Consider the following 141,893-nt stretch of genomic DNA (forward strand, 5'->3'; position numbering starts at 1 on the left):
GCAGGGAGAGCAGCACACACCACCCCTGACACTGGAAAACGTGATGCTTTGGGACACAGCTCCTGCCAAGTGGCTTCTCCATGGCCTCTCCTCTGCTTCCTCCGCCTTTGTGCCAAGCCGAGCAAGCTGGCCGCCAGCCTGAGCCAAAGGAGAATCAAGTAACCGTGAATTCGCAGTGACACGTGGTCAGACGACAGGCACACTCTCCTTCCTGCTGTGCAAAACAGCAGGTGCCCCCCAGCCAAGAACAGCACGTACCCTCCTTCCACCACCCTTTTGAGTCCGCCTTGAGCTCACCTGGGACCGTGAGCCCTGGGCTAACCCCTGTGTGCAGTCCCAGCTGTGCCCTGAGAGCCCATGAAGATACAAGGCCAGGCTTTGCCAGGCCATGCTGGGCCTGATACATCACCTCCTGCCTTGAAAGCAGGATTAAATTTTGCCCTTGGTACCAGAAGCCTCTCTGCATTTGGTGGCATCTTACCTGTCCTCTTCCCAACGGTTGCTGGTCAAGCCAAGTGCCTGTGGAGCAGCACGAGCATGTCCTGGGGGTGTGCTGGGCTTGCTCCCCACTGTTTATCAGGGCTGTTTCCTCCTCGAGGCATGAGTTTCATGCTCTCCATCCAAAGAGAAGACCTCTGCCACACAAGAGGGTTATCTCAGAGGAGCTGCAGGTGTCCCCATCTACTCTCCATCTTTACTTCCTTTCGTCCTGTCTTGAGAGACCACGCAATGAAAAGCAAAGAGCACCTGCCGAAGGGTTCCATTTGTGGGGCCTGTCAAAAAAATTGTGAAGCAGACACTGTGTTTTGCCCCTATGTTAATAAAATGTAGATAAAGGTTGTCCAAACCCATGCTGCAGCTGGAGCTGCAAACTGCTGGGTGACTTCTCTGCAGGAGATCAAAGACCCAATTTTTAACTATCAGATTTTAGGTGAAACATTTGGATCCACCCAATGGCAAAGGGGAAAGAGCAAGGCCTCCAACCCTTGGCTCTTCCCATGTGAATTGAGAAAAGAGCTGTATTCTTCTTGTGTTTGAGGGCTGGCATTTCAATGTCAGGTTCAGTGCTTGGATTTAAGGATCACTTTGGCATCATCTTGCCAGGATTTTATTGAGGTTGAAAGGCAGAGCTTGCAAGTGTTTTATTAGCTTCCTTTATCTTTGAAGAGAACATCTATTGTTTATTAGTTTAAGAAAAGTACAAAGGATATATTGAGTTCCTGTTCAATAACTCCCCTCAGCGCTCCAACGCAGCAGCAGCTTCATCTCAAGCACAGGGTCCGCTCCAGAGCAGAACAGGATCCCAAAACCATGGGGAAGTGTTCAGGCAAAACCCATGCAAAGCTCCATCTTCCTGGGCAATGGGAGAAATGTGCTGGCAGGGGCGAGGGCACGGGGGCTGCGCACACAGGTGGAGGGGGGTTGACTTGCAGGGCGACCAGCTGCAGGGCGAAATATGGTCGTGTGGAGTGTCAAATAACTGTGACTAATAGCTGACTACGTAAAAAGAACCATCTCTAGGTTTCCTCACAGATAATTCACAAGCAGAAGTAAATTGTTTGCTGGGAACAGCTCACCTTGTTCTTTTTATCACGTGTATCTTGTGTATGTTGCCACATAAAAAAGCTACATGAAAACTTAGTTGTCTGCATGTTCTCAGTATAGGCATCTCTATAAAATCCAAGGAAAAGAAGTGATGAGGAGCTGGAGCACTTTTAAAAGAGGAATGCTTTACAGAGGGAAAAATTTTGACATTAAAAAGACATCCAGCAGATATTTCATCTCTCAGGCTAGTTATGTTTTAAAATTTATTTGTTATGGGAGAAGCAGGAAATTTCTACATGAGGCTAGAGCCAAGCTATTAATCCAAACCAGAGGGAGAGTGTTCAGCTGAGAAATATTTTCCTACCTGTCAAACCTCCCCCAACAAGTAGAAAAGCTTTTTCCCCACTCCTGATGTTGGTTGTAGCTCTACTTTGTGTCTCAAGGGACCTGTGACTTTTTTTGTTTCTCAGCATGGTCTAATCTTTAAATTCTTCTTTTTTTTGCAGAGGGAGAAGGAAGTGAGAAATGAAAGTGCTTGTAACAGGGCCACAAGTGAAGGATCTGATAGAGGGGTGTTGGACAAAGCCAGCCTCGGCGATGGCTCCCTGGGGCCCAGTAAGGTTGTATTGGAGTCACCCTGGTCAGCTCTTCTGCTGTGGGATTGCTCTGTGCTTTCAGATACAGATGGAGCTCGGAAAAAAAAAAACCTCCCTCTGCTCAACTCCTCAGCAAACGTCATGAGATCACTGGATTTGAAAGAAAGTCCTTCTGGCCTCAGACCCCTTCTAGCCACCAGCTTTTCCCCATCCTCTGCTCAGGACCTAAGGAGAGGCAAAGCGGTGGCTGTTTGTTGCCGGTTGCCTCCTTCCAATGTGCCGTCCCCAGCTCCAGGGTCTTCTGCCAGCCCCCAGGGACACTGGTCAAAGCCTGGGGAGCTCAGTGACAGTCAGGAGCCAGGGAAGGACTGCTGTCCCCATGCCAAGAGAAGCATGAGCCTGCCCTGCCAGATAACCCGTGGCATGGTGGTGGGACCCTGTGCACCTTGAAGGGAGCCTGAGCTCCGGGACCTCACGGTGTCTCACAGCGGCACTCACCACATAGTGCACCCGATGAGGTAAGCGGCAGCATGTTAGACCGGTCCTAACACCAATGCCCCTGGGGGACACCCAGAAGCAGCTCTCTGATGACCCCAATGTCCTCCAGACACCATATACTCACCTGGAAAGAGATGCAACACCTCAGCCTTGGTGTCTTCATAACTGGGGCTGGACTGAGCATCTGGGTTGGGGATAAGGATTTTGGGGGAAGAATTGGTGTAAGGAAGATTAATAGGGCCTGAGTGGAAATGTTTATTTTGCCCGAGGACTTTAGTTTCTTTGATCTACCTGGTGAAGCTGTGGCACACTCCTTAGAAACCAGCTCAATAATTGATTTAATCCCTTGTCTTCATTGGTCCTCTGAAAAAAGGATGTCCTACTTCATCCCCCCCTCCCAGTCCTGCCTCCTCCCACCCCACTATGGGCACTACACCTCCCGCTTCCCCCTTTACCCAAACCGGTGGGCACCAAAACCCCTTAGGGAAAGAGGCCTGAGCTGCATTCTCAGAACGGGGTTAGGAGCAAGGTCTTAACTCCAGGCTCGCAAACAGCTGGGGTCCATCCCCCTGGCATCCATCAGCCACGTCGCAGTGGGGCTGCAGCTGCAGAAAGAGGACCCGGGGTAACGGTGGGAGCCCAAACTGCAAACTCCTGCCTGCTTGCAGCTCTCGCCTTTTTCCTGGCATCACCACTGCCTCGAGTCAAGGGTTTTTTCAGTTTTTAGGGTGAACCTGGTGCAAAACTGCCAGGAGCTAGCAGTAATCATTTTTGACAGCTATCAAAGAGAGTGTTCTGGGCTGAGATGAAGGATTTTTTACTTATATCAGCTCCACAACCACTAGCTATACAACAGAGGTGGGTTTTTTCTAACCATTTTTCTAATTTATGTTAAGTTAATTATTTTGAAAATATTTATTCATGACACATCTGTTGGTAAGGTGTCTCGCCGGGCCGTTGGTGGAATGAACGATTGAATCTTTACGGAAAAAGAAGGGTAATATTTCTTTTTCCTGTCTGAGTGGTGATTAAAAAGCATCCCAACGCTGCGGAGGGCTTGCACCATCAGGGCAAGTGATTCCCCATTAAATGGCTTCTATACAAGCCACACTGCCTTTGTGGCCTCTACCCCACCTAGCTCGTTAATGTTTGGCCCAGCTGCCACCGCTGCTGCGCTGCAGAGGTGGGGGGAAAAGATTTTGTGCAAAATAAATGATTGCTGCCTGTGTGAATCAAGGAAGGAGGTTTGCTTCTGCTTCTGCTGCGCGTCAGAAGATGCTACCATGCACCTTTCTTCTCCCATATCCTTCCAAAAGCTTAAACTCTAGTGGCACCAGATTAAAAAAAAAATTAATCGGTTGCATCATTATAACCATTAGATAGTTCTCAGTCTTTTTTCCTCTTGTCTCATGCATTGTTTTCTTCCTTGCTGGGGTTTTGGGCAGGGCTTGACTTTTCCCAGGATATGACCAAGCTAACCTCCCTCTTGTGATTACACGATATAGAGTCCGGAAGGGTGCACTTCTCCCACGTAAGACGGCAGGGGTGAGTGAGCTGCGGGGAGCCATCCTGCAGGACAAATCCCTGCGGCGAGGACGGAGGAGAAGGAGCAGAGGTTTGTCTCAAAGCTTCCAGCAGGTAACACAGGACTGTATCTGCTCTGCCCCTGCGGGTGCCTCTGGGGCAGGTCAAAACCAACTAACAAATAACTGTGTTTTTAGAGGCCTTGCTAAGCTCTTTTTTGATAAATAAGTCCACAGAGGCTGTGGATAGGAGAGCTGTATCTCCCCAAGGGCAGACTGTGATCCGCCTTGTTATTTGTGCTCGAGGGGCACTGCCTTTTTAATAAACCAATACGACTCTAACCATTCTTTGATTCTATGATTCCATGATTTAATGGTATTGTTTTCCTACAGTGAAGAAGAAAACAAATTATTGATTCCTTACTCACAAAGAGGTAGCTTTGCAGCCTCCCTGTAATACTGGCAATGATTTTTCAATATATAATGGCTTTAGAAAAGGGGTAAGGACAGTTCACTGTACTTTTGAGCATCCTTGGCAGCCCATTTTATTATTTGGAATTGTTGTTATGTCTTATAGGAATACATCATTTGCCTTGTAGAATTGTAAAAGTGCCATACAAGACCAGACAAAGTCCGACCTTGTGCCGTTTCTCCCCACGGCTCTCTCCTCCACTGCCCACTGTAACCTACCGCAGCACACAACAGCCCTTGAAACAAACGCGTTATCTGCCCTGTGAGCCCGTAGCTGGTGTGAATCAGCGCGTTGACAGCGCCGGAGGAGACGGCAATGCCGAGACCAGCATCTCTGCAATATTTCATTGTTTTGGTTTTCATGGAGCAAAACCACATCTTGGAGATGCCTCTGTTTGTCCAAACCCTTCGTCAATGGGAGCCCCTTGGCCTGTGCTGGATGTGAACGTGCTACGGTGCCAGTGTCTTGGGGAGGGAGATCAGCAAGGAGATGAAAACCAGATCTGTGCTTAACTGATTGACGCAGGCACAGCCTAAGCCACTTTCCACCATCAGACAGGAAGTCTGGGGGAGGGGGGCGAATTGAATTTCAGCCTCCTCAGTGTGAAGCTGGAGCCCTAATGACTAACTCATCTCAGAAATGTAAATTCTGCAGAGTAACTCCTGCAGACCTGGTTTGCAGCACACGGCAGGAGACAGCCCTCTCCCTGAGACGATTAAAATCTGATTTACGAGGCACAGTGGACAGATGGCATCTGGTTTTTGCAGTCAGTGGTCTCTACGGAATAAAAGAGGCAAACTTCAAGGCTGTAGCTCTACAAAGACAGAGAAATTACTTTATTGCTCACATCCACGCAGGTGCCCACATTGGCACCTCCACTCCCACCACACCAGGGCTCGAATCCACCAGCCCAGCAGGTCTCTGCTTTTGCCCCTTCCTCTGCTTCTCAGGACCCACACATTCCCTATTTCCCAGCCCTTCCACTGCCCCACATCCCCTAAAGCTAATGTGAGGGCAGGGAAAGAGGTGGGTGAAAACAATTTAAAAAGATAGTGCCTGGCTGCTTCGCAGAGCATGCATGTGGCAGCTCCAGCACACAAGGGCAGGGAAGTGATAACGCTGCAGGTGTAAAAAAAGGCAATCTCTACCGAGAACAAGCAAAACACCTCGGGAAGATGAGATTTTTTAGAAGGACATGTGCAAAATAGAAGGAGGTAGATTCAGACTAGACGTCAGGAAAAATTTTTTTACACTCAGGGTGGTGGAACACTGGCACAGGTTGCCCAGTAGGGTGGTTGATGCCCCATCCCTGGAAACATTCAAGGCCAGGTTGGACAGGGCACTCAGCAACCTGATCTGGTTGGAGATGCCCCTGCTCCTTGCAGGGGCTTGGACTAGATGACCTTGAAAGGTCCCTTCCAACCCAAACGATTCTGTGATTCTATGATTCTACATAAGCATCACCAGGTTGGAGAGGCAGGGAAGGACTGAGCAGCCTCTCCCTCCGCACAGCTGGGTGCCAGGCTGGGGCAGAGCCCCAGAAAGCAAAGTCGAGCTGCCGGCACAGAAGTGTGTGTGTTTTGGGGGCTTTTTTTTCCCACCTCTTGAACTGTGATCAGGCTTGAAAAGTCCATGCCTCGCTGAAGCAGAGACAGCTCCCACACATTTTGCTTGTTTGCTGTTTCTTGAAGAGGAGGAGAAACAAAGGCATGGAAGAGACTGCAGTGGGTGCAGTGTCCCTGCACGGGCACCAAGTGTGGTCTTTTCCACCGGCACAGTGCTCCCCGAATGTCGGCCAGCTCTTCCCAGCTGCCTCCAAACATCCCCAGCGCACGCAAAACACTCACTGTGCGCTACAGCGTAAGAAGAGGCCTCATGCAGGGAGGCGGTTTGCCTGGTGATGGAGGGGAGGGTCTCATGGCTACAGCGACCACAATGGAGGCCTTGGACTCAGGTTTCTCATCTCATGCTAAAAACACCAGCTTTTGCCATGGAAGGTTGAGTCTCCAAGGACACCTCAAAATCACAAATGCTAAGCTCAGACACGTTACCCTAATACCTTCTTCTTGCACATCTGCTCACACAGGCTGCCCACTCTTGGCACTCTGTTCTTTCCCTTTCCTTCTTTTCTTTCTCTCTCTGAGTCCCTTCAAAGGAAGATTAAGCAGCAGGACTTTCTGATGTCCTAATCCTGCCTTTATAGAGGCAGAAAGCAGGACAAATATCGCCTCACCGTTGCTATCAAAAGGCTTATTTGAGCGCAGTCAAAGTACACGGCTCCCAGGTGGTGCCAGCACCTCTGTGGAGCCCATGGGAGCACTCAGGTGATACTGGGGCTGGTGGCACCATGCGTCCCAAACCGCTCCTGCAAAACAGGGTTGTTCCCAGCATCACCTGGGTGGTAGCTCAGCGGGCAGGGGGGGTCTCATCTACCCCGTGAGTTGCCTCCTCTCCCTTTGAAATTCCAGGCAAGACCACGCTGACTGATTTCACCTCTCCGCAGTCATTGCCTGCCTCAGCCTAAATTTCTGGCTGAATCAAGGCTGACGAGAGAGAGGCTGCATTTCTCCACGGGCAGCCTCTCTCAGCCACCCTGAGCCCAAGTCTCTGAAGTCTTAAATGCTGTTAAACATCCACGTTTGATGAGATTTGGCCACGGATAACAATAGAGCTGTGGGATGGCAACCAAAGGGTTTCCCAAAGCTACCTCCTAAGCCTTGAGGACGCAGCAAATTAGCTGGGCAGGTAAGCTGGTCCTCTGCCACCAAGGCATCTCACTCCAACCTGCCCCAAGGACCTCTCTCAGCTCAGCGCCAGAGCTCAGTTCTGCTGTACGAGCAACCGTTTTCTGGCTGTTTCTGGCAACAGAGAGGCAAGATGCCTGTGCCTGTGCCTAGCCAGCTCCCTGAGCCTTACCCCCGAGCCAGGAGCACTGAGACCACTTGCCAGCACTTTTCCGTAGGCAAAGCCTCCCTAGTTGACCGGTATCAGCCCTTCCACTTCATCCTCACTTCATTTACCAGCTCTGTTCTGAAGCTAGCCATTTGGTGAGAAGCACAGGTAGGAGGCTGGTGTTGGAATCAATCCTGAACACTCTCCAGCCCAGGGCTTGCAGCGCCCAGCGGCTGTACGGGGACAGCAAGTGCTGGCTTCTCTTCTGCTGTTTGCTCTGCAAGTAAGGAACTAGCTGGATTTCATTTGGTGGGTGTGCTTTTCCTCAGCCCCACCACACAAACTGCTTTTCTTAATGCCAGGGCTGGCTGGGAGGGGCTGAAGGCACACGAGGAGTCCCCGGCGCAGGGTGACCCCACCCAATAGTTCCTCTGTGTAGGGGGAAAAATGAATTTGCAAAGCCTCCTCTATCCATAGGCTATGGACACGTGTCTACACGCCTAACTGTTCTGAGACCAGTAAGGATTGCTAAAGGTCCTGACTTTTCCTGGAGACCTTCATGTCTTCTTCAAGGCAATGAAGAAGCAGTGCAAGCTTCAGCTGGTCCCCATCCATTTGGTGGGCCCAACGCCAGTCTCCTGCCCCCCTTACCTACAGCTGAGGATGGCAAGGATGCAGGGATGGGGGCAGAGCTGGGAGAAGGGATGGAGAAGGGAAGAGAACCCATCGTGAGCTGGGCAGGGACCTAGCAGCAGCAGGCAGAGGTCACCAGCCAAGCATGACCACCAGCTTCCCAGCAAATCGCTCTGGACTTCAGTAGAAGCAGAGAGGGAAGAGAGAGACCTCTGATCTCTGCACCTTTAGCTTTCAACCTCACATCAAATGGCCAGGATGAACACTTTCCATACACCTTACCACATGGTGGTGCCATGGATGAACATTTTCCATGTGATGTCAGATTTCACGCCCAAAAGATAAAGCGAGGAATATCTGACCCAACCTGACCATTCTGTGCACACATTTTGTGCCACCTCTCCCCTTCACCTCAAATCAAGGAAAATTAGGCTGAATTGCCTTAAATTGAATAAAATTACCCGCTCCCAGACTATTTACTGTGGGCAAGGAGCAGAACTGGCAGACCATGGTGAACTGAACAAAAACCATTAAAGAAGACTCGTCCCAGTTGTGGCAAATCTCAGCCTCCTGGTATCCTGATGGCACCTAGATGCACTTCCTAGAAGCCCAAAACTGCTGCTCAGCTTAACAGATCCCCTTTTTTTTTTTTTTAGATTTAACTCAGAGGACCCAAGAACTTGTTTCAGGAAAGGTCAAGGCAATAAACCCCAGATTGTTTATGTACATAAACAGCCCTGGGATGTAACACGCTTTTCTTGCTCCGAGCCTTTTCTGATGCAGCCAGGATGGGCAATTAAAATTTAACATCTGCGAAAATATGGCAACACTTGCAGTGAGGCCTGTGCCACTGTGTCCACTAGCCTCATCCTGCAATAAAAACTCCATCCCTGCCCTGATATGGCCAAAGTTGAAATCCGGTGGAGCAAAACTCACCCAAACTGAAAGAGGTGGTGTCATGCCTACTCGAGTGGAGAGCTCGGCCAGCAGCACCCCAGGGGAAATACCCTCTGCAGGGACACATCCCGAACCCTTTCCACGCAACTCCAGGACTCAGATTTTCCTTGGGCTCTTCCCTGTGCTTGGTTTGAAACCCCACTGTATTCATATGGCTGGACTTGGGGGGATAGGACTGAACCATCCCTGGAGTTTCTCTCTACTTTCCCAGGGCTGAGTATCCAGTGGGAAAAATCTTCTGCTCTTTTGGATGCTTCCTGAAGGCATCGCCATCTCCAGCCAGCTGGGGAAAGGTGAGGCAGCCCATCTGCTGAGTTAACACCTCTGTGGACTCAAATATTAGTTTCTGGTATCAGTCAAGAAAACTCAAGGATTTAAATAAAAGACCTGACATCTCTGCCCTTCCTCCTTCTCCCCTCTCCTGCTGCGTGGTGGTGGCAGGGATGCCACGAGCCCCCCTTCTGCCTGACGGTGCACAGCGTCACATATTCCGGCCTCCCATCCCAAAAGAAGATGAAAAAGGTGAGTCTGACTGCCCAAACGGGAACTTGGCCTAGGACTGGGAAGGGGCCCAAACCCAAGCAGCAGACAGAAGCTGGAAGCATGCGCGCTGCCTGGCTGCTCCAGGCACGGAGGCAGGAGCAGCAGATCCCTGGTCAGAGGGGTCCCCGGTGTGCCAGATGTGAGAAACCTCTTTGCACCCGTGTCATCTCTTGGATGGGTGATGCTGGGAATAAAATCTAGTTCAGTTTAGAAGAGGAGAACAGGTGAGGCTGATCCTTCAGTTGTAAGTGAAACAAAGAAACAGGGAAATCCCCAAGGACCACCTGGAGGCAGTTTGGAGAGGGAAAACTCCCCCTGCTTGGGAAAGGCCATGCCTGTCTTTGGCTTGCCTTCTTCACAAACCGGTAGATTTCAAAGCCCAAAAGCACGGCATTGCTTTACCTGCTAGTCGGCAGCACACAGCTCTGAGAGCTGTATCATTGTAAAATCCATCCCGGGCACAACTTCAGGGTCCATTTGAAAAGTCCTGAAGCTTAGGAGTTCTTGGAAACAGAGATAATCCTACCAAAATAGCAAGTATCCAAAATAGCTTTAGGGGACAAGTTCTCAGAAATTTGACCTTCGCGCCATTCGAAGTCTTCAGTCCAGAAAGAACCATGAAGATGCTCCTTGCAGAGAGCTGAGACATGGGCTGGCATGACCCCACATCAGCTGATTAACCAGGGAAAAAACAAATGCCTGGGTGATCCCGGAGAGAAAGGCTTGTCCCCACCCAGGTGCGGTCCACCTTGCCAAAGTCTCACAGCAAGAGTTTTACCTCCGCTGCTTCATTAAAGGTGCATGTCTTGGGGGCTCATCCTTACACCTCGTTTGCAAAGCGGGCGGTGGAAGTGGGGACACCCATTCTTGGCTTGTGGGAGCAAGAACGGGGACACTCGCAGTCATCTCCTTGGTTTGATAAAATGCTGCTGATTCACATTTGTACCCGCCAGTGCTCAGTGTGGCTGCACAAGGGATTCTCACCCCTCAACAGTCTCGAAAAATCCCACCGGTGCTTCTTCCCTGTCGTCCTTTGCATGGGGAAGAGAGAGAAACAAAAACACATAGCTCCAGTTCCTCTGTTGTACTTTAAGATGTTTTGTAGGTGAGGATAGGCTGCAGCAAATGTTTGATTTAAAACTTTTATCACAGAGAGCTGCTCCTCCCAGCTTGGAGGCACTAAATACCCCATGCCCATAGTGCTCCATGCTGCAGGAAAAAGAGGCACAGCATCTATGAGTGGGCATGATGGGAAGGTCAAGTTTAAGAGACCTTGTCCTCCAGAGCTATTTTGGGCAGTGTTTAGATATATTTGGAGGCCTGCTGTTCTGGTAGGATCACCAGAGGAGTCCTAAACTTCAGGACTTTTGGTCTGGTCCCTGCAGCTGTGTCTGGGATGGGTTTTTAAATAACAAGAGCTGCTCCTGCACCTCTGCACAGATGATGTGGTGCATTTTAAACACTGCACAGGGAGGAAGGGTTGCCTTCTGCTGGGGCTGCTGAGTGCCTGGGTCCACACTGGGGCAGGCAGAGTCCTGGCTCCTGCAGTGTCTCCTCCTCTGAGCAGTCGTCCTGCTCCGTTCTGCTTCCAAACGCTCCCAGCCTGGAGCAGCGCATTGGGGCGACTTCTGCGAATCTGGATTTTAATGGGAAAGAGATGGTAACAGAGGGGGAAAAAGGTAGTGGTGACGGGATATAAAGTGCAGCTGGGCAGATTAGGCTGCAAGGGAATTAAGGAATTACTAACGCTCTGGCAGCTTGAAATTTGCCGGTGCAGAGATGAAACTTTTAAGATGCTCTTGGCAAGCGTGGGGAAAAGACAGCCTGTCCAGCCAATGCCACCTGCTGGAGACAGCACTTGGAGACTGACATTCACGGCATCAGTTAAACTCGTATTTCTTAATCATCCTTGTGCCCAAAGCCCCCCTTCTGCAGCTTGAAAACCTGAGCCCATTCCTGGGACGACAGAAGTCTCGGACGCCACAGGTGCAGCCCCTCCGCCATCCCAGGGAAAGTTTCCTTCCCCCCAGGTTCCCGATCTCCTTTCCCCCATTTGCCTTATCTGACAGCTAATTATCATTCCAGAGGTAATTGCTGGAGGAGCCATATGGGATCTATAAACCACTAACGCTGGGTGATTTTGTTTTCCAAAGAATCAAAAGATCGGAGAGGTCCTATCTATTATTGTTGTTGTTATTGATATGATTATCACTGCTGTAATAGCAGTCAAAAGCGCCAAATTGGGTTGCAGAAACTGTTATTGCTGAGCAAGGTTATCATCCCTGAAGCCATTACAAGTCTAAGAGGTTTTTAATTGGGAGGAAATAATAGGTTCACAAGCTCTAATGAGAGAGTTACAGAATAAACCCAGACCTAAGGGGAGGGAAGGAGGATGGAGTCAAAGCCTCGGTGCAGAGACACCCCCGTGAAGGGATGATTTGGGGAGCAGCCACTGCCGCGGCGGCAGATGGGGTGGGGGGCTCAGCGCTTCTGCATGCGTGTACGTGCCGATTATCTAATAAGCTGTTTCTTAAGCTCCAGTGATATTGCCACTTACACCATAAATTCAGTGATCTTCCCTTTCCTGGTCATTAATCTGCTTCGTTTCCCGACAATTTTGTACTCTTCCGATAAACTGTTTGTCTAACCGCTTGGAAGAAACAATGTCAAAAGCTGTACCTTAGGCATTCGCCAAACTAATGAAGAAAATCCATCACCAGGAGAGTTTATCTACTGCCTTGCTGGATGTAAATAAAACGTCAGGCTAATTTACTTCCATTAATCTTAAAGGCCATCGCTACAATGGCAGTCCTATGTCAGAGTGGATTTTTTTTTCCTTTTCCGCATAAATATTTAAGCAAGTACTGAAAGCATAAATAAATTGCTTTCTAAAAGCCAGATTATTTTTATATCCAGCCATTTAACCATAAATTTGGATTTACTTGCTAGCTCTTGCCTTTCAGGCAGCAGCCAGCCCATGCTTCACTCACATGGGCATGGAGCCACTTGGGCAGATTTTGCCAAGCATCAGGGGTGCCTGAGTGCCACCCCTGAGTGCCATCCCACCGGTGTCATCCCCAGCCAGTGGACATCTTCAGTGGGTGCTCGGGTTGCTCTGCAAGATGTCCACAGGGCTGCTGCAAAGGTTTGGTGCCCTGCGGCAGCAACGGGTGGCTCAAGAAGTGGCTCTTAAATGCAGCAAAAAGGTGTTTAGTTTATGGAGGACGAGCTCAGCAGAGCACTGGAGCTGGCTGCTGGGGGGCATTTGAGGGTCACCAGTTTTGGTGGGGAGTTAAGAACAGGTTGGAGGGGGGGCGGGGACGACTGTGTGGGTGTCTGTGTGCATGTGTGCATGGGGGATGTGTGTGCGTGTGTGCATGGAGGGGATGTACATGCATGTGTGTGCACACATGCGTGTCCACGTGTGTGTGGGTGCATGCATGCCCAGGGGTGGGTGGATGCAAGTGTGGGTGCGTTGCATGCTTGTGGGTGGTGTGCATGTGTTTGCATCCATGCACATGTGTGCATGTGTTCTGTTGGTTGTAGCTGACTTGGACCCTGCCCTCCTTCCCCTGCCCCAATTTCCTGCCAGTTGAAGTGCTGTGCACAGCCAGGGACTCATTAAACACAGATCATGCCACTTGGATCACTGTGGAAAGAAGTTTCCACCTCGTGAAACCCTGTGAGGATGCATGTCCATACTCTCAAGCGCTACTCCCGAAGCGCTGGCAGCGAGCAGCACGTTCCTGCAGTGCCAAGGGTGGGTCCGAGGGGTGAGGCAGGGATGCCCTCCTGCAAGGAGCTCCCGCAGGAGCGCTGCCTGGTGCCTTGGGGACAACCTTATGGGCTTTTCTGACAGCTCTTGAAGTGATAAAGGGAAGAACAAGGCAGACTTGGCTCTTTTTGGGTGATGTATGGAGCAAGCAGCGCTTCATGTCCACGCTGCTGGACCCCTGGGGGCACTTGCACGCAGACGGCTTCACTTTCCTAATGGTCTTGGCTCCTTCCTGCTGCTCTCCTCCATCCTGTCACCAGTGATGCTAGCAAGAGCATCCTTGGTAGGATAGGAGTTGCGTTTAATCGCCCCCCTGAGAGCCACTTGCACTTCAGCTCTTGCAAGCCCAGGGACAGTGCCCGAATTTGTTTCTCCACTCTTTTTTGCCTTGCTTAGCTGCTGCTGCCTTCTTTAAGCCAAAACAGTTCTGCTCTAGCTCTGCAGCCAGCTTGTACCGTGCCCTTTCTTTGTTACTCCACCCCAACAGGATCCATGGTGAAGTCCAGTGAAATTTGGTTAAAACAGGATCACTCCCGAGATGAGATTTTGTTTGTCAAGCACTGCCCTGAGTGAATTTTTATGATTACATTATAAACCCATAAGAATAAGTTTATCATAGGAAATATGACACATTCATAGCTGGAGCAAACCGAACCTGACACTACGTGATCAAGGCTGATACGGCCAGAGCAGCCCATGGGATTTCTCTGAACGGCTGTGACCACAGTCCAGAGCCTGTGCGCTTTGCTGGCTACACAGACAAGCCCACGGAAAAAATGACTAAGTAGAGGACACTAATGATCTGTTGCAGCAAGATCATGGCTTTTGCTTCTCTCATTTATCCATACAAGGTTAATTCAAAAGCAATTTTTTATTCATATGCGTAAGTGTTTACAGATGTTCTGACACATGTTTAGCCCTCACACTTACATGCTACAACTAAGGACATGCAAAAAACTCTAGAAAAATCCCCACTGCCTTGTGCAATGTTAAGGTCAAGCAGATGCCACCAGAGGCAAGAGATGTAACCAGAGGCAAGGCAAAAGCTGCTGTTCCAGCACAGCCAAGTCAACAGCTTTGGCCACTGCGCAGTGCTCCACCTTCCTCTCACTTCTTGCTGAGAATTTGGCTTGCATGGGATGAAAAACCTCTCTTTTAATGAAATTTCTCATTTAAATGAGAAAAAACAAGACTATGACTGATGCTACACATCCTAACAAATGCCCTTCTGACCACGTAGCTTTTCACAGCATATTTTCTGGATTTAATTATGTCACATTTAGTCTCCTTTATTCAGGAGGCTGTGCCTGGGCATGGCTTTTCACGGGACCCAGGATGAGTTATTTTATTCTCCTCCATGCTTGCAGGCTAAGCTCACCTCCCGATAATGAATCCCCATGATTTGGGCTGTAGAGGGACTTCCCTGACAGTCATCCATCCCCTGGAACAGCAAATGGGGTGATAACTCATGGGGTGGAGAGGATGGTGGGGGAAAGGCTTTCCATGGGTAATGATAGGGCAGGACTCTGGGAAGATGCTGCCAGTGCTCTGGATGCTGACGTGCCCATGATGTTGAGTGCCGGCATTTTCTGAGAGCACTCGTGCTTGTTGATTCATGTCACCCATGCCTCACTTCATCTTCTCTTAAGCGAGATGAAAAAAGGTTAAAAAAAAAAGGTAATTGCTTATGCTTATCAGCATCGGCGCTAAAGTATCCCCGTGCAAGCTCTATAACTGACACGGCACTGAGATGGCTGGAGCAAGGAGGTCATTTTCTGCCTCTCCCACTGTATGGGTGGCCGTGTTCTCCAAAGCTAAGGCAATGGGACAGCAACACAGAGCAGGTGCCCACATCATTCTCACGGAGGCTTTCCAACGGCTCAAGTGGCTCGGGGCGCCTCAAGTATGGAGGCCCCACCTGTAATGCTGGAGAAATGCAGGGCTGCTCCCTGAGCCTCCTTTAAAAACCCTTCTCCGAGTGGCAAACCATCCATCAGCGAGGAGCCCACTGCTCCTGGCAAGCAAGCACTGACCACGTGCTTCCGCTGGGAAACACGCCGCGGAAAGCAAGAGAGGGTCTGCCAGGTCCCATCCCTGGATCTTTTTCCCTCTTGTTCATTTTGCTTTTGAATTTTCTCTCGGCCCTGACACTTGAGGACTTGCCTGTCTGGGGTGTTGCTGCACCCCATCACAGTGGGCTGCTGGGCAAGAGCCTAAGGAGGCCACAGCGGCGGGATGGGTTCTGCTGGAGGTGCCAGGAAGCTCAGAAAGCATTTTGCCCTCGATTGCTGTCTGCTGAAATAGCCTGGCATTTTTGTCAAAAGATTTTTTTTCTGCAAGCCTTGGAAAGGGTTTCATGCAGCCATGCCTAAGAGAGCAGGCAGCAGCATGTTTCACAAGCGGCGGAGCTCGCAGGAGGTTTGCCTTTTAATCCCCTGACGGCGAAGGAAAAGGGTGAGCGAGAGATCGAAACCTTCACACCCCACAGGCAAAACGCACCTTGGCAGCAGCCCAGCCCTGCCAAGGCTCAGCACAGAGGACACGAGGGTGGCACCGTGGTGGCAGCGGCTGCCAGGCACTGCCTGTGGGTCTGGGGTCCCACCTGGCCCCAGCTTGGGCACTGGTTTACACCCACTCCCAGGCACACATCACCTCTGCTGCGGGGGTAAGACGGAGCTCAGCTCAGGTGACTTGTCCCTGCTTAATCCACTTAGAAAGCTCCCCTCTGCCTTCCCCCATGCTGCTTCAGCCTCTCTGCCCATAATGTTTTGGAAACAGGGAAGGCATCATCAAAAAGCCCAGTCCAAGCCACGAACAGGCTGCCAGTGACTTCCCCCAGCCTTGAGCAGCGTCTCTCACTGCTCCTTTAACCCTTCCCAGGGTCCTTGTAGGCTGTTCAGTGTTCCAAGCCTCCAATTTTCAAAGTTCCTGGGGAAGCAGGGGGTGAAGGCATCCAAAAATTCTCATGGATGTGCCCCTTTTGAAAATCCACGCTTAGACCCGTTGCTTGATAAATGTCGCTTAACACCTTTCTCAAGCAGTTGTGGATTGTCTCAGCAGACATCTCCTCCTCCTCTTTCCTACTCCCTGCGATCCTACAGGGGCATCCTACAAGGGAAGGGACACCTTTTGGAAAGGTAAGCACCCACATGCAGTCTCACATCGCCCATGCCAAGGGCATGAGGTACGTCCATCACCGCTGGGATTTGCAAGGCAGGCACGCCGTGGTGGTCAGAGGCCTGTTCAGCGGGGCGAGTCCTCGAACACCGTCAGGTTGCGCTCCTGGATGTACCTCAGCAGGACGCGTGCCCGCCTGTCGATGGTCCGAAGCAGAGGTCTCAGGCCCTCGGCGCCGCCCTGGCTCTCCCAGAGCTCCCGGTCCATGCGCAGTGACTCCAGCAGCAGGCTCTGCAACCTGCCCGACCGCAGTGTGGCCACTGTCACCGCCGGGAAGCTGCAGCAGAGGGGCAGAAAAGAGAGGGAGGGAAGGGGTTAGGTGCTTCGAGAAGAAATGTACATCCACCCAGAGGAACATGGGATGAGGAGCCTTCTGCTTAAAACTCTGTGCGTGGTGAGCATGCAGGACAGCTTCATCAGAAACAGATCCAAACGAGTTCCAAATCAAGGGGTCAACAGCATGCCAAGTGTATGCTGGACAACAACACAAGAAATACTGAAATACCTGATTATTTGTTATTTTTGTGCAGCTGCCAATCAGATAGGACTTTGGAGACTGCCACCAGCCACCCAGAGCAGGATGAAGATCCAAATTCAGTGCAGAGGCACATACGATGGGTTTGCAAGCCCAGCCACATGCCCTGTCCTGGGTGGTAGGTGGCCCTGCTTTGCAGGGGTGCCTGGCTGGGGAGGCCAGGGAAGGCAAAAAGGTGTGCACATTGGGCTGGTGTCCATCCCGCGTGTGCAAGCTCAGCCCTTGCCCGCAACTTGCCACCCAGGAGGGTGCACATTGCCCTTCCTACCTGTCTATGCCTTGCAGGAGCCTGAAGTTGAGCTTCTCCTCGGGGTGCTGTGGCCTGCCTGCGTTGTCAATGAACACCAGGCGGGATGGCATGCTCTTCCGGACCTGCCAGTGAGACGGAAAGGAGAAGTTCACTTACTGCGGGGAGTCACTGGTTTGGCTGTTTAGGCTGGTTTTTTAATGCATTGAATAATCCTGAGAGCATATGGGGGCCGGCAGCTGCCAAATATATATAGGTCCCCCTTGCTGCAACATCAGCTCTGCAAAGGCCTCCCAGGCACCTTCATCGTAGACCCAGAGCAGCTCCTGGGAAGTTGGGGGACATACCAAGATGTGGACCAGGACCAGCTCCACTGGGTTTCGGCACTTCTCATGGAGTCTCTCCTCCACGCAAGGCTCAGAGGGGTCAGGCTGAAACCCACAGCAGTAGCGGTCCAGGCGGTCGTGAACCTGCAAGAGACATTTGGGGACCTTAGCAGGGACAGGCACCCGGGGCGGGGAGGTCCAATTGTAAACTTTTCTTGCTCACAGGAAAATTAAAAATTTCTAAGGAGCCTCAGTAGACTTGAAATGGAAAAGCTGCATACACCGGTGAGTGAGAGAAGGGCAGGGAAGCATTCAAAAGCTGAGCCGACTTGCAAAAGCGTTTGGCTTGGAGGAGAGCCTAACAAAGGAGATGGTGACAGGCTTTTTTCTGCTGGAGTTCAGACACCTGCCTCAGGTACTTCCATACTCCATATTTACACAGCGAATGGGTCATGCTTCCAGCTGAAACCAAAGGAAGACGTACACAGTGATTAATGTAAAAAAAAAAAAATACTCAAAAGCATCTAAGGAAACCTAAGTTTTGAAAGCTCAGAAGGAGATTTCTTTTCCTCAGGCTGAGTCTTGGTACAGGGGATGATGGTTTCATCTGGCTCCTGGCTCATACACACCCTTTCATCCATCCCTACCAGTAACTTAAGCAGCTCTTGATGGAAAGATGATAAATGGAAAAGGATCTGCAAGGGAAAAAGCAATCTGTGCAATATACAGAGCATGCCTGACATTTAAGTTAGGCCATGGTGAGTTAACTACATTTGGGTTTAATTATTTGCAGGCACTGCTAAGGCTCTGTTTTGTTGAGGCTGTCAAGTCTCCCAACTTCCCACCCCAAATCCCTGCAGAAAATCCAGTGCTGCTTGGCAGCCTCCAGTGTTTCACCCGCACCCTCGGAAAGACGAGGGACTTTTAAAAGAAATAAATCTCTGTCAGACTTGGTTTCAATTACCCTGCCTTGGGATTTGTGAAGCTTCCTCAGCTTTGTCAGAAGAAGCCAGCACATCCTCTGCGGTGGCCTGTGGGGCAGACGGGACCTCACTGGCTGTCGACTGCCCTGCGTGCTGCCGTGGCCATGCAAGGGGGCTGCCTCACTACTTTCTACTCTGGAGGCCTGTTTACAACATATATATATATATATATAAAATATATATAAAATAAATCTATTTTCTGATTGGAGTGCAAAGGCGTCCGAGTTGCTAGCTTGCTCAGGGCTGGAGGTGCCAACCTGGGAGCCAGGGCTTGGGGTACAGAGAGGCTCCTGGACCGCCAGGAGGGCTGGAGCAGATCTCCAGTGAGCCCAGGGTGATCTACAGGTGATAACTACATGGAAACCAAGTGACCCACAGTGGCTGCCTATTCCCCTCACCCTGATAATTAGCAAAACGTATCAATTACTGGCTGTGCTTTGACAGAGAGTTCAGTCTGAACCCAAACACTAATCAAGTACTGGGAAAGCTGCTGCAGGAAACAAAAGGTTTGATTTCCATGGCTATTATATTCACAACCCTTTGAGAAGCAAGATTAGTCCCACACCGGCGCCCCTGAACAAATCCCTCTGTTTCCTGAGGTTTAATGAAGCACTTGGGTCAGTGTTTCTCCATCAGGAGACCCACCAGTGAAAAGTGCTATAGCATCTTTTGACACAAAACGCATCAAAAAGAAAGAAAACACATCTATGCATCTCCTTGGGCTACCTGTTGGAAAGCTCAGCACACCAGTTTCCCTCGCTTACTACATTGTTCTCCAGGCTGCACAGAAGGCGAAGACAACCTGAGATGACTTACAGAGACATTAAATGTGCTCACACCTCCATTCACTTGCCTGCAAGCGCCTGTGGCACCGAGGCAGCTCCGTGCTGGACCTGCGGAGGTGCAAGGTGGAGGCTGGACCTGGTGTCCAAGTGGAGCCCCAGGAGATGGACTAGCCGGCTGTGGAGATGCTGAGAGCACTGCTGATATGTTGACGAGCCCTCCCTCCCTCTGTCCCTCGTCAGGTCTTTTATATCAATTTCTCCTCACCAGAGCCGAAACAGCTCTAATGAACAGGACACTAGGTCTTACTGCTGGAACACAAATACGTGAGCCACACCTTCTCCTGTCCAAGTTCAAACCCTGTGAGAAGCTCCCTTTCAGCCCCTCTTTGGTCCCACGCGAAGCTCAGTTGCCCCAGAGCGTCCCCTTGGGTCCAACGAGACTTTCCAGCCATGACTCAGCCTGGGACAGCTTCCCTCAAGGAAAACTACCTTGCTCCGCCCCCAGCTGGGAAGGGGGTGCGGCAGGGCAGGGCCATGGCTGTAGAGCTTCAGAGTTGATGTATTTTTGGCCCTTTTTAAAGCACAAGACAAAGCTATCAACAGCTGCTCCCTTTCTAGCAGGCTCAGTGTTTTGCCCCTGGTAAAGCTTCGCACCAAGAGGGTTGTTCCCCTACGGCAAACACCAAGGGAAACCAATATAGATGTAGTCTAATTTTAAGGTTAATTGAAGAAAACAATCAAGATTTCAATGCCAATGTACAGCAGGGCTCAAAGCTCACAGCTTCTCCTTCCCCAGCAAGGGCTGTGGGAAGCTAAAGCCACTTCTATAACATCCTGCTGACTTGGTGCTTCTTTACCTTTACATGACTTTTCCGCATGGGAGGATCCCACTGGAGTTGCTGAGGAAAACCTGTGGATTGCCCTTGGACTTATCATTGCGCTGCTTTGGCCCTGTGAGGGAAAGTCTCTTTAAAACTAGACAGTTTCTTCTGGAGACTCAGCCTTTCCATTGCACTCCATGGTATTTTGGCCTGGGGAAGGGAGTTGGTTAATCTTCACATTTCTCTGGCTGTTTCAGCTAAAATATTTCCAAGCCCAGCCAGGAGTGCTCCGCCTCTGCCAGCCATAATCTGAGGTTATAAAGATTAATGGTCAGGATTTGCCAAAAAAAAAAAAAAAAAAAAAAAAGGAAAGAGTAAGGAGAACACATATTTTAATAGTCTTTTTTTTTTTCTTTATCCCTTCCTTTCTTTTTTTTTTGTTGTTTAATACTTGCCCTTTCAGGCAGTTTCCTCTTGTTTGATAATCAAAGCTCCAGCCACAAGGCACTTAAGCAGGCTTTTTCCACAGAAACCCCTTTTGCCTCCTCACAGCCATGCTTTAAGAAATGATCACTCTTTGGGATGCTGTCATAATCCCTCGTAGCAGCAGGGTATGATTTTCCAGACAGAGGATTAAGCGCTGTTAATCCCGAGGAGGAGGAAAGCAGTGCCGTATGAAGGGGCAGGGCTCCTGATCTCCGGCACCAGCAGTGCATCCCTGGAGTTTGATCTGATGGGGCTGATGCAGAACATGCTGCTTGTCCCTAAGGAAGCAGAGCCAACACTGGGAGAAAGCTCGGCCACCTGAGAGTGGACTTGCCGCCTCCAAAACTTGCCTGCATTTCCCTGCAAGCCCCAAACATGGATTGTGCTTGGGCCAAACTGCTTCTGCACGAAGCTCTGCTGCGCCCCATTAGCTAATGAGTAAAAATACATCCCAAGAAACCACAGCCTGTGGGACCTCGCAGAGGAGGAGACCATGGTCAGACAAGGCAGGCACAGGGAGACCCAGGCAGCACAGCCAGTGGGACAGGCAGTTTCCATCACCCCAGCCCTACCTGGAGGAGAAAGTCAAAGAGGGCCAGGCGGCTCCACTCGCCACGTGGGATGTTGGAGCAGGGACCGTCCCCAGCCACCTGTGTCGGTCCATAGGGTTGCAGCATCTCCTGGTACTGGAGCCACCCCAGGGCACAGGAGTTCTGGTCATTGTTGGGGTCCTTCAGGTGCTGGAGGTCAGGCGCCCACCAGACGATGGGTCGTGGGAAGCCGTTGGTGTAGCTGTAGGGCAGAAGGTGGCTGGTGAAGCGCCGGGCCACGACAGGCAGGCTGCGGTTCAGCCCCAGCACCCTGTCCAGGTGGAAGGCCAGCACCTCGTAGAGGTCCCCAGGGCGCTTGATCAGCCCGCACCGCCCATCCTGGCAGTCCCCCTCTGGGTCGGTTGGTGAGGCATCCCCCTCAGCATCCTCCACGGCCTGCAGCCCAACTCGCAGGACTTGCCCGTGGGCTGGGATGCGGGTTTTGGAGACCACCAGCCCACTGGCCAGCAGCCGCATCTTCTGGAGGTCATCATCAGAGAGCCATGGGGGAGCATTCCCCGCCAACCCCCGCCGCCATCGCCTGCCCCGGCCAAGGAGCTGGTCCTGCTGCAGCTGAGTGAGAGGTGTTGGGGACTTTTTGCTGCGGGCTTGTCCCCCAGATAAGGGGGCAGTGACCTCTTGCTGGGGGCCTGGAGGGAAGTATGCTGGCAGCAGGTGGGGGGAGCGATCCGGCAATGGGGGTAGGCGGGCCAGGGCCAAGAGGGCCAGTGCCAGCAGCACCCCAAGGGCCGCTGGGGCAGGGGGCTTCAGCCTTGTCCTTCGCCACGGTCTCTGGGCCTGCAGGGAGAGAAAGGGAGAGCGTTAGCAAGTGTCCCGGGGGGATGATGTTTGCTACAGCCGGAGCATCCCTGGACCCTTGCACCCTCCACCCAAAGCAGCACTGATGGGAGGCTCTTGACAAGCTTAATGGGGTTTGCTTTGAGCATGATGCCATGTCTGCAGCAATGATGCACCTTACGGGTGATGAATTCTTCATGGTCAAATATTTTGCTTTAAAAATTCAAGGAACAACAAAAAAAAAAAAAAAGCAAAAATGGAAAGAGCATCCATAAGTAACAATATTGGCCTAGTCTTCTCCAGGTGACCTTCTCCACCCAACCTAAGCTACTTTACTCCCATTATTTTCCTCGTTCAGAGGACGTCTCAACGTGCACCGAGACACAGCTTCTGATGCTCCCGGCAAAAGCAAGGCAGCTCCAAGTGCTGGTCGGGGGCTGTGGCAGCCTGTATCTAAAAAGGATGCAAACTGCTTCGTCTGAAACCTAAAATACCAGCATTAAGGAACTGCCTTTGGATGGGCACTACCAAGTCTTGGTGTGCATATCTTTATACACACACTTTCCCCCCCCGCCCCTTTTAATCATACTTTCTACTCTGAAGGGACTTGCAAAAAATTTTATAGGCTGGAAAGGCAGTTAGGAGTAAATACTGCGCAAGCCTCCCTGCATTGCTAAGCCAACGTAGCTCCGCTTTGGCCTAAAGCAATCCCACGTGTCCAGTGCTGGAGCTGCCCTGAGCACAGCACCTTCCTGTTGGGGATGATGTGGAGGGAAGCGAGGGGCAGCTCTAGGAAATCCTTCCAGCCCATCCCGATCCCCATCCCCATCCCCATCCCCAAACAGGCAGGCCACACTGCATCCATGCCACATCCACCCAAGCTTGGGCGATCTAACGCACTTTGGGAGGCTGGAGTGGCAAAAGGCACCTTGGAGCCGCTTCTCTGCTATACAAGAGGCATTTCCAAGTGGCTTGAACCCACATTGGAAGTCAAGGCAACGTTCGAGTGGATACATTTTTTTGCAATTATTTATTTTGGAAGCACAAGTACATCCATGGCAGACACAGCGGGACAATACATTGCCAAAGACAGGATAAGGGATTGTTTATAAGATGAAAAGCTTGGAGGGAAAAAAGAAAAGAGCTAAAAAGCTGGAGGGGAGAGAGCCAGCAGCCAGAATGACTTCCAAAAGGCAGCTGGGCAATCAGAAACATTTCCAGCCACAGGGCTTCCAGGACCGCAGGCTCCCGCTGGCTCTAGGGACTCACCACCAGCACAACGCCAGCCCCGAGAGGAGGTGCCCCAGGCCACCCTCGCACGTGAGCCCCTTCATAAGCTGATCCAGCACTACAGAACCACAGAAAGGTTTGAGTTGGAAGGGACCTTTAAAGGTCATCTCCTCCAATGCCCCTGCAAGGAGCAGGGACATCTCCAACCAGATCAGGTTGCTCAGAGCCCCGTCCAACCTGGCCTTGAATGTTTCCAGGGATGGGGCATCCACCGCCTCTCTGGGCAACCTGTGCCAGTGCCTCACGACCCTCACTCTAATTTTTTTTTCCTAATTTGAATCCACTTCCCTCTATTTTTAAAACTATTACCCCTTGTCCTATTGCAACAGGCCCTGCTGAAGAGTTTCTCCCCATCTTTCCTGTAGGCCCCCTTTAGGTACTGGAAGGCCACTATAAGGTCTCCCCAGAGCCTTCTCTTCTCCAGGCTGAACAGCCCCAACTCTCTCAGCCTGTCCTCATAGGAGAGGTGCTTCATGCCCTCACTGCAGGGAGGTCACTTCAGATGGCCCCGTGGTGAGGAGCCACATCCCTCCCAAAGACACTGCATCAGCCGGGGTGGATAAGAGGAGCCACAAAGCCACCGAATCGCTGGCAGCAGCCATGGGGATTTTCCTTCCAGGTCTCCCTCTCAAGGACTGAGTAGATTTAACGCAGCTTACAAGAGCTGGTGATGGTGCATTTGGAGTGATTCAGCTTTATAGCTCTCATTTAACCATTTATCTCACAGAAACACAATGTCATGCTGCAAAACGTATCCATCAGGCAAAATTCTTTGCTTGCACAGGGCTGATACCAGCCTCTGTCAGGAGCCGGGGCTGTCTGGCGCGGAGCTACGGGACCTGCCATGGGACCTCCCGTTTTAGCTCTCCCTTAAAGCCCCAGAGTGACAAGGAGCTACTGCAGGGTGAGATTGTTCAGAGAGTGATGCCCTGTTCTGGATCATAGGCAGGGTTATTCCAGGCCTGGTATTAACTATCCCAGGCATCATACTACATGGCTACGTTATCACCTTAGGCCCCTTTCTGGGCAGAGGATGAGCATGAACACCCTCAAGCAGCCCCGAGGGGTTTCTGTCGAGGGGTTGGTTGTGATGCCTCCCCAGCTGTCTCCTGCTTGGACGGGACAATGGTTTGCTGTGGAACCACAGCCAACGCCAACTAACACGGGTGGCACTCGAGCTCAGCAACCCAAAACCTTCATGCCCTGGATTTCACACAAGTCCTGCAGAGTGCAGACACACGCTTATTCCCAAACCCTGTAACCCAGGGCTGGCATCCTGAGCAAGAATTAAGGAGAGGTGCAATGTCTAAATCATAGTTTAACTACAGTAAAATAAGACTGTGGCATAAAAAGGCCAGATCCTGATACCCTGATATCCATACTCCTTTCAAGTCATCGCTGTGCTTCACAGTCCATCCCTCCAAACTAAAAGTATGCTGAATTAACTGGAACATCTACGGAGTTAATCCCAATGGACAGGCTTAACTGAAAATCTCAGTACTCCCATCTGCATGCAGCCCAGTTCCCTTCCCAATTCATGCTTCCCTGGGCACCTTTTCCCAGCGCCTCCCCAGTCCCACTCCTCTGGAGAGACATGGTCCACCCTGCTGTTGCCAAAACCCCCTGTAACCCTTTTCTGCATGGAGGATTTGCAGGCCAAGCATTTTTGTTATCCACCCAATAATAACCCCTTGGTCGCTTACACCACCGCTGGGCATGCGAAGAGCCCGGCTGCCAAAAATCCCAGTATCTTGGGGGGGGGGGGGGGGGGGGTGCATGCGGGAGCCATTTGGAGAACCTTGGAAATATTGCAGGAAAAATCCTTTTTAATCCACAGCTGGAGAGCAGTGGATGCCAAATGGATGGCAACGATTGCCGGGTTTTTAATGTCAAGTCAGTTTACAGTCCAAGTGGTTAAGGAATAATTATTGTCCAAACCCACTTTGTCTTCTCTGTCAGCAAGCTCGGGTTTGGGCATCACAAGTTAGAGCTTCATGTCTTTCCTACCTCAAGCTTGAAATCCTGTGCTGTGAAGCTGGGTGAGGGCCATTCCGGGCTCCCTTCCCCAGCCCCGTTCAGGGTTTCCCTGCCACATCCACAATAAAAAGAAAAAAAAAAGTGCAAATACAGTCTCTGTGTTATTTCTGGCAGTCGATATTGCAAATTTAATAATAATATAGATGACAGAATATTGCAGAAATAATACTGTATTTACAAGCCCACGGAAAATACTTTTCCAGAGAGACTTTCTCTGAGCCTGTGCTGAAAAAAAAGCTGCAGTTTAAGCTGTGGCTTCGATTCAGCCTGACATGCAAACCATACATACAGCTCTGCTGTGCCACTCTGCCGTACTGACAGTACAGCACGTCTTCGCTAGAAATTAGGTCCATTTCCCAGTGGGCAAACTACAGGCAAAACACATAAAATGGCTTAAGAGAGGTGCTGCTTGTTCCAGGATGCCAATAAGTAAATAATATATATCCTCGCTCATCAGAGGCACATACAGCACAGCCCGGGCTCCCGAAAAGCACAGCAGAGAGCCTGTGCAGCCCGGCTGCTTGAGGATAAAACTTTCTAAGTGTGGTTGGGAGGGTTTTATTCTTGACATTGTATTCCCAGGACACTTGAACCTTGGCACAATTTGAAGCGGAGAAGCCTGTTTCCAATTTCTTTTCAAAGTGCATCAAATTGGCTTTTGTCGAGCTTGAAAGAAAAGAAAAACAAACCCCAAACTTCATTATCCAAGAATGTAAGAAAGAGCCCTAAAGCTAGAAAGATGCCATGGAAACACGTGGCCTTTAAAAGTGGGTTTCATCCTGTTTTCCTCTGGTGTCTGAAAGAGTGCTCCTGCCCCTCCACCAGTAAATCCCAGTGTCCCAAAGAGATGCCCAAGGGAGCCAGGATGGCTCAGCCGTGGCCATGTCCCTCTTGTCTGCCCGCCTGCCCTAGGCTCCCAAGCTTGGAGGACTTTGTCGAAGGCCGCCGGCGAGCAGGTTAAAAGCAGGTACGTGCATTTATCCAGATGCAGGGGATATTTTGCAGGGGATATCCAGGGGATATTTTGCAGGAGGGCGGTGCAACACACAGAGCTGTACTTACCCTCCCAGCACCACACTCTCTGCCCGCCCAATGAACCGCAAAACCGCCTGGGCAGCAGGAGATGCAGCCCACCGTGACCAGTTTTAACAAAGACTGCTTGAAAAGCAACTGGGAAACCTCCTCTGGCTGCCCACCGCCTCCGGGAATGTTTCCAGACCTTTGCGCCCAACACGCGGTGCTCACGGCAGCTCCCAGCGCATGAGGGAGAGAGGCTGAGAGCGAGTGTGTCAACCAGAGCCAGGAAGGGAATAGCCCCTTCCTTTTAGGTTATTTTGGCTTTTAAGGGCATGGGACGTGGGCTAAGCTCACTGCTAGGGACCCAAAACTATGCTGAGGATGTGGAAGGAGACAAAACCTCTCCACCCCCAGAGCAACTCTGGGCAAGCCTGAGCAGAAGGAAATCCTTGGCAGAGTCTGTCGCCCATCATTCAAGTGCTTAAGTGACTTCCTAGATCATCCTGCTCAGGGAAGATAGATGGCTCGTGGAGTGGGGATTTATTAAGACAGCAATTAAATTAAGACTGCCAGCCTCAAAGGTAGCCCTGGCTCAAAGCGACTGCCCGAGGGAGGAGGGCCACTGTGCTCCCCCGACATGTGGGTACAGCACCAGGACCCACCACCACCCGCCTGCATCTGCATCTGAGGGAGTCACAGCAAACGCTCAGTCGTGTGAATCTGGGTAAATGGAAACCTGATACATTGCCACACGGTTCTGGGTCCTTCCCTGCAGAGTCAGCAAAGTCCTCATAGCTGGCACACAAGCCTTCCCACCAGTGTGTCCAAAACCAAACCAGAAAATGACCAAGTTATGTTGGCTGGGGCGAAACTTTAAAACATGCTGTGCTTTGCTAAATTTTGGACAGTCTGCAAAGCTTCTGCCTCATAATCTGGTGTATCTTCAGCTCCAGGCCCTGTGTCAGCTCCTTGAGCTTTCTTGCTCAATCCCCTCCACACAGACCCACTGTTTCTGGTTTTGGGAGGCCCCTCACCCTGGAGGTGCTTCTCTGCTAAGCCACAGGCTGAGCACTGGCTTTACTCACGCATCCCATCATCCAAAACACTGTGTTAAACAAAATTTTCAGCCAGTGCTGGAAACTGCTCTGTGTAGCAAGAAAATCCCAGCGCTTGTACGTAGCAGTATCGTTCCCATTGCACTGGCTGGTCCCAGTGGAGTTACAGACCAAACAAGTCCAGCCAAAACACGGGCTCGTAAAACCCCCAGGAATAGCCTACAAGAGCAACAAAGCTCCCAGCATCCCAAACATCCTGCTCGGCATCTTTACAGAGGACCTTGGGCAGGTAATGGAGGACATCATGGAGGAGAGGGATGCCATCACCTGAGTGGAGGACATCGCACCATGGGGTGCAGGTGATGCAGTCAAGGGCAGGGCTGCCACTTGGGGGGGACCTAGAGAGGCGATACACCACGTACTGCACCTGGGACAGACTAAAACCCTGTGGGGTACCAGTGGGGACTTGTTTTTCCTGTGATGGCACTGTCCTTACCCCTAAATCATGTGATTGTTCACTGAGAAAAAGGAAAGATTCATAATTCTCCTTGCTCCCACTGTGTACATCTTTTGGCTTGCAGGAAGTTAATATTCAGCTTGGTGAGGGATGGACAGGGCGCTTTTCATTCCGACGCTGTGCACAAGGCAGCTCCAGACTCCTCTGGTTTCATCTCAGAAGCCAACACAAAGCACCACACAAATAAACAGTCTCCAGGATGCCATACTTCTTTTGCTTTAAAGTAAGCAAATTAAAAGCTTTCAGATACCTCATCCTTCTCCTACCCAAGGTCAGAGTCGAGGCCTTTGCTGCGGACTCTTGCACTTAGCTGGGTCTTCTGCTTTGTGGAGACACATCTTGTAAGAGGTTGCTGGTTTTCCTTCAGGACATGTCACCAAGACACATGGGTCTGCTGCCGTTTACATATGCAAACATCTCCATTACTTTTTGACCATTAAAAGCCTTATATGAAGTGGCGCCAACCTGCACCTGAACTATCCAGGGCACTGCGGGCCCGAAATGGCACCTCGTCTTCACAGGAGGCAGCGAGGACCAGGGCAGCCCTGAATGCACAACTGTCCTGCTCACATTGCGGGACAAGGGAGGTCCTCCTCATCTTCCCTCCTCTCTGTCTGCTCATTCCTCTAAACCCTCGCACCTACGTGAGAGCAGCACAACCTAAAAATCCTGGCAGGGACGTCCAGGAGGGCAGAGCAGCGGTTTTGGGCGACCGTTGCTCCCCCCGCTGCTGTGCAAGATCCCGCCAGGTTTCCCTTTTCCCCTTCCCCTCGTCCCAGTTTCCCGGCCAGCCCATTGCATTCAGCTCCAGAGGTTTTCGGAGCAGCTTTCCAACTGCTTGCTGAAACAGCAAGAAGGGGGCCCCTTCCCCAGCGAAACAGATGTGGCTCGCCTTTGTGCAACATCTACGCCTCGTGCCGCCGTTCCTGTTGAACAGCCTTGCCTTTGTTCCTGAGGGGTCAAAGCGCAGGGGATGCTCTGGAGGAGGGCTGGACTCCTTCCCTTTGAGGCCCACACACAGAACTGCCTCAAAACCACCTGGGTTTCCTCTGGTGGAAAAATGCTTTGTTCCTCGCGACATTCAGGAATTGACAGTCCTGCTTCTCAGTGCTTCGGTTCCGTTCACACTAATGATTCCTGGGAGATTCCCAAACCCGAGGAAGTGACAGCAGGAACCTGTGATCCACCACAGATCCCCTTCCTAACACCCCCCCTCACCCCAATAACGTCTCTCCCTTACCTCTGGGTCGCTCACTAGCCTTGGCCTGGCATCCCCAGCGGGGCTGCGCTGCTTCAGCTCCTCTACACAGAGCAGCGGAGAAGAGCAGAAGTGCTCAAAAGCCACATCTTTTTTTTGTTGTTCTGGGCTGCGTTTAATATGGGAAAGAACACACTAAAATCAAATCAAATTTTATTTCTTTCTTGCTCTTGATGAGTTTACCAATCCCGCTGGTGAGTGCCTGAAAAACTGCTAAAGCTCCCTTACACATTTTGGCACTTGATCCCATTTTATTTCTTTCATGGGGGGGGGTGTCACATTTTTTATATATTTTGAGGACAGAGGGTTTTGACCCACTTATTTTCAGTTTTCACTTTTAACCGGTGGACCAACACCAGGAAACAGGAGTGCTCGGTGCCTGGCTGGGGCTCACAAAACTCGCTCCAGCAGCACTGGCGAGGGGCAGGACTGGATTCCCTCATCGGCGTTTCAGCGGAGGTCGCCCAAGTCGGACGGTTGGGTTTCCTGGAGCTGGCTGTCAGGTTTTTTCCCTTCCTGGAGAGCAGGAAAGCGCATTCATGGGATTCCAAAGGGGAGGGATGAGGAGGACAGCGGGGCCTTTCAGCCCTCCGGGCTTTCTTCAAAACAGAATTGTTCGTACAAGCCCTAGCCTCGGTTCCAGAGAGGTAACCCCATTTTCCTGCGTTTAAGCCATCCCTTTTTAAAGAGAAAAAAAAGCAGAAGCAAGCTGCTCGCCGCTCAGCTCTGAGGGCCGCCTGTGTCCCACAGACCCAAGCCCGGCAGCAGCCACCCTCCATCCCTCTTCTCCTTCTCCCAGTGAACCCCATGGGGTGAGTGAGAGGAGCAAACATGGTACCAGCACCGGTGTGGCCCAGCTCTCAAAAAAGGGCTTATCCTTCAGGGCAAGGCAAATAGCTGCAGGCGGGCTGGAGTTGCTGACCGTTTGAAACAGAAGGGGTAACTAAGGCATTTGGCATCTACACCAGAGGATTAATAAAGTGTAATCAGTCCCTCTTATTTATACTACCTCATACTAGACAAACGACAGAGCAGTTGGAAATTACTCGCTGGCAGATTTTGAAACCAGAAGAAAGGAGATGTTTCTGCAATGCAGTCATCCCCCAGCCCTCACTGCTCCAGCAGGTCGGGCACGTACAGCAGCTGCATCCGACAAGCAGCCGGATGCAAGCGCACACTCCCTGTTAACAGCGAAGCTGGGATCTCTCAGGCTTTCTACAAGTGATCACACTCCTGGTGATTTTGAAGGAAGTCAAAAATCATCTTGAGCATTTTGCTGAGGGTTTTGCTGCAGATGAACCAACAAGACGACCAGCTTAGGGCACAGCCTGAATTTTCTCCCCATGGCTGTCACCACTGTGCCTACAGGTGCCCAGAGCAAACCCAGGTTACGGGGGAAATCAAAGCAATTAATCAGGAGCTCACAAAGGGGAAAGGACTGCAGAAGCAGACCTTCCCTTGCCAAGGCAAAATGGAAATCCTGGCAAAAACTGAATCCCATGCTCTCGCAAGGGAGACCACACCAGGTACCTGGCACAGGCTATGTCCTCTTTGAAAGGCTTCACAGTGAAGGCTTGCACAGGAAAGCGTTGCTGCGGGTGAAAGGCTGGTGTGGGGAGAGCTGCCTTGCTTTTTTCTTTGACAGGGAGGAGATATCTCCAGCCTCAAAATTGGTGACACAAGTGTCAGTCCGTTTCTCCTGCTGCTGAAGTTCATTTGCTAAGAAACCCAGAGCAGCCTATGCAAACTGTAGGATGGAAAGCACAAAGCACGACATCAGGGTCCCTAGCGAAGGCTGGCATGGTCACACTGCTCCCAGCGATGCTCTGAGTCATCACCACACTCTCGAGGACATAAAAACATGAGTGACACCAAAGCACCAGTACCAAGCGCCTCCTCAGCTCATCCATCACACACATTTGCAATCCCTACCCTACACGAGCTTTGCAAGGGCTGAGGTGGCAGAGCAGAGACGGACCCCCCCCCCGCCACGGTCCAAATCCCCTGGTGTGATGCCCCAGTTGTCCCCTGGCGGGATGGTTGTAACAGGGAGTGGTGGGGGCCGTGTCCCAGCCCAGCTGGCTCGTGCTTGCTCAGATGGGTCTTAAAACCAGTTGCCAAGGGATGTCCCAAACCTGAGCGCTAAATCTAGATGACATGAAAAACCACCCTAAGGTTTGGAACGTGCTGCGGATGCGGGGAAATCTCCTAATGCTGGGAAAACATGACATTTCTGGGAGTGGGGGGAAGTTTTCCCTTGCCAAACTGGCCATTTTTGTGACTTTTTGATAAAAGAGCTGTGCTGTCTGGGGATCAAATGGCAAGCACGGAGGGGCTCTTCATGCTCTCTGAGTCTATCTTCACTTTGCTGCCTTCACCCCACGCTCTTTGCCTGCCTGAAGCAATGTCACCTGGGCTCTTAAAAAAGGTGGATTTTGGCTGAGGAAGCATAATTGCCTCCCTGGCTGACAGCAGTGCCTTTAGCTACAGCAGCCCCAGGCACTGCCTTTACAGGGGCATCCTTACAATCTGCTTTGTCCACCCTTAGTGCTATCAAGGACAGATACATGCCAGAGTAGGTCCATGCCCTGCTTTCCTTGCCATGCCATGACCCTCTGAGAGGTCCCACTCGACTTTAACCCCACAATGGAGAGAGCCAGGACACAGCCTCGCACCTCATCCCATGGGGCTGGTGACCCTGAGCAGACGCAGCATCACTTCCCACCACTGGCTGGGCAAGGAAACCCCTAAATCCTACCATGTCTCGCAGCACTGGCCGACGCGGTCCTCCTCGTGTGCTTCACTGCCCACAGGTGACACAGCACGCGGTCACCTCCTGAGCCGGGTGCTGGATGCTTGTGGCACTTCCATGCAACACCAGGAACCCACACAAAATACAAAAATTAAAAAAACCAGCAGCAATTAAAAAAAAAAAATAGTCCAGTAATTAATCAGCCTTGAGCCGTTAACCACAGCTGGTGGCTGTCACCCAGTGGTGCCCCTCCAGGCTCTCCGCAATCCCTGCTGCCCTACTCTGCATTGCCGGGGCTGCGGGTCCTCGCCACCACATGCCGGTGGGAGCCTCCGGTCTCCCCTCCGGGTGGGAGGACACCCTTCAAACTTCAGCTGCAAGTTTTCAAACTCTGAGTTTTCAAACTCTGCCTCATCCCAGACCCACCTCCCTGTGGGGAGGGGAGCGGAGAGGCTGGGAAGGGGGGAACAGGCATTTGAAGAGTCTCTTTTTCACAATAAAAGCCCTTCTTGCTGCTTTTTTTCTTTTTCCTTTTTTTTTTTTTTTTTTAATACCAAGGGTCCATTTGAGCCAGGAGGCAGAGGTAAAGGAGGATGAAGACACAAATGGTCATCCCAAGCCCATCTGCTCCCGGTGACCCCAGTGCCGGACAAGCAGCGGGACAGGCAGAGCCCCAGGGACCACATCGGCTCCAGAGCCGGGAAGGCAGAGCCTCGGGTCTGTTCATGGGCGTCCAAGAAAATGCCCTTTGCAGGGTTTTTATTAACATCGCTTTGTCTTTCAGCAACAGCCCAGCAAAGAGCTGTGCCACACCAGCGCCTGGAGTGGCTGCAGCCCTGGGACAAGATTTCCTATCCACTTAAAAGGCGTTAATGTGCCAAAACCATTTTTAGGGTGCCCAGGTGCCAGCATTTCAAGGCATGCGGTTCCCACAGCAGCCAGGAGAGAGGTGACCCTGGGGGGGACAGGAGAAGGAGACGCTCACACCACAATGCCCAGCCAGCGCAGCTCCCCCCCGCCAGCACCGGGGTGTAGAGTGCCTCCTAAACACCGTTTCCTTAGAGCTCTGGGAGAAGAGGAGCTGGAAGCATCGCTTTGGAAAGCAACACATTTCACCAGCCCTCCGTGGCTAAGCAGGGCATACAAGCAGATGCTAGGCTACGAAACATTTTTCTTTTCCTTCATATAACTTTCCCGTTCCAGCCCTGGGCTGTGGCCAAGCAAAACCCATCAGTCCCCCACCGTGGCAGGTGACACCATAACCTGCTCCAGCCCTGTGCTGGCTCCAGCCCAGCTTGCGGACAGGAGGAAACCCTCCATCTCAGGCGTGAGGGGTTTCCAGCTCTCTGAACTGTGCAACAACCTCAGCCAGGAAACTGTAAATCAAACGGGGCTGATCAGCATTATTCTTTACCGATATTTGGATTTTTAAAAGTCCAACAAAGGCACAGTACAAACTATTGTGAGGGACACTGAAGACACGATGGTCTAAAATAAGAAGAGGATGAAGCTGAGGGAAAGTGGGCCAAGTGAGTTGACCAAGGTAGTACGGGAGGCTCCTGCGTCCCAAGCCCCACTCAGACTCACTGACCCTGCATGGTCCCACAGTGACATTTTACAGGGCCGTGCAAAGCGCTGGGTGTGAGCAACGATGGCGACATGATGCTCTGCCCAGCACAGGCTTTGGCCTGTCCCAGAGCCCCAGCCCCTTCACACTCCCTCGGTTCATTGAGTGCACTTTATTTTTAATACAGTACATCTCCCAACACCTTTTGTTGCCACTCAAAACTATAGTTAAGAAAAGAAGTGGATTGAAGGTTACACACACAAGCAGTGTCTGATTTTGGCTTCAGCACACCCAACTCCATGCCACACTTGGGTGTGAGGAAGGGGTATGGAAACCAAGTCCTGCATCCCCCCATTGCTGCCGCTGGGCTCACTGACCCCCTGGCTGTCCTGGGCACTGCAGCGTTGGACACATTAAAACATTTCCCTTGAGGCCAATCCCCCAGAGCAACTAATAACCTAGTATTTCTAATATAATTAGTAATATTAGGTAATTTGCAATAACCTAGCATTGGCCTCCACACAGACGCGGACCGAGCCCACGGCTGTTGGGCAGGTGGCAGCTGAGTGCCGGAGGACAGATCCGCGGGGCTGCCGAGGCCAAACCCTGCACATCACAATTCGTCGGTGGCACCTCATTTCGGAAGCGTTTCCTTTCATCCCCCTTTCTTAATTTTGAACTGATTCAATTTATATGCAATTTTCTGTCAAAATGATTCCTGTCGGTGCAGCGGCCTTGCGAGCCTTGACTGACAGGCCAAGCGCTCTGGCTGGTCTCTCTGGATTGCCTCTCCATACAAATAACCGTTTAAAATGCATGCCTGACATTTGAGGAATTTGATATCAGAAACAGGCGTGGATGCTTGCTGTGGGAGGCAGGTGTAAGGGATCAGTGGCCAAACCCGTATGATAAATCCACTGAGGCTTAAAAAAAAATGCTCCAATCTTGGCATTTTGAAATTTCAATTTTCTTTCCCTTCTCCTCCCCCTGGAGAAATTTTTTTAATGATGTTTGCAGTGCAAAAACCAGATTAAAAGTGCAGCAAGACCTGAGAGCAAAGTGCGTTATGAACCCGTTTCGTGAGGAGGCCCAGGGGGTCCCCCCCAAATCCACAGGGCCATGCCTATGTTGTACCTAAGCTGGGTAGTCCCGAGCCCATCAGTGCACGCCCGGCCCCCATCGGTAGCATCCCTGCTACCTCCTTCTGGAAAATCAGTGATTACTTGAACCATAAAGATCTCCCGAGCCTGCTCCCTCTCACCTTGCACTTAGGCAAGAGGAAAAGCTGTTTTGCCCCCTTTGCAAGGCATGGGGCAAAAAGCAAGGGGGGCTCCCCTGAGTCTCATGCTAGACCATACGGATAGTTTCTCAGTTTGCTGGTATCACCAGGCAGATCCATCTTAGTCAGGAGCAAACACTTCAAAGTAGGAGAGCTGAGACCTTTCCCTGAGGGAAAAGCAGTAGCGAGGCAGAGCCCAAGGCATCTGATGGAAAGCAAAGGCAGCCATGGGTGCTGGTGCATCAGCACAGGGACCGCCGTGTTCCCCAAAATGCCACCACTCTAGACATCAGCAAAAGCTTTTGGTATAACCCTGCCTCCATTTCATAGACTGACTCACCTTTCCCCTTGCTTGTCCTCATAAAGTACAAAGACAGGCAGCTGAGAGGGGACAGATTTCAAGAGCTGACAAGGAACAGAAAGCTGTTCTGCCTCTAAGAAGGTAAAGTTGAAGGTTTTTTTTTTCTCCCTTTTAGAAAAGTGTGAGGCTTTAATGGGTTTGAGGGACTGTGAATATGACTTTCCACAGATACCAAGATAATTATAAGCTTGAATGGATTTCTGAGACCCAAACCTTACCCAGATAAATCACTGCCTATCAACCACTGATTACAAATGAGCCACTCAGAAAGCCTTCAAATTTCCCTTCCCTGCCATCTCCACTGTCTCTTCTATCTATTGGTAATGGGCCTCAACGCTTTATTAAGGAATAGGCTATAAGAGGAGACCCTGATACTTCAGCCTTCTTTTGCTGCAGCTGTGAAAAAGATGGAGAATTAAGAATCAAGCAGAATGGGGAGAGAGCTGGGCTCCTGCTCAGCACTGTGGGTCTGGGTCTGGCACTGGGACCCAGAAGATGCTGAGAAGCAGATGAGCTGCAAAACTGAGTTTTGCATCTGGTTTCAGAGCATGACACGTACCCATGCCCCAGTTCCCTAGCCACCGTCCCTAAAGGGGACAAGCCCTGAGTCCCTAATGTAGAGAAAATGCCGGATGTGGGTGATTTCTTTCAATGCTCTGTGTGTGGGAACAGATTCTCGTGTCTCAGGTTTTCCTCATTGTTCACATGGAAATAAGCCCACCCAGGTCACTTACGGAGAGCACTGAATTTTCATAAATACGCTGAAGAAGCCGCACACCCCCGATCCAATAATTAGAGTAAATTAATGCTGTTGGGATGCTTTTGTCACTGTTTGTCTGACTCAAGACAAAAGGGAGGGGGTCACATCCTGAAGGGAGAGAAATCCTTTATAAGCAGTGTTTAAGATGCCAGAGAAAACAGTAACATCTGCAGAGGAACCACAGGTTCCCTGAGCACGTGGGCTTTATGCCTCCCACAAACACCTATTGTATCCTCCTTGCTATCGTGACTCAAGCGCAAGTGTATGGAGGAAGGGACAAAGAGTTATTAAGTCCTTCATAGGTGATTGCTCATTCCTCTGGCTTATGTTTTAGATAAACACTAGAAACTCTGAATCGCTTGTCAGAACTCAGCATTGTTTTTGCAGGACATGAACTGTGATGATTCAAATGAGTTAGGGTTTTCTCCTCATTTTTTAATTTCTCAGGGCTATTTTTAATACTCTCCCGTCTTCAGCCAGAAATAGTTCTCACCACCGAAGTCCTGCACCCAAGACATTTACTGCGTTATTAGGGAAACAATAATTTCCTAGCCTGCCCCCAAGAAAAGCCAGCTTTTGTGATTGCTCTGCATCGCCGAGGGTCAGTCAGCCTCCATCCTCCACCAGCTTTTGGAAATGACTGGACCTCAGCCCCATGTGAAAGCGGCAGATGCTGAGAGCCAATCTGTGTCATGACAACCCGAACCCACGGGAGAGAGTGAACCCCCCTGGGCTCCCTCCCTCCCAGCTGCTGGTACAGCAACTTGAACTTCGACACCAAGTTCCTACCTGTATCTCACCCTAGACACCTCTGTCCTCTTCAGAGTCCATCCCTCCCGAGGCAGAGACCTCCCTCTCTCAATACAAGCCTCATCTTTTCTTCCTGTCTCTTTCTGCTTTCTAGATACAAACCCCAGCGCTCGGATGAATCAGAAACACCATTTTCTTGGACTGCCACTACATAAATCAAGGGATTCGGAGCTCTTTTATTTACTACCCCACTAATCCTGCACCATCTGCAAACTTTACTAACGAGTAAATGCGTGCGTGTGTCTGTGTATCCTTAACTTGGCCACTGTTTAAAAATACTGGATGTTGGATGAAGAGCAATTCCACACCGCAGCTTTAGCACTGATGTCTCTTTTTGAGATCTGCTGTTGAGACGGTTTCTCATCTAATATGTAAAGCAGTCCCTCTAAACGATACCATTTTCAAAATCAAAATGGCATATGGTGCTGTGCCCGTTGCCTTGGAGACACCCAAATGTGCCCTGCCAGCGCAGATGCCATGGTCTCCTCAGGAAGGTAACAAGTTTCTCTGGCCATGAAATCACATTAGCGTTACACTCTTCACTCCTCCCTCTTTCTTGATGAAGACTTTGTTTAGCTATCCACCCATGCTACCACATTCGTAGAAGGTGGCTAGGAAAAGCCACAGGCAGGCTTGGGAAAACTCCACTAGAAACTGTGCATAGCATCACAGAAAAAAAAACATTCTAAACAGTTGCAAATTATTGCTCCAATTATTTGGGCTTCGAGGGGCTAAGAATTAGCGTTGGTGGTTCAGAGAGCTGCTCAGCTCATTCCCTTGGGCTCTCGAGTGGGAGTTGTCCAAGCTCATCTTACTTGGGAAGCACTTTGGGAGAAGCAAGGAGTCACGGCAGGGTTCTGCAGGGGACAGCCCAGCTCCTCCCGGCCAGCTCTCGCACCTCGCAGGCAGGGCAAGGGTGAACACAGGTTTTCCTGTGCCAGCCACAGCTCAAAACAGCATGGCTCAAAACTGCAGCCAGATGACTTTTAGGAAGCCTGAAATGGAGCACGGATGGTGCCAGGCAGGAGTGCTGAGCTGTGCTGCCCGCCATCCATGTTAGCACAGGACTGGTGTGGTTTGCATGGATGCTGCCTGCCCTGGCTCCCTGCAGACTGTGACCATGGCTCTCTCTGACATCTTTCCAGAGAAAGAAAACTCACTTTGTACCTCAGGACGGGAACAAGCCAGACGCTGTGGGCAGAGCCTGCCCTCCCCAATTCACTGCAGAACCAGTGTCCTCAGCTGGAGGGGCACCAAGCTTGAATATGACTTCATTTCCCTCAGAGCATCTCAGCAAACCTACAGCTCTAATCTGTGGGATCAGACAGAAACAAGGAAAAAATTAACACAAGCTGATGCACAGAACATTTCAGCCCCTCCCCCCCCCCAAAAAAAAAAAAGAAGACAGGAACAATCTGTTTCTTTTCCTGGAAGGAGTTATTGGCATATGTTTGAGTTGGGTCCACAAAGACACTGCCTTGGCTGTTTGTATACCTTTGCATTAGGGAAAGTCCTCTGTCACTATGACGGTAGGACGGGAGAAAATGTATGTGTTAACATATGGAGTAATCAGGCAGTATTTAATCTGAAAGCTTTGAATTGTGGCTTGCTGAAAATAGGGCCTGACCAACATATGGGGTTATGAATCTTTTCTGACAGCCCTGCAGTTACAGAAGCAAGAAGTGGAGCCTCCTGGTTATAAATTGGTCATGAATAAATTTAGGTTGGCAATTAGAAAGTTTCCAATAATCAGAGGAATTAAGTTCTGGCAACTTTCAGACAGGAGACGTAGTGGGCTGGGAACTTCTGTCACACTCCCATAGGGTAGTGTAGGAGAGGAGCGGGGAGATCTTGAAGGCCTGGAGCACTCGTCCTGTCCACACAGCCGCAGATTGCTTTGTATCATCTCCTAATGACACAAAGCCATAGCCCTGGAGCCGAGCTTCTCACAGGCTTTGAGCAGAAACAAGTTCCATATGGTCAGAAAGAAGATCAGATCGTCAGGGGCTACCTTGCTCCAAGCTGTAGGTCCCCTTCCAAGGACCATAAGGACACCAAATTTCCTGCCTGAGCAGTGACCCAGGGCTGTTGGCAGTGCCTGTGACCCTGGGTGCTCTCATCCTGTGGCAGGACACTGGGACTTTCTGCTGCCCATAATCTCAAAATTGCTATAGGATGCTGGAAAGCATTTTGCACCATGTGGATGTTTTTAAGTCTCCCACTGGAGACACAATTGCCCACATTGACATTTAATTGCGATTGTGATGGTCCTTCAAATACCAAGTCATGGCACTCTGGATGAGATTAGGGGTTAGATGGACCACTGGTCTGACCCAGCTGAGCACTGCTCATGCTCCCAATGGGGCTGCTGGCAAAGTCTAGCCCGATCCAGTGCCAATGAGAAAGGTCAGTGCAGCTACAACGAAGTGGTCGTTCCTACCTGTCAACTCATTTATGCATGCCTTTGCCTTCTGAAGAGCAACCCAAAACTGCCCAGTGAGCACGGGGGACCGGGGAGAGCAAAGGGATCCAGAGGACCACACCACTGTGCCATGACAGGGACCATGCCCCATGTTTCGTGAAACTATGGGTTGGAGAGGCACATCAACCCCCACATAGAATGGTTAGAGTTGGAAGGGACCTTTAAAGGTCATCTAGTTCAATCCCCCTGCAAGGAGGAGGGACATCTCCTGGTTTCTATCGGTGGTACCCTGACACCTAACTCCCACTCAAGCAGGACTTGTGGCACTGTCAGCAAAGGCCAAGCATATCCACTATGTGAACATCTTTCCTGCCAAGGTCACATTCAGGTGGCTGGAAGTTGAGGAAGCCTGCTGACACCTGGGATGAGGACCTGCATGCATCACCAACAGCAGCAGCTTGCCAGCCTCCCTCTGGACCTTCAAGCAACCAGAGCAAAAATGATGCCACTTTCAGCTAGTCAGACTTAATTTACTTCATTATGCTATACACTCTCTGATTTTTTTTCCATTATTCACAGAGACTTCCAGGATGAGCTAAGATTCACATGTGCATGTGCAATGTGAATGAGATAACTAGGGGAAGTATAAGATAAAGAAAACAAACAAACAAACAAAACCAAACAAACAGACAAAAAAAACCCCAAATCTTTAAAGTTATTCAGGGGCTCCAGGGTGGAGGAGAAGGAAGAAGGAAAGGAAAAAGCCTGCAAGCCTATTTCCCATCCTTTCTTTAGATCACCTTTATATAACATCTGACTGCAGTAACACGGTGAACAACTGCTCCTTCTTTCATTTGATGCCTTTTGTAAATACGAGGTTCGAACAGTGGCTCTAAAAAGTCTCGGCTGCTGAATTATTGTGAAAAATATTCAGATGATGTGCCCTCCCACTGGGTGTCCTTAGGTAAAGCTGCAGCTGATCTCAAAGACAATATTCTTTCATGCAGTTTAAATATGAGCACTACTACTTTTTTCAAAGCATCTATCATTTTCATCAAAGCAGAGCTTCCTGATGACATCCTGCCACATAAGCCTTTGTCGGCGGCACAGTGCCCCAAAACACCACCCGTGCTCCACAGGCAGCCCAAAGCGGATGCGAGGGCATTAATGAGCAGATCAGGGCCTCTCCTCACAATACGCAAGGAGTGATGCTCTCAAACAGTTACCATACAAAACATCCTGAAAAATACCCTCATACCAGGAGACCACTGGGGAAATGTTAAAAAGTACTTCCCCTGTAATAAGAACTAGGTCAATGCATGTGATGAAGGAGGAAATGGCTCTGCGCTGGTGGCAATGGCATCATTTTTAGGCTGGTGATCAGCACAAATAGCTGACTGCAGGTGGAAGACTTCTCTAATTTGGATGCACGCAGTGGTCTGAAATATTTTAGGGGAGGAGAGAGTTTGCTACAAAAACTTATCTGGAGATCACTCAGACTGGCTTATGATTGCGCAAAGTGAGGTGAGAAAAAAATGACAAATTCTTCATTTATTTAAAACAAGAATATGACACAGGGGTCAGCTGCACAAAGTGAAGGCTGGGCCAAATTTCCGCTTCAGGACACTACGAACTGAAGGTTGCGCAGCATCCAAGAATGAAGCCTGTTTAGGGAAAAAGAGGGGGCGCGGATACATTACCAGTATCCATTGGACCTGTGTCAAGGCAGGGACAAGGACTGCAGTACTTCAGCACAACTAGGGATGCAGTGCTTAACCAGGTAAAAAGCAGATCCTTCTGCTTCAGAGAAGGAAATCCCAGTATAAACTTAAAGTACCTGAGTAGAAAATAACAACTGCAAGCTCAAAACAACATTAAAAACTATTTCCAAGTTCAAAAAAAAAAAAAATCAAACAGAAATTATACAAAGAAAGAACCAAAAGCTGAAGACCTGAAACGAGTAGAGCCCAAACCACACAGCCATCTCCGTAATCTGCTCCACTTACCACTTCTTGCTTGTAAGCTGCACTTACTCCTATACCAATACTGCTGTGAATAGAAATTAGCACCTTTTCATCTGGAGGAAAGGCAGGCACGTGGAATTCTCAGAGTCACCTTCTCAACGTGGGCAGGGGGAAAGGAGAGAAACATACAGGGCTGGAAACATTTAACAGGCACTACCAGTGAAGGGAGACAAAATAAACAGAGGGAATCCAGCTGTAAACCGGACCAGACTTGCCACAAGTCCACAGTCAGCATGAAAGGCGCAGAAGTAGTCCAGAACAGTCTGTCTGTACCTAACATATAGGTAACTGCAAGATCAAATAATGTGAAAATGTTATGGTCCTCACCAAGCAAACCTCAACTGAAGGACAGTGTGAATACTAGTATTTGAAAACTAGGAAGAGCAGTATATCCAGAAATTCCTCTTCCAGGTCTATTACATAAAAAAAAAAAAACCCAGACATTTAGATGTCAAACACAGCAAAAGACTTGTTTAGACAGGAGCCAAGAGCACTTAAATATAGCCCTTTTTTGAAGAAGAAAAAGAAATATGCATTACCAGCAAATTACTCAGCCCAGAACTGCGTTTGGTTCACAGTAACGGCAGATTTTACACCTTTTCGCTACCAGTTATGCTAAGGGTCCAGTCCTACTCCTAGAACTGCTCACGTTTCCCAGACTTTGCAGTACAGAAATTGGTAGCTAACGTTGCCATCATGTGGCAACCTTCAGAAATAAGACTGTACTGTAGTTTTCTGTATCCTCATAGCTTTAAAAAAAAAAGCCGAACCAGCACAGATGGCACAAAACTCATGGACTGAAAGGAAGGTGGACTACCGACACGGTACAGAGCTGCAAAAGGTTTCAGAGAGGTTTCATGAGCTGCTAAAAGGAGCACCAGATGCTGCTCATATGTAACACCCTGTCAGAAAGAGTGCAATGACCAAAGACTGATATATTCTATTATTTCTCTTCTCCTCTTTCCGCCAAACTGTAAAAAAAAAACCGGTACTTCCACAGCAGTTGATGACAGACATGACATTACGGAACCTAGTTTTCTTCTGAGGCACGTTAACTCTCTCCCTAACAATGCCCTCATCTTTCATGCCCCTCTCCCCAGCACATCCCTTCCCATGCCCCGGTGCTAGGGCCGACACAACCAGTCCACAACCTCCCTCTAGGTCCCGTTTGGTAGCGTTATAAGGTTCCTGTTCAGAAGAATGACAGCTGCGAGGCAGGTGACAGTGCACTTCACATCATCAAAATATTTCATATACCTCAGCATTTGCCGAGTGGTATTGGTGGGAATGAAAACACTGAATAAATTGCTGCAGTCATAGCCGAAGTTATTCTTTGGAAGCAAGCACCTTTCAAAATGAGCAAATAATGTAGAAAAAGCATTTGGGAGCTTATGATTGAAGGCACATCTGTTTTCTCCGCAGGCACTTTTACCTATTTTTCCCCAGTCTTATATAACCGAGCTTAAGAGTAATACATAAAAAACCCAAAATAACCCTAAGGAACAACTCTTTCACCTTAAGGGACCCTCAGGTTGATATACCTTTCAAGCTACTTTCAAGTTAAAGAGTTGCAGAGTAGGTGAATTTAATAACTTTAAAATCCAATTTAAAATCAAGATCTACAGATGCTTGAACAGGGGCTTTAATCCAAATTTGCACCATTTCTGATTCTTTTTTTCCTTAGTTGTTATATCCGTTCATATCAACCACGTGCTTGAACTCAATTTTCAAAGGCACATGAATAGCTCAAGACAACATTTGGCCCGATTCTGGCCAAAACAAGCAACACTAGCCCTGGAACTGCTTAAAAGCAGATTTGTAAAAGAAGATGCTTTGACAATATATCTAAAGGCCTGACAATCTTCATTTTTAAAATTATATCTTCTCCCTCCTCCATTTCATGTTTAGCTGTAAAAATAATTGCTTCTCAGTTACAAGAGATCTCAGACTTACACAATTTCTTCATTCAATATGAAGAAAACATATCCCCTGCCAATCAGCTATACAGGAGAAAACACAGGAAAAGATGGATGCTGACATTCAGGTAGGTAAATGTTCTTTTACAGTGCAAAGGCTAAATAAAGCATTTCAGTGTTTCAGATGGATCAAGTAATTTTTAGGCCATGTCCCCTTTTACTTCATGGTTTTGATTAAAAGCAGGATTTATATGCCACACAGTTTAAGGAACTGTAATTAGGCTCAGGTCTTAACACAAACTCTTAAAAACATTCTGAAAAGCAAGCATGCTTGAACACAAGTCACCAATTTCCACCTTGTTCACACGCAACCCATTGGTGTAACTGCACTTACAGGACAACTGTGTCGTTAGACACACACCTGGAATACTTCCATACTTCCGATGTCTAAGCAGGCTGCTTTAAAATGTCGGGATCTGACCTATTTCAAATAACTGCGTATGCAAATATTTCAACAGGCATGGGTATAGAGCACTGAGCACAGTCTGTATGGTCAGCTTCACAGAAGGTGACAAAACATTTCTGTGTGTTCCAGGGGAACACTAGAACTCAACACTTAGACATTAATAAATGAGACAGACAACAATTCTTGGTCAGAAGCAAAAGTGAACTTATGATTACAATTTAAATCAGATGTTTAACCATTTGTTAATTTTAAAAAAATCAGAACAAGGACACAGAGTCATACACAACTAGAAGTTCGTTTTATTTCTGCGGCTTCTGTGCCTTCTGCACCTTCTCTGACTTCTGCGCCTTAGCTGGCTTCTCTGACTTCTCTGACTTTTCAGGCTTTTCTGGCTTCTTGCCTTTTTTAGAAGCCATCTTCTGGAGCTTCTTCATTTCATGCTTGATGATCCTGTTTCTCTGTAAAAAAGGAACATGTTTACTATTCATCAGAACAAAAACAGCCACAGCTCAAATATTATGCCTTAATTTAAATTCTAAGCTTTTACATTCTGCCCTTTATGATAATCACCCTTTGCTAACCAATTATATTTATATTATATAGTCAAAAGATTTACCATGTATTATATTTAAAACGTCAAATTTCCACCTAAAGCTATTCTGATCTACTAAACAGACAACCGCAGTATTTCATGTGCGGTTTTATTTCATTTCTGACTTTCACTAGAGAACAAAACACCAACAGTAACCCATCAAAGTTATTCAATTACATCAGCAGGCAATTCCTTCCTCAGCTATAACCTGGAGGATGGACACACAGATCATGTGGGTTCGAGTTTGATCAACTACTGAAGATAAAGTGGTGGCCAAAGCAGCATGAAAAATTCAAAACACTCACATAATTTGTGTCACTCTATGATCCAAGTCAGCTATAAAAGTAAGGCTACTAACATCTAAAAGCTACAAGCATTAAGCCTATAAAGAAGCGACACTCAAGCACTTACCATTTTCTTGGCTTTCATAACCTTGTAGCGATCGAAGTCAGTCATTTTGGCTTTCTGTTTGAAAAGAATCAGTCATGAAGCTCTGATATAGACATACACAAGTAGTAAAAACTCAGTGTTTCAAAGCATTCCACAAGTAACACTGATCATCTCCAAATTAGCTTTAGCTGCACACCTGGCACTAGGTTCACTATTTAAGGCCTTTGCTGGAAAGTGATGATGCAGGACAAAAAGGTGGTTACAAAAATGACTGAACAAATCCACCTTTACTGTTAAAATACAGGAAGTTGAAGCTGATAGGTAGCAACTATTAAGAATCTATGCCTTGCCTATCTTTCGTCTTAGCCTGCAACTGAAAATACAGAGTTTATTAGATTGGACCGAATTTTAATAAGCAGTAGCAGTACAACATGTATTACTCATCCAGTGAAAAAACTGTACCTTTTCTCGGGCTTCAATCTTCTTCGCCCACCTTGTTGCTGCCCATTTTTCGTTTATATTTTCCTTCTCCCAGGCAAGTCGCACACATTTCTGACGAGCACTGTGTTACAAAAGTCACAAAATTATATTCACAGTCTTTATAAAAAAAAAGTTCTCTCTGATGCTAGCCTATCAAATGTCATGCAAGGGAAGATCACCCTTCTACATTACTTCAGACTCTTAAAGTCAATGCCGCATACATCTAGCCTAATTAGCCTAATTAACATTTTGTTGCACAGATGCTTTGTTAGGACTGAACAGATGAGTGACTCCAAGAGACATACTCACACACTGTTCCTAGCACTGCTTCAGAATCAGGAAGGCAGCAATTTTCATTTCTAAATTACAGAAACTTATATAGTAACCAAGCTAAAGTGAACCGAACGAGTTCAGCCTCCTGCAATTCCAGTACAGTTCTGGAGGCGGGGAACACATTTAATGTCTGAAGGTGACCTAAGGAGCAGTAAAAGCAAAACTGCACAGTATTTATTGCAACTGCTTCCCCCCGACACCATCCAGCCCACAACTATCTGCAAGTTGCCTGGGCCAGTGTTCTATTTCCTTTGCTCCTGAACAGCAGTTATATCAGCCAATATTGGTATCGAAACTTAAATGTATTCAACAATGGTAACACAGTCTGCCAAATTTTCACTATGCACATATGTTAATTCATTAAATTGATGTTGTATGAACTTTCTAGATTTAGAAAGCATCAGGTCACATAATTCGGGCATCAAGTGACAGTATGGCTTGTTTGTTTGGTTTTTGTTTTTTTTTTTTTACACAGCTCCAAAAAATGCAAACAACTCACCTATGTGGGAACTTGAGAACAAAGTCAGTCAGCTGCATGCACTTGAAGGGCATAGCCTGCCTTCTCACACCACTGCAGGGGCCATCAACTAGTGCCTGAAAAAGGAAAAGAGACGTAGGGGATTTGTAGCAATTCTCCCATCATACTTGATTTAGACAGCAGCTTCCTAATAATATATGAACAGTGTCTTGACAACAACGGTCCAACATTGAAATACATGTACAGGCAGACAAAACCCGAGACTGTCAACTCTTACACACGTAACCCAAGCTTTACAGAATGAACTTTAAAGGCCCATCTGTCTTTGGAAAAAAAAAAAAAAAAACAACCCACAAACTGAAGTTTAAAAAAATGCACATAGAACTAGGATGACATACTTCATTTTCTTTTTTTTTTTCCAGCTTTTTCAGGAGCATTAAGCTGAAAGTTCCCTAGCCCCAAAAAATTGCTTTAAACATACATCAGTGCCATTCCATTCATAAGTTTTAGACTCCAACTGACATCACTTGTCCACTTCTACTCCTAGGAAACACAGCAGAGAGGGGAATAGATCACTTGCCAGTGAAAGAAGTTTGCTACTGAAAGTTTCAAATGCAACAACAGCTGTTAAATCCCACCTTTTTATCAATTGCTTATTTCCTTAAAAAAAAAAAAAAATCTATTCACAGAAAATTTCCTTTAAAACCGACACACTCTGTCTTACTGCACAAGCTTCTGTTAAAGCAGAAAAGACAAAATAAAGGTACAACGCTCATAGCTTACCCTATTTTGGTCAATAACATCTACAATGGCCACCAGCTTGCCAGCATGTGGCCCGAAGGAAATGAAGGCAACTCTGCCAATCTCGACGAAGCGTTTGAACACCTGGGAGCAGTAAGAACGGACAGAAATTAGGCGTAAATACACCTATGGCCATTGCCAGATTCAAGGCTCTGAAGCAGGTTCCCAAGCTTTGGAACTGTACAAAATCCCTTCGCTTGAGCAAAGCGCCCACGGTAACGCCCACAACTACTTCTACCCGGCCCTGGCCCCGCGTGGAGACCGCGGGCAGGAGGAGGAAGACACGCCGGGGAGAAGCGCTAAGCCCCACGGGCCGCAGAGAGCAAGAGGCTGCCGCGGCGGCTCCGGCCGTTCCCCAAACACAGCCCTGCCCGACCGCCGGCCGCGCCCGCCCAACGGCAGCACGCGGGGCCTGCTCCCAGCCCAGCACGGGTGAGGTGGCCGCGGCCTTCCCCCCGCCGCCCGGCGCCGCCACGCCCGGGCCAGGCGCAGGGAGATTCCGGCGGGACGGCGCAGGCAGGGAGGTAGGAAGCGGGGAGACCCCCGCCGGGCGCCCGGCCGCGGAGGCCCCGGCCGCCCGCACGTACCATGATGGCCGCCCGCGAGTAGAAAGGGAGGGGGGGCCCCGGCGGCGGCCGGAAACCACCTCCCAGCCGCCACTGCGCATGGGCGGAGGCGGGGCCCCGCGTGCCGCCTGGCGGAGTGCGCTTGCGCAGGGCGCCTTCCCCCGTGAGGCGGTGACTCGGGACCGGCCACAGAAGACGCGTGGAGGCGGTGGGCGTGCTTCTCCACGCGCATGCGTATTGGGGATGGGGGAGGTCGGTAGGGCTTGAGGGTCGCGTGGTTTCCGCGCGCATGCGCGGGGTCGGGTGGGGCCCGCTGCGAACATGGAGTTTGGGTGGTGGGGGGCAGGCGCCGCCCAAAGCCGGTCCCGCCGCCTCGAACCAGCGAGCTGCGGCTCCTCCCCAGCTCGGGCTGGGGGTGAGGACAGGCTGGGTGCCGCAGGCAAGGGAGCGGGTTTGGTTCCGGCCCCGTGAGAGGCTGGGCCGGGCGGGCAGAGGAATGCGGGAGAGGACGGCGGGTGCCGGGCCCCGGGCCCTGTCGGTGCTGCGGCAGAGCCGGTGAGCTGCTTGTGTGGGAGCTCAGGAGAAAGCTGTCAGGGCACAACCCGCAGGCTCGCGGACAACTTGTTGTCCCTCTTTTCAGAAAGGCAGAACGTTTTAACGACGGGATGGGTAAAACATGCGCTAAGATTGGGCACGGGTTTTGGTACCGCGGTGCAGAACCGGCCCCTCCTTTGAAAGAGCAGCTTGGCAACGCGCCAGGCACTGCTCAGAGCAACGGAACGAACGTGGGCTTGGGAAGGAGCCAGGAGTACGCATTCAGAACGAAATTTTAGAAAGGGCAAAAGCAGCATTGTAATTCAGCTTAGTAGGTGATGCCACCCGATGGTGAAAAGTTGATTTAAGAACAAACAGAAGGAAGGTTTAATTGACTCCGCGTGATAGGTGCCACAGCACCGAGGGAGAGGTAGCGCTCCGTGTGCGGAAGCCAGGCGTCAGGCCTGCGCTGGTAATGGTGAGTCGCAGCCTACTGCGCGTGGCAGAAAGCATCACATTAGTGCTGGTGTCATAGATGCACGCGCATGCGGCCAGAAGGATGTGTTAATTCTGTTCTCAGACCGTGTTATCTCCGAGCTTCTTCTTTTATTGCTCAGTACCTATTGCCGCATGAGTGACATTTAGAGAGCAAAGACAGAGGGTAAGCTCTCTGCAGAGCGCACAGGATGAGCCTTTCTGGCTTTGAGCAGAGCGGCAGAGACAGTGTGCCGGCTGGAGAGGTTCCACAGGACAACTGGCCAAAGAGCATCCTCACAGCGCAGCAGGAGCCCAGCCTGGTGTTCTACCCGGAGCTCCCTACGCCCGCCAAGCAGCGCTGCTGCCGAGGAAAGGCAGGCAGTTAGCAGCCCTGCGGCCCATCAGCTCCATGGGCGAATGTCAGCTCACTGGGCTGGCTTCGGTGTATGTGCGTCAAGATACTGACATACACGTGGATCGTATTTTGCAAGATTTTCACTTACATAAACATCAGCCAAAAGATTTGGTATGAGAAGAGGAGCTTTGAGAGTAGCAAAGTGTAAGAAAACGTAGTACAGAACACTGCTGGAAAATAGGTTTGAGCTTCATTCTTCTGGCTCTTCTGTCAATAGTGGAATGACACATCCCAATGTAGCCGTCTGAAGCACACTATTTATTGTTTGTAAAGTTTTGCTTTTATAATAAAGGAGAGCAAGCAAAGAACGCCCTTCAGCGATTTTAAATGGTGTAGATATTTTATGCAAGTGTCCAGGGGATGGATCATTCAAATGTTAATAAGCATTTAACTCAATCAGGTGTTTTTGAAAGTTCCATCCAGAATACCGTAACAGCAATATTATTTTATTGTGCTTACAATAGTAATATATTAATACATGTATCAAAACAGTTTTTTTTTAAAACAAAACATTCTAGGGCAAGCCAATAGAAGGTGATGGGTTTTGGTTTCTTCCATTTTTCAGTGATTTGAAAAAATAATATTTTTCCTTTTCTTCACTTGCTCTAACGTTCCTCTCTAGTACTACTGAAGAGGAAGGAAGGGCAATTACCTAAAATCTTGGTCTTTGTAATGAACTTTGCATGTTTTATGGCAGAGATAGATACTCAAATGTCACTAGTGACTGCGTTGATGACTTACTGAGTATGTGAGGGTTGCCATCTGCTCTACATAACTTGCATGCATGCATTGCTGCATCTGTTAAGATCATGAATGACTGGAAGAGGCATCATAAAAAACAACAAACTTGGGCTGTGCCTTAACATCAAACACTGAAAACAATTCAAGACTTAAAGATTAAAAATATTTTTTCCCGTGAATACGCTTTTAAAAACATACACTAGGCCTGCACAAATGTCGCTGAGCAAGTAACTAGATACTGCCTTCCTCCTGCTACATGGAAACCACTCATAAATTAGGTGAGCACTCATAAATGGGGGAGCACTTTTTGTGATACACAGTCTTCATTGCCATCCAACTGAAAATACATTGTTCCTGAAATAATAATTGAATTTAAAAATTGAATAAAAGCTCCCCAAATTGAGGTATGATTGACTATCATGCTAAGCATTACTTTTCTGTCCTCTTAACTGATCTTATCAGTGCTGAATTATGCCATGCCGTACGATTTACTGCTTTCTTCTGCCAAGTTTGCATGTTGCTTTATAGAGAAGTTTGTCACTTTTTCCCTCCTTCAGAAACAAAAATGCATTTCATTCCTCATCTTTCTTCTGGTGGATTAACTTCTTGCTCCTTCTCCATAGATGAGGTTTTCTCCTATTACATCATCCTATCCCCATTCCTAATGCCCGACAGTTCTTTTTCTAACCATTCTGTATCTTGATCAACTGCCTTTGGTAACTGGGAATTGCTGCTTCTCTTTGGGCACATAAGCTTTCAGATCTACATTATGGTGGTGAACCCAAAAGAAGCCCTAGAAAGTGTCAGTGTTCCTGAGTGTAGGTGTTTATATGTGTTGTGCATATATTTAAAAAGAAAAAAACAAGAAAAAAAGGGGACAAGTAGCTTGGTTTTAACCACCAGGGTTTCTTTCCTTGCTGAGAATATGGATTCTGGCAATAACGTGCACTGTCCACTCCAGAATCTCACAGGATCAGTTTTGCAGCATGCAAATTTCCATTCTCCAGGAAAGCATTTCAGGTATTTCCTATTCCTCTGATAAGAATAGCCTGTCTACCAGCACGAAAATATTGGGGGGGGGGGGGGGGGGGGGGAGATACACTTGGCTTAGCTTTTCACAACTTAATTTTATTTATCTCCATAAGCAGGCAGTAAGGAGTACAAAAGATAAATAACCTATAGTTTGTACACATGCCCAGATGCTGTTAACTTCACTGGCTCTCCCAGCAATCTGCTCAGTTCTGGATGACAGGACAACGTTACACCCATGGATCTGGTTCCGACTCGCACGTAGGGGAGCATATAGCTATGGTTACAGAAGCCATTACCATCCCCACTGCCTCACCTCCCAGCCAGAACCACTACAGCCAAGCGTAGCCAAGCAGGCTGCGTGTCCAAGCCGTGTTTTTTTACTGTAAGACCGAACTGCAGCCACAGCGCTGGCTTGGAAGAAGCTGTAAACTGGCGGTGCAGCTGCCTGGCTGGAAGTTCACTTGGCAGGTGGGTGTCCTTGTGACACAGGAGGGAGACTATATACATATGGAGAAAAGGGAACTATTGGAAAATGAAAACAGAAGGTGATTCATGGAGGGAAGGCATTCTTTGATCAGATACTGGCTCTATTCAAGTACGTCTGGAAGTCCAAATGATTTTTGAACAAATTTACTTAGCTGCCAACTCTACAGAGGCTAACTTCCAAGCATGTTCCATTTGTGCAAAGGACATCCAAATGGCCCTGCCATTCACAAACAAAGCAAAGCAAAGGTTTTGTAAGGCAAGTAAATACTCCAGAATATCATTCTCCAAATAAATTTGGCAACTGAAGAAAACATTTTAATGCTCTCATGCAGCTGTCTTTTTTTTTCACCCTTAACTGCAGTTCCAGATCCATCACACAAAAGATAAAGCTTTTATCTCATGCCAACCTCTGTCACATCCATGCATTCTGAAGTAAATTTTTACGTTTGATCAGATGTAACTTCGGTGCCAAAGAGCACTTCATCATCTTGGAACACCTCCTCCCCTATTTTAAGTACTACTAGTCCAGCAAGACTCACGGGACATAGTATACCAACAGAGAAGGGACAAGGCCCTCACTGCTGATCCTCTTGAAAAATCACTATCTTTTAAATTTTTTTTTTCCATTTAAAAAGATACTTAATTCCTTTCAAACCATCTATCAGACTGTGAAAAATAAAAGAAAACCAAACCCCAACCCCACAACCAAACTTGAAAGTAAGAGGGTGATACAGAAACAAAAGACAGACATTTAAAACACTATTCATGGATAAAAATACTGGCCACTGTCCTCCTATCTCACAACATAATCAATACAAGGAATAGATGAAGTTGGGATAGAAAACACATTATGTGCCACTGGAATTCATAATCCAATGTTAACTTGACTTTTAAGTGTATGCATCAACAAACAGATCTCTTACATGCAACACACCTGTGTGGAAACCACTACTCATGCGGCCTCACAGGCCCTAGCTTGTTAGCAATAGATGTCAAATACGGTAGTCACCCTTTTAGTTTCTAATTTCTCACACTGAAAAGCTCCATGCCTGAAATGAGTAAACCATCCCTTCAGAAATGAAAGGTGCAACTAAGGGAAGCTACACACAGAGGGAAGCAATCCTGAGAAGACGGAGACGGAGGAATGTATTAAAGTGATTGGCAGCAGCTATTTGTAGGTACTGAATCTGAGCGAAAGGAGATGGGAGAAGGGGAGGAGGGAAGCGAAGCAGAGATGCTCTTTTCTCCTCTTGAAGGTCGTGAAGAATACAATTCCTTCTTTCTGCTAACTCCAAGGCCTTTCAGATGTATTCCCCTTGGAGCTCCACAGATCACGTTAAGGCAATATTAAAAGGAATTAACAGGAACAGTGTACAAAGCAAAGAGATAGCAGATGATGTGGCAAGAGGCTTTTTCAAGGGTTATTTCAGAAGCCAGCTGAAGACCAAAGCTATACAAAACAGGCAGGTGAAAGGGGCACTAACCATGAAAAGCTCCTTGAGCAGCGAGTAAAACTGTAGTACTATGATTTAAGGGAATGAGAGGTTTGGTGACGAATGCCTGGGCTTTCAAGGAAGTCAGCTCTTTGGAGCATGAAGGCAGCAGCACTTCCAGGAAAGCTCTGGAGTTAACGTGTTTGACAGAAGCATCTGCTAGGTAGATCCCCATGCTGCTCAAGGAATACTGAGGCCAGAACAATGGAAAGGCTGATCAAGGCACTAAGCCATGATGGAAGCTCCAGCAATGTATTCCCAAACCCATTACAGAAAGGGTGTTCTGCTGGCCGGCAGACTGGTTCCTGTTCCTCTTGGCCTTGAATGAAGGGCTTAACATGTTAATGCTTCAGAAGGTCCCAGGTCTGAGACTCTATCCAGACAGTTGAAATAATATATACATGACCAGTCAGTACTCGCTGCCACTGTCTGAGATCAACAAAACGTGGGGAATACTGGTCAGTGTTTCAGTACGAGAACCTACAAAAAGTATTTCTATGAAAGTTAGAAGGACACTGAAAACTCTAGTGGCTTCTGGAGGTAACTCTGAGACATTTAAATTTAGGTTCTGTTACTAAAGCATGAAAATATTTTGTTCCACCTTCAAAGCAAATCTTATGTACCATAGCAGAGGCATTCTGAGATCTCCACAGTACCAAAAGATATAGCTCAAGTTTTAAGACAGGCTTGAAAGTCCTGAGAGGTACTGGCAGTTTATTACACCTTTATGGGGTTAGGATCAATCAGTTTGGAACAGTAATAAGAACAACTCTATCTCAGCTGTTCCTTTCAGTTCCTGTCACTACCTGGTGCTTGCCTTTAGTGTCAGCACTGCACACAAGAACAAGCACCATGTTTCCACCTCCCACAGTTCCTACTGACCCTCAGTTTAATGTTATCTTAAAACAATCGCTGCCATGATCAAATCCATCACCACTTGAGTTTACCAGACAGTGCAGAGTTAATGAACAAAAAAATAATACGTACTTGTCAGGAAAAGGCTATCAATCCCTTATCAAGCAAAGTGACATGTCTGCCCACATTTTTTCTGCTGCACACTGGACAAACAACTTGTACAGAAACAATTCCCAAAATATTTCAAAAGCACTCCAATTCACCATGTCACAGATTCCTTTGTGTCTCTTTTCTTTAATTATGCTTCTGATCCTGAAGTCTTTTTGCCTGCCTTTACTTCGCCCTCCAGTTTTCAAAAATAAAGTCCTACTTAACAGCACTACACAATTTTTGTTTTGTCTTCAGTGAAGTTCATTCATTCTGGAATAAAGACATGTTCAACATGACTGATGTTCTTCTGATTACGTGATACAATACACAAGTAAACAAGCAAGAGAAGACACAACAATGCCGTAGCTGTGAGGAAGACGAGGAGCCCAGCAAATAAAGAAGGTTTCAGAGGTAATTGGATCAGCTTGCCTTCTGCTGGAATCATGTTCGTAAGGCTTAACATGTAACCGAGGGACCACGCTATACTGCTGTTACCAACCTGAAATAAAGACAAAAGAGTGCTATTCCCATGGACTTTTGAGTCAAAGAAAAGAGGCTCCAAAAGCTCAACTGCTGATGCTGGCAACTGCCCTTTAAGTTATCGAAGAGAAAACTTTAGTGGAGTATACAAAGACAATACAGAACCATTTTAAATTAGCCTCTTTTTTTTTTGTAGTTCTAGAGGATGCTAATAAAATTGGTCACTGGGCTAAAGAAGTGAGACACAGGTATTAGATGGATGTGTACAACGACATGTGGTATATGTGCAGACAGCCAGTTATAGGATTTTCTGTGCAAGAAACACACAGTAAAAAAAAACCAGCACTACCGTGCTAATTCCTAGAATTAGCCCCTCACCTTAGCCAAATCCTAGGATGTTAGTTAGTCCAATCAAAAAAAAAAAAAACCCAAAAAGAGTCCCACCAACATGGACTAAGAGGAGGCCAGGGTAAAGTCCCCAAAGCAGGAACTCTATTTATCATCTTTTGTTCCATGGTTGGTTTTGTGCCTGCAAATGTACCAGCATGAGGCTCTTCCATTTAAAAAATAAACAGAAGTGGAAAATTACTCAGTTCCTAAGGTGAAACAAAAGCAGAGGGAGTACGTTGGTATTTGCTCCATGGTCCTCCTGCTTTGCTCTTTCCCCACTTCTAATTCAAGCAACAGAGTTCATAAATTTTCCACTGTCTTTTCAATTAAAATATCATCCTGCCACTTGATAAGCACAGGAATGAAAGGGTGAAGACAGAGTGCCCCTTGTGTCCTCCTCCCACATGCCAGGCTCCCGTAATGGTTTGCTTATTTATATAAAACATAGAAGTATACATCACTGCCTCCTACAAATCAAACTACAACTTAAAAAAAAAAAATCTATTATTAAATAGAGAGGAAAAAATAAGAGGGGGAGGGGCATTTCAAAAGAAATTGGTGGAATTCATTAAATAAGGGCTAGCCTAGAGGGTGAGCTCAAGATAGGTATTTGGTTTACTCCAGCATAGGTTGACAGGACAGACAAAGCTGAAGTTGCTTTCTTCTACAACCAACCAGACCTCCCAAACTCATTTGGCTTTCCATCCTTATTACAGGTTATCTCATTCTGCAACTACAGAGATGAGTTTGCCTGAATGGCTCCCCATAAGTAGTTTCCTTAAATTTGGGAGAACAAATTTGGGAAGCCAAACCTCTTTGGTTACTCCTGTATAAAAAGCATCATGATGAATTTGAGGGATGAACTTTAATAACCTTTTGTTTAACTGATAGAAAGCAAGCTACAGCAACAGGAAATGGAATATGACAGGTGAGCAAAGAGGTAAGATAGATCAAGGTGGTTTTTCATTGCTGAGAGAGAGAAAAAAAACTCTCATTATGAGGTTTAGAACTTTTGCAAATCATCAAGCTCTAGATCTCACCCAGATCTCAGTATTGGATTAAGCTTCTTTTCAGTGGTTGTGTTTTCACTAATTAAAAGGAAATATACTCCTAGCATAGGCAAGAAACCCCACCCTCTGCTCTTGGAGAAACTGTGCTGTTATCTCTGGGGTAGCTTAGCTGATCAGCTAATGTTAGATCTTATTACTTTAGTAGGGGCAGATCTAATTAAAATAATGTAGTTTTTCCTTTTGGAGTTTCACTATTACCCTAGTGCAAAATCTATGTAAGAAAGGTGTTAATTTCAAATAAGCCTTTTGGGTTTATATTTTGCTCAGTATTTTTATAGTCTTGGCTAAATACAGAAAAATGCTGCTGTGTTTGTCTACTCCTATCTGCTGGAGACAACACAAGACAGATTTAAATAATGAGACAAATCCACCTGACCAGGTCCAAATTAAGATCCCAAAGTAAGGTCTATGCCGATTTCCTGGTGGAAAGGCTAAACTCTGGATAATGATTGTCCACCAGAGGATAAAATAAGACAAGAAATCCTTAGTGCACCAGTAATAGATATGTCTGTTCAGAAAACATTGCTTGTGATTTCTCATCACAGCTTGCCAGTATACCCTGCATTTAAGAATACTCCGTGAAGATCTACAGCCTATTCTTTTGTTGGGTTTGCATGCAAGTGCTGAAGCATTTCCAAACTGTACGGAGATTAAGAGACAGTCTGGGACAAGGTTTTAGAATAAGCACAATACAGTAGCAGAGAGGAAAGGAAGGAGTCACAGAGTACTGTGGGGACCACACTTCTTGATGTAATGGCCAAGCTTAGATAGTGGCCATGCCTTCTGATCTGGAACCAAAGCTCTCTTAGCGGGAGCTTTAGGATGGATATATACAAGTTTGTTCCAAGTACTCTGTTTTTAGGAGAAAAAGCTGAGATCAGGGAAGAGAGACGTGCAGCTATTACACAAACGTAAGCCTTCTCTCTCTGCTAACTGAAAGCCAGTATCCCACCAAAATACATTCTTATTCCAGAGAATTGGATTACAGCACAGATGGATGTGTCAGATGAAGATGAAAATGGCCTTAGTTGCTTCATCACCACTCAGTGACTACACACCAGCTCTGCTGGTTCCCCCAAGGCTCTGCTAGCAGAAAGAAAAGCAGGAGTTCTCCTGTCCAGCTCAGCGGGGTTAGCTCAAGCTGACCCTGACTGGCAAGGTGTTTCAGGCAGATCACTGCCTACAGCAAGCCACTACTTCAGCAAACTGGGCCAAGGTTTAAAACACAATCATTTGATCCTTTCTTAAAGCTCTTTTAAATAATCTAGGCATCTCCAAGTAATGCTGCAAACCCTGGAACCAGGCTGAAATTGCTACGGAGGCTTGAAAAGTGGCTTTGTCTTATGCCAAACATATGACTATCATTTACAAAGGCTGTTTACAACTATTATATTTTTGTAGGCTGCTGCATCTTCTGTCTCCTTCTAAACTTATTTGGATTAAAATAACAGTAAGAGGAAATAATTATTATTACTCACCTCCTTTTGGAAATGTATCTGTGGCCATGTTTCTGCATTGAAGTTGTAACCATGTACAAGCAAGTAATAAATGAAATTGGCTGAAAAACAGTAGGATCTAGCATATATTTCTTCAAATTTAGGCAGCATAAACTGGAGCTGAAAGCAAAAGGTTTTTAAAAAAACATGTAAATTATGAAAAAGAAATGTTTTTTGTTTTTATAACTGGAGACTACTTTGGATTCTAATTAGAATTTATTAGCATTTATCAGAAACGTCAAGTAAAGTTGTGGATAACTAGACACAAAGATTTGGAAAAAAAGATCCTGACCGTGACACAGCTTATGCGGTAAAAAATTAAAATAAACATAAAACTGCACATAAAAGATTGAGGATGTTATGGTTCCTAATTTTTCCATGACACCTTTACAGCACAGTTAAAACTGTGACATGAAATTTCAAAACCTAATCCAAGTTTTAGGCATGCTAGAAATACTGCATGGTTTGAAGCACAGCAGAAAATGTTGAGGTTAATACAGACCTGAAAAGTTCAGAGTACTTGTCCAGTCCCTCAGTCCCTATTCTTTTTATAGCTCCCTTTTACAGATATAAAAGAAAAACAAAAAAACAACAAAAAAAAAACCCACCCCACAAAAACCAGACAATCTGCTTACCTGTGCCCAGCTCTGTGAACAGAAAAACCACATACTTGAATTGAAGTCAGTTAGGGAAAAGTGCCCAGATAAATTCAAAGCATTAATTGTATAGTAGAATCCTGAGAAAGCCTATTGAAAAGGAATAGATGACAGACCTGTTATTTTCAGAACTACAGAATCAAAAGCCAGCAAGCTCAAAAAGAAACGGTGTGTTTGCAAACCTACCACAAAATTCCCTTTAACTTTTGGCTGATGTTTTCCATTAAATGGACAGTCTTCTCTATCTCTGCAAGCCGTGAAGTTAAACAATAAAGAAACCATCTCCTGGCACAGACCTGGGTCTCCAGTTCCATGGAAGTTCACCACTTGGTCTGGGTAGTAATTTGCTGGTCTCAGAGACTGTGTACAAAGGCTGCCAGAGAAGTACTTCACTGTTAATGCAGTATTATAATTTTGAGGGTAACATGGATTATCCACATCGGAACTGGTATTTGATTTCTGGAAACAAAAGAAAACAAACAAAAAACCCCAAACAATAAAGGCTACTCAAAAGCAAGAAACACCTAATTTGACATTAGCTACTGGAATCTTTTTAAACCACATATGCATGGGGTTTTTTTGTTCTCTTCTCTGTAATGGCTGATTAGTACAACAGTACTGATCATTGTAATTCACAGAAACTCCTTTCTCAAAAAATCATTGGTGAGATCAGCAAAACACAGGACTAGCTGGGCCTTTTTGTCAAATGGTACAAAACTCTCACCAACTTTTAACAAATATGAAGATCTTTGTATGAAACCTAAGTGCATTTGTCCACAACTAAGCACAACAAAGCTCTATTAGGGTCTCCAAAGCCCACCAAAGGTAAGTGAACACAAGCCTAAAAACCTGCTCAGACAATTACTAAACACCTGCAAGAGCAACACAGCAAAGGGCCTTAAACAGACCTGGAGCAGCAATGCTAAAAGCCTTTTCTCAGCTTCATCTCTCCCATAGCACTGGAAGCTGTGAGTGTAGACATTGTAGTTGTAACCATACAACTTCACTTGCAAGGTGCTGTTGAAGTTCTCCTGAGAGTCCTCTGGGATAAATGAAATTTGAGTGGAGGCTCCTCCAAGATCCAGTGCACCCATCGTCTCCTTTCTGTAAGGACGGACCCATGTCCTCCAAAGGTTTCTCTACACATAAAAATAAAACTAGGTTAATCAGAAATGCCTGTTCTCCCTTCAAGCTTTTCTACTTTTCTCTTAACTTTCTGAGATTTCCCCCCACCTTTGTCCCGCACCCATTCCAAAAAATCTCAGATCTGAGGAAAACATGCAGATTTTTTTTACATAAGAGGGATGTACTTTCACAGAGTGAAATGTTCTTGAATGATGGAAAGCAGTATAGTTTTGAACTCAGAGGATGGCACAATGATCAAAGCACAGGACTAGCCAGATCAATATTTGTACTAGAATGCAGGGGACTGAAGTCCAAGTACCTGTGAGATCTTGAACAATTCTGGATGGAAACAGTATAAAGTTTTGCTTGTTTCAAGGCAAGAAGAATTATTAAAGGAATAGAATATTAAGAGATCACACAGAAAAAGAGAGTGAAAAACACAGAAAAGTCAAATTAAAGCTACCTCAAAGTGAAAAGAAAAGGATATCTTATCTGCACGTTTCCTTCACTGAAACTGCAGTGGCAATAAATCTGATCCGTTCAGCTGGCATTTTTCCCTATTACCCAAAACATCCCTCAAATCCTGTATTTGATCTACACAGTCACAGTGCAGGATATACATTTTGTATGATCATCTATCTCAATATTTACTGTAGTATTATTTACTGAGCGTGCTGATATGAATGTATACACAAGAAGGGAAAAGAAACTTTATGGGCTAGCAAATACACTCACAAGAAAATTCTACAGTGAAAGATCCCCATTAACAGTCCCTAGCAAAATTTGACTCTTAGCCCACTGTCACAAGAATGGTGACAATTTCTCCCTCCTACTAATGATATTCCACACATAGGTCTTCACATAGCTCTCTATACTAAATTGGCTTCACAGCATCTTGCAGTTTTTTTCAGTAGTCCTTATGAATCTGCCATATGGAATTTGATACTTGGATTATTAAAATTCTTGTGGTAGAAGACTGACACCACCCTGAAGTTTATGATGTCATTTTTGTTGCATGAAATGCACACAATGAGAAAAACTCTTCCAGAACATGTGATTCCAATACTGTTTTTCTTAACTTTGCAAGAGTCAACAACATATTCACCATGAGCTATCACTCAGATCTCCAACAACTAATTCCTGTTTATTAATTGCCATGGTCTAACAGGAACCATTCAACTAGGACAGCTAACAATACTCAGGGGTTTGGCTGAAATTCATCTCAACGTAGCAAGACTATCTGGAAGAAGTGCCATTAATGCTAAAGGCAGCACACAGCTGCCATGAATGCAGATGAGCAGTTGCGGATCATCTTGGTACAGCTTTTACTGGGAATTAAATTACACTGAATATCTAAAGAGATCTTCCAACACATCTGACTCCCTCTCTACTGTGAGGCTCGTGTCCAACACTAGTCTGCGTTCAAGGTATTTTTATATTGGTATCACTTTGTCTGCACAAGACATGCCAGTTGGTACCACAGCCCACTGCTCACAGCCTCCAGCTTCTCAGCAGTACTGGAATGAATTGCATACAAGTGATTTCTGGCTCAGCTGAGGCACATCTGGCCACATCAACTTAACCTGCTTCACACAGTCTTGTTTGGATAAGACAAAGTGAGCCAACATTGCCGAACAATTTGGAGACCCCTAAGCTGTGCAGATCCTTCACCAGTAAAGCTGCAGGGACAACCACCACTTGAGGATGTCACAGAAAAGCAGAAGAAAACATCTTTAATTGGCACCATTGTCAAAACAATCAAGACCTGTCACACTTAACAAACCAATGCATTTAAGGGCAATGCAACTTCTGTTTCTAGGTAAGACATCTGATGTAATTTAGGGAGGAGCACTGTTTTTGTGGATCAACAATTTCACCTTTGCCATATTACAATCCTGTAACATCCTACTCTTTGATTTATGTTTGCTTTGTTCTATTACTGCCACAAGAAGACTGTGTTATGTATTTCAGTGCAAAATGGAAGTTACAGCTATGATGTTTTAACAGGCATGTCCTCTCAGACTTCTCATTTCTAAGAAAGAAATAGTGAAAAGAAAAGCATGCAGTTTTTTCCACACACCTCTAAGAAATTGCCCATTAAATAGTTGGCTGTTATCCATCCATACACCCCTTCCTCTGGCCCAGTTATGATTTGTGCACCCCTAAATTCAAAAGGTTGTGCTCTGAAGTAGTTTTGAATGCTTGCAAGGAGTTCATTGGCTGCCGTTTCATTTTGCAACCTAAGCAATTCACAAAACATGAGACACTGAGCACCTGGAAAGGCAATTTCATGTTTATTGTTCACTGAGTAGCAATACAAGAATACAATCACCTAATAAAAACCAGACATTGTTTCCCTAAAGTGGAAGCTTATGACAGGGAACAGCCAAGTATCCAACACCATTTCAGGAAGCAACTCCCCCGCTATGTACGATCTTCACTCTGTCATACAAAGATGTTTTGATTCTTACATATACTTTTCTTTTTCATGAACTCAGTGCTTGTATGGCAGCTGCTGGTTAAAACAGTCCTGGAGCCTTTCTTCGCTCTCTGTTTAGCCACAGAAGAAACATAAAAAGCCAGTCTGTGCCAGGGCTAAAGCCACAGACAGACCCCAAAAGCCACACTGCACCACATTCACACTCAGAAAATTTTACTGTGTCTAGCTTTAATCTGCCTTTGCTGCCCACAGATACTCACAAATGTTATCTCTTTACATAGCACTGAATTTTAAGACAGATATGGAAGAGAAAATTAAACTCTTGCATTCTTCAGAGTAAAGCAAGCATTTATTTTCAATGTGGCATAACAGAGGATTTTTATACAGCCCTGCTTTCCCTATCAAAAAAGTTAATTAAATTAAGTTGGCTGGGCTCCATTTCCTTTTGAGATGGACAATTTCCAATGAATAAAAATGCATCCAGTACGTTTTTCACATTCTGTTTTCAGACAGCTATGCTAGCACACATTCAGAGTTCAAGTTTCTGCCATACCTCAGTAGTCTCATGCCAGCTGTAGCCCCTAGATAAACAGAAGTGTTTTTATGCAGATGAACTGGTATTCTCTCCTTGACTTTATTCAGACAGTCATCAAAGGGTTTGGCAAGAGCTCCAGGGTTACTCTCATAGCTGGATATACCAGGGCCTAAAAGAGAACAAGTAGATTGATTTCATTCTCCTTTGCCAACTACAAATTAGCCCAATTATCAAGCAGGTGTTCAGAGAAAGAGATTTCCCCCTTCCCTCCTTTAATTGCAAACAAAGACAGGATGGTTGGAAACTATAAGTGCTTAAGGAATAAACAATGTAGTGACTGTCTCAGCTGTGTGAGACGGAGAAGATACTTGTAGACAGCTTGCCTTTATTTCTGTGTGTATACATATACACCTATAATACCATACCTAGACTAAGATAGACAGTGTAACCATGTAACAACACAATGACACCAGTGCTGTATTTATGAGGAAAATAGGTTTACTCATGGCAGATGCTGTAGAAAATAGCATGTCTAATAGATGTAAAATTTCTCTGATCTACTAAAGTATAGAAAATCCCTCCTTCCACAACCTAAGACAAAGATTCCTCATCTGGTTTACCACAACTGTTGGTGAGCTCTCAACTGAAAATAAAATAAAGAAGCTTCTGCAAGGAATTGCTGGATAAATTTCAAGATGCACACAAATGGCTCTTGAACTCACAGAGGTCCAAGTCTAGGATGGTGCATGAACTACTAAGTACTTCACAGCTTTCCAAATTTCCAAAGCCTTCAAACAACAGGAATGAGAGTTACACCATGCTGCATAAGGCATAACTATCTGAACAATAAACACCAACGTCTTTCCTCCCTTGCTCAACACAGGAAAGCTGTTACCAAAGGAAAACAGAGCGGCAACTGCTGTTTTACATCTTCAGCAGCTGCTCCATCTCCCATTGTTCAGACAGAGCAGGTCAAAAGGCAGTGATCATTTGTTCTGGACAGTGGCCTGCTTTGCTAATGCTTACAGCCTGCCCAGGACAGATTAATTGCACTATATAGAAAGGGTTTTAATTTGGGGCTGGCTCCTACACGCAGGGGCAGAGGTACCTAAAAAAGGAAGAAATGAAATCATAAAACCACCACGGAACTTACAGCTTAGTTGGGGACCTGTCTCATGAGCCCTCTGTCTCCTCCAGTGCATAGTCACCCAAGGCTGGAGCAGTGAACTCTGGTGATTTTGTACACTGGAGGACAAGGAGTGCTTTGGTTGGTCATGGTTAAGGCCTTTCTGGACCTGAAGAGTTCACAGCAATTTGGACTTCTCTGTTTTGCAATTTTTTTGTATTCCCCAGAAGTAAAATAAAACCTAAACCAATTAAAACAAATTCACAAAGTACTCCTCTGTCATTTTTCAAGAAGAAGAATAATGCGGTTTCTCTGTGCATTTTTCTCACACTGGAATTCCTACAGGCAACTTTCCTAATGAGTCGAGACATGAGCTAGCAGTGTACCCCCCCAGCTCTGCAGGCTGGCCGTCATTCCTGCAGTCTGTCAGGACACACCATCAGGCACATGACAGTGCATTACTTCTATGCACATTACACTCGCTTTTCTTTCTGTGTTCTAAAATTGCTAAGAATGTGCACACATATATTTAACGTTGAAGACAGGAATGTTGGTGCTGTTAAGAAACCATTGCCTTCTACTCATCTTCTAGTTACTCATGGACCTCTACGGCTACATCTTCAGCATCTATGTCCAGACACAAAGAGGGATGCAGGATTTTGCACGATTGTGACTGAGAGAGAAGGAAAGAGAAAAATTCTCTTTGAATGTCACAGTTATTATCAGAGATCAACAAAATCTGCACTGAGATTTCCTGAGTTGCCCCACCTTCTCCTCTTACCTAACTCGCAAACACAAACTATTACACTAAGCAAAGCAGTACTGCTGAAGTCAGTATCTTAGAGGATAATCTAAGGCTAATTTAACTCAGAGTAGCAGAATTTATGAAGTTTAGCTTCCTGCAGAAAACCCTTATGGACTAGCTACTGCTTAATAATGTGGTTTTCTCTCCCCTGCCTGGCCATTTGTCTTCATAAAATGTGTGGAATTTTGGTTTCTTTGAAAGCTTAGTCAAATGTCACTGAAGTTGACAAAGACATCCAAAAGCTGTTATGAAGGAATTCACAACAAGCTATTAGAACATATACTTAACCATACTGGAATGTGAGCAAAAGTCAGTCTAGTCTAGCATCCTCTCTCTGAGAGGAATCAACGCAAAATCTCAGACAAAAGACAAGGCAGGCAGCCAGTGGTACTTGTTGTGGGACACCTTCTAGCAGTGCACAACTGCAGGTCTTCCTGAGCCAAAGGCCAGGCCTGCATATTTGACACAACCATGGCATCCTGTCAGAAACAGTTCTGCAATTTAGCTATTTTACTTGATAATTTTATTAGACACTTCCTAGTTCTGTAGTATGGAGAAGCCTTTCCTGTTCACCTTCTGCATGCCTTTCATAATCTCCCCTTGATTGCCTCTTTCCAAGTAATTACAGAACAATTCCAGATGAACTGCATAAACCTTGTTTCTCTTGCAAACCTGACTTAAAATAGCAGAGATAATTTTTTTTAAGACTTCAGGAAAATAAAATCTAATTTGTGAAGCTCCTGTAGCATAGTTGACACCCATTTTTGCCTCAATCAAAATTAATGGCTAACACCTAACAGGGTCTAGATCCCCATTCTTCTCAAAGACTTTTTATTCCAAGCTATTTTAAAATATATTTTATACTTTACTTTTAAAAGAAATTACTTCAGAGCACAAAGACTAAACATTCAAAGGGCCTGATTCTCTGTAGATTGAATTCTGTCTGCACTAACCATGCACTGCAATGGAGTAAATCAAGTTTAGCTACCATTTCCTGTCTCTGCTGCAGATTAGAGCACCCTGCTGCATCAGCAGGAGGACTGATGCTGAGAGATATAGACATAGCCTTAACAGTTCTTGCTCCCTAGCACTGAAAAGGCAACACAGTGGGGAAAAAAAAAACAACAGTACAAGCCTCCAGATAATCTCTTCTTTGAGGATAGAAAGAAATAAGGAACTTCCATTTGAGCTCACCTTTTACATTGCACTTGAAGGTTTGGCTTACTACTCCCGTGTCGTTTTCTTTTTCTGCAGGCCATTCATAGACGTAGACTGTAGTCCGAGAGGATCCAGCATCAAGGACTATTCCATACTGGGGAGAAAGAAATAATACATTAGATCAAGAAACAAACAGTAACAGCTTAAAGGCCCATATGCAGTTGTTTCTCTTTGCACCACCAAAAACTTTAGAAAGTGTATCCAAGGTATATTTACAAGAGAGATTAATTTTAATGTCAGGTGCTTAGGCATGAATCCAACAGACATGTACAGAATGGATCTGGCTGCAAAACAAAATATACTACGTATCTTCAATAATGAATTTAGTGAGGGTGGAAAATGGTCATCTCTTCAGCATCAGGTTCAAAATCCACACTGACACAAAGATAACACTGTGTTAGGACCTGATTTTGCAGCAAGTTCATCTCCCCTTATCTCCGCTATGCTCCCTGGACGCTGAAGGGTTTGATACCTAAGCACAGGCTTTAGATTCAAGGATGCACAAGGGATCCATAAAGCTATGAGCAAAGAGGTAAAGTACATAATAGTCCACAGTGAGAATGCTCTAACAAGTCTGGTTCTTTTCTAATTGCCCAATAAACTTCTGCCTTTGAGTGGTTTAGGCAGTCCACCTGAGTGTTTGCCACTGAAAACAGGCTGTGCCAGAGTGTGAGACAACATAGAGGGAAAGAGAATCAATATTACTCCATGTTTATTTATGAAATAAATTAGAAATATTTAAGTTATTTGCCCCAGGTCACTTGGACTCTCTGTGGGATTAAAACACAGGTTTCTCTATCCCATTCCACCACTCACCAGACCAGTCTTTCCTCCTTTCCCATCTTTTATGGCAGCAGAAAACTGTAGCAACTGGGAGGGCAAACTGCATGCAGGAAAGAAAACTGCAATTTTGCTTATCCTTATGATCCCTGAAAGTACGTTCAGCTGCTGCTGCTCCCCTCTTCCAAAATCCTCCCATCGGTAGGAAGCACACAGTGTAGGGTTCATTTCTCTGTCAACATTTTTAAAGAAGACAGATGCCCAGGAGCCTGACAATACTGAAAAATGAGTCTCCATCTGGCAGCAAAACAGTAAGAGCCCCTGCAGCAGGCCGATAAATTTCATCCCACTGCCTCCCTGGGGGGCCTCAAGTCTGACCAAGAAAGATCACTGCTTCAGGTGGCAAACTATTCAGCTTCCACACCTCATTAGTTCCCAGCTTCCACTGTAATCCTACGAATTCCTGGCCCCCAAAGAACTACCAGCAATACCAGTCTAGTCTGTTTCCTAGAGGACTGTTAGATAATGAAAATTTCATTTATAATTATCCAGATGATATTTACTCTGATGAACTAAAAGGTGAAAGGCTCCTCAGATGCTATCAAACCACTACACCATCAGGTTCCGTTCAAGTAACTACTTTAGCAAAGACACTTTTACTGTATTTCCCTCCCTTGAAAGAGAGATGAGCACTCTGGAGACACATAATACAGTAATGGTCAATCCGCTCAAGGGCTATTAATTAAACCTACTCTCTGTTGGCAGAAAGTGCCACAAAGTGCTACTTTTAGAGCTAACGATCATGTCCAAGTAGAACTGAAAGACAACAGAAATATTTTTACCTTAGCTAACTGTGGGGCTTTTTGACCTATTTCCATCTTCCCCTGCATTTCCCAGCCTCCTTCCTGAAAGTAACAGATTTCCGTCCAAAAGAGTAGTGTACTCTTATCTGAACCAATGTGTGACTGACAGTTTTATTTTCATCATCATCCTCCTCCTCCTATTTTTCCTATACAGCCTCTTGTTTCCTTCAAAAGAGATGCTTGCTTTTGAAAAGGGCTCTTGGGCCCATTTCAGGGTGACTCCTGAAATTCCTCAGAACTTGTGTGAGTTCACTCTGTGTGAACTGGCCCATGCAGCCTAATGAAGTGGTGACTAGTGAGAAGTGTGCTAGATGTTAGGACTAAGATTAATCTTCAATTAAAAAAAAAAACCAGAAATGACAGAGGTTGCAGCATTTTAAGAGGGTGAGAGAATTCTACATGCCTTGTCTCAGCCTGCTGTCCAAGACAAACTGGTTGAACTAAAATTCTCTGGTGACATCACATTTCTGTTCAAGTTGCAAGTCAGATCACCTTTGGCTGCCCTTTAAGGACTGCTTTGAAATGCAGTGCATTGGATCAGTCCAGCACAGGCAAACCCTTATCCTGGGCTAGCAACTATTAAAGAATAGAACCACTTTTTGTCCCTCCTCTCCCCTCTACCTCAACTTTCCACTGAGGATTTCCGTCATCTCTACTCAAACACGCGTGGAGAGAGATGAGGCCTGGTGATTCTGTAATACTGAAGAACTGCACCATCTGTTCAAAGGACTAGATTAGTCAGAGAAGATATGGAGACAACATTAACCCAGAAAAGCTTTGCTTCAGAGGAAGGAAGGGAGGGAACGGAAGGAAGGGAGGGAGGGAGAGAGAGAGGGAGGGAGGGAAGAAGGAAGAAAAAAAAGAAGGAAAAAAGGAGGGAGGGAAGCAGTTTCATGCTGTTAATTCAACCAATCTGGTTGTGGTCCAAACAGATAAGAGATATTCATATGAATGGTTTTGCAAGTATGTCCTGAAGGGCAGTAATCCCAACAGAGAAGCAAGAACAAGCTCCAGGATTAATTGCCTTTCAGCCTGAATACAGAGGAGGATGTACAGATGCACAAAGGCTTAAAGCAGGCAGTTATGACTGCTCACCTGCCTTCCAATCACTTTTCAAACCTGCCACAAGAAGCTAACAAGGTAAACCAGTTACAGGGAAGATGGAGGCCACAAAAGTGGAACCACGCTCGAAGCACATTTCAGTTCAGCTACATAGGTCTGAACTACTTTTAATCAAGTGTAACATCCACAAACAAGGCAAAACACTTGCTAACACCCAAAAGAAACATGCAAAATTTAGATGTAGAACACTGTAGCACTTGGAGAGACAAATTAAAGAATTAAAGAACAATACTGAAAGGAAGGTTTTTTTCTCCTTAGGCCTCACAAACAAATTTTTTTGACTGGTACAAAGGCTCATTACATTCAGAGCTAGCAACATTTACGATTCTGGACTTCTTCGCAAACTATGTCGCTAAGGATGTTTGTGCTCTCTTCATCAGTCTTCTGACTTCACGGTGTATGCCAATGAATCATGAGTTCTTTAAGTGCCTCAGCTTCACGCACATGGGCAGATCCTTTCTTCACAAATCACTGGCCAAATCTTTAGATAACCCAACCACCAAGGAACCAAAATTTTTAATTTTGCAACAACATTTTAAAACATCAATGGCACAGCAGATAATTTATTTCTTGTGCCACAAAGGAATGAACCTGGATGCTCTCAGTGTGCACCCTGGGAAAGAGCGATTATGTCACAGAGTTATCCTTCATTAGCTGTTTTGGTTTCATGGAGAAGAGCCAGAAGAAGAAGAACAAGGCCGTTTACAAAGAGTATGTCTGTTTTCAACATGTTATTGTCATATTTAATTTAAATCAACTTCAGGACACTGCCATTTCCATGCTCCATCATAATAACTAAGCACTGGAGAGTTTCTCACTGGCATACCAATGTCCTCCCTCTGCACTTCTTACAAGTGTTAATTATTCACTGAGGACTACTCAGCATCTCAGGAATCAAACATAGGGTGCTCCATATCAACTGGGATTTTCTACATTGGCAGACTTACAGCCCTATAAGAAAATCCAAAGCCAAGGCACGAAGGAACTGCCAGTCTTCCTCCAGAACCAGTCATGAAGCCATTGTGATTCAGGAAGCAGACCTCCCCACCTAAACCAGCTCCAGATGGTCAAAGTGGGTCCAATGTTTGCTCAAACAGTAAGGTAGACAATTTTATCATTCTGAATGTGAAACTGAATTAATGACAAACACAAGTGACGGGTAGGCTGTCTTTTAGATAGTGGCTTCAGCCTACATGTCAATCCAGTCTTGCCTTGCATTAAAATTGGCAGGATATAAGACTGGTGCAAGCAGAGATTTGAGGCACAACAGGGAGTAAACTTGAGGCACTGTGTCCCCATGCAAGATCTCAGCGCACACACCCTGCCACACAACACAAACACATGAAACTGGTATCAGAAAACAGTTTTATCCCGTTGTCTGATTCGTACATCACCAAATGATTCAGACAAATCCAAAGGTGTTTATAATCCCATGAAGTGTAATGAGACATTAGCCTATCGCTATCAGTATGTGAACTATCCAGTTAGACATGTACGCAGAGGGAAAGGTAGAAAAGACTCCAAAGAAGGATCTGACAAGGTTTACACGCTTGTAGCTATCGTGGGAAAAAAACAGAGAACTCAAAATGCCAAACTGCACAGCTTCTCTAGAAGGTTAATTTCTACAGCTTTGTCCTCAGTTGTGAACATCTCTCACTGAAGAATCTGTGCACATACTCCATCAGCACAAGGCAAAGCCTGAATTCCAAAGTATTTCAGCTTGTCTTTTCCAGTTTGCTCTGCCCCTCCTCATGAAGCTATGTTGCTTCTCTTAATATCCAGCAAGTCCCAATATGTAGTAAATCATAAAGTGCACATTTACAGCCCAAATGCTTTTGATACATAGGAGCAGTTTGCAAAGATTTCAGCACAAACTTCCTAGCTGTCCTTTAGGGCAGAATTTAAACTCCACGTACTACCTACTTCAAAATTATTTTAAAATTACTTCCAATCTCTGGTAAAAATAAAAAAAAAAAGCAGTGGCATATTCTCCTCATTTGGCTTTTCAGACTTGGAGAAGACCTTGTGTGATAGGCATTACAGACAAGGAATCAAGGAGTGCCTTTCCCGCTTTGCCACTGACTTTGTTATCTTGACCAATTCTCTTCTTCTGTCAGCTTCAGTTTTCCCATAACAAAGATGTGATTAAACATTAAATTATGGCTGTAAGCCCATTTGAATCATCCCATAAAAATTAGTTTAGAAAGGAACATTATTAAATATCAGTTCAAAACATTGTTCTCCTTCTTTGGATATTTTAAGGCTTACCTTGAGCCCCGGGGAGAGGATCTGTTGCTGATTTATCTGAATCACTGCAATAGCAATGACAAGAACTATGCTTAGAAGAAGGAACACTTGGGCAACAACACTTGGGGTTCTGGTGAGCATCCTGAAACAACAAAAAACGAAACACTTAAGGAATGTGAAAGGATTCAGTGATTCTGTCTCAAGGCCTGAAGCCCTGAATCAGTTGAAACTCTTCATAAAATCTCATTAAGTCAATTAGATTACACTATATGAAACTTCTGTGTTCTCCTCAAGAACAACCTGGTGTTTTGCTACCACTAACTTTTTATTGTGTAGAAGAGGTGTGTCTATATTGTCATGCAAATGATGCCAGATTTCACCCTCAGGTGCCAGTCTGCTCATTTCCCAAAGTGCCTACATGTAGATGCATGCTCACCATCTCCCATTGCCTCAGGAAATGAGAGCAACGGGCAGGCTGGGGCTAGTGCACACTCAATGATCCCACGTACACCTACATCATAGACACAACCACAGCCACGTAGACACAATGCTCGCGGCTGCTGAGTACAGTTGGATTTTTCTGCCAGAGATGCAAGGTCAGTGTCTAGAATAGATACAGGCTGCTTCAGCAAGAAACAAGGGAGGTTTTAAGAACATTAAAGTAGGCATCTTTCTTCTAACTGCTGATGTGTTAATGAAGTAGGTTTGTGTGCATGTGTGTGTGCATATTAATGTGGACCCTATTATTATCACTCTGCACTACACACAAAATATAAAATACACAGTTTAACTCACAGATCTTGTGATGAGAATTACTAAATCTAAGTAAATCTAATATGTAAGTTAGACAAACCCAAAGGTGACATGAAATGTGCATACTGATGATAAGGCTTTTCACATGTTCATATCCTCTAGAAAAGTCTTCAAATATGTTTTAGGTTTCTTGTAATTTCTGTTCATCCTTTATTTTTGCATGTCCCTGGCCAGACAACTCTTCACCCTAAAAGGCCTTTCAGTGCCTCTGAGTGCTGACAATCCCTGTATCAAAAATTCTTATGCTTCACAGGGGCTGAGGAGGAAAGAGGTGGCTGGTGAGAGATGGCAAGCTTAGAAGCGTCAGAGGAACAGGAAAAGAAACCAGTTATTTTGGAATATATTTCCTTTTCAGAAACCAGTTATTTTGGAATAGAAATATCAAGTTAGCATGGCATGATCTATCCTGACTCCCATCTCCTAATTTTTCCATACTGACGGTGGAGTATATCGGTGGGTGTTCAGGGCTGCCCTGCTGTTTCAGCAATTGGCAATGCCAATCTGTGCTGAGGACAGGAGCTAAAAGGTAGTCGACAGTCCACAGCCACAGCACACTGGGTCAGCCCCACTGTATCTGCAATACATGGTCTTCTCCTTAGCTCCAACCAGAGCCAGAGGGCTGAGGGAGAAGGCAGAACAAATGCTTCTTCACACAGTCTCCATATTGTAAAACCCACGGGTTCTTCAGCCTGCGTACCCATGGCCCAACATCTGTGTTGACATTCAAAAGAGAAGAAACTTACTGTTTTGTTCTGGGACTACCTTCACTCTGAGCTTTGCCCACTGCTGCTGCTCTCCTTCTTTGTCTTCTCATTTCTGTTGTGAAATCTAACTCAGATTGGCTTTTGGAAATGCTTCATTTCAGCCTGACGCATCTCACTTCCAGAATGTTAGTTTTTTACACTCACTAACCCCCTTTCCTAAATCGATATGGGCTCCTTGTTTACTGCCAATCTACTCTTCCCATGCATTCTTTTCTTGGCTTGGGAATAGCTTCATCACCAGCCAGTTCTAAGATAAAATTACCAGCCACATTGATTATTTTACTGCTGTCCGCTGCTTTACTATCCTGAGGCATTCTAACATCATGTACACGATACATGCACGATAGAACGAAATCTTATTTTTACTATCAGAAAATATGTTAACACCTACGACAAATTCTCACTGTAACCTACAGATGATGTCACGGCATACTAATGAGAACCATTTATACAGATCAATTCATCTTTGAAAAGAGAGAGCAGATTTTAATATCCATTTTTGAATAACCATCTGGATAAAATACTTGTCTTTAAGGGGAGAAAAAATATCTTTCTTTAGCTTTCAACTGTACATGGATTTATCTATAATTGTAAAGTAACTAAAAGAGAACTATCTGCTTGCAACCTAATATATACCAGTCACTCCTGGATCAAAGCACTGATGTTCAGTGCTGGAAAATTTAAGTCATTATCAAAGAAAAAAACACTCAGGGCAAATGACTCTTTGAAAAACTAAAGCATTACTAAAGAGCAAAGCAATAACCACTATTATGCTACTAACACTCAAGAATACCCATGATGGCTACTGAAGTATTTTCTGCTGTATCTGTTTGTAAAGGGGAAACTGAAATCTTGGTTTGCTGAATTTCTCATGTGCTTCCCTGGTACTGGGATTTGTCTTCATCAGAGATTATTTCTCTTTTCAAAAATATTTTTTTGACGGGGAGCAGGTATTAGGTAAGGGAGCATCACTTAAGACATTCCTCATACAATCTTGTCCCATTGGCAATGAGGACAATTTCATCAGAGAATAATCTGTAAATCTTGATTTAAGTCTCACACACATACCAGGCAATACAATCATACTTGCCCATTCACTGAAATATGTAGAAATACCAGAGAGTTCATTCACTCCACAGTTTAAACTGTGGTAACCTAAGTAACTCTTGCTAACAGTGCACACTTGTTGACAAAAAGCCAAATAAAATATTTTAATGAAGTATTAAAAAGCAGTTTCATCCCCTTATTAACACAACATCATCCTGAAGGAAGAAACAGCATAAATACTTATTTTCCATACCTAATTAAGTACACTGGGCCACACAGGAGCATATTGGAAGGATCACTTTCTACACCTTACTTCAAAGCAAAAGGAATTCCTGCTTGCAAAGGAAAATGGACTAAACTTCATGCCACCAACATTTTAACTAGGTTAAATACACATGTTAACGAATGACAGTGCATATATTATGTTGAAATTCCTTTTTCCAAGTTACCTGAAACATCAAACCCATTTATTTTAGGTACTGACCTGTTTGTTCATAAGGTGGACAGGCAAGCACCATAAATACCTTTCTTCACACTATAACCGGGGATACATTAGCATTTATTTTAGAAGTGGTCTACATGTTTTTCAAGTGCTGAGGGGAAAAAAAAATAAATAAATAAACACAACACGAAAACCGCAATGCCAGCAGCATTTTAAAACCCGCAATGAAAACCTGCGAGGAGGTTTCACGGGCCTTCCTTCAGAGGAGAAATTAAGTAAAAAGCACTTGGACTCAACGTTAGCGGCTCAACCTGAGCTTTCCCTCAGCTCACTGTCCTTCAAGGGTGAGAAAGCTTCACACAACGACTGTGATTTGCGAAAAAGAACAAAGTTTTCCTCCAAAAAACCCCCCGCAGAGAGACGCCCCACCCCCCCCCAACCAACGGCCGCGGCGGCACCCCCTCGCCTGAGCGGGGCGGCCGTTGGGCGGGAAACCGCCCCTCAGGCCGGCTGGGGCTCCGGCTCTGCCCGGCCCGGCGGTACCCCGGTCCTCCGCCGGCCCTTCTCCCGCAACCCTCTGGCCATGCCAACCTACCTCCGCAACCCCCGGCTCCCTCGCTTCGTCCCGGGCTGAGGAGAAAAGGGAGTGCACCCGCCAAGTGCGGAGGCGGCGGGGGTTTGTGCAGAGTCGCTCGCTGGTGCTGGCACCAACCATCCGGCTGCAAAAACTGCCGCAGCGCGGCCGCGGCTCCCTCCTCTTCCCCCCTCCACCGGCTGCTCTCCTCTTTCTGGAAACGCAGATCTGGCTTTGCCTGCAGCTGATACAGCAGGATGTTGCTGGCTGTCCCTAAACCATGTTCCTCAGTTGCTTCCCGAAGTGAAGACAGAAAGAGGGTTTTGTCCAGAGATGACACTGGGGGTGAAGCAATGGTACAGCCCTGTCTCTTCCAACAGGAACAAGTCCTTTCTCAGGAGGGCTTTTCTGAGCCCTCAGAAATTGGTAGCCCTCCTGTCTCAGCACTGCCTTTCCATGTAAGCTCAAGCGTACTGGCCCCACTTGTTTTGTAGTTTTGCCAGAGTTCTTGCCAAACCTAGACTGCTCGTTGGTGCTAGCGCATACCCAGAAACGTACGTAAAAGCCACATCACGGAGATCCTGCTCCCATCACCTGTCTGACCTGTGTGATCAGCTACAGCCCAGGATCATCCTACAGCCTGCAGGATGGGTTTGCCAAAGACACGAGCTCTGCGATCAGTGCGACACTTCAGCCACTTTGCCTCCATTTGCTCATTGTTCTAGGATTCAGAGTCACATATCGTAAAAGACTAAATGCACCTCTCTGATTCCTTTTCTTATAATTATCTTGATTAATTACAGTATCTTTTGTCTTTGAATAAAGAAATGAGAACAAGCAACCAGCTGCAGCCTTGTGAGCCATCTATAAGCATCCTCCCATAGTCTATTCATATTGGAAGTGGAGGTAATTTCCTCTTTCTGATGACAACACATTATTAAAGTTGGTATAACGATGATCTTGGTGGATCAGTTCAGCTATTTCGAGCACATGAAGACAAAACCTCTCATCCCTTCTGATTCTCTGTTGCATGTAATTCCATTCTTTTCTTCTGTATCATTTTTGTTCCTGTGGCATCTTTTTCTTCTCCTATCCGAGTGTATTCGTTTAAATGCATTTAGTCCAACTGACTGTACTGGTCCACTCTGCTGTGGCAGAAGCTGTCTCAGGTGTCCATTTAAAATGACAAGTGAGCTGTGTTACTAACCCCATGGAAAATCATATTATTTTTGCAACCATCAAACACAAAGATTTTTAAATAAAAATAAAACATTGACACTCACCATTACTTCAACCTGTCCCGCAACTAACCTCCGCCAGTGACTAAAATGTAATGCTTGCAAAGAAAGCAAACCCTACCTTCTGTATCATTTACTTCTATAAAAACAGACATGAGAGATTCTTTTTCTTTCTGCACCATTTCCAAGAGCTGGGCTGTTCCACAAGCTGCTTTTCTTGGGACATTTATTGCCATACTAAAGCCATGATAGCAGCACAAGTGACATGGGCTGTAAAATCCCCCAGCTGCTTTCAAAGCCCAGAGCACTGGTCCTGAATCAATTGGACTAGAAACAAGATTCCCCTCCAGGCTTCCCCAGTGCCTCTGGCACAGCAACTGGTTTTGTCATTTCAACCTTCAGAGCCCATCTTAAATCCACTATTTTATCTTCTCCTCTTTTTTTTCCCCCCTAAGCGTACCTCTTTGGCTTTTCTTCATTTCTTTTATAGCACCTTTCACCTGGTTCTCCATCCTTTCCTCACTCCCAAGGTGTAAACGTGCTGCCATTTTCCCAGCCCTCACCAAGCCTGTAGCATGCCTACCTCTCCATCATTTCCTTTGCTGCAGCGCCTTTTTTTCCCTCCCTCTTCAAGTATCCTTGTTTGAATGCATTTAGTGTAACTCGCTGTATTGATTTGTTTTGCTTGGACAGAATCTGCCTCAAGTGTCCATTTAAAAATGACAAATGAGCTGGGTTGCTGACAGTCCCAAGGAAAAATGTATTGCTTTTGCTACCATTGAGCACACATATGTGGAATTAAAACACAGTGACTGATACTGGCAGATTCATAGATGAATACCAGTCGCTATGATCAATAGCAAATCTCTAGAAACTAGAAAATATTATGGACATGAATAAAGTGTTTGTTACAGACACGTCTGCAGCGCATTTACAGTATCACATTTACACAGGATACACAGCAGATACTGCTCCATTTCCCTATACAGGGACAGCAGCAGCATCAGGAGAGGGGATGGATGATTGTGCATCTCAAGAGACCACAGAACTCCATCTGCTCCTTGGGTAATGCTCATACAGCATTTGATGCCGGAATATTAAGAGGTCTCAAAAAATCCTCTTGAGAGAGAGCAATAGAGTGAAATGGAGATAAATGTTAATGTAGAAATGGATGTAAGAAGATACTGGTGGTTGCAGTAAGATGAGTCTGGTTTCTTGCATGGTATTTTGCAAGCTCACAGGAGCGAGGTCTGTCCCCAGTTATGTGCATTCTTTGCAAAGTCCAGGAAACAGAGGGTTTCTCCCTTTCTTCTTAAGCTTTCACTGCCTTTTTCACCATTTGTGTTGATGTCAGCAGAAGGATGTGATGCCCTTTAGCTCAGTTCATCACTTCCATCAATCTCCCTGGACACTTTCTTCCCAGGACTTATCAACAGTGTTGGCAAAGACCCTTCATTCACTAGGTTTCTGCTCCCAAAGACCTCCTGTCTTCATGTTCACCTCTTTACCTCAGGATCAACTGTGAGAACTGGCAATGCAGGCAGAGCTGTGTAAAGAATTTGTGACCCTCTGAACCAGCGGGAATCAGGACATTTAAATTAAACAAAGTTGCTAGGCCATTTTTGTATCCAACATTTTATTCCAAGTCAAAAAGCACTTCTTCTATTTGTTTCAGACAAATGTTCTACATATTATGTGTTCAAAGAAGGGCAATGAAGCTGGTGCTCTATTCTGGAGAATAACTCCTATGAGGAGCGGCTGAGGGAACTGGGGTTGTTTAGCCTGGAGAAAAGGAGGCTGAGGGGAGATCTTATCACTCTCTATAACTACCTGAAAGGAGGTTGTGGCCAGATAGGTGTTGGTCTCTTCTCCCAAATAACAAGTGATAGGATAAGAGGAAACAGCCTCAAGTTGTGCTGGGGGGTTTAGGTTGGATATTAGTCAAAAATTATTCACTGAAAGTATTATCAAGCATTGGAACAGGCTGCCCAGGGCAATGGTTGAGTCATCCATTTAAAAGAGGTGTAGATGTGGTGCTTAGGAACATGGTTCAGTTGTGGACTTGGCGGTGTTAGGTTAATGGTTGGACCTATGATCTTAAGGGTCTTTTCCAACCTAAATGATTCTATGATTCTATGATTATAACAGTATGCCTTGTTAATTGCCAAATTTAGAAATATAGCTCCCTAGATTTTCAAGCAAGGAAGTCATAAATCACATCTGAAATCTACATTTTAAAGAATGTCAGGTGTGCTTCTCCTCAGAGATCAAGAGTCAGTTTTTTGTTTCTTTTAGAGTTGCAAAACTCATTTTTAACAATCTTTAAAAGCATCTGCTGCCCTATGGTTTTGTTTCATCACTGACCAAAAAAAAAAAAAAAGCCATAAAGCAAATTCACAGCTATGGCATGAGAAATTCAGTTTGTCCCTTTTTGTTTTGAATAATGGCTGGATATGAACATTGCCTTTTTCAGAGTTTCACTGAGGGCTTCTTTAAAATACATTAGACAGCTACTTGTTGGTTTATGTTTTCAGTCCTGTTGTGGTTTAGCCCTGGTCACCACACAGTTTCTTGCTCACTCTCCCCCTCCCCAGCAGGATAGGGGAGAGAAATGGGAAGAAAGGAAAACTCGTGGGTTGAGATGAAGACAGTTTACTAGAACAGCAAAGGAAAATTACAATAATAACAAAATATAAGGGTACTAAAATATACAAAATGAACAATGCACGATTTCTCACCACCCAATGTCCCAAAGACTGATACAGCCTGTCCCAAGCAGCAATCACAGAAAAACAAAACTGAGCAGCAAGCAAAGGAGTGAGAGGGAGAGAGTAAGGGATGCTAGAGATGCTCCCGCACCGGGCAACCCCCACTTATATACTGAGCATGAAGTTTACAGCATGGAATACTCTCTTCGGCCAGTTTGGGTCAGTTATTCTGGCTGTATCCCTCCCAGCTTCCTGCACTTGCACATTAGCAAGACCTGGAAAGCCAGACAGTGTCTTTGGTCTCATTAGCAATTACTCATAACATCAGTGTGTTTATCAACATTCTTCACATACCAAATCCAAAGCACATCAGCTGCTGAGAGGAAAATTAACTCCATCCCTGCTGAAACCAGGACAAGTCCTTTACCACAGCACTAAAGCTAATGATGTGTCTTAGATTCAGTTTCTGAATCTTCTGTCTCATACACATGAGGCCAGGTTGGATGAAGCTCTGAGCAACCTGATCTAGTAGAAGATGTCGCTGCTTCTTGCAGGGGGGTTGGACTAGATGACCTTTAAAGGTCCCTTCCAACCCAAACCATTCCATGATTCTATGACTCTGTGGTAGTAATAGTTTTCAGGTCTTGAAACAAACAAGAATTTAATTCTGAAGCTGAACCAAAATACTTTCTAATCTATTTATTTCCCTTCCTGAGACTTACAGCTTTATACCTTGCATCTCTTGTCTAAAGAATCAAGAGCTGCTTTCATCAATTAAAAACCCTCAGGGACAGCCTTGATCACATGGTTATGAGCCTGGACAAGTTGTAGGCCTGGGCAAAATAAGCACGTAATTAGGGCAGCAGATTGCTGGGACAGCAGAAAAAGACAGCCCTTTGTCTATTTTGCTATGCCCGAGTTTTAGAAAGCCAAACGAGCTGCTGTGGGAGGAGAGAGTGTGGGCCAGCCATGCTACGCTGCTGCAAGGAGAGGAGGTCTCCAGGAGTAACAGTGACTGCTCCCATCCCTCTTGCTCCCTGCCCTTAAGCTGCAAGCCAAGCTCCCAGAGCTTTACAGAAAACTAATGCTATTTTTTTTTTTAGCCATGCCTGCAAACATATGTTATGTCCTGACATTTATGTTCCATTGTCATAAAACTGACCACGGGAATCTGATAAAGAAATATCATTCTCTTACAAGAAATTCACTGTTGTACTCAAAGAAATGCACCATCTCCAGTGAATGGGGATAAATTCCAGAAAGTACTCCTTGGGACTTAATCCTTTAAAAATTGCTATGTGAAAAACTGCTCAACATGGCATATTTCTGTGAGGCAGACAACTCTAAATGAATAATGCTTCACTTTTCATAGTTCAGAAGTAATTGCTGACAAATTGCTAGTTCAGGAGAAAAGATTCATCCCCTATGCTTTCAAAAAAGTATGAAGTAGTCCGTGTAGAACATTTCTATCACCCTTTTGTACTCTCCCAGGAACGGACCAAATTGGCTGAGTAGCTCTGAAATTCCTAGGTAAAATCCTTTCCATTGTGATTCCATGCAGGTCAGGTTATCTCCTTGAGTACAAGATCCGTCGATGAAAAAAGTTCTATTATAGCTCTTTCCAAGTCCACCTGCCAGCATTGTTATTCACTTTTGCTTTCCTTCACTAACTCTGAGTCAATGTAACAAATGCTTTTTGTCACTTTCTATGCACTAACATAAAACTACAATTGTTTGGGATCGTTCATAGACTGAGAAATGCAATTAGAGACATTAAAGTCAGTTGTACAGAACACGAAGCCTGTGGGAGAAAACAACCAGCCCACGAAGGAGCAGAATGATCCCTGCAATAGTGATTGAAACAACCATTTGTAATTTGCAGACTCACCCTTACACAGTTCCTGCTTGAAAACAGCCTGCACTAAATAGCTTGTTTATTCACCTACTGAACAAATATAGAGAGGTTTATTGAAATCCCAGTTCTGATTCTAACTGACTGAAAAGCTTTTTCCTATCTAATATGGGGGAAGAGAAGTTGTTGCTAACTGGAGTGCAAAGCTGGGTCTGGTGCAGGGCACGAGGAGCACGTTGATGGGTTGTTCCTACCATCTTTACTGTGTTTCATTATCTTCATTCACCTTTGCAGTCCTAAGTACAGTACCACCTTTCCAGTTTATGATAGTAATGGTAAATAATACACCTGATGTGAAAAATGCATCCAGTTTTTGGTATATCTGTGATTTTTCCTTTTGTGCATTCCTTTCTTCTCCATTTTGGTGCCCTGAATATTTATGACCTGCATAAAGGCACATCACACACACTGTTTTAGCACTGGCTGACGGGTTTATGAAGCCTCTCAAGGCAGCATCTCTGGTTTATGTCAGGCAGGTTTGTGCCTTGAGTCAGCCCTGGGTGTAAGTACAAGTGCCAGCAACTTCAGTCTGCTATGTCAGACCTCAGCAATAGGCCCTGTCAACCATGGGTTTCGTTGTCCATGCACTGTAAAGCCAGACACATTAAAGGCAGCTGATGTATGGACCAGCCACACCCAAGAGTGCTGTCTCTCTCAAACACCACAGTTGCTTGCTTGGCAGTATCAGCAGTATAAGCACAAAATAAGAAGGGTGATCATTTCATATGAACACTTTGAAAGCTGCTGTCAGTCTGCCATTTTTAATTCTGTCTCCCCAAGTCATGTGTCCTCAACAGTATCCTGTCCCACTGCTCCTCCTCCAAAGCCAAGTCCACTTTTTGGCCCCTCAGCATGACAGTCATCTTGCACCTTCTTACCTGTCTTGCTTTGCTCCTCTCTCAGTCGTCTTCAGCTCTTCCCACTGGTTCTGAAACTCTTCCCATTGTTCTCGTGAAATGTTTTTTTTTCCTCGAATGACACACATATAAGACCTCTCTCCAAAATGCTTTCCATCTACCAGTGATGGCAGATTCCTTTAAATGAATCCAGGACAAAAAAAGATCCTCTCCTTAAAAAAGCATATGTGTGCATTGAATACTCGGTGACAACAGACAGGGCACTGTCCTCTGATCTCCCCTCAGTCATGGTCTGTCCTGTGAGCTCTCTGAGGAAAGGATTATCTCTGAAGAGGAAGAGGCATGGTGCCAAGAACAGTGGAGCCCTCATTTGGCCAAGGTACAGGACAGAACTGTGACAAAAGACATTAATCATCATAAACCTGAAACAGGGCTCCATGAAGCCACACATGCTCGTAGTTCAGCTGACTTTGATTCAGATCCATGAGCACAAAAGCTGACCTCCCTGGGGTCACTTTGCATCAGTACAAACGATTATCACCCACAGGAAAACAAATAACTTCTCAACAGTTTCCAAGCTATTTTTTTTTGCCAAGGACAAATTAGCTTCATCTGGTACTGTTTATATACAGCTTTTTACGTAAACCTGTACATGCAAAGTTTTACATGTGAGAGGCTGCCAGACAGCATTTTCATTTTGACTTCTAACAGCTGAGCAAGGTTAACTGTATTTTGGGAGCATGCCTATGCATTCTTTAATACTGTATTTTTCAGTTTGCATCTCTTTCTTCACCTCAATAACTCAACCCTGCTTTCCGAAGACTATTACAAAAGAACTAACTGATGTACTAGATCAGACAGAAGGTGGATGTGTCTTCACTCCAAACATCAGTAGGAGCAGGTGTCTATGAGGAGGCTGTCGGGATTGGGCTACCACACACAAGTAATTCCTCTGAAATTCCCTCTCAGTTGCTGCCACCTCAGGCCTTAGAGACTTCTTGAGCCGGATGTCGTATCCGTTCTAATAGCCCCTGATGGAACTCTCTGCCCCTGAATGTATTTGATGGCTTTTTGAGCACATGCCTGTGCAGCAGGCAAATCCACAAGGTGCCTGTCTGTTTCTTAAAAGTTCAACAGCATCTCAAATGCCAGAAGCGATCTGGTTTAATCGGCTTGGCTCTCTCAGTAAGTTCCAGACTTGCACAGAGAAACCTTGTCCAAAAATGTCTTTTTAAAATTCTGAGACATGTTTAATTCTTTTATAAACTGAGGTATATTTATTCAGTGCTATACCTGTTGGGACTTTTTTAGGGTATATTTATATTTGCCTACTGCTTGTGATTAGCTTATTAGTTTTAGTATAATGATGCAAAATTAAAAGATGAAAAGATTAAAAGCTTTAATGTTACTGCTTCTAATTCCTAACTCTGCATGTGTAAGCCCAAATAGGACTAGAGAAGCCTGGGCAGTACTAATGGTAATAATAACAATTATTAAATATGCAAGCATGCAGCCTTTCATCCTGTTTTGCACCAGGAGGTGCAGCCCCATTATGATAACAGTAAAAAAGGCACATGGACTCCGTATCATTTTAAATGCTATTTATTATAGCTAACTCTATAAGCAGAGAGTGGTATAGATAATCTTTTGTCAATTTGGCTGGGGGGAACCGCAGGTGGTGTAGCATCAAATGGACCTCTGACCCATGTGTAGCATGTTGGGCAGACACCTGCCATAGAGGAGATTCCCTCATTTCGGTCATTGGAGCTACTACAGGATTTTCTTACAAGAAACAACTCTATTCATTATTTTCACTGCCAAGCAGAAAGGATGTTCACATGAGAACTTGCTGCTACACACCTCAATAATGGCATGGACACGCGGGAGGCCTAATCACCCATGTCAAGCGGGAGCTGCCTGCCGGCCTCTCCACTACAATTAACTGCAAAGTTTATCCTGCGGCCAAGGCATTTGTGCAGCACAACACAGGCCTGAAGGCCAGGCTGTGCACGCAGCAAAGCACAGCACCAAACAGGCCGGGCACCTGGGGACACCCAGCATGGTGACAATGGAGCACCCAGGGACTGGGAATCAGGGGACACCCAGCATGGTGACGGTGGAGCACCCAGAGACCAGGAATCATGTTTGTATTGTGATTCCACTGTATATTACTATTGCGATACCATGATTGTGTTGTGCCTTCAGTACATTGCTGCCATCACTCTTCTAAATCCAAATCACTTGTAAAGTCAAAGATATCAAAGAATTTAATATTAAACATTAAACCCTCCTCGTGAAATATCTGAAGGAGCCTGGTCAGAGAATATTGGACTTTGAGAGCATCACAGAAAAAAATCTCAGTGTGTATGTGTGGTCTTTGATGTGGGTGAAATGTCTTTTCACAGGGTGCATACAGCAGTCAAAAGAAGAGCTTAATGGGAGCGTGATGGGGTACAGATTCTTTTTGCTGGCTCCCTGTGCAAGCTGAATTTTATCACTACTAAACTGTCTCGTAATCAGCTTATTTTCATGTAGTCCTTTTACAGCCACACCTTGGCAGAGCTTTCTGACCCAGACGTGAATTTGAAACATCACATCTTTTTAGGAGTGTCAACGCTTGCCTTGGACCTGATCTGCGACCCATGGGCCACCTCCTGCAGGTCCCTCTGGCCACTCCTTCATGTTTCTAGCAGACCTTTAATATGCACTAGGTATTACTTTGCAAAGCTTCTGGACAATCAAACACATGAGAAAATTGTGTGAATTCAGGGCATTCAGGGTCAGAATTTAACAGCCAACAAGAGTTAAAGACCAGCCTATACATTCTGAGAAACGTAAGATACACTTTTGCATTAATTTATATACATTTGCATGACTCTGCACAGACTTTTGGAACAACCTGATCTGATAAGGAAATTGCATCCATTCCTGCGTACAGTCATAAGAAAAATCCAGAAGGAAAAGTAACTGTTAGTGCCACCTCATCCTAATTACAAACCAAAAAAATCAGACAGAGAAAGTTCAAAGAAAACCACAATGATTCCATTCTGGTCTCTTTCAAAAAAGAGGCTTGCTGCTGTCCCCTGGGAAGGTCAAAAATTAAAAATCATTACACCTACTGCTGCCATGTCTGCCCACAAGGGTTGTCCACATGCCTGCCACTAATTACTAAAGGTGATAGTCTGGAAATTAAGGGGCCATTCAAATGAAAGATGTTCTCCTGAATTGCCAGGACCCTTAGTGAGGTATATTGAGACAGATACAGAGGCAGCTTTTGGAAATGAGGCCAGTGGCAGTTCTCTATAGCTGACACAATATATATGTTTATTGAAGAAACAAGTAGGAATAGAAGTAGTACAGCATGTCCAGGGCAAAGAAAAGCGCCTTTCTGCTCAGCACATCAAGAGGTCACCAAATAATTGTTCTGTGTGAACGTATGACCTCTCTACTGCTGCCAAGGGCAGGGAAACATGATATTATGAGAAGCAGCTTTCATTAAGCACCTCGTATTTATAAGATAAAAACAACAGAAAATATGCAGCCGATTTGTTGCACTCAGTTATTTTGTCCCTTTTCCCTCCTCTTCCCCATCTCATCCCATTTATCTGGAAACATCCCAATACACTTTCCAAGTAACAAGGGTGATTTTGCCTAATTCAGAGCTGGGCACATTCACCCCACAATGAAACAGAAAATGCAGGCATGAAAGAAAATAATATTTTTTAAGCTTCTGCTAGAGTTGTTTACAGTTATTCCTGTTTTCCAGAGCAAATGCAGTTGATGTCTAGGAACTGACAGACCTTCTGGAAATGAGACACAAAAGAATAATCTCATGTATTCTTCACTCATAACATAAATAGCATGCTGGGACTCTCCATAATGTGAAAATTTAGTTATTGACTAGGAATCCGCTTTCTGCAGAGACTTTTAAAAACCTCCCCACCTAAAAGTGTTTTTTTAAAAATCACTCTGCTGCTAGAAGACGAAAATTTGGCAATGATATAGGTATTTTTTATCAAAATTTTCATTCCAAAACAAAAATATCAATTTCAGCTTATTTCAGCACCAAAAGACGTTAAATCAGTCCACAGACACAATGGCGAAAATGTGAAAATGGGCTCTGTTCTACAGGAGAGACTGAAAATACTCCCCCAGCACTCCCCTCACAATAGTTTGTTGCTTGCTGGTCCCAACATTGTTGTGGAAAATTGAAAGTGTGTACATGAATCCCCGCTGGAGGAGGCATGAACTGGATCTGTGTCTCTCATGTCACGGAAGAGTTTTTAACAGACCTTATTATTGGTAAAAATGATAAAACACCTGCCATCTGCTGAGCTTCAAAGGGTGATTTGCCTCTGCCAGTTCCCAAAAAGGACTTTGACACTCACTTGCAGGGAAGAAAGACAAGCCACTCATCCTGAGTGGTTCTTCGGGACACCAAGTAAGGCTCTTCCCTCCCAGAGACAAACAGAAATTAAGACTCACTCCTTAGTATTTTCACCTCTGTTATCTGTGGCTGCCATTTCTGAGGAGGATGTCATGAATCCTGTTTGGATGCACTTCTCTGCCTCTGTGCACAATCTAGAGAGCCATGGGGACAAACTGATGGCTGCGCACTTCATCAGGAGACAAATGCATGACCAATACCTATGTTCTCTCTTGGGTCTGGACTTCTATCCTTAACTGTCCACTAAACAAGGACAGTAAAGCTTGGCATCACAGTATCTTCTCTCTGGGTACAGGTGGTAAGGAAATAGCTATGGCAAAACCTCATTGCCTTCCAGGGGCTTGTGGTCTGGGCTCTTCCATTAGTCTGGTTTTGCCAGCTTACTCCCACCCTGAAAAGCAAGATAATATGGTCTGAGCAAAAAGGAGAAACCACCTATTTTAAAATAAGTTAACAAGATTTTTGTCTCCTAACAAATACTTGCCTTGCAAGCATTTGTTCCCAGAGGCTTTTTGTGAATCATTAGTTTTCTATCAAGATCTTCAGTAGAAGACTACATGCAGCCAGGATCGAGCCGTGCCTCTCTGAATGCCCAGGAGACCAGTTATTTCATAGTCTTTGGAAAGCAGAAGAATTTTAAAATGGTAGTCCCAGCTCTTCCTGTGCTTAAAATACAGCCAGGCTATCCACAACAATGCCTACATTGTGACTTGCCAGGCTGGGGATCGAAATGGGGGAGAAAAAAGGTTAATGCATTCAGGGCAAGTGGTGGGAAGAGCAAACACAGACAGGACAGTGAGCCAAGCTAAGAAGCGCAAAGATTTTTCTTCTTTCCAAGTTATTTCCTTCCTGGTTTTAGAATGTTATTAAGACTATGCTGTTGGGGTCAATTTGAAAAAAAAAAAAATTTCTTGATATGCTCTCAAGATGAAAGATCTGTCACATGTCTTGCACTTAACCATTGGTGGACTCTAATTCTCCCGGTGAAACGTGCTCTCAGATGCACGAATACTGAGAAACACAGGGAAACTGTCATTTAATTTTGAGCAGAATTTAAGGGAGGGCATGACCAGTTCTGCTTCATGTGCATCTCTCTATATTTCCCACTTACTTGCAGAACATGAGAAAAGAGAAGCACCCATGCTTCTTTCCCCACTCTAGTTCTCACTCTTTGTGCTTTTTAGATCCTGGCCCCTGTATCTCTGTCTCTACATCCATCCATCTGGCGCTCAGCAGGGGGGTCCTCCAGTGTGCCAGTTCACTTATGAGGATTTAACTTGCATTCTCACCTCAGTCAGGAAAACAAACTGAGGGAGCACTCCCATGACATATGCCAGCAGGTGCTAAGAAGACTGGGAATAACATATGCAAAAGCTTGAAGAAGGAAGCAGGTCCTCCTTTGCAGTGGTCAACTAGCACAACAGAGGAACTGATCCTATTTAAAGATCCTGCTGGAAAAGCAGGGCAAATAAAGCTACAGAGGGCAAAGAGGAAAAGTTAGAAAACACAACTAGAAGATAGAATGAAGAAAAAGAAGAAATAACTCTCCTTGCAATGAGAGGGCTTAGTAGACAATTGCAGCCATTAGCTATCACAGAGCTCCTAGAAATTCCTCACGGAAATAAGTTCTGCATTGGACTTGTAGGCAAAATTCTCAATTGATATTAAGCAATATAGCTCTCAGTTACTTCAGACCAGCACAGGATCTGCTGCTATATGGATTATAGATTGATTTTGAGCAATCCTGTGCCCCTCCAGGAAAGAGGCAATTTTCCCTTGCATCAGTCACATGTCCACCTAGAACTTTGTGTGCTCCTTGGACCTCAAGAGAGCTCCCCGCTGTGCACGGAACTGTCAGAGCACAGCAGCAATGTTCAGGTCTAGCAGAGAACGGTAGATCAGTGGATCAGCCCTCTTTGCGTATGTTTATTTTTGCAATGTCTCATCTGTACATTTCTTTAATGTCTCCACTGTTTTTGTGCACTCACATCAGTGTTGCAACCTTCTCTTGGCATGAGACCTCATTCAGATATGAAAAGCATCCCAGAACATTTTCCCACAAGTTTTTGGGAGCCTCTGCTAACCTCATGCCAGTGGCTTTTTAAAATATAAAACAAACCTACCCCTTCCAGGAAGAAAAGGGAGATTTAAATCAGAGCAGAGGCTGGGATGGGAGACAACGTTGCATTAGCACAGAGATAACTACTTAAGGCTTGGCAGCTTCTGATTAATACCAAGATTAGTCTACCTCCCAAGAAAGATATTTTCCAAATTATTTCTATGGGGTTTGGCTAAGGCTCACACTTGCTGTGGATTATTCCTCTCATCTTAGGCTCTCAAAAGAGCTAAACAAATAGAAATGAACTTAAAAGGGGGAAGAAAGGTCCCAGCTTTGCCCTCTTTTTGCATGGACGGGTCCAGTGGGACTTTCAGGAGGTAGATCACTGTCTAATGTCTTTTAATTTGATGTCTTTTTTTTTTTACAATTTTGAGAGGAGTATCATGCTATACTTGCAACATCCATTCTCTCCTGCCTGACTGAGTTAGTAATCATGAGCAATAATATTGTTCCATTGAGAAGCAATAAAAATATACAAACCTGCAATTTATCTGATCACAAACCCTTACTGTTAAAATACTGAAAAGACAAAAATCTGCTCTAGAAAAGAAAAAAAATAGATCTAAGTTTTCTATATTGTTGCTGCTTATTGAAATTTCCTTCCAACACCAGTTCGATGGTAACAGAATTGAGCAATATGCTCCACAGGAAATGATAACAAAGAATTGATGTCTAAGCAATTTCAGGATCATCTCTGAATTTAATGTCCAGCTGATTAGTTTATATCATAATGGTTCTGCAGTCCTATTTTAAGCATTTTAGAGAAGAACACTTTGTAACCCAGTTAAAATGCTTCCTCATCAGACAGAAATCAATATCCAACAAGGCAGCAATGACCTCTCTCAAATTTTGTTATGCTTACCACAGGAACACTTAAAATATTAATCCCAGGGAACGAACCTATTGCAAAATTGAACAGGTTTTAAATAATCCAGTATAGTAAAAGGAGCTTCTAACCATTCATCCAGAGAAGAAGATTGCCTGTTTCTGGGAAGAGCCTGGGAAGAGAAGATTGCCTATTCCTCCTTCCTTCACTCAGATTGACAGGGTTGGGTGGCTGTGCCTGTTTGACTTGGTCTTGAGACAAGGCAACTCTCAACACCTGTGTGTGTCATGGAGGGGGGCAAGGCAAGCCACTACATAGCTTGGGTTGGAAGGGCTGAGGGAGTTCATTGCTCTGTTGCCTTTAATGCTCCATAGTCCCTTTGACCTTCATGCACTCTCTGTTCTTGGAAGTATCACAAGAGAATAGCTCATGTGTACCATGGCCAATGCTCAAAAGCAGATGCTAACAAGGAGTATATCACATATCGCACTCTTGGATTAAATCATCCTTGACTTGATTTCATTCTTCATTATACTCACTTTTCTTAACATTTTGCTAAAGCCCACTCTGCTTCTACTTACAGCTTTTAGAATCACAGAATCACAGAATTATTATCAAGATTGGAAAAGACCTAAAAGATCATCCAGTCCAACCATCACCAATACTTCTCAGCTAAATCATATCCCTCAACACAACATCCAAACGTTTCTTGAACACCCCCATGGTCGGTGACTCCACCACCTCCCTGGGCAGTGCATTCCAGTGCCTGACTACCCTTTCCGAGAAGTAATATTTCCTAATGTCCAGCCTGAATCTCCCCTGGCGCAGCTTGAAACCATTGCCTCTAGTTCTATCACTGTCTACACGAGAGAAAAGGCCAACCCCTAGCTCACTACAACCTCCCTTCAGGAAGTTATAGAGAGCTATAAGGTCTCACCTGAGCCTCCTCTTCTCCAGACTGAACAATCCCAGCTCCCTCAGCCGCTCCTGAGCTCCAGGGCTGGGAGGGCAGAGGGGGAGGATGCCAGCCACTGCCAGTAAGTCACCCTCTTTCAGGGAAGGGAGTAATACTGCATATATCCCAGCTTGCGCTTCCTCCACAAGCCATCCCACACAAAAAATAGCCTTTCCTCAGGTAACACCACTCCACCTTCAGTGGCAGTTTGAGTGGAAATGGAGTAACAATCCAGATCTGGGTTACAGCTGTGGGAAAACAACTTCATCCTCATGAGAGTTCGGTTATAACCTCACTTGCATATTAGCAAGCTATTTAAAGCATAAGAGAAAACATCTCTCTTCTGTTCAGCTCTGATATCTTAGTCTGTGTTCCAGCCAAGGAGTGCTTGATAAAGACTCTGTATTTTTCCATTAATTAATATGCTTTAATTAGTTGGAACAGCTAATTTAAATTAGCTCTAGGAATATGTATAGCCCTCAAGAGAGCAAAGGACAATGACTGCAGTTAAATCCGAATAGTTTTAGGGAAAACTCTGCTTTAGGAAAGGCATTCAACTAGGTAGATCAAGGCATCACTGGATGCACAGCTGGTCACTTAAATGCATCAGGTTTTATTTTATTTTTTTGCAGACAGTGCCTGTTGGCCCTTTCTGGAGTTACAGTCACAGTATTTTTCTCTGTGATGTGATCCCAGCTGGATTTTTGCCTGGACACAAAAAAGATGCTTTTGACAATCATGTATTACCTTCATACAACACGAGAACTGGAAAGAACACTACAGCTGTGTTTTCCCAGTGCTGGCATACTGCATTTCTTCCAGCCCTGAGACAGCTGGGCCATTAGCAGTTCTTTCCATTACCACTTTTCTTTCATCACACTAAGGGACCGCACCATGTGACAAACCAACACGCTGATGGCACATACCAGGGTTGGCTCACCCAACTTGTTAGCACATGGGCAGGGGTGGAAGATGAGATCAGAAGCCTACAAAGGAGCAGGAGATTCAGGGTTGATGCTGTAGAATATCCCCTGGTTCCTCATTCAGAAATGGGCCAAGAGCCTTTCCAAGAAGGCAAGCTGGACTAGAGGTGTAGAAAACAACCAGACATCTTTTCCTTCTGGTTTGCACAAGTACACTTCTATCAACAAAGGTGGGAAATGGGGAAAACAAGGTGCAAATATCGATCAGCTGTTGTGATTATTCTAGCAGTAGCTTTGTATTTTAAACTCCCTGATGTGTTTGTCACTGCAGGAAGAACTTGTTCTGCAGAACAGGCAGGGCCATCTGCAGGTGCAGACAAATCTACAGATTACTGTTCTCTACACTAAAACACACCACACACTGTGGAAGGATCTTGACACTAGATACAAAAAAAAAAGAAAGTGTTCACTGAAGACTGAAATGTTCTAGCTAACCAAAATCTGCCGGAGACAGGATAAAGTCCGTCTCACTGTCACAGATGTGCAGATAACAGCTGCCTCCAAACCCAACAAAATACAGGTACTTTCAAAATAGCAGCAACTTCTCATCCTTGTACAAACAGCTGCAGTTGGACATTCTTTGGAACACACAACGTATTTGCGTCTCCAGCACACTGACGTGAATCCTTCACATCAGATGTGAAGCAGGATCCTAAGCCAGCAACTTGGACTTCTTGAGACTATACTTCTTTTCTTTTTTTCCCCAGGAAATACCACTTTAAGCTTAACAAACACATCATCCTCTCCTAACAGAAGCATAGATTCTGTGGGACACACATATAAAACATAAGACAGCAGATTAAATTTGGTTCTGCAGATCATCTGATCCACTTTCCTCCAGGGACCAGATCAGAACAGGAACACGAAAATACACTTGAAAAAGTCTGCACGGGATTAACCACCCTACATTCAAATAAGAGTGTTGCATACCCCGCTTTCCACCCTGTTCAATGTTGTAAATTCCTGTCAGCCTTATATGAGGTACCTCACTTACCACTTGAAGAACCCCAAAGAGCTGGCTGGCATCAATGCGAGGCTGACATTTTTCAACAGACTTTTCAGTTCATCATTTTCCAGGAAATCTGGATTTGTTTAGGGGTTTTTTTGGGGTTTTTTTTTGTGGGTTTTTTTTTTCTAGCTCTTGTGTTTTAAAACGGTAATCTGTTGAAAAACCCGATTGCCACTAAATACACCAGGAAGGCCTCTTCAAGCAAACAATTAAACAATTACAATGGAAGATATTAAAATAAGGCATCTGTGATGGGATGGGGTTGATTTAAGAGGGTTAGAGGAAGCTGGAGCCTGCTGTTCTGTGACAAGTTATTTCCATGAGAAAACCCAGTAAGTGAAACATAATCACATAATGGAATTGGTCTTGAAATATCACTAGCTCCAGGGTTTGGAAATCAGCAGCCCCCAGTGACCTTGTATTTAACATCTTTATTTATGATCTAGGAAAAAAAAAGGTAAAGAGCATAAAGAATAAACCAGTAGACAAGAAGGGCCTTCAACTGAAGCAGAGGCTGGCAATGTCAGGTTTGTTTAGTGCATGGGGAACTCAAATGGAAAGAGATCTGATTAGAGAACTTAAGCAAGAGGTTATAGGCTACATCAAAAGCCAAGCCTGATGAGTCATTTAAGGGCAGGACAGAATGGAGGGTTGCGGAATGGGAGAGCAAGGCAAGCAGAAACAGAGGAAAAAATGAGCTTATTGATGTGATTTAGGGTCATGTGAGAAGTACACATGGTGCCCACCTGAACCCAAGGGGTCTAGAAGCCCAGTGCTTCTCAAACCCAGCCCAGATCATCAAGATCAGAAAACCAAGAGTGGAAGTGGAAATTGTGCCTTCCCAATCCCTTAATCTTGAAAAATGAGAGTGGTCCCCAGAGGCCACTGGTAACACCAGTTAGCCTTCAGGACATCTCTCCTGGTGGCAAACAGGTAGGAAAGCCTGCTTTTCTCCATGAAAACCGAAGCATACCTGGGGACCCACAGAGTCTGACAGCAGCTGTGGCTCCAGAAGGGATTGATTTCATTCACAAGTGAACATGAGGACCAGGAAATGCCAGGACCCTGTTCCCTAGGACACAGAAAACTGTGCCCAGAAGATGAGCAAAACCAGGGAGGCTATACGGTGGGAACCTTAGGCTTTAATTTCGTGGTCAAAAATGAAGGAGTAACTATTGCCCTTAAAGTTACTACAAAACCTCTGTTCAGTGCTAAAAAGCACCACAGGCTGTTCATCCCTCCCAGAGGAGATGTGGGCTGGAGGAAGAACAAACTTTTCCCATGTACGGTAGGACTGGGGGTTTTCCAGCATCCTCTTTACTGGGGGGTGAGGAGAAGCTGCTGTCCCAGCTATAGCCTGTGGGAAAATCTACAGATGGACAAAATGATTGACAGCTGCCTGTTTTGGCTTTTCCTGCAAACTATGCCCGGCGTTACAGCCGCCCCGTGTTCCCCGTGGAGCGAGAGTGGCACCTGCTGGTCACATCCCTCTCGCACTAGCCACAAACTGATTTTTTTATTACTATTTTTTTGAACGCTCGGTACAGTGGAAATTACGGGGGAGCGCTTTGTATAAAGCAGTCCACATTAACTAGACCAGTGACAGCTGCTGGCTGCAATTATTCCCACAACACGCTATTTTTCGGTGCCCCTCGTCATGCAAGTAGCACCCATTCGCAATCTGTCGTTGCAGCACGAGCCTCCCTACCCACTCATTACGCTCCTGTGAGTGGGAAGGAAGGAACGAGGACCTGTCCTAGCCTGCTGCAAACATGTATTTTTTTTTTTCCCTGAATGCATACAAAAAATATTCAGGGCTTCCTATGTGGGCAGAGATAAAATAAGCCTGTTTCCAATCAGCTACCAAATGTGCATCCCTAGAGATGCTTTGGGCCACTTGTGCCTTTGAAGAAAATGTTTTTATTCTCCTTCTGTCTGTCTCTGAGACATTCTGTGCCTCGGCAGGACACGACTTCTGTAACTCCCTGCACATAACAGATCTGCTTTGAGGCAGAACCTCTGCCAGAGGTGCTCCTCACATCACTGACTTGTCTGGCAAGCTGAATTTTTGGGGCAGAAGGGCTCGGTCTCAGAGGTGAACAGCAAAACAAGCCCACACAAAGCACTGAACCTGAGACAGCCTGTTTTCATTGGATTCCGATCTTGGTGCTGAGTGATTTTTGTACAGCTGGAGCACGAGTGCTTCATTAGAGATCAGAGACTGAGGGGTTGCCTGTCCCCTTAATGCTGACAAGCTCGTACTAGAAGTTTTTCTGCAGCTGAGACACTGTCTCTCCTGGGTGGGGACTTTGCTGCCTAAGAGCAGCTGTACTCAAACTACTGCCTTTCCCTGTCTGAGACTTTTTTTTTTTTGCCCCAGCTGCTCCCTTTCCTAAAATTCACAGGAACGTACAGTCTCAGAGATCGGTACCCCTGAGGCAGGTTTGGTAGGAGCTGCCGACGAGTTCAGCAGGCACAAGGATGGGCAGTGAGGGATGCGCACGCAGAGGCATAGGCACACGGTGTGGTAGCACGAGCAGCGCTTCCTTAGGAAAAGAGACTACAAAGTCTGGGGCTGCATGAAACAAAATCCAGCTTACCACAGCTGTTGTCCTGCAACAAAATGATGAGAGCAAAGATGAAGCAATTATACAGCAATGGCCACAGAGCAAAAGCTACTGGAGTTGGCTTTTCTATGTGCCAGGACCACCATCACTGCACTCAGAGAGGGTGCATGCACCACCATGCACCAACACAGGCAGAAACCGAAGAAAGGCTGACTTCATGTGAGCACCACAATCAACTTTAATGAAGACTGGGATCTGCAGGTACAGCCTGTGGATAGCATCTCCAGCTTTTTACCTGAGAGATCCTTGAGGTAACAGAAAGGTGACAGTACATGATGCATCTCTGATGCATCCTGGAAGGTTCACCTGGTGAAGAAAGCCAAGAAGTACTAGCATCCTTCCCTCCAGCAAGTTTTTTCTCCTTTCCTGCTCCAAGGGGTGCATCCCTGATGCAATGGCAGAGGCTGTGGAAGAAAGAGGTAAATGAGGGGAGAGAGATGGTAGGCAGAGCGCTCCATCACTGGAAACAAGTGCTAAGAATATGGTCATTCAAAGACAACAACGTAGGAGTGCAAGATGGAAAGAAAAACAGCTTTGAGGAACAAAGGCTTCATTCTTTTTTGTTCCTCCTTGAGATCTGCCCACAGATGGCAGAGGAGCATTAATATTCTTGCCCTGTCTTTTCCAGAGATACAGAGCTTGCCCTCAGGCTGCTCTCTTCCCCTCCCAGTCTGCAATCACATGGCTGGAGTGAGGAAAACACTGCCAACCCCCTAAACACTGTCAAGTCCCATGTAGCCGAGCTGGACCAGGTCTTGCTGCTGGCTCAAAGATCTGCTTACACAGAAGAGCAGAGCACTGGCAAGCCACCGGGCAAGCTCGAACTGCTATTGTCACACCAATGCAATGCTGAGGGCCAATCTCTTTTTCTGATACACAGGGATTTTTCTGGTTTAGCTTATGTCATGCTGAAACGAGTTTAAAACAAGTGGGAAAAAAAAAAAAAAAGTGCCACTTTTATTCCACAACAAAAACATCCACACAGGCCAACAAGCCTAGCAGAAGCACTGAATTAAAATTTACCAGTAACTGCTAAAACATTTCTGCCCAGAATCACTGAGTGGAGACTTGTACCATGTTTTGCAAGGTCTGTGCAGAACTAGGAGAAGCAGTACAACCAGGGCCTGTTTTGGCATCCATGTCACATGCTTCTGCCGCAGCGCTGGTACTGCACACACAAACAGGGAAATGCTACTGCCTTTCTCCATCCCAATACCTCCCAGGCCAAAGCTGCCCTCAGAGCTCAAGAAGGGCAATGGTGCTCCTTTTGGGAAAGCACGTGGCCATGAGGCATGTTCCTGCACGGTGGCTGGAGCTCTGCAATGTCTTCTGCAGGCTGAAGGTTAGCAGCACAGAAATGGTTACAGACAAGGCACTGCAAAAGAAGAAGTACCAACCCACTTCGTGTGAAATACACTGCAGAGTTCAAACGTAAAGCCATAAGGTTAATACAGGACTGGAAAATACCATCCGCAACTGAATTTATTTGATAGTTTTCCTGTGCTGAAAGAGAACAAATAGGGGAAGAAAACAAGAGTGCTCCCAGCCTATAGAAGGTAAAAGGATGGGAAGAAAGTAAATTAACACTAAACTGTAAATAATAATTAATATTAAATATAATAAAAATCAGAAATAAATTGAAATGGGCACTAAATAGCAGGGCTGCCTAAAGACAGGAGGATACATCCCTTTCATCTGGCAGTCTACATTCAGTAGTCCTAACATTCATGGGAAAAAAAAAATTCTCAGGTACTCGACAGCCTGGAGGGACAACCTGCTTGGTATTTGGTGAGTCACAAGTCCCTGCCAGAGGAGGACAGCAATGCAAACTGGTCCTCTGAAAGGAGCAATTGCTTCTGCAGTGGGAGATGCTAATACACCCTGAGACAACAGACCACAGAAACATCACACTGACAAAATTCTCTTGACACAGCAAACTAAGAGATTTCAGTAACAAGGGAAACTATTTTGACAAAATCTCCTGTAACCATTTGCTTTGTATCACTAGAGAATTGTATCATTCAGTAGAGCTTTGCAGTGAGAGAAGTAAAACACTAGGTCATAGGAAAGAAGCCAGATTTTTAATTTACTTACACAAACATGAGCAGAAATTCAAGATTAAGCTGTTCCCACTGTACACTCCTATACAAGATAGAAAACTGGGCCCCAGGTGCAGCCTGTGCAGTACAACCCAGCATTCTTCCTTTGAACACTGATGTAATATTTGGCAAGATTTTCAGACAAATTGCTGAAGTCACACCTGCAAGTACTTGTAGGTGTGTGAGCAGAGCAGATGTCCTCACAAGCCTGTTGTGATAGGACAAGGGATAATGGCTTTAAAATAGAAGGAGGTAGATTCAGACTGGATATAAGAAATAAATTTTTTACAGTGAGGATGGTGGAACACTGGAACAGGTTGCCCAGAGAGGTGATGGATGCCCCATCCTCGGAAACATTTAAGGCCAGGCTGGACGAGGCTCTGAGCAACCTGATCTAGTCGGGGATGTCCCTGCTTCTTGCAGGGGGATTTGTCTAGATGACCTTTGAAGGTCCCTTCCAGTCCAAACTGTTCCATGATTCTATGACTAAGGCCAGCTGCATTCTGGGACTGCATACACTGGGATCTGTTCGTAAAAGCTCTCTCCCACTTTTCATGTGTCCAGATTTCATGTAAATAATTTTTTTAGCTTTTTGGGGTTTTTTAATAAATCTCATATGTTTTGCCCCTCTAAGAAGGGGCTCAGGTGGCAAGAAGCCTGTCACAGTCTGTCTGTACAGACCTGGGCTCCAGGAGGTACAAGCAAAAGCAAGACATGGATACACACCCTCCTCTTTCCAATATCTGATCTGGAGGAGGGATTTGCATGGCTCTCCTTTCCCTTTGCTACTTCCTCCACCCTGAACAGCACACATCTCAGGACTGCCCTGAGGGGGCAGCAGCCAGGGAGAGCCTGGGGCTGCCTCGGGAAGTGCCCAAAAATCACTTTGGCATTGGCCAGAGCCAAAAAAAAAGGCAGGTGTTTACATGCACAGGCACAGCCACTTTAATAGCTCATTTCTCCTAAATGGCTGCACATGCCATTTGCAGAAACATGCAAAAACAGAATTGCAAAATGAACGATGGATGATATTCCTTCTGGTCAGCGGGGTTACGAGCCCCGTGGGACGGTGGCGATTCTGTCAGGCAGGGCAGGGAAGGAGGCTGCGTTTCTGCAGGACACTGTGGCCCCTGTTTTGAAGAGAAGGAACAAGCACTGCAACACCACAGAGACATCGTAAAATAATTTGCATTCATTTGCATGAACATGAAATCTCTGCAGACCTCCAGACCTTGCACACTGTATTAAGAAGCTACCACCAGCTGAAACCATCTTACAGCAAAAACAAAGGTATAATTTCAATGAAATACTAATTGCAGAGCACATCCTACTATGTCTCCTCAGGGAGGAGAGAAAAGCTGTGGGGAGGACTGCACATGCGGTTCATTTGCATCAGTTGCCCTTATTATTCCTCCAGGTTCTCTTTTTTTTTCTTGAATATTAATTAAAGCTCATGCTGTGACAACAATGGGGTGGAGAGGGAGTGATGAGGAGGCACACTGAGTAACTGGCAGACATTTCAACAGGCTTAACTTATCCCACTACATCTTATTTTTTCCTAATTTCCTTATTTTTTCCCTAAAAGCCTAAGGAGGATAGGCTCAGGAATATATTGCATCTAGGAATAAAAACCTAATGGAAACTAATTCCTGTTTTCTCTGCATAAATAGCCCTATTGCTTTCCTCCACGGACAATGCACAAACTGCTGTGGATATCCAGAGCTTTCCCCCATGTTTGGGAAGCTCCCGAACAGAAGGTATACTCCTGACTGCTTACTCTGCACAGGTTTTGTAGTTACATCCAAGGGGAAACAATGCCTTCAAATTGGGTCTTCAAACAGGTTAACACAGGTCTCACGTCAGCAGCTCTAGAGATGGCTTGAGACTTCAGAACTGATTCAACTTCAAAAAAATCCCAGGGTTTCATTTAACACCCTCCTCTCCTGGAGAGTTAATTGTCACTCGAAAAGGTGGTGAGCCAGCAGAAGGGTGCAATCTAGTAGGACCACCAAGTCCTGCAGGCTTCTACTCAAATTGCTACAGGAAAGGTCCTACCACTCTCCACTCTTTTTTTTCAACTGGCAGTTTGGGAGCAAAGCAAGGTCTGCCCACAGTGCCCAAATATTCTCCCATGCACATACAGCCATTTAGCCATTAGGTTTGCAAAGCTTTCCCTCCAGACCAGATTCGCTTCCCTTCCATGCTACCTCCCCCTTAGAGTGGCCACGCTGCTGCTGACGGCACCAGGGAGAGCCAGGCTGGGAGCCCTCCAAGGGTCATACCTGCAGCACGCCTCAGCGTATCTGCCCAGGGCTTCCTGTCCCTTTTCTGGCTCGTGGCAAAAGTATTTTTGCTTCCATCTCAGGCCTGAGAGTATGAAAATAAAGAGCAATCTAAGCCATGCCACCTCATGGTGCTATGGTGAGAAGCTACAGATAATTCAGAAGCTGGTTCCTAATGAGCACAAACACTGGCCTTTGCATCTTTGGATTAGAATGAAAATCTATTTTTTTCTGACAGTAGGATTCAGAGTTAACATTCTGTCTTCACAGTATGCTTTGCGTGCTCTGCAGACTTGGGAGGCTTCATTTCCATGAGCTGCTCAGAGCACTGCAGTGGACATTGGCCATCTCACTGCATGCAGTGCACATTTGAGTGCTCTATCAATTATAGTTTTAATAAAAGCTTTAATTAAAAAAGGGCTTAATAAAAGCTGTTGGGAATAGAGATTTCTATTTTCCGGAGAGTTTAAAGCCAAAGCTTACTGTGACACTGACCCACACCGACAGTGCCGGCTCTTCCAATTCAACTCTCACGTCTATCACCCTCATGAATAGTTGAGAGGCTCAATGTGCGGTTTCTAAATTGCCGTGGGCCGTGCTGGGAAAAAAACGGGCTTCAGAAGTGCAAATGGATTCACTCAGTGCAACTAAAAAATAATCTAAACACCATAAATCTAGGTTTTACTTCAATAGCATTTGAATTAGCATTATGCTATATCCAGAATAGGTAAAACCAACCTAGACCACAGCAGGCTTAGTACTCAGTACAGACTATAAAAAAGTGGAAATCTCAACAGATTTCAACTTGAAAATGCCTTTCCGAGTGATTAAATACTTAGAATTGCAAGTGGCAGTGTTTTAAATTAATTCTCGACCCGTAAGTGTAACGGTAATTTTGCTAACAAAGGCTTTCACACGCAAAAAACCCCCAGCTATGAGATCAGGAACTCGGTCTCCTCATTTGTCAATCATCTCACTTTGTAATATTTAACTCTCAATTTGAAAAGCATGAGAAAGGACACAAGTTTAAGAGCTTCTCCTTGTTCAAAATATATATGCTTTTTGAATGACAAATCATCAGAATTACTGTTGAAACTGTGAGTGTTCAGAAAAAATGGCAATTTTTGTGCAGAATGTCCGAAGTTTCAATAATGTAAAAAGTGTTATGAAAGGCTGGTTGGGGATTTTTCTTTTAGAAGAAAGTCATTTTGAGATTAAAAATTTACGAAGTGCTACATGCTTCATTCTAACTCCTACATAAGATTTTTTTTTCTGTTTAGAAAGAAACGTCAAGCTCAGCTCACAAGGGACAGCTCACAGCAAACCCAAACGGGCAGTTCAGCACGCACCAATGCCTGGAAAACCTGCCGGCTTCATCCCTGGGGCTGGCTGATTTTGGGGTACAGGAAGCTGTGAGCTTGAGTCAAAAGCTGAAGGCGCTCCAGAATCCTCTCCCATGGGATCCCCACCGTGTCACAGCCATCTCTGCCTGTTTTCTTGAAACTGGCAGAAACTTCGTTATCTCTGAAAGCTCTTTGTTTCTGTCACCTCTGGTTGAAATGAGCCTACAGTTCAGAACCTGCTGGAAGAGGAGAGAGACTTCTCGTGGACTTCGCACTTCCTTAGGGAAAGGGGACTAAAACCAGATTTTCAAAAGACACGTTCAGCTACTCGCTGGTGTAAGGAATAAGATTGAGGAAGTCAATCTATAGGTTGGATATTAGGAAACACTTTACTGAAAGAGTGATCAGGCACTGGAACAGGCTGCCCGAGGAAGTGGTGGAGTCACCATCCCTGGAGGTGTTCAAAGAACATGTAGATGTGGCACTCCAGGTCACGGTTTAGTAGGCATAGTGGTGTTAGGTTGATGGTTGGACTTGATGATCTGGGAGGTCTCTTCCAACCTTAAGATTCTATGATTCTGTATAATCTTATGTCCTGTGGAACAAGTGAACATGATGGTTCCCTCTTGCCCTACAAATTTATTCCTACATAAGGAAAAAAAAAACCCTCTAAAAATAGAAAACTGCTGGTCATGAAGGATCGCACTTACCACTCCATGTATGTTATGATTAATCTGAGTTTGCCCACACCTGTGTTGGGAGAACTAAAGCAGGGACTGAAATGGAGCACTGCACACCTCATTAAGGGAAGGAGCTCCTTCAGCTCTCCCACTTGCTGCTTTCCCCTCTGTACTGCCCGGGCCAGGACGTGCCCGTTCTGCAGACTGGGCGTTCTGCTGCCAGGGATCCCATGCCAAATCCTGCACGAGCTGCCTCCGCTCGGGAAGCCGACGTGGGCTGAGGGCTACTCTAATGGCATAATGAATGCTGCCTCACCATTAACTGTTACACTACTGTTAATTACAGCCTTCCATGGCGTTTTGCGGTGTTGTATGTATATACATGTAAGTCTTGCTTCAGCGGCTCGTGCTTAGGGGTCCTTGGTGATAAGGCCTCCTCCTGTCTCATTTAAGCCTCGCTTATGTCAGGGAAAGAGAGGAGACGCCTCTGTGGGTCTGCAGCTCTGCCTGCCCACACCTTAGAATCACAGAACCATGGAACGGTGTGGGTTGGAAGGGGCTTTTAAAGGTCATCTGGTGCAGCCCCCCTGCAAGGAGCAGGGACATCTCCAACCAGATCAGGTTGCTCACAGCCCCGTCCAACCTGGCCTTGAATGTTTCCAGGGATGGGGCATCCACCACCTCTCTGGGCAACCTGTGCCAGTGTTCTACCACCCTCATTGTAAAAAATTTCTTCCCAGCTAAGTCTGCTCGGGGCGCTGCCAGTTGGGAAAAGTGGCACTATTTCACTTTTCATGGAACTGATCTAAAATTCGTCGCTGTTTCCCCTTCTCTCGGAGGCCGGCAAGTGAAACGCACGGGCTCCGATTTGGTGGGGGCACTCTGACGCACCCCGCCTTGCTGTGCACACCCCCCCCCCCCCGCCCCCATTTCCACAGGGACCGGTTGACGCGGCCAACGCAGCCCTGCCCCGACCGCCGGAGGCGGCGCGCTCCCCGCCTCCCGGCCGCATGGCGCGGGGTGACGCCCCCCTTGCTACGTCACGCCGCAACGTCACAGCGCCGCGCCATACCTGCTCCCGCGTGGCGGCGGAAGTAGCGCAGGCGGCGGCCAATGGAGGGCGGCTCCGCTCGGAGGCCCCGCCCCGGCAGCCGCCGGCTGGTGGGGGGGCGTTAAAGCGGCGGCGGGGCCGTGCCGGGTCTGGGCTGATGGAGGCGGGTAGCGGTTGTTTCCTGTACTTCGCGTATGGCAGCAACCTGCTGCGGGAGCGGCTGCTGCTGAGCAGCCCCTCTGCGGTGCTCTGCGCCCCGGCACGCCTGCAGGTGCGGGGTGGAGGGGGGGGCGTGCGGTGTCGCGGGTGGGGAGCGGGGCGGGGCGGCCGAGGCACGGCGCAGGTGTGGGGGTGCCGTCAGCCGCAACCGCCGCGGCGCGCGCCGTGGGGCTGCCGGGGCTCGGGGGCCGCGTCGGTCCCGCCTCTGCGGGGTTTGTCTTGCTGGGTGTAACCGGGGTCTGCGGGGCCGCCGGCCGGAGCCCCACGCGTGAAGAGTCACGGGGCTGTAGGTGGCAGGTGCTCGGCTGGGTTTATGAGGCAAGTTGCTGGCAGCTTGTAAAGGGTGATGCCTCGTTTAAAAAAAAAAAAAAGATAATAATAATCAAAATTCTTCCTTCCTCTCTGCCACGCGGGTTACAAGCGTGGAGCCTTCCCGGTCCGGCGTGTCGGGTGGGGCGCAAGCTTTCACGCAGCGCAGTGCAGCGGCAGCTGGTGCCTTCCTGTGCCCTGGCTGCCATCTCCCCCCGCCTGGGGTTATTAGGTGTTAGTAGGTCAGCTTGGCTTTAGCGTAGACCTGGAAGCAGGAGCTCGTGGTCATCAAGCTGTTGATGTTCAGGTTTCTGCGGCTGGAAGGGTCCTTGGAGGAGCAGAGCATTGATTGATGCCGCTTAAGGGTGACTTGAAGGTTCTCTTGGGGTAACTGGCAGGAAGTGGTCAACGTCAAAGTGTATGAAGAGGTTCCAAAAACTTCTCATTAATAAACTCCTGGTAGTCAGGTAACTGATGTCTCTTGGGGCCACCAGCCTGCCAACTGAGGGCTGCTCCTGCGAAGTGTGAGGAGTTTACAGATCCTGCTGAGAAGCTGAATGTGCCCAGCACCTTACAGGATCAGACCTTGGAGGCCAGAAGGAAAGCAGCAGTATTGCACGCTTCCCTTTGAATAAAAGCAAGCCCTGTGCTTCAGCTCTCCTTCTGGGTTTCAGGTGGATTTTCAGGTTATGTGCCTCTTGCCACGCTGCAGGTTAGCTGTTGGAGAGCAGGCAGTCAGGCGCTGGCTTTCCTAGCTGACCTTTCCTAGCTGACCCATTGCTCTGCTCCCTGCTGACACCGGGTGGCTTCGCTCCCTTGCTTCAAGCTGAAAAATCACCCGTGCTTGGGAGTGAGGAAGGGAACAAAGGTTGGAGCTGACTTCTGTTGGTTGCTTTGTGGTAGTACTATGTTGGCTTAAAAAAAAAAGGAAAACTGGCCTGTTAACAGAGTACTTTGGATGCTTAACTGGAATATTACATTCACTTCCCTCTGTTTTTGTTTTTTAAAGCTTTGTTAATCTTCAATCAAAAGCTGTAAGAAATGCCATGTGTAACAAGCACAGAAAGGCTTTTACACTGGTAATTAAAAGAAGGGCCAAAGACCAAGCTCTTGACCCAAGAAAGTACCTACTGTGTTTGTTCCCTCTTCCGTGTAGTGCCTGCTGCGGTTGCCCGTGTGGCCTGGCACAGGGTTTCCTGCTTCCAGAACCAGAGCTAACCGTGCTATTTCTGTACAGTCTCTGTTGCCCTTCTTGGGTGGTATCTGACTGTTTTATACAGCTCCTTGCAGGGTTTCGGTGCAAGTCAGGTCCAAGAAAATGTAGCTGGAGGAATAAAATAAAAATTAGTCCTATTTTTATTTTTAAACTAGACTGCTGTGAGTGTACTTGGCTCTATGGGAATATTTCCTTGGAGTTGCCCTGCAAGCACTTGTCCACCTCTATAACTTCATTCTGCAACTTGACTGGACTATTTACTTCTGTACAAATTACTTAGGCTTGACTGTCTACAGGGGCAGGTCCAGAGTCCTCCTCACAGAGTGATCCAGTGACCAAATGTTGCAAAGCCATTTTGCAGCAGCTTGTTGAATGGTTGATGACTAGTGTGTCTAATTAAGCTTTTTTCCTAGTGAAATGGGGGACATCTTATGGGAAAGGAAAATGACTCTATTGAAGGAGTAAACAGTATGGTTTTGCCAGGCTGCTGATTATAGCTTACACACACACACCCCCCCACCCAAAAAAGCTAGATTCATGTTCTGATCAGTGCTGTTCTTCTGTGTGTAAGCCTCCAACTGCTGAACTTTTGCAACCTTTTCCCCATATCTGTTAGGGCATATTATGAGAAGGTATTGTGCCTCAGAAAGTGAATATTAATATGTATGTGCATATATCTCAAATCAAAATTATAGCTTGAAGAGGGTGATCATGAGAAATAAGCAAAGCTGTGGAGTTTTATAGGTTTGGGGTTTCTTTTTTGTTGTTGTTTTTTGCCTTTGCCAGATTTTGTTACTGTGATTAAGCAAATAGTCTTCCTTTTTTTATTCTTTCTCTACTGTTAGGGAAGGATCCACAGATTGGCTAACAAGTAGGAGAGGAAACTGAATGTGTGGGGTCAGATGGGAAATTACACTGGAAAAATGCAAGAACCTATTACTCTGTTTTACCTATATAGTAATATTTTATATTACTTGAAAGAAAGAGATACTTGATTTCTAAAATAATGTTTCAACTTGTAAAAACCTGAATAAGCTCACTCAAGGAGGCATATGTCTTGGTTTAAAAATACCCAAGAATGTTCCAGTTGAGTGATGAGATGGCACAAAACACTGGAAAATACACAGGATGGTATTTTATAATTAGGTAGTTGTATTAGTACACAAGGACAAGACCCAAAGCTCACTGTCTCTGTAGGCTTCTTTACCCTTACTATTTTCCTGGAGCCTGCATGGTAGCTGTCTTATAACAGCACCAAAAGCTGTGAAGGAATGGGCACCAGGTAGGCATGTCTTTTTGAGGAACGAGAGGACAGCAGTTGTCAGTTCCCTCCTTCGTGGTACACCTCAGCCAAGAGCCCTTCAGATGGTCTAACAGGAAGCACATCAGCAATCCTGTCACCACCAACTTGTACAAAAGTCAAGCTGACATTTCTTCAGCACTAGTGTGTTTACTGCAGAATTGGGTATATGTGCTACTCTTGGAAAAGGGGCTACCTCCATTTTCTTCTTACTGCTAGAAATTATTAGCTAATGTTTAGGCCGGACTACTGAGAGGTTTGGATGTTGATCCAGGTCTCCACAGACCAAGACTTTTATCAGTAGTACTGAGAGACCTCTCTTCCCTTTGTCCCAACACTGAAGTTTTTCATGGGGAGGTGGAAAAGGCTGACTTCTGCCCCTCATGAGATGGGAGCTTGATCAGAACCCACCTGTCTGTTCCTCCTTCTGTGACTCCAAGTGACTACTTGTAGACTCTCCTTTAGCTGCCCCTTTCATGTCAAGAATAGCCAACAGCCCTTATCTTAAGTGGAAATTGATTCTCTGCATTGGTTTCATTTGCAGGATTTTAAGCTCGAGTTTGGCCATCATCAAGGCAGGACAAGTTCGGTCTGGCATGGAGGTACAGCTACCATTGTTCAGAGCCCTGGAGACGAAGTATGGGGAATAGTGTGGAAAATGAACACTAGCAATTTAAGTTCACTGGATAAGTAGGTGACTTAACTTTTGCTGTCTTCTACTATTGTAGAGAGCAACTGAAAAGTAGTAAATTTTTGGTAAAAAGTTGTGTGGAAGCTTTGGTGTTGGAATCAAGAAGATGCTTTGGATTTTAATATGTGATTATATGTGTACTTTGCAGTACATGTACTAACTTCTAATACACTTATGACTAGAATGGCTTTGTTTTCAAGCTAAACCTACTTAGAGGTATTTCAATAAGGTGTGGGCTTTGATTTGGAGCTGGTATGTTGGTCAGTGTCTTTTTTAATTTTTTTTTTTTTTAAATCCTTATGCTGACAGCAACCTGTTCCTTAAATTACTCTAAACTCTATTTGTCCTGTGACACTTTTCCCATTGCTTTAGGGAGAGTTTCTTTTGAGACTGACACAATTTTTGTCTCAATACATCTGTAGACTCCAATTGTAGTGGAAAAGGCGGGGATGAGGACAAGACTTTGCAGAAGAAGAGGAGAACTTTAATACAGGCAAATTGACCTTTTGAAGAGGTTATTTTGCATGTCTTCTCTTCTGAGGATTCAAACTTTTGTGAACTTCAGGTAGATCCAAGCAGGGAACTACGGTGGTTTTGTTTTTCCCTTTGAATTGGAGAGGCTGCCTGCATTGCTACAGTGCATGGCGGAGACTGTTCCACCTGTGCCTGATAATTAAGACAAGTTTAAGGCAATCTGAGCAAGTTGTTTCTAGGCTGAAGTCTGGAGGACCAGCTGGATCAACAAAGCAAGGAGTAGCATAACTTCTTGCAGGGTCTAAGGCAGGACTTAGAACTTAATCTCCAAAACTTTGGCTGGTGTCATGTGTTTATTGCAGCTTTCAGGATGCGCTTGCATGGCGCTTCTGGTACACAAGGATCGTTTGTTCAGAGCAGTTCATTGCTGTCAATTAATTCCCATAGAAATCTGGGCTAGTGACGCTAAGGAAGCAGAGCACATTAAACCCATTGAAAGCATTACATTAGTACAGTTCTGCCTCTGGTACTGTTGCAGTTTTGGTTATGGCTGCACTGCGCTGTCCAGACATGTCCTTATAACCTTGGCCATGAAACTTGAAGTTCCAACTTGGTTTTCATTGCCTTTCACTGAAACTAAAATACAACAGAAACTATTGCCCAAGTTCTGTGAGCACACCATGGGAATGGGCACTTTCAGCACTCTCAAGTCCTGGTTGGGAGTGTTAGTCCCAAGCAGGAGGGCATCTAGCTGGTATGCTTCTGTCTGGGGAGAGCTTCCCATGTGCCTGCTTTATTATCCCCTCAGTTTCCCCCTCTCTTGCTTACTAGCACTTAACTCCTGCTCCCCTTTCTGCTGCCTTTACTGAAATCTCCTCATTTACCATGCTTTCCTAAAGCATAAACTTCAGAAGTATAAAAGATGCTGTCTGACAGCGTCTGCTTTGAGAGTAATACTGTGTTCCCCCTATGGGGACAGCATTTTGTATTCTAACTTCTGGAAGTGTTGTTGACATTCTGTAGAACTGTAGATCCCTGGCATTTGTTTGACAGAGGATAAACTTTAATGCTGGCTAAGACGATAGAATCATAGAATGGTTAGAGTTGGAAGGGACCTTTTAAAGGCCATCTAGTCCAACCCCCCTGCAAGAAGCAGGGACATTTCCAACCAGATCAGGTTGCTTAGAGCCCTGTCCAGCCTGGCCTTGAATGTTTCCAGGGAAGGGGCATCCACCACCTCTCTGGGCAACCTGTTCCAGTGTTCCACCACCCTCATTGTAAAAAGATGCTAGAGACCTCTGTGCTATACTATCACCAAAAACTGCAGGACAGACACTGACATTAAAGATCGCTTTTTCCCAGCTGCCTCACTGATGCCGTGAAGGTGGACTGGAAATGGAAGAAAACAGGATGTGTTCTTGGCTTTTATAACAAGAGTTGACAGTGTTCTTGTAAGGATTGCTCCTGACCAACTTGAAGGAGCTTGCACGTGTGCTGCTGAAGATCTTGGGATTCTTTGACTCTGCACAAGCAGATATATTTGTAAGTTCTCAACCAAGCTATTTCCTGTAATTTCCATGTATCGAGAATTTTTTTTTCCACTATTTGCCCTTCCCCTTTATCTAGATTAGGGTTAAAAAAAGAAGTCTATGCTTTGTTATCCAGAAGCAGAGGAAGAAATGTTCAACATCTTTGTCGGCGACATGGACAGTGGGATACAGTACACTCAGCAAGTTCACCAATGACACCAAGTTGTGTGGTGCCGTCGACACACTGGAAGGGAGGGATGCCATCCAGAGGGACCTTGACAGGCTGGAGAGGTGGGCCCGTGCAAACCTCATGAAGTTCAACAAGGCCAAGTACAAGGTCCTGCACCTGGGTCTCGGCAATCCCAGGCACAAATACAGGCTGGGCAGAGAATGGATTGAGAGCAGCCCTGAGGAGAAGGACTTGGGAGTGCTGGTGGATGAGAAGCTCAACATGAGCAGGCAATGCGCCCTTGCGGCCCAGAAGGCCAACCGCATCCTGGGCTGCATCAAGAGGAGCGTGGTCAGCAGGTCGAGGGAGGTGATTCTCCCCCTCTACTCTGCCCTGGTGAGACCCCACCTAAAGTATTGCACCCAGTTCTGGAGCCCCCAACATAAGAAGGGCATGGACCTGTTGGAGTGAGTCCAGAGGAGGGCACAAAGATGATAAAAGGGCTGGAGCACCTCTCTTATGAGGACAGGCTGAGAGAGTTGGGGCTGTTCAGCCTGGAGAAGAGAAGGCTCTGGGGAGACCTTATAGTGGCCTTCCAGTATCTCAAGGGGGCCTACGGGAAAGACGGGGAGAAACTTTTTACCAGGGCCTGCTGTGACAGGACAAGGGGTAATGGTTTTAAACTAAAAGAGGTAGATTTAGACTAGACATAAGGAAAAAAATTCTTATGATGAGGGTGGTGAAGCACTGGAACAGGTTACCCAGAGATATGGTGGATGTCCCATCCCTGGAAGCATTCAAGGCCAGGTTGGATGGAGCTCTGTGCAACCTGATCTGGTTGGAGATGTCCCTGCTCCTTGCAAGGGAGGTGAACTGGATGACCTTTAAAGGTCCCTTCCAGCCCAAACTGTTCTATGATTCCAATGTGTAATTGGTGCTGCATGTTGTTAGTTGAAATACTAGTAAAACAACCTAATACATAGAAAACCAGCATGGCAGGGGAATATTTTGCTTAGATGGCTGAACTTTTCTGGCTTCAAATGCATTTTGGTGCTGTCTCATGGTCAGATATTTTTTGCCCTCTGTACTTCACAAGTCTTTAACAGACTTAATCATTACTTTTCCTCATATTTCCTAGCAATGGATGTTACTTCACTGTAACGTTTTTCTTGCTCTCACACAGCCATGTGATTTATTTTGCAGTCTGTTGGCCTCTAATCTGCAGTTACCTTCCAGTCTTGCACTTAACCTGGTTACTCACATAACATGGCCCGTGTTATGTGTGTTAAATAACTTGAAATGTAGTAAGTGTTTGAAAGAAAGATAAGTTGTCAAAATAATATTTTGATGAGCAGCATTAAAACTCATCACTCATATCTGAAGCACATCTGAAGTTAATTGTGCTATAAAGTCTGTCTCATTGCTTAAGCTTCTTGTTTGCTTCTTACCATTTCCTCAGAGTTTTACTGGTGGTTAAATGCTAACGATTAAAAATAAGTAGCCTTGTTTTTGAGTTAGCATGATTTTAGTAATAATAAAATAACAAAATGCTTTTTGTCCTCATCTAGCTCACTGTTGCTCTGCACGTCTTGTGCAAATTAAAGGGTGTCTGAATTATTCATTGGAATGTGCACTGCAGGAGTTGCGCGAATTTCCCCTTATTCAAATGTAACACAATGGGCAAGATAAAACTTTGCAATTGTTTCATTACCTGAGCGGAAGGTAATGAATGATATGTGCGTGGCTCATTAATTCTGATAAACTTGGTTGTGTTTCTCTTGTAGATTACCAGACTTGCACAGTAATTAATTCACAAGGAGTATTCTCTCTCTAACTTTGCGAGTTAACCACTAGTCCTCTTTCTTACAGAGCTGAAATGATAAAAATGAATGCTGCTGCTTCTTTAGAAACTTATTTTTGGAAATGAAACAAGTTTGCACAAGGAGTACTGGAATGTGTTTTGCTTTATTGGTTTTTCTTTGTCTGTTGACAGTGCAGGCCAGTGTCTTGCCTTGAATTCTATTATAATAAGTGCATATGTTTAATTGCACAGTTTGTTTGAAAGATTCATCGGTTATTTGGCATGAAAGGAATGTTATGTCCTTTACAGGCAAGAGGGAGTTGAAGATGGCTTTTATGTCCCAATAGAAGTTAATGTCCACACTCAAGCAGGAGAGGTACTGACCTGTCGAAGCTACCAGATGAAGGACTATGTCTGTGGTCCCCCTTCTCCTCAGTATAAAAAGGTAGGTGTTGCATCACTGTAATTTTGGTGACAATGAACAGAAATACGTAATGCAGTACTTCTGTCCTATTTAATAAGTATTTTTTTTACAGTGGATGGAAGGGATGAGTAACTCTAGTGTAAAGGTATAACTTAATCCTTGTGCAATGTGCTAGTGTAGTGATGCTCACAGAAGATTGCTAGCTCTTAAAGGCCTATGAAATCAGTTTTAGTTTCTGGCTTAGTTATGCCTTACTTGAAGCCTCTACTTAACTCATGAATTACTTATGACTGACAGAAGGATTTCTGAAGGATGTTGTTTACATGTATGCAGCAATTCTCTGTTTGAAAAATTAATGTACTCCACTAAAAGAACAGAGAGGAGCTTCTGTGGGGAGAACACAGCGCCTGGCTTGTAGTCTCAAGGACACGGATTATCCCTATTGTCTTATGAAGTATTTTACTATCATTGAATACAGGAGTCCACCTGCCTCCTTTTACCAGATGCATCATCAGTATATCATTGGACTTCCAGCAACATTGCAGAGCACTGCAGGGTTCCCACTTGATGGCTGGTGAGGCAGAAGTGTTTCAACACTGTTCTGCAACACACTGACTCTGTAGAGACACATGATCCAGTCACGCAGCAGGCCTGACCTGCTTAGCTTGTAAGATCTGATGCGGGCCTAGCCTTGGGTGGCATGACTGCATGTCTGGAACTGTGCAGCTATTAGCGATTGCAGATAGGCATCACTGTAACACGTTGGCTTTTTCTACCAAAAGCAAAGAAACAGGGCTTGAGCTTGTTAAATCTTAAGTGTGCTGCCTTCTCAACTACAGAACTTGCTCCTATGAATCGGCTTCCAGGAGCATAGCTCAGGCCAGCTGCTGCAGAACTTCTGAAGAGAAAGCTTGCTTAGAAAGCTACTTCACAAACCTCCTCCCTGCCAACCCGCTTCCTGTCAAGACAGATCTTTAGTGCTTTTCAGGGAGTTTATACATAGTCTGCTGCTGTGGGTCAGCTCTCAATAGTATGCTGTAAGAGCAGACCTCCAATATTGGCTACTTTATCTAGATAAACATTCCCTCCTGCTGTTGTCAGGGTCAGTTTATAGTTCTCCTATTTCCCACCCCCCCCCTCCTCCCACCTCCAGCTTTTATTTGTTTAAGTTAACCAGGCAGGAGAGCTAAAAACTTAGTACAGATGACTGCATGGGCACACAGTGGTCTACGTGCATCTACTGTTGTGTACTTTTTGCAGCGAAGTTCATCCTTTCTAGACACCTCAGCCTTGAATTTCCTGGCTGTTGAATGCACAAAAGAAATATTTACAATAGTGTCAGCTTTTAAAATCTATGTATTTATCTATTCATTTCTGTATGGGAGCTTACTGGTGTCTCTTTCAAGCCTTGGCTCCTACAGCCTCCTCTTTTTCTCTCACTGTCACTTCTTTTCTCTTGCATCAATACTTAAGCTTATTTTGTACATAGAAGGAAAGCTACAGTAACAAACTCTAAGGAATCTGTGCTTTTTCACACAGAGTATCTGTTTCTGTTACTCCTATAACCTGTCTAGGTACTCCTTGTTGTGCTTTGGATTTGAACAGCTTGGTTACTTTTAAAACCTCAATAATACAGGCTGCTTCTCAATCAGATGTGATACTAAGGCTGGCTACAGGCATAAAAAGTAGTTATCGTCCTCACTGGAAGAAAGAATGGAATAACTGAATAACAGCTTAATTGTATGGCCTTGTGCACATTAGTAACATTTCAGAATCTTAGGGGTATGCCTTGGTAGTTACAAGCCTTTTCAGAGTGATTTAGTTGACACTACTGAGGTCTTCAGTGGTCTTCCAGAAGCCTTTAGCTATCTTTTGGGTACAAATAGCATTATTTGGGATTAATTATTTTGTTACCTTAAGTATTTTTTCCCATACAAGTAGATGTTTAGAGGGGTCTGTCCTTCCAAATGCTGTTACTGAAGGCTTTTTTTTTTTCTTTCCCTTTTGATTATAGGTTATCTGCATGGGTGCAAATCAGAATGACTTGCCAACTGACTATCAGAAGAAATTAGAAGCTATTGAAACTAATAACTATGCAGGGCCAGTGCCAATAATGGAAGAGATTGAAGCTGCTATTAAAGCAAAGAAAACAAAATCTGCATAGAATGCCTCTGCACTTGCTTGGCCATTCACCTTGATTTAGATACCTCTCCTCACTGTATGGATCAGCAGTTTCTTTATTTATCAAGAAAAGATGAGTTTGCTGTGCATCCACAGTAAGCCATTAGACATAATTTGCAGTCTGAAGACACACTGACATTGGTAACTTCTTTGCTTTGTATGAAGCTTTTGCAGATTCAGAAATTATCTTTCAGTAATTGTCATGCAGTGCTGCAGGCAAACTTGTGCTTTGTGTCCTGTTTACTGACCTTTTTAAAAGAAAAAGGCCACCCTGATTAGTACTGGCATCTGTTGCCTTCTAAGGAATAAGGGCTGCAGGATCAGGCCCTTCGTTCTTAAATATTGTGTACACAGTAATCAAGAATTTCAAAGATTCGTTAGATGCAAAGTAGACTCAAAACTCTAAACCAAGACTAAACTTTTTCCTCTGCTGCTTCTCTTAATGGTTTAAAGCCCAACCTATATGAAGCTATGGAGTTCCTGTTTCTGTTTCTATAGTTAACAAATAAAGAAAAGTAATATTTTTCTAACTATCTCCATGTTTTTAAGTGTTAGTCCAGGCCTGAAGACAACATTCAAAGGATTTAATTTGAACTACAATGGCCTTCTCCTTTCTATGTCTAGTAATCATCATAGGTGAACTGGTTAGATATAACCAACAGATTTTAAAGAATTCATTTCAGTCAAATAATTCCAAGGTTTTTTAAATTACCTTTTTGGCTGGCTTGTTGCTTATTTAGGCCTTGGTCTCATGTCCAGTGAAATCAGGAAGTCTCCAGTGACTCCCAGCACACTTGTTTTGTGGTTTTGTTTGTCTGTTAAACCCCAGATGAACAGACTTGGCATCTTTTTTTTTTTTTTTTTCCTCCCCCAACAGCTTTGATAACCTCCTGCAAAACTGGAAGCTCTTGTAGGGTTTAGAGTACTTATCTTCATGGCACTTGGCAGCCCCTGTAGTTAGTCTGTGGGGGACAAGGGAAAATTGACAACCTGGAAGATGTCCAACAACTGAACTTTGGCTTATCTTCTGTACAGTTGTTTCGGTGTTGCTTTTTTTTCCTTCCTGTACAGAGGGGTGTAAGATATAATCAGTGTCACTGTGTGACTGCTCAGATACACAAATGACAAAGGAAGACTTAGCATGTCTTCTCTGCATACGATTCTTCTGTAAACTTCTGCCAGGGATGTATAGGTGCTGTCCTGATGTCATATGCCCGTTTCCAGAGTTGGGCATGGTGACTGCAGTAAAACATGGTACTTCCTGTATTAGCATTGTCTGAGTAAATAAAACTGAGATTACCAGACCTCTCCCCTGTCTGTTCAATGTGTGCTTCAAGAATGTCAGCGTTGCTTATGTAAGCGAAAGCTGGTGATGTTGGAATGTAACTGAAACTTCCATTGGCTATTTGCTTTTTTTTTTTTTTTTTTTTTAATGGATATAATTTCACTATGGATAGCAAAGCTATGCATGAACATGCTCCTCAATAGCAGCACCACTGCTTTTGCTTTACCCTTACCGTGCTCCTTTTGGGCTTTTGAACTTTTAAATGGGTATTGAAGTAGATTTAGATTAGATAGTAGGAAAAAATTTTTTTACAATGAGGGTGATGCAACACTGGAACGGGTTTCCCAGAGAGGTGGTGGATGCCCCATCCCTGGAAACGTTCAAGGCCAGGTTGGATGGGGCTCTAAGCAACCTGATCTGGTTGGAGATGTCCCTGCTCATGGCAGGGGGCTTGGACTAGATGGCCTTTAAAAGGTCCCTTCCAACCCTAACCATTCTGTGATTGTACTCTTCCAAGAAGAAAACAGAAAACTCATATCCTGAGAGCCTCCTTGAGGGGAATTGACACAAGGTCCTTGATGCCTCCTGTTGAGGAAAATGGTGGGAGCTCCTGAGGACCGGGGGAAGGCCTTATCCCATGAGACAGGACCCCTGGCACCTCTCTCGGGGCAGGATGCTTTCCGCCATGCCGGTGTGGGGAAGCAAAGGCGGTGTTGGTGAAGAAGATGCCTTCGGCCATGCCTGCGTGGGGAGGAGCCGCTTCCCGCCGGAGAGGCGAGACCGTGTGTGGGGCGGGAGCTCCTTCCCGGCAGGCCGGGTAGTGGCGGGGGGGGGGAAGCACCCGTGGGCCAGCCACCGCCTCGCTCCTCCCCTCGCCTCCGTCCCTTCGCCGCGGCGGTGAGTGCAGGGGAAGGGCCAGGGGCGGAGGAGGGTCGCCGGGCCGCTGCCCGCCTCCCTCGCCACTGGAGACCGGCGGCTCCCCGTGTGTGCGGGGGCGGCGGCCATGTCGTGAGGGGTAGGGGGCGCGGGGCAGGGGGGAAGGGGGGCGTTGGGCAGCAGGTTGGCGCCGGGAGAGGGCTGGAGGGCGTAAATTAAAGTTTCTGCTTTTTGTAAAGCCAAGTTTCTGTGTTAACGCGCGAAAGGCTGCGGGGTGGAAGGGGAAGGGCTGCGCCCCGGCGGCTCCCGCTGGTGTCTGCCTCTTGGTGAACTTCTCCCGCTCCCCGAATTGAAAATTTGGGGACTTCTTCGTGCTTCTTCAGCAGGGGGCCCTCCCGCCTGCGGGGAAGAGCTTGCCGTGTGGCTGGCGGCTGGCGGGGCGTGGGGCCAGCCCGCCGGGCGGGACAGGCAGCGGTGCCCCCGCAGCTCCTCGGCGAGGGAAGCCGGCGCCTTCCTACAAAATACAGCGAGGCTGCCGGGAATAATTGCAATTAAGAGGTGCTGGCCGGTGATGTAGGCTTCCTGAAGGCCGTTGGGGAGGGGTGGCGAGGTCCTGAAGGGCGGAGGAGGTGGGAGGGAGCGCTGGGTGGAAGGCATCGCTTTCCCCCGCCGTGCAGCCCGCGCCCGCCTCGCCTTTCCCGTGGGCGACGGATAAAACAGTTTAAAAAAAAAAAAAAAGCCATTTCCTTGCCTTAAACCTGACTTGAAGATCCATATCCCTGTGCTGGCTCACGCCTGAGTCGTTTAGGCCTCGGCGCTTCACCCGCTTAACGCCGAAGAGGCTGAAGGAGAGGGAGGCGGGAGAGTGGGTGCCCCGTGGCATGGCGGTGGCCTTCCCCCACCCCACTGTGCTGCTGGCACCGCCATTAACTCCGTCTCACCTTGATATTTAGGCTGTTCCCACTCAGGACCTGATTTTGCTGGATGGATGGATGCGCAGGCACAATGGAGCGTGGTGTTTGGTGGGTGGAGGGGCTGCAGCCGATTAGGTTTCATGGAATCATATAATAATTTGGTTGGAAGGGACTGTTAAAGGTCATCTAGTCCAACCCCCCTGCAAGGAGCAGGGACATCTCCAACCAGATCAGGTTTCTCAGAGCCCCATCCAACCTGGCCTTGGATGTTTCCAGAGATGGGGCAGGTTTGCTGTTAATGACCACAACAAAGCTTGGGAGATAGAATTAGGAGAGCTGTGAATATGCAGGTTGAATGTGAAAATAGGAAATAATAGTGGAAAAGTGGTTCCATATTTTAGATATACCAGTAAATTGTTCCCCTCCTCCTCTATCTCTTAAAAAAATTCCCCAAGGTTTCTGCGATTGAAGGAAACTTCTCTCTATTTAATAGTGGTTCCTTCTTATTTATTGAAATTTTCCTACCAGAAGGGAGTTACCAGGGAGCCACATGAAATCTTTTTGACAGAGGCTTGTTAATTCATCTGAACTTTGTATATAAAGTTTTGTTTCTTTAAAAATAGGCTGTTAGGAAATGTAGCAGCAAAACCTGTGAGGGATATGAATATTTCTGTAAAAGCCTGTGCCTTTAAGACAAAAGCTTGTCAGTTTACCAGGTGGAGGCAGAAATAAGTTTTTCTGTGTTGTTTTATATCTGCTGCCCTTCAAACAACTAGGGATGGCTACAGTCAAAGGAGAAAAAGAGAGGGGAGGGGGAAAGACCACTGAGAGATGCTGTCTTGGCGTCCCCAGAGCAATGCAAAAATCACATGAGCTGTAATGGATTTACACCAGTCTGATGTTAATGTATGGCTCCCAGGGCATCTATTGGCATACATAGCATCAGTGATGGCAGTTACACAGAGATTGTAAACTGGGGTATGGTGAGTGTGTTTTAGCTTGTAGATACAAATATCATTTAAGATCAGTACAGGGACTCTGTACAAGCTCTACTAATGCACCATTTGTGCTATAAAAATAAAAGGCTATTTTTTCTTACTTCTGGGAAATACATTGCATCACTTCTCATCAAAACATGCAGACTTTCTCTGTAGTATATGTGCCCATTTGCTTCCAGTCTCTGCACATTTTTTGCTGTTCTTGAACTGAGATTCTTTTAAAGGTGAGAGCTGCTATGTAAAAATACATTTTCTTATTAATTTGTTATAGTGAAAGACTGGCTGCTGTGAGACACGTGAAATAAGAGTGGAAAGTCAGTCTCTTTTCTGTCTCTTCTGGTGACAGCAAATAGTTGAGTTTAGACTGACCTAACTGAGTCTGGATTACCATTATTAATGAAAAAGCATGGCAGAGTCTCCAGTTCTCATCTTGCTGTAACGACTGTGCAGTGGGGTGACTGGCACTGTAAAATAGCTTTTCTCGGAAAACAAATCTGATTCAGAGACACAAAGAGCACAGATTTTCATATGAAATGGGGCACTATGTTCATACAGCCACCTCTCTAAGAGTAATTGCATTTTGAATACTACAGACAGAAGGCTATGCCAGCAGGGACTTCACTAGCCCTGGGCTGGCACCGAGGTTTGTGTGTGTACTTGGCTGTTGTCCTGCCGGAGCTGGCTACTTGGTGCTGTGAAAATACTGAAGATATTCCAGCTACTGGCTGCTGATAGCTAGGTATGTGGCATAGGACTTTTTTTCAGAGGCAATATAGAGGAACAGTTTCTGTCAGAATAGCAAGACTCCAGAAGAAGTAGTATTGACTGAATTTTCAGCTCTTCAGAAATGTTCTAGTTTGGTCTTAAATCAGCTGCTTTAAGGGACAGTTGTTCATTAATTTGCTCCTTGTATTGCCTTTACTGCTTTATCCTATGCAGTCTCCTTGGGAGCAGGCAGCTCAATGAGGAGTGAATTCTCTAGTTCGCTCAAAAGTGGAAATGTTTTTTAGCTGTTTTTTAAGATCCTTCAGTCCCTTTATCTACATTGTTTACATTTAGTAAAACCTTGTTGTGATAAATGTTAATGCTACTGATAAAGCAGAGTATTCGTCACTGCCAAAGGACTTGCAGCACTGGAAGCTGAAGAGGCATAGGAGTTTTGTTAGAAGAAGAGCAAGGAGATCTTAGTGAAAAGAGGATGTGAGAAGGGCAGGGTCAGGAAAGTATAAATGTATATACGCTTGCACAGTGCTGAGAATAGAGGGAAGTCAGAACAACCACTAGATAGAAGTGCCAGGGCCTTCATGCAGAGGCCATCAGTGCCGCTGCAGCTTATTGACATGTATTATACAAAACCTTACTGTAAGCACTGATACTTTTGTGGTGCCTCTTACTATGTCAAATTTCATTTCCCTTTTTCATTTCCCTCTCTATCCCTGGCCTGGCCTGATCCTGATCTTTGTTATTCTCAATTATGCAGGCTTATGATATGCATCTCTTTGCCACACTTGCTGTTGCTTCTCACATCGCTTCAGTCTCTGTGGACACTTCGTTTGGCCTGTCTTCTCTCTCTTCTTTGCCTTTACAACTGATGGGTGAGCGCTCTGCTCTCTGGTTCTTTTTAATTCCTGGTAGTCTGTTTTCTGTCTTCTTCACTTGACTGTAGCTGCTGTCCTCAAAATGGCCGAGTTTCCTCTCCAACATCATTGGCAGCCTCCTGAGTAAATAATGTTTTTTTTTATTTTTCCTCTCAGGAACAAGAAGTCTATTTTGTTTTCAGATAGGAAGGTTTTCCTGATAAGCGTCTCTCCTGTTGTCTCCCCATACTAGACTCCTTTTTTCACCCAGGTACCATCTCTTGTCTCTCTCCATTCCTCAGGTGTTCTGCTGTTTCAGCTACTGTATCAAGCTTGCAAATCTTTCCCTTTCTCTCTGTGTATGTACCTTTCTGTGTACAAACCTCAATGTCAATGCTCATTTCTCTAAATAAATGTGTCCACAAGCTGTTGCTGTTAGAACAGGTGGTCTGTCTTGACCGTAACTTAGTGATGTTTTACAAAGGATTGTAAGAGCCCTAAGGTGGCTTTCAGAAAAATTATTTTAATCATTTGCCCTTTCAGAAATGGAACAGTTCCAGAAATGAGGCAGCAGTTCTCAACAGTGGGTGTTCTTAGACCTTGGTCAGTCCACTGAGGTGTCTCACATGAATGTGTCTCTCAGTCTTTTCTACTAGTGTCCCCATGACTGATGCCACACTAGTCACAAGAATTGCACTGGAATTGAATCCAGCATCTGGAGCGCCCAAGATAAGGCAAAGAACACAATATGCACTCTAGCATATTTAAAAGCTGCATAAGCATTTACCTTTAAACATACCAGATGTGTAACCCAGCATTGTAAAACTAACAGATCCTTGTAACAGGAGACTTAGTACTTTGTAACTGTGTGATACCTGACTGAAAAGACTTATGTTAAAGCACTATGGAGGCTGGGACTCCTTCCAGAAAGAGAGGTGATGGACTTGCAGATAAGTTGGAGAGCTCATGATGTCAACACATTGGCCTCATGTTTGGAAAAAAAAAAAAACAAAACCAAAAACAAAAACCAAAACCCGAAAACCAAAACAACAGCAAACTGCCCTAGCAAAGCAGAATCATGTATGTCAGGATCTTATGGGTAATGTGTTTCTCTAAGAGAACAAGCACATTTCTGGTGCTGATCAGGACTTTTAGGTGCTGTTACACCTAGAACTGCTACTGTAAAAAAATGTTTGTATTTACTTTATAGCCTGAGTAGGACCTGGAGTTTCTTCATATAGCTGATACACTTGGCTACAAACGTGCATGTACCTGCCTTGCTCTTAACTGCAAGTGGCAGGAAGTCTTTCTATTCCAGCACTGTTTAAGGTGTTCAGCCGCTCATGTGATGTGGCATTTTCTTAGTCTCTGGATGGTGGAAATTTCCATTTTTTCTTATTAAAAGATACTGAGGAAAATTACTGTTTTCTCCATTACTGGGTAGTGTGGGTTTTTTTGCCCTAAAGTTAATATTGCCACTGAAAATATCACTGAGTACGTCATCATGCACAGAATTCATATTGTCAGCTCTGCCTTCCCCGCTTGGCATTTTTGGTTTTTCTCTCCGGATGCTTAGCCTCACTTTATATTATTTTTTGGTTTCTCTCTTGTTTCTCCACTCTCTTGCAGATCACCCTGTGTGAAAGGGAACATGCTTTCTCCTGCAGCATAGATACGCACACCCCTTCCAGTAAGCAGCCAGGTTCTCTACTGACTTGGCCTTACTCAAATGCAGGGCAGGCATCTTTGAGACCTTCTGATCTTTCCATATTTTCCATGTTCTTGTCGTTTTGCAGCATTTATTTTCTTATCCTCTTTGTCTGAAAGAGTGAAAAAAATACTTCTATTTGTTTTGTACATGTCACAGCACTGTGGTTCATTATAGTTTCCTGGATGTTTGTCTCAGTTCTTCTCACAAAATAGGAGGAAAGAAAATGCATTAGGATAATGTGGGCCTAGAATAATCAAAACAAGCAAGGAATGTTGGGTAGATGCAGTATCTTGAAAGAAAAGAGTTAATATTTCTATTGCATGTGTTTTAAGGTGACTCTGTGTCTTTAACTAAAAGCTTGCAAAAGCTTCAGAGTAAATGATGTTTTCAACATTGTTTGGTCTTCGTGATAGAGTTCATTTATGGAATGAGCTTTCGTGAACAAAGAGATGTGCCAGTGTGGCTTCTAGGAAGCTGAGTGACTCAGAAATCAGCCACTTCATCTGGTGGGTCATGTGAATGGCGTAATGAAAGGTTGATTTGTCTGAGTAGAGGCAGTCACTTACTCATGTGGTAAGAAATTCAGATCACTTGGTTACGTTCCCTTTGGTTGAAAGAGTTTTGCAGTTTTGGCTGTGGTCCAGAACAGTTGTGCTGAGGATTTGCCTGGTCTTTGCCTTTGGAGGGCTCAGCTCCTAATGCAGTTGTCTGCATCTGTGCAGGTCAGCAACCGTAAGTCAGGGCCTGTTGGTCTCCTGAAATCAGAGGAGCTAAGCTGGTTTGCCCTGTGGTTCTAGGTGTGGATAGGTAGTATCACTGAAATGTAATAGTATAAACTGTTGTCTTTTCTCCAGCGTCAAGCAGGAGAAGCTACACTGATGCAGACTGCAGCTTCTGGTATGGAAAACCCATAGAAACGAGTTTGTTCCAGTAGCAGGTCACCTAGAAGAATCTGTGAGCTCGCAGGACTCAGTTATAGCTTGTCAGGGGAGTACTGGTGAGCATTTGGAAAGTTTGCTGGCAGGCACTGTAAATATCTTGAGAAATTGCGAGAATTTTGTAGCAGCAGAGCTGGCACCTTTACAGAATTGCTGAATAATGGCTTTGTGTTTTGTTTTTATTAATATGACTGTGTTCAGAATCTAAGAACGTTCTTCCAAATATCCCTTGACCTGCTGAAGCAACAGTAACTGGACAGTGCCAGTAATTTGATCATGCAAATTCTCATTGTCTTTGTGGAGGTGATTCAGTTGTGATCTTGCAAAAAAAAAAAAATCTGCTTTTTGCATGGAAAATTTATGTGCAAGAGTTTTGTACCTAAATAGTACCTAAATGAACTTATTGTTGAATTGCAGTTACAGTATAACTTCATGCTTGCTATATGGTACATTAACTGCAGTTCAAAAAAAGCCTTTAATAGTACAGCAGAGAGCAGTCTGATCCTGATTCTTACTGCTTTATTCCTTATAAAGAAAAATGGGAATAAATAGCCATCTAGAAAGAGCTCCCAAGAGCTGGTATGGAGAACGAGGGCATACACAACACATATATTTGAAGACAAGGAGAGAACATTTATGCTGAAGAGTATGGTTTCTAAACAACATCTCTACAGTAATGAGAGGGTTTCCTGAGCCTGTAGCTGTCCGAATTAATGATCACATTGTGTCTCCAGGGGTATGTAGAAGGGCTGAGGTCAGGCATTCAAGCTTAAGTGTTTGCACAGGCTTTAAACTGATGTCTTCATTACAAGCTGTATTGTGTGCGATGTCTTCCCTTTATGAAGATGGAGGTGGGTTGGGTGCCCAGTCCAGTAATGAATATGAATTGTGATGCCATCTTCCAGGCCTAGTTCATCAAATGGGGAAAGAGTCTGTGAATTTAGTTATTCTGTGCAATTCCTGCTAAAGGAGAGGTCCAGATATTTTACGTGAATCACTAGAGATGGGATCTTCTGTATTTACAATCACTTATTTCAGTCCTTTCTGTAACATATTCTGAAAAATGAATTTTTATTTTTTATGATTACTTACTTGAATTTGAGAAGACGAACCAAATTAAACTAATGCAATGATATTTTCCCTGTTTTATACGCTGTCTGAACCAATAGCTTTAGGAGGCACGAAGTGCTCTGTGCCCCTAAGTGGTGTATTAGCTCTGAAATCTACAGCAGCATTTTCACTGTTAGCATCATTTTGCTCTTGGCTTTCTTAACAGAACCATCTGATCAGTGGTTTTCCCACAGTCTCACTGCTGCCTTTCAAACCTGGTGCCCTGAAGCTAAACGCTTTTTCCTAGTTTAGCTAAAACTCTCTCAGAGTTCACAGGGCCTCACTTACAGGGACAGTTATCATATTGGTAACAATTTATACAGGGTCTGTTGTCGTAACAAAGAAAAAGCAAAATGAATTGCTACTACAAATTAATTCCTGCTTCAGAATTAATTGCTATGAAATATAATTTTATTCTATTTATTTCCTTGTCCAGATATGTTTGGACAGATGCCCTGCTTTGTCTATTGAAACATGAAAAGCTAATAAAAAATATTAAATTATGCACTAAGAACAGACAGTTAATCGAGCAGATGCCAGTGGTGGTGTTTGAGGCAAGCTACAGTGAAGTACTGGTACAGAAGGGAGACTGCCTGCTGTAGGTATTTTTTTTTCCAAAACCTGAACAAATAAATGGAAGTACCTGAGGAAGAAACTTTATTAAAGTTGGCCATGATGTTACACAGAGGTTGGACTATTCTTTGATGGCTAATTGCAGGGTGTATCTGCATAGGAAAAGGTTTAAATTGAGGTTCTATACAATTACTTTTTACAGGCTCAGTAATGCAAAGGACAGATTGCCCGTTTCCCCGAAGTTAATTCCAAGCTGACTTCTCACTGCAAATGGACAGTTTGTCAAAGATGAGGCTAGGCGGAGCAGCTTCTTACTGTCTCAACTATGGAAGGCCAACTTTGTGCTAACTTGGAGACTTCTGCGGAAAAGTCTCGGGGAGCAAGTCCTCCATCCTTCATTGCTTTGCTGAAGGTATACAGAGAACTTCTGGTCAGTAGAATCCGAAACACGCAGTGTTTGATTGACAACTTGATTAAGAATGACTACTTCTCCACTGAAGATGCAGAGATTGTTGTCCAATTTCCAACTCAAGCAGATAAGGTATTCTTTTTATTTCACTAGCCAGCATAAGTTTTTTGTTACTTTCAATTTACCACTGGGTTTTATGGGCTTATCTGTCAATTTTCCCTCTAGTGTCTTTTCTAACCTTTGTTATTTTGGAGTTTCCCCACCCTCTTCCTTCTGGACAAGTGTCTCCAGCACATCTCTTTCCAGTATGGCTGGCACTACTTGTAATGCCCATTGGCAGCTGTAAGAACGAGCAGGGTGATAATTGCTGTTCTGTTCTCCCAGCTGCAGCTTTGTCCTCTGATAAGGAGGTGACCACAGTGACTATTAGAATGCAGCTCGCTATATGTAAGCCTTCATTGTTGTGCAGAGTATTGCAAGGAAAATCTACTTCAGGATGCTGTGGGACAGGTCATCCTGTCTTAGAGAAGGAGAGACAAAAATGAAATACTATTTTAGAAGTCAATGATTGTGTGTTGTCCATGTGCACATATCTTCCCTTCTCTTTAAAGACCTATCTACATTGTAAAAGCTTGTATGCAAAATTGGTATATCCTGACACATCTGGGTCTTTCATTCATCTTTGGACATCAGTAGCAAAAATTATTTCCTGGTCTTTTGATAGAGAAAATTATCACATGTACATGGTTGCTATTTGCATCATGACTTAAAACAAACTCTTGATCTATTTCCCTGGCCAATCAGTCATGCAGCTTCAGAGTAACATCACGGTTAGAGGCAGGCAAACCATAAAAAATTCAGAGGCCTTGGACTTCAGTAACAGTGGAGATTTTCATAAAATAGTAATTCTTGCTGGCAAGTGGGAATGGTGACACAGTGCTCACTCTGTGCACAGGGTCAAAGCTGAATAAATGCACGCTGTATGATGATCTCCATTTCTTGTTGTTCAGCATAATACACATGATTGTTGTAACAAAGCTGAGGGGGAAGGCGTGCATCAGGAGTCTAAGCAGATACAGAGAGCAGGCTACAATAGTAACTGAAGTGGACTCTGTGGGAGCTTCTCTGGAAGGCATAAAATTGCTTTTTAGAGCATACAAATTGTCAAAAAAATACCATGCTTTTTCTGTGCTGTATGTGTCTCACTCTGATTTAAGCTTACAAGAGACCACAGTCTCAAGAAACCTTTGTCTGGTTTAGAACTTCATTCTTAATTCATTTCCAGCAAGAAGAGGACACAGACATTCAAAATAGGCCTCCAAACGATTGCTCTGTCTTGCAGGGAGTTTTGTACTAGGGTTGCCCTGTACTGGTTGCACAGAGATCAGGTTCTGCCTTGCCTTTAGAGGTAACACTTAGTCTTGAACTGCTCCAGCCGCTGCCTGCTAGCCATTAGTTTTAGTAATAGTTGCAGGCAAGGAGTCCATTGCACAGAGAAAGCCTGCAGAATTGAGCTGCTGTGTTAAAAGGAAGAGTTGTTGGTTTTTGGATCTGCATTAAGATCCAGAGAGAGATTCTGCCTACCCCTCCCTGGACCTGGATGGATCCTGCGGTAAATCTAAATGTGACTGGAATCTTTACAAACCAGATAATTAATTTAAGGCACTGAGAAACCACCCCTTTCTTTTTTACTTTAACCAGCAGATTTAAAATATACTACCTAGCAAGGCTGAGGAAATCCTTTGGGTTGCCTATTAAGGAATTGTATTTATCCATTTTGTTTCTGGTTAGCATACAATTTAGCTACAAGTTCAGGCCTTAAGTTGCAGAGACAACTTTCTTGCACCATCAAAATACAAATAGAAAGTCAGTCTTGTGATGGTTCAAATTCAGAGCTAAATTTTGAATTCAAGTTTTTGAAGCGCCATTTTTTATTTTGGTGCCCTGTTCCAGTCCTAAAGCAGTCTACAAGTGTAACTGTGATAAAATGCCATGCATCAGTTATCTTTCACGTCGTGTTTTTTCAGGTTCGCAAAATTCTAGACTTGGTTCAGAGCAAGGGAGAAGAAGTCTCAGAATATTTCATCCGTGTCCTGCAGAAAGTCACTGATGCTTACTATGAACTTCAGCCTTGGCTAGATGAAATAGGTTACGAGCCTTCAGAGAACATTCGTAGTAAACCTGTGGTAAATACAGATCCAGGTAAGGCCATGTATCTACATCCCTTCCCTGAGAACTACTCTGCTGTGGAGGAAGCTCTAACCAGATGACATGAGAGTAAGGGAGTCTAGGGAGGCACAGTTGGGGAAAATAATTGTGCGCATGTTGTGCTTGCTAGCAGTGGCAGCTAGTTAATTAAAAGGCACACTGCATAACACAACAGTCATGTTGATGTATTACATCCTGTTTTGCTAAAACGCTCTTTCTGCTTTTGTTTGTGGATATGTAGCATAATGGCATAACCACCTTGTGCCAGCTGTAGTATTTTCTAGGCCTCTACTACAATTTATTAGCAACACTGTGATGTTTTGGCAATGGATTAGCCAGTATTTCATGGTGAGGACAGTCAAGCAACGAGGCAGGTTGCCCAGAGAGTCTGTGCAGTCTCCACACTTGGAGGTTTTCAAGATCCAACTAGATAAAGCTCTGAGTAACCTCATCTGATCTCAGAAATGACCCTGTTCTGAGAAGGATATTGGGCTAGAGACCTTTGAACCTCAGTTATTCTATGATCCTAAATGATGAGTTATACCAAAAGTCAGAGTTAAACTATTGCGGAAATAAATGTTTTCCTCTTGAGAGGTTTTTTGATACTGTATAAATACACAAATTACTTTGCCCCCACCTGAAGTAAAGTTTCTGCTGCAATAAAAACATAAGCCAATGTTGCGCAATTACTGAGACTCTCTTCTTTTTTTTTTTTTGTCACCTTAAAAGAATCTTTTGAGGTGCCTAGCACCCAGTTTCTAAAACATATGCCTTCTATTTACAATAACAATCAAGTTAGGAAAGAATAACCACCTACCTGATAGAAATTGCAGGTAGAGTATAAATATAGTGAAAAGACATGCCAAAGCTAATCAGTGACCACCAATCTCTGTCTTTGCAGAGAGTAAAACAGTCTTTAACAAAAGGTCAGGACCTTGGCTTTCAGTCTCAGCTGAAAGATAGCAGTCCCTTAAAGCAATGCAGTGTCAGTACTGGCTTTCAAGAAATGATGACTCACACGTTACCGCTTTCATTAGCACCTGAATTTCCCAGGAGAACGATGATAGCAGCACAAATAAATAGAAGTAATCTGCCGAAGATCCGATTTTACATAAGAATTTTTTTAGTTTATTGCCCCATTTCAGTTCACAAAGAGATCATAGAATCATAGAATGGTTAGGGTTGGAAGGGACCTTCAAAGGTCATCTAGTCCAACCCCCCTGCAAGGAGCAGGGACATCCCTGACTAGATCAGGTTGCTCAGAGGCTCATCCAGCCTGGCCTTGAATGTTTCCAGGGATGGGGCCTCTACCACCTTTCTGGGCAACCTGTTCCAGTGTTCTATAACTCGCATCGTAAAAAATTTTTTCCTAATTTCTAATCTAAATCTACCCCCCTCTATTTTAAAACCATTACCTCTCGTTCTATTGCAACAGGCCCTACTAAACAGCCTTTCCCCATCTTTCTTGAAGGCCCCCTTGAGGTACTGGAAGACCGCTATCAGGTCTCCCCGGAGCCTCCTCTTCTCCAGGCTGAACAGCCCCAACTCTCTCAGCCTGTCCTCATAGGAGAGGTGCTCCAGCCATTTTATCATCTTTGTGGCCCTCCTCTGGACCTTCTCCAACTGGTCCATGTCCTTCTTGTGCTGGGGGCTCCAGAACTGGACACAGTACTCCAGGTGGGGTCTCACCAGGGCAGAGTAGAGGGGGAGAATCACCTCCCTCGACCTGCTGGCCACGCTTCTCTTGATGCGGCCCAGGATGTGGTTGGCCTTCTGGGCCGCAAGGGCACATTGCCTGCTCATGTTGAGCTTCTCATCCACCAGCACTCCCAAGTCCTTCTCCTCAGGGCTGCTCTCAATCCATTCCCCGCCCAGCCTGTATTTGTGCCTGGGATTGCCATGACCCAGGTGCAGGACCTTGCACTTGGCCTGGTTGAACTTCATGAGGTTGGCACGGGCCCACCTCTCCAGCCTGTCAAGGTCCCTCTGGATGGCATTCCTCCCTTCCAGCGTGTCGATGGCACCACACAACTTGGTGTCGTCGGCGAACTTGCTGAGGGTGCACTCTATCCCACTGTCCATGTCGCCAACAAAGATGTTGAACAGGGCCGGGCCCAGCACGGACCCCTGAGGGACGCCACTCGTGACCGGTCTCCACATGGACATTGAGCCGTTGACCATCACTCTCTGAGTGCGGCCATCCAGCCAACTCCTTATCCATCGAGTGGTCCGTCCATCAAACCCATGTCTCTCTAGTTTAGAGAGAAGGATGTCATGCGGGACAGTGTCAAAAGCTTTGCACAAGTCCAGGTAGATGATGTCAGTTGCTCATCCCTTGTCCACCGATGCCGTCACCCCGTCATAGAAGGCCACCAAATTGGTCAGGCACGATCTGCCCTTGGTGAAGCCATGTTGGCTGTCACCAACCACCTCCTTGCTCTCCATGTGCCTTAGCATGGTTTCCAGGAGAATCTGCTCCATGACCTTGCCAGGCACAGAGGTGAGGCTGACCAGCCTGTAGTTACCTGGGTCTTCCTTATTCCCCTTTTTAAAAATGGGGGTTATGTTCCCTCTCTTCCAGTCATCGCGGACCTCACCAGACCATCATGACTTCTCAAATACGATAGCCAGTGGCTTGGCAACTTCATCTGCCAGTTCCCTCAGGACCCGCGGATGGATCTCATCAGGTCCCATGGACTTGTGCACCTTTAGGTTCCTCAGATGATCCCGAACCTGCTCTTCGAGTACAATGGGCGGTTCTTCATTCTCGCAGTCCCTGCTTGCACCTTCTACAGCTTGGGCGGTGGGACAGGAACTCTTGTCGGTGAAGACTGAGGCAAAAAAGTCATTGAGAACCTCAGCCTTCTCCATGTCCTGGGTAACCAGGACACCAGTTCCCTTCTGGAGGGGGCCTACATTTTCCCTGGACTTTCTTTTGTCCCCTACGTACCTATAAAAGCTCTTCTTGTTGCATTTTATATCCCTGGCCAGATTCAGTTCTGCCAGGGCTTTGGCCTTCCTTACCTTATCCCTGGCCACTCGCGCAGCCTCTTTGTAGTCCTCCCAGGCTACCTGTCCCCACTTCCACCCTCTATAGGCTTCCTTTTTTACTTTCAGTTGGTCCAGGAGCTCCTTGCTCATCCACGCCGGCCTCCTGGCCTTTTTGCCCGGCTTGTTTTTCATCGGGATGCACCTCTGCTGAGCTTGGAGGAGGTGCTCCTTGAATATAGACCAACTTTCCTGGGCCCCTCTTCCCTCCAGGGCCACCTCCCATGGCACTTGGCCCATCAGGTCCCTGAAGAGGCCGAAGTCCGCCTTCCTGAAGTCTAGGGCAGAGAGCTTGCCATGTAGTTTCCTTGCTGCCCCGTGGATCTTGAACTCCACCATGTCATGGTCGCTGTAGCCAAGGCTGTCCTTTAGTTTCACGTCCCCCACCAGCCCCTCCCTGTTGGTGAGCACAAGGTCGAGCATGGCACCCCTCCTTGTCAGCTCCTCTATCGCCTGCAGGAGGAAGTTGTCATCCACGCATTCCAGGAACCTCCTGGACTGCCTGTGCCCTGCCATGTTGTCTCTCCAACAGATGTCAGGGTGGTTGAAGTCCCCCATGAGAACCAGGGCCTGTGACCGTGAGGCTGCTCCTATCTGCCTATAGAGCACTTCATCTGCTCTGTTCTCCTGGCCAGGCGGCCTGTAACAGACCCCCACCGTAACGTTCCCTGTCCGTCCCCATCCTCTAATCTTGACCCATAAGCTCTCTGTCAGCTCCTCCTCCATCCCCAGGCGGAGCTCCATACACTCCAGCCGGTTGCTGACGTAGAGAGTGACACCCCCTCCTCGTCTCCCCTTCCTGTCTTTTCTAAAAAGCCTATACCCTTCCATGTTGATGCTCCAGTCATATGTGTCATCCCACCATGTCTCCGTGATGCCAACGAGGTCGTAGCCCTGCTCGTGTGCTCGTGTGCCACCCATCATTAGATGGGTGGTTGTATACATAAGCTTTGTAATAACAGTTTTTTTAATAATAGTCCACTGTCTTTTTAGTTAGCAGGTATTGCCAGAAACTCAGATATGAACTGGGACGAGACTCCAAGTTTGTTATGTCATACGCTCAGAGGGAAGAGATGCTGCTTGAAGAAATCTACTCTAACAGTATTATGGAGCTGGTCAGTTTTACCAATGACAGTCTAGGCAAAGTGTGTCAATTAGAAGCCCTTTTTGATGATGCAGTTGGGCTAATTAATGAAGATGGAGAGACTATTTATGTCTTTGGTGATGCAGGAATTGGAAAATCCATCTTGCTGCAAAAGATACAAAGCCTTTGGGCCAGAAAAGAATTGGACATAGGGGCCAAGTTTTTCTTCCGTTTCCGATGTAGGATGTTTAGTTGCTTTAAGGAAGATGAAGCCATATGTTTGAAAGACCTACTCTTCAAATATAATTGCTACCCAGACCAGGACCCCACAGAGGTGTTCCATCACATCTTGCAATTCCCTCATACAGTTCTTTTCACATTTGATGGCTTTGATGAGATCTATTCCAACTTTGATCTCAGTAGTGTTCCTGAAATGTGTTCGCCCGATGAACCCGTCCACCCCTTGGTGCTGCTGGTAAGCCTTCTCAGGGGAAAGCTTCTTAAGGGATCCAAGAAAATTCTTACAGCAAGGACAGGAACTGAGATCCAAAGAAACATCATTAGAAAGAAAGTGTTGCTCCGTGGTTTCTCCAGCAATAACCTGAACGAATACACTGCCTTGTTTTTCAAAGATGAGGGGCAACGAACACTGGTATTGAACCAGTTGGAAGCTAACCCCAATCTCTGCGGTTTGTGTTCAGTGCCTTTATTTTGCTGGATTATCTTTAAATGCTATGAACACTTCCATTCCATGTTTGACAGCCACGAGCTTCCAGACTGTTCTGTTACACTGACAGATGTGTTTTTGCTCATGATTGAAGTCCATCTGAACCGATCTCTGAAAACAAGTTTCCTGAATAATAATGTCAGGAGCCAAGCAGAGATGTTCAAATCAAGAAAGAAAACTCTTCTAGCTTTGGGTAAAATGGCATACAAAGGGATGGAGAACTCTTTCTTTATCTTTGAGCAGGAGGAGGTCTCGTCAGCGAACATCTCTGAAGAAGACTTGCAATTGGGCTTTCTCAGGACAGTTAAAGGTTACAGTGGCTGTGACAGTCAGTCCACTTATGAGTTCTTGCACTTAACCCTTCAGTCTTTTTTCACAGCTTTGTTCCTGGTTATTGAGGAGAAAGTGGGCGCCAAGGAGTTACTTCAGTTTTTCAATGAATGTTCTTCCACTGAGACTGCACAGCCTACTTGCCTTCGTTTTCCTTGGTTGAAGAAGCAACTGTCAGGGGAGGATCCTTTCCGAAATAATGAACACTTTCATTTTACCAACCTGTTTCTTTGTGGCCTGCTTTCTAGGTCAAAGCAGAAGCTTTTCAGACATTTAGTTTTGCCTGCGGTTATTAAAAGGAAGAGAAAGACACTCATCACATACCTTGGGGAGAGCATGAAATTCCACCTGAAAGGCCTCACTCGGTCCAGATTTCCAAACTACAGTCAGATCCAGGTCCAGCCCAACTTTGTTTGGATGCTGAGGTGCCTTTACGAGACTCAGAGTGAGAAAGTGGGGAAGCTGGCTGCTAAACACTTGCATGCCAATTACATCAAGCTCACATACTGCAATGCCTACTCTGCTGACTGCAGTGCTATTTCCTTTGTCGTGCATCACTTTCAAAAGCGCCTGGCTCTGGATTTGGACAACAACAACATCAATGACTATGGAGTAAAACAGCTGCTACCTTGTTTCAGCAAGCTTGCAGTGATCAGGTAGGCATCTGTGCAAGCAGGTCCTTGCTTATCCTTGGTTTATTCCACAAACTGCTGGGCTAGAGGAATTGATATTGAATGTGGAGAAAGATGAGGGTTCTTACTGCTGCTGGAAATTAGTTTCATATCTTCTGAAATCTTTGTTCGTTCAGTCACAGGAGCAGGGATGGGGTGTGAATTTGGAAACCCAAAACTTCTGGACTCTTAAAACCTATAGGTTTAGTTAGCTCTGTCTCAAACTGTTTTATCTCAAAAGAGGGTTTTTATGGGAGAAAGTGCTTAAGGGAAAAGAAAGGAAACAGCTCCATTATTTGAAGATTGCCTGAGCCTATCTCTGCCCTTGTTCATACAGAGTAAGAGAGGATCTGCTGTTCACAATAACCCTTGATCAAAAGCTCTGAATTTCTTGTTTTTACATTCTGCCAAGATGTCTGGCTTTCGCAGAACAAAAGCTGACATGTAGTACTCCAAGCAAGGATCTAGGTGAAGTCTTCAGGTCTGGTGTTTCCCTGAGATGATGTGGAGGGAGGACATGGCTAGATGTGATCAGGGAGAACTAACTCCACCTCTAACATCACAGGGCAGATTGTTCCACCTCTAGTCCTTTGAGGTTGTGCCATCTAGCTATACCTTATACCAAACATTTAGGTGCAGAAAACCAGCCTCATGAGAATTTTTTTTTAATATAAATGGATTTATTCCTTCTGGTTGGCTGTGCTCTGCCTTGTTTTCCCCTAGGACTAAATCAAAGCAAGTGGTACTTGTTGTTTCCAGTTAGTTGCAAATCAACTGACCTGCCAAGAGAAAGCCATAAGGAAACTTGGGGGGCAAATGCATAAGTATGTAAGACAAAACAAAGAAGAAAAGCACATACTTTCATTCTTTGTCCTCATCATATGATCGTGCCATACACAGTGTGTTCTTAACACCATCCCCAGCTCCAAACCAGTCTGTTAGTTTGCCTTTTTGACTTTATGGTTGTTCTGATGTTAGGACTTTGATTTCTAATGACCAGTTTCTGCAGGTCAGGAAGTGTTGTTTCTAACAGCTTAACCATCCCTTTCAAAGAAGCAGACTGTTCTGATCTGTAGAAACTGGCTCTGATTTCTTCTATGTGCTAGTGCATTCCAAAGTGACCAAGCAAGAGCCAGGGAGGCTGTTGGTGATAAGAGACTCTCAGCAGTGAATGTTCAGCTTCAGAGTTTGTGTAGAAACTAAAGCTGGTCAAAATGTTTTCACAGGGACAACTTTGCTCAGAACATGTGATTCGTCAGAACTGGAATGCTTCACAGGAACCTGTCCATTTAGGCAAGGTGAAAAAGCTTGAGAAGTTAAAAAAACCAAACCAAAACAAACCAACCAACCAAACAACCCTCCAAAACCCCAAAACAACTGTGAAAGGAAGTATTTTTATTCTGTGAATGACTGACATTGATTTGTTTCATATCTAATCGGGACAACAAAATTAGAAACATCTAGCGCACCCATGGGACTGCAGTTCTATTTCCTGGCCAGGGCTTTTCACAACCATTATTCAGTGGAGCCTGAATGTGTTGTGACTTTCAAGATGCCTGGCTTTCAGTGGGTGCTCAGAGAGAAGGCTGCAAGAAGAGTAGTTTGGAAAGCTTGTTTTTACTAGCATGTTAAGCAGAATTTCTTCCTGCAATCATAGTAAGCACGGGAGAAGGGTGAGGTGTTTGTCTCTGTTTTCTGACTTACTACATTTTATTGTTTTCAGTCCTATGGACAGCTTCCAGAGCATTACCTTGGAGATTTGGGGCTTTTTGTTTTCTATTGTTTTTGAAGTGAACCATATGAAACTGAGCTCACGTTTCCCTTAATGGCTTTTAATATGCAGCATAAGAACCTGCTAAAATATCAGAGGAAAATGCATAGACCTCCAGTCATTCGTTAACTCATGGGTGATGAACGCTTGCAATCTGTATTAAGTCAAACTTTCTTTTCTTTCCCTTCATTCCAGACTCAGTGTAAATCAGGTCACAGATCATGGAGTAAAGATCTTGTATGAAGAACTCTCCAAGTACCAAATTGTGACTTTCTTGGGGTACGTACCAATTGGGAGCAAAACACTAGATATTGATACTAGAAAATAAAACCACAATGCTGACAATACTGACACAGCAAAGCTGAGGTAGAAACCACAGTTACCTCCTCATTTACTGAACATAAACAAAGCAGCAAAGCAGCGTTTTGTGTCAGAAATTATTCAGCTGCTGTCCTGTAGCAGTTCACTGGGAAAAGGACCACAGCTTCCTCTCCCACTACACTACCTCACAGGGTGGCCTCCACTGGCATCAAGCCCTTCTATAACACAGTGCAGACCACTGTCAGGTTACTGAACTGTTTTATAGTTTGCTAGTTTTAGCAAACTTTAGGTGTAAAATGCTAGTTATATCCGTAAAGCCTTCTACTAGCTGGGTGGAGGAGGAGGGAGAGACCATGAGCAAGACTGTTTGCGCTTTATAACTAGAGCCTCCTGTTTTCTTTGCTGTAAACTGATTTATTTCAACTATGCAAAGCAGATACAGCTTCGTAGAGACTAATATCAGAGACATACAGTTTCAAGTGTCATGTTCATGGTACCAATTTCTTTAAGACCTTAATTAGTTCTTAATCAAGTTGGAGCTGGAAGGCATGTTAGCTCTGACTTCCTGCTCTTGGTTAAGTAGCTACCTAAAAATTACTTTTTGATACGTGAACATGAATACCAAGAATTTCCTCCTTCCTCTAGTGCCCTAATGTAAGTACATCTGGTCAGGTATCTGATCTTCAGTAATATTTGCAAGGGGATTTTATGACTTTTAAAAGTCCAAAAATACATTCTTCTGATGTTTTCTCTTCTGAGTTCTCTTCTGGCAATATTATTTCTGTACTAACACAGGAATAAAGGGAAGCTTTGTTTGCTTGGGGAGACAATTTATTAAAAAAATTATATTAATATTTTCCCATGATTTACAGTCTGGTCTCCTTGTATTTTATATCTAGCCCTTTACATTATGAATTGTATATCAAAATAGAAATGCAAGCAACTGTGAATGTGTACAAAGCCATACAAAAAATTAGATGCTATGTGTGCATTATAAAACATTCAGGCTGTAAATATTAAAGTAACAGCAGGAATAACCTGTTTTACCAATGTGATTTTTCTTTAAGCTTATACAATAATCAAATCACTGATGTTGGAGCCAAATACGTTGCAAAACTAATTGAAGAGTGTTCAAGCCTTGAATATGTTAAGTATGTTGGATTTTTTTTCCTTTCTACAGTATCCTAATTAAGGTAAAGCAACTTGAAATGGGAGGGAGGGTAGAAAAAAGACAAATTTGTGTTTCAAAGAAAATATAACTTAGATTGCAGTTGCATATTCTTTTACAGTAGTCTATGAGTGAATGGCAGCAGGTGAAACTCTTGAAGTTTCCTAGTCTTTACTGGAAAATAGAAGTAAGCAAAAGGAGAGTATGAGACCTGTTCTTTACCTAAATCCAGTCAGAGCACCTGAGTGCGGGTTAAATGGTGCATGAACCTTGCTGCCCCTTGCAATAGGCAAATTCACTTGGATTTAGTACCATGCTCCTTTATATGTCCTCTTTTATCGGCCATTGGAGTCAGGCTGTGCTGGTGTCATACCTCAACTCTGGAATTCCCCAAATCCACTTGGTGAGTTGTTCCCTTTAATTCCTGGAACTTCCCCAGATAAGAATGTCTGGCCATGCACAACACTGGTTTGACATAAAGGTAGATCATTAACCAATGGTTTAATTGTGACCATAGCAGAAAATAGAGGTGACTACAGCAATGTCAGCTGTTGGTATGAATGTAGCAGCCGGCAGCCAGGGACTCTAGGGTTCTAGCCCTTGTTCTACCACTAATTTGTTCTAAAACCCCACACTAGCCACATCCTTCCCACTTGAAATATTTGCAGAAACCCAAGAGGACTTTGGTTCTTTCACTGCTTTGACACAGTGCTTTGCTTATTTAATCTAACTTTCACAAAAAAGCCTGTTAGAAGATGGTTACTTTCAGGGTGCGTAGTAACCCCAGAGATTATTTTGAGATAGGGTGCCTATTCATGTGCCTGAAGTCAGTCAAACCAGCTAGTTTTACTTTACGTAAATGTAGTGGGTTGAGGGGTTTTTGAGTTTGGTTTTTCTTTACATCAGTGTATATGCAATTGAGACTTATCTCTTCCTTGAACTTCAGCCATTCGATGTCTCCACATAGGCCAAAAAAAAAGAAAAGGTCTTCTGTAGAGTGCCAGCGAGAGACATTTTCTGCTGTGCTGCCCTATGCCACTACCTATAGCCCATGCTCAGCACAGAAAGACTTGAAATTATCACAAACTGTGCTTATCAGCTGCAGTCTCCTCTGGAGCCACACAACCAGGAAATACTCTGTTCCCTGTGGCATCATGAAACATACTGCGTGTAATTCATGTACTCTGTAGCAACTGCTGATATTATACACATGTATTAAAAACTAGGCAGGAGTCCTTGTCTTGAGGATCAGTTCCTAAAGCTCATTTCTCACATACTGAGCACCGAACCCAAGACTCTAGAGTAATACTTCTGATTTGGAGGGCTGACATGCAAAATATGTAAAAGACAACAGAAAATGATGTATTTTAATCAAAGGTCAAACGCCTGCAGTACTTTCTTACTCTAGGTTAATCTTTGATAACTGTAGCTAGCCTCCAGAGTTAAATAGCCTTAAATACTTGTATTGCTTAATGAGCTGTTGTTCTAGTAGCTGTACAGTTGTAAATGATGTACCTCATCAATTCATGTATTTTGTGCAGAATAGGAGCAAACAAAATAACTAGCGAAGGAGGGAAGTGCCTTGCCCAGGCCATCCAGAAGAGCAAGACAATGTTTGAAATTGGGTAAGTTCAGTGCTAAGGAGCAGAGCTCAGGGCTTTATCTTGGGAGGGCACCTGTAAACCCCTTAGGATTCCTTGTTTCATTCTTGCCTTCTTTCCTTCTGGTATTCCTCTCCTGCCACGGCTGCATTAGAACAAACGGGTGCAGAAGCATAGCCACATTTTCTACTCACAGGGAAGAGGAAGGCTGCTTTATTGTTCTCCAGTTCATACAATGTTTGGTTTTGTTTTTTTTTTACCCTGACAGAACCTTAAAGGAGAGACAAACTAACAAGCAGACAGTATGTAAAGATAACTACTTTCCTTATGGCAACACAGCTGTTTTAGAGATATTTGGTCATTTTCAAAAGTCTGGGTGGTTTTATGACTATTGGCAGTGTACATAGTTATTGTGTGTCATTGTTGTAATTGTTAAACCTTCTGCATCAAGTCCTCATAAAGTGGCGAGCTGGGAGAAGAAAAAGGAATTCCCATCATTTTTCTCTCTATTGTGTCCCAAACTGGAGAGTCTGCTATTATTGGAGAGAGGTCTGAATGTACTCTAAACCTTTAGTCGCTGTCCTCTTTCTCAGATCATAGACTTGAGGGTTTTATTTTTTATTCCCCGCCACCCCACCCCGGCAAATCCCAATTTTTCCTTGCACTGTACAGGAGAACATTTGTCTCAGAATCTAATACTTGAACACATGGAATTAAAACCTCTGTTTGGCCACTGTAAATATCCCTTAAATATAAAAACAACCCTTAAATATGAAAATCAGATTTGAACAATCAGATTTTTGGCCTTTAATTTTGTTGTTCTACAACATCTCACAAGTACAGTCTACAGCACACACACTTCCATTGTCATACAGCTGGGTCTGCTGTGCTGTACTTGCTATAATTTCAGTGAAGGACTCCTCTTTTGTCCTGTGAAGGAAATAATCACTCCAAATGGATTTAGGATAGCTTGAACAGAAATATTTAAACAGATATATTCAACATTTACATAACAAACTGTATTGGGACTGATGATGAGGAAATTCTAGGGAACTTACTGGAAGTGGATGTGTTTAGATACCACAAAGCTCAATTGATTTTAAAAGAGCTGCCAGCTAATTACCCATCAAGCTGAGTGTGGCTCTGAGTCATCAAGCCATGATCCCTGTAAAAAAAACCTCATACCTCAGCAGAGGCGCTTTCAGGCCTCATAATACAGGGTGAATTTTCAAAGTAGTTCATTGGCATAGAAAAGATTTGAGCAGATTCTGCTATTAAATGTTGATCAAATCTCTGCAGCTTTTACTGCATTACCTTTTCTTAACCCTTTGTGTTATCAAGGGTTGTTTTGCCATTGAAATACTATTCCTTACAAAGGTGTGGAAGAGCCCAGAGTCATACAGTCCCTGTGAGATTTTGATCTTTCTCTTGGGAACTGGAGAGAGAGGAGATATCACCTGGAAGGAATTGTAACCGTATTGCCAAGACTATTCCGAAGGAGAGAGAGCTTGTAGAGCAGTTCAGTTCAGAAGGTCACCCATTTGGGTGTGGGTTCCTGTGCAGTGATGCATCTGAGGAGTCTTTCCCAGGACCTGTACTTTGCGCTGTATAAAGGCCAGTCTGTGCCCAACAGGTAACAGGAAAACTGCAGCAGGAGTATGGTGAGGAAATGCAGAGCAAGGAAATGATCGGATTTAGGACTTGGTGTATTTCTTGTGGCCGCTTACTGTACAGGACCACAAGACTCCTTTACCCAATAAGGGTACAGGGCTGCAGAGGGTTTGCCCGGTGCAGCAAGGTGATCCCAGAAGCACTCCTGCTGCAGCAGGCTGTCTCCTAGAGCTGCTTGCGTGATGTGGCCTTAGGGGACTGGTGAGTCAGCGGCGGCTGATGGTGCGGTGTGCAGGGACTGGAACATGCCTGGCTCAGCGAGGAGGGTACCTGCCAGGTTTCTCACAAGCCTGAAAGACTGTGAGTAATCGAGAGGGAGGGGAGGAAAGAGAAAAAGGGAGAATGCAATGCTGAGGGGCAGTAGGGCAGCACACCTGATATGTCCTGGTTTCTTCTCTTCACCAGGATGTGGGGTAATCAAGTTGGAGACGAAGGAGCGAAAGCCTTTGCAGAGGCCCTGAGGAACCACCCCACGTTAACAAACGTGAGGTAAAACACCAGTGAGGCCAGGCAGCTTGGCATAGTGCTGGCTTTCCCATCGTGCTTTGAAGCAATGACTCTTCCCACCAAGCATTAGCTTGGAACGCCATCTGGTATTACAGCCTTCACTGTGTAACCAACAGGCTCCTGGTGCAAGCAAGGGGCCAGATTGAATTAAAAAGCCCTGTACAGCCATTAAGCAAGTTAAAAATATTGCAGGGCTGGCATCCTCTCCTCTATCTCCACCTCCTCCCCTCATGCTGCACAGAGTTACTGGCATTTGTGAAACCACATGGTCAGTGGGTGCCATTTTGATCTGGCAGCACTAGCAGAAGGATGCACCGACTGTCACAGAATCAGAATCCCAGTGAGCTCAGTGTTAACAGTTTCTGTTGCGAAGGTACAGCAGCTTTTACCACAGTAAATTTTAGGCAATAAACTCTTTGGGTAGGGACTGAGGCGTTCTTAAACTCAAGCCCATCCTGTACTTCAAGTGGAGCTATGACACCAAACATTCAGTGCTAATGAGATGTAGTTCTCACTGGAGTTCAGTGATTGATCTCAAACTAGCCTCTGGAAGCCCCAGCATGGGTGAAGTTGCTAGCACAGCACGGGAATAAGCCAGCAGTGTAGAACAGCCCATCCCCTGCGAGGCTTTCAAATGCTGGCTAGGGATTTAAAGGTACATATTGTGGCTGCTGCTGTTTTGGAGTCCCTCCACAGCCAGAGCACTGGGTTCATGGTGATCCTTGCGATTTATCTCCCAGTTGCACTGGCCTCCGCAGTAAGGGAGCAGACAGGGCTTCCCCACAAGGTGGCACATGGCACCAGTTTCTTTAGGAAGACGGTACTCGGGGAGTTCAGAGATCTCTGGAGAGCTTGTTGCTGCCACTTTAGATCCAGAGATTTTAGAGCTGGTGCCTTGGACTCCTTCTTGCGTATAGATAGCTGGGCTTAAAAAATTAAAAGCTGAACAGGTGCAGTGGCCTAGATACATTTAAACTTAAAAGCTATCTGAAATAGCCATCTTCCCATAATTGCAGAATTAATCCAGACGCATCAGACTTGAAAGAAAATATTTTTAACCTGAATCAGAGCTGGGTTACACCTGGGATTCTCAGGAACAAATATGCTGATGAATGTGCTTGCAAAAGTAAGGAGTAACTGTGCTGGCTAGGGCTAGGTTTTGCTGGCACACGTGCAAGGTGAATCTTCTGCTCTGCAGTGTACTTGCACTTGGGTTCATTTCTCATTTTCCACTGGTTAATCTTGCTTCATGATTTGAATTCATAATTAGCACCGGTGGTAGCTTTTTGTGAAGATTAAGGGAAGACAGTCCCTACTACATCACTTTACTTCAGCATATTCACCATTTTTAGGCCCAGTCATGACGGACTGGGAATATCTAGTTCCAGCTGAAGCTCAGAGGGACTCGTGCTAACACATATTTGTGCCATTCCCTTACTTGATCCCCCTTTCTACCTTTTTTTGAGACCTTTCATTTTTTTCAGGCTCTGATGTGGCTTTTGAGAGGGGAAATGCTTTTTGAACTCTCAAAGCCTGGAGCATAACTTTAACTGGATCATTTTGCCAATGTCTATTCAAAGAATGAAGGACAGACTAAGAAATGTTTGTGGTATATGTAATGGAAAGCATGCATTTACAAGCTCATCTCTCCATACACAACAGAAGGTGTTTTGTTTGGAAGAAGAATGACGTATTCAGGCATCTGAAGGACTTAAAGGACAAAGTGCCCAGTTTGTACAGGGACTTGGGATGACCAATGCATGTAAAAACCTGTGGACTGCTAAGCACAATTCTTTGTCCTTGTTACAAGCCTTGACTCTCAAAATCACTGGGTGCAACTCTGCTGTGAGTCCCAAGAGTTCAACTCAACTGGCAGCAAATCTTATGGCCTGTATGATAGGCCTGCACTCAAGCTGCAGCCTGTGAACTATTCTCACTTGTAAAAGTCGTAAGGACTTACTGGTTTGCAGAGTATCTGAGCCTTTGAAACACCCAAATGCTGAACTGTCCAACTGGGAAACAGATCATCCAGGGTATTTGCTTGTATTTGGGGGTGGGAGGGCCAAGTGATGCTGGCTGTTTCTTAAACATTTGTATCTTTACTTCACAGTCTTGCATTCAATGGCATCACAACAGAGGGAGGCAAAAGTATTGCTGAAGCTATGCAACACAACAACTCTGTGAAAATATTCTGGTAATTGACAGTGTGGTCTACTTCTCTTTCTCCGGAGAAAGCTGCAGCCTAATTTTATTTCCTCCAATTTCATTACCTTCTTCTACTCTCCCCTCCTCCTTCTCTCCCTCCCCTGATCCCCTATGTTTTCACTACCAGCAAGCTATAACATATACCCCTTTGGAAGAATGCAGATATGCGTAATAGATCAGCAGCATGTGTCCTTTAGCCCAGAGAGGTGGTGGAAGCCCCATCCCTGGAAACATTCAAGGCCAGGTTGGATGAGGTTCTGAGCAACCTGATCTGGTTGGAGATGTCCCTGCTCCTTGCAGAGGGGTTATACTAGATGTCCTTTAAAGGTCCCTTCCAACCCTAACCATTCTATTATTCCAATGTCCCAATGTCATGCTTCGCTTTGCTCCCTCCATCTTGCTTTCCCCATCTTATCTCACTTCCATCATCTGAAGTCAAGTTTTTTGTCCTCTGTTTTTGTATCTCTTCAGTGTTGTCTCTGCATCTCTGCCTTTTTCTACTACACCTTATCCACCTTTTAGACACTAAAACATCATGAGAAAGTGTCATTAGAACATTGCTCTGACAAATAAAGATCTGATGCTCTTGTCTCTTTTACCTCCAGGGCTCCTCTTCAGTATCTTTTTCTGTCCAGCCTTTAGAAATTGCTTAGGGCAGGAACAGCACATCCCCCTTTGGCTGTCTAAAGCTAAGTCACAGACAAGCTGGAAAAACAGGGGGCTGAAAAACAATGATAACATCCTACGTGAACTTTTTCTCTCCCACTTAGGTTGACTAAAAACGAGCTGGATGATGAGGCAGCAATGAGTTTTGCAGAGATGCTGAAGGTCAACAAGAAACTGGTGCATTTATGGTGAGTTACATTCCACAGAGGCACAGACTCTTTGGCAGTCACTGCATTAAAGCTTCACCTTCCAAGTCTATGTAGGTCACAGTAAGCTTTCTGTGCATGGGCGAGATGCAGCTGACTGGTTGTAGACAGTTCTAATGGAAAGTTAATAATGCTGCTGTGTAGCGTTTTGAACTTGCTTTCATACAGGGAAAAGTTTAAGCTGTTTGTGTGTCCTGGTAACTTTGATTTCATCTCTCCTTAGGGGAACAGTACTGGCTGCAAACACAAAAGTTTAAAAAAAAAAATACAAGCAGACAGCTAGACTAGAATAACCTTGTTATGATTCTTACTATTTATCATTGCACTATGAAAGCAGCAAGCTCAACTCTTACTCTTCAAACAAGAACCTACATGACAGATGCTTAAATACCTGTCCCATTTGCCTGATATTTTCTCCTCAGGCTAGCACTTTCACTCATGCAAGACACCCATCTATAAGACCTAAATTCCCGGGAAGCTAGAGATTTTTCCTAGCAATCACAAAGAGACTTGTTAAACTTCTAAGAAAACACAGCATGGGCTGTTCTAATCCAGAGGGTCACAAGAATTTGTCCATGGATGGGGTTGGGCAGATGTGGGCTGTGAAACAAATAGCCATCCATTTATTCCAAGTGATTAAGAGAACATAATAAATGGAGTCCCAAGCTTTACAAAGACTTTGCTGACCACACTCTAATATTCCCTGTATTAATCTTAGTTCCTGTCCCTTAGGAAGCATGCTGGTTGTCAGAAGTGCCAAGTACTTGTAACTTCTTTTGAAAGCAGTAGAGGCTCTGGTGCCCATCACCCTGAAAATAAAAAGCGGGGAGAGGGCTTGATTTCTTTGCACACAGCTGCAGATATGCTTCACTGAGCAGTTTGGTTTGAATTCATCATAAAACTTTCCCCATCCAAAATGGGCATAATAATCTAGATATGTCTTTGCCATGGCTCGGTATTGTCCAAGGGTTTCTGCCAGTAGACAAATTTATATCCTACTTTGTTGGTTACACCAGTGGATACCTCCAAAAGGTAGTGACCTGTATAGACAGATGAACCTGAGGCAGAATTAAAGTGTTTTTCCAGTAGCTGAAAGAATCTACTGGAGCCCTTTGCATTTTGATTGATTTACCAAGTGGAAAAGTCCTTTAATGGGAATGCCTTCCTGCTTCCTTCCTTCCCTCCTCCCTAAGAGATCGTTCAATTCATTCCAATTTTGAGCTTCATCCTGAATCCTGTGGGATTCATGCAGCCGGTCACATGGAATGGTACAGCTATGGGGCACGCCATGGTAGACTGACAGCTAAGTACTGAATTAGGCTAGGCTGATGAGTGTTTTTATACTCCTGAAGATGAGGGGCGCTTTGTTTTCAGCTAGGGGATGGTCTATAGTGGTTAATGAGAGTTAACTACTGCTTCATCAGTTGTGCTACTTGAGGATCTTTTGCATAATTTTTTTTTGCCTCAGCTCAGATGAGACATACCTTATAGCTGCTAAGGTGGCTTCACTGAGACTTGCACCTGCTCATACCAGAGTCAAATTCAATGCCTTATTTGTCAAAGATCTTGCTGGTCTGATAAACAAGGAGGATTTGGCAACCTCTAGATAATAACTTCTAAAACACTAGGCCTACACAGGTTCTGTACTCAGAATTTTCTGTACATCACTTAAAAATATCTCACAGTGTTCTTAATAAGAAAACAGAGCTAAGAGGTTAGTGTGTCTCAAAGACTCCAAATATCACAATCCATACCAGTAGTAAACAGTTCTTAGCAGAAATTTGTCAGCTGTGTAATCAAGCTCGGTATCTCCAGAGTGCAACTACATGCAAGATTAAAAGGAAGAGACTCCAGGCTGTTTCTGAAAGTGCATGTAGGACATTTGACCAATACTGTGTACCACCCTCACAGATAGAAATCACAACCATCTTCTTGTGGCAAACAGTTTTGCTCCTTGATGTCAAGCTGAGCGTAGGTTGTGCATGTGCTGTAGATCCCTTTGCCTGTTCGTTTGATGTGAAGTGCTTTCTTTTTAGGCTTATCCAGAATCAAATTACAGCCAAAGGAGTGAAGTACCTCAGCGAAGCTCTCAAGGAGAACACAGCTATAAAAGAAGTCTGGTAAAGATCCCTTCCTCAAAGGCTCACTTCGTAAACTTTCTTTCACTTTAAAACACTTCTGGCATTACTACTTCCCAGCTTAATTCAGAGCGAGTTTATGTGAGTTGTAGTTTGTATGTAGGAGTTGTAGTTTCAGCTGTGGCTTTCAAACAGGTAAAAAGCCTCTGTTATTGAAACATTTCCCTGTGCGTTACGAATGTCAAGCAAGTTGGTCAGTTCA

At 45.3% G+C, this 141,893-nt stretch overlaps 5 protein-coding genes across 8 annotated transcripts in view; 2 read left to right on the forward strand and 3 right to left on the reverse strand.

Annotated features, from left to right (window-relative positions):
- Window positions 1-16,677: 16,677 nt before the first annotated feature.
- GASK1A (golgi associated kinase 1A) lies at window positions 16,678-32,217 on the reverse strand. Its single transcript, XM_086742252.1, has 5 exons — window positions 32,115-32,217; window positions 21,367-22,182; window positions 17,741-17,863; window positions 17,415-17,518; window positions 16,678-16,888 (listed from the first exon to the last, which is right to left on the reverse strand). The coding sequence occupies exons 1-5, from the start codon at window positions 32,115-32,117 to the stop codon at window positions 16,678-16,680; spliced, it is 1,257 nt and encodes a 418-aa protein (XP_086598378.1). The 5' UTR covers window positions 32,118-32,217.
- Window positions 32,218-43,989: 11,772 nt separating this feature from the next.
- On the reverse strand, window positions 43,990-48,775 carry RPL14 (ribosomal protein L14). Its single transcript, XM_086741464.1, has 7 exons — window positions 48,708-48,775; window positions 47,375-47,894; window positions 46,770-46,871; window positions 46,008-46,102; window positions 45,158-45,257; window positions 44,717-44,770; window positions 43,990-44,171 (listed from the first exon to the last, which is right to left on the reverse strand). The coding sequence occupies exons 1-7, from the start codon at window positions 48,773-48,775 to the stop codon at window positions 44,013-44,015; spliced, it is 1,098 nt and encodes a 365-aa protein (XP_086597590.1). The 3' UTR covers window positions 43,990-44,012.
- A 1,852-nt stretch (window positions 48,776-50,627) lies between these two features.
- On the reverse strand, window positions 50,628-73,675 carry ENTPD3 (ectonucleoside triphosphate diphosphohydrolase 3). Its single transcript, XM_086742773.1, has 11 exons — window positions 73,551-73,675; window positions 72,998-73,106; window positions 69,911-70,031; window positions 64,854-64,971; window positions 61,747-61,897; window positions 60,834-60,993; window positions 58,537-58,767; window positions 57,815-58,087; window positions 57,608-57,718; window positions 56,955-57,092; window positions 50,628-54,035 (listed from the first exon to the last, which is right to left on the reverse strand). Exons 3-11 carry the CDS (start codon window positions 70,028-70,030, stop codon window positions 53,802-53,804), a joined length of 1,536 nt encoding a protein of 511 aa, XP_086598899.1. The 5' UTR covers window position 70,031; window positions 72,998-73,106; window positions 73,551-73,675; the 3' UTR covers window positions 50,628-53,801.
- A 27,083-nt stretch (window positions 73,676-100,758) lies between these two features.
- On the forward strand, window positions 100,759-112,282 carry GGCT (gamma-glutamylcyclotransferase). 3 transcript variants are annotated; one of them, XR_015257919.1, is made up of 5 exons: window positions 100,759-100,936; window positions 104,254-104,399; window positions 108,683-108,818; window positions 109,276-109,464; window positions 110,812-110,888. XR_015257919.1 is itself a non-coding variant. In XM_086742775.1 (5 exons), the coding sequence occupies exons 1-4, from the start codon at window positions 100,823-100,825 to the stop codon at window positions 109,363-109,365; spliced, it is 486 nt and encodes a 161-aa protein (XP_086598901.1). In that variant the 5' UTR covers window positions 100,759-100,822; the 3' UTR covers window positions 109,366-109,371; window positions 110,812-110,918. The 3 variants fall into 3 exon arrangements, 2 of the variants coding, with proteins under 2 accessions (XP_086598901.1, XP_086598900.1); XM_086742775.1 differs by having other exon boundaries at window positions 109,276-109,371; window positions 110,812-110,918; XM_086742774.1 differs by lacking the exon at window positions 109,276-109,464 and having other exon boundaries at window positions 110,812-112,282.
- Window positions 112,283-113,104: 822 nt separating this feature from the next.
- The window catches only part of NOD1 (nucleotide binding oligomerization domain containing 1), a 30,392-nt gene continuing 1,603 nt past the window's right edge, over window positions 113,105-141,893 (forward strand). The window contains exons 1-11 of one of the 2 annotated variants that reach the window (XM_086742776.1): window positions 113,105-113,160; window positions 121,163-121,501; window positions 123,397-123,571; window positions 127,619-129,422; window positions 131,404-131,487; window positions 132,597-132,680; window positions 134,239-134,322; window positions 136,375-136,458; window positions 138,587-138,670; window positions 139,452-139,535; window positions 141,590-141,673. In XM_086742776.1, coding sequence (XP_086598902.1) covers window positions 121,286-121,501; window positions 123,397-123,571; window positions 127,619-129,422; window positions 131,404-131,487; window positions 132,597-132,680; window positions 134,239-134,322; window positions 136,375-136,458; window positions 138,587-138,670; window positions 139,452-139,535; window positions 141,590-141,673 — 2,783 coding nt within the window. In that variant the 5' untranslated portion in view covers window positions 113,105-113,160; window positions 121,163-121,285. The remainder of the gene's footprint in view (window positions 113,161-121,162; window positions 121,502-123,396; window positions 123,572-127,618; window positions 129,423-131,403; window positions 131,488-132,596; window positions 132,681-134,238; window positions 134,323-136,374; window positions 136,459-138,586; window positions 138,671-139,451; window positions 139,536-141,589; window positions 141,674-141,893) is intronic. The other variant, XM_086742777.1, reaches the window with a different exon arrangement.

Source organism: Chlamydotis macqueenii, chromosome 2 (assembly GCF_036417535.1).
Source record: "Chlamydotis macqueenii isolate bChlMac1 chromosome 2, bChlMac1.mat, whole genome shotgun sequence".
NCBI classification, from domain to species: domain Eukaryota; kingdom Metazoa; phylum Chordata; class Aves; order Otidiformes; family Otididae; genus Chlamydotis; species Chlamydotis macqueenii.

What these genes read in the sequence shown, in the direction of transcription:
- ENTPD3 (XM_086742773.1), bottom strand. Translation starts at nt 70,030, where the DNA reads ATGCTCACCAGAACCCCAAGTGTTGTTGCCCAAGTGTTCCTTCTTCTA. An exon ending in CTTCAAGTGCAATGTAAAAG is followed by an intron (nt 61,898 to 64,853) that starts GTGAGCTCAAAT and finishes GTTCTCTTTTAG; the next exon opens with GCCCTGGTATATCCAGCTAT. An exon ending in TAATGGGCAATTTCTTAGAG is followed by an intron (nt 58,768 to 60,833) that starts GTGTGTGGAAAA and finishes TTTTATGTGTAG; the next exon opens with AGAAACCTTTGGAGGACATG.
- GASK1A (XM_086742252.1), bottom strand. An exon ending in TCTTTGACTTTCTCCTCCAG is followed by an intron (nt 17,864 to 21,366) that starts GTAGGGCTGGGG and finishes TGTCTCTTGCAG; the next exon opens with GTTCACGACCGCCTGGACCG. An exon ending in CTCCTGCAAGGCATAGACAG is followed by an intron (nt 16,889 to 17,414) that starts GTAGGAAGGGCA and finishes CCTCTGCTGCAG; the next exon opens with CTTCCCGGCGGTGACAGTGG.
- RPL14 (XM_086741464.1), bottom strand. Translation starts at nt 48,775, where the DNA reads ATGGAGCTGATGGGCCGCAGGGCTGCTAACTGCCTGCCTTTCCTCGGC. An exon ending in AGCAGCGCTGCTTGGCGGGC is followed by an intron (nt 47,895 to 48,707) that starts GTAGGGAGCTCC and finishes GCTCTGCCGCAG; the next exon opens with CACCGACAGGGCCCGGGGCC. An exon ending in GTTCTCAAGTTCCCACATAG is followed by an intron (nt 45,258 to 46,007) that starts GTGAGTTGTTTG and finishes TTTGTAACACAG; the next exon opens with TGCTCGTCAGAAATGTGTGC.
- GGCT (XM_086742774.1), top strand. Translation starts at nt 100,823, where the DNA reads ATGGAGGCGGGTAGCGGTTGTTTCCTGTACTTCGCGTATGGCAGCAAC. An exon ending in AATTTAAGTTCACTGGATAA is followed by an intron (nt 104,400 to 108,682) that starts GTAGGTGACTTA and finishes TGTCCTTTACAG; the next exon opens with GCAAGAGGGAGTTGAAGATG. An exon ending in CTTCTCCTCAGTATAAAAAG is followed by an intron (nt 108,819 to 110,811) that starts GTAGGTGTTGCA and finishes TTTTGATTATAG; the next exon opens with GTTATCTGCATGGGTGCAAA.